This window comes from Podarcis bocagei, assembly GCF_964188305.1.
Source record: "Podarcis bocagei genome assembly, chromosome: Z".
In the NCBI taxonomy this organism is placed as follows: domain Eukaryota; kingdom Metazoa; phylum Chordata; class Lepidosauria; order Squamata; family Lacertidae; genus Podarcis; species Podarcis bocagei.
The window spans coordinates 50794811-50938989 of record NC_138140.1 but is presented as its reverse complement, the minus strand read 5'-3'; the positions used below and the strand labels follow the sequence as shown (position 1 = coordinate 50938989).

At 45.1% G+C, this 144179-nt stretch overlaps 3 protein-coding genes across 6 annotated transcripts; 1 reads left to right on the top strand and 2 right to left on the bottom strand.

Annotated features, from left to right (window-relative positions):
* Window positions 1-26045: 26045 nt before the first annotated feature.
* On the bottom strand, window positions 26046-31772 carry AGTR2 (angiotensin II receptor type 2). The gene is made up of 2 exons (XM_081180254.1): window positions 31540-31772; window positions 26046-27810 (listed from the first exon to the last, which is right to left on the bottom strand). Exon 2 carries the CDS (start codon window positions 27729-27731, stop codon window positions 26667-26669), a length of 1065 nt encoding a protein of 354 aa, XP_081036380.1. The 5' UTR covers window positions 27732-27810; window positions 31540-31772; the 3' UTR covers window positions 26046-26666.
* A 10469-nt stretch (window positions 31773-42241) lies between these two features.
* Window positions 42242-46459, top strand: LOC308579189 (uncharacterized protein). Its single transcript, XM_081179998.1, has 2 exons — window positions 42242-43506; window positions 44817-46459. Exons 1-2 carry the CDS (start codon window positions 42660-42662, stop codon window positions 45278-45280), a joined length of 1311 nt encoding a protein of 436 aa, XP_081036124.1. The 5' UTR covers window positions 42242-42659; the 3' UTR covers window positions 45281-46459.
* A 3136-nt stretch (window positions 46460-49595) lies between these two features.
* On the bottom strand, window positions 49596-123261 carry PLS3 (plastin 3). Of its 4 annotated transcripts, XM_081180465.1 has the most exons (18): window positions 123125-123179; window positions 99618-99718; window positions 76700-76802; window positions 70102-70190; window positions 68704-68867; window positions 66989-67118; window positions 65229-65361; window positions 62529-62610; window positions 60915-61080; window positions 59689-59831; window positions 58591-58686; window positions 57895-58090; window positions 57405-57483; window positions 56572-56686; window positions 55622-55755; window positions 54924-55047; window positions 52945-53069; window positions 49596-51797 (listed from the first exon to the last, which is right to left on the bottom strand). In XM_081180465.1, exons 4-18 carry the CDS (start codon window positions 70172-70174, stop codon window positions 51665-51667), a joined length of 1893 nt encoding a protein of 630 aa, XP_081036591.1. In that variant the 5' UTR covers window positions 70175-70190; window positions 76700-76802; window positions 99618-99718; window positions 123125-123179; the 3' UTR covers window positions 49596-51664. The 4 variants fall into 4 exon arrangements, with proteins under 4 accessions (XP_081036591.1, XP_081036590.1, XP_081036593.1 ...); XM_081180464.1 differs by lacking the exon at window positions 99618-99718 and having other exon boundaries at window positions 123125-123261; XM_081180467.1 differs by lacking the exons at window positions 99618-99718; window positions 123125-123179 and adding an exon at window positions 121798-121817.
* Between the last annotated feature and the right edge of the window lie 20918 nt (window positions 123262-144179).

Sequence of the window (144179 nt, the reverse complement as noted above, 5' to 3'; positions counted from 1 at the left end):
AGAGCGAATATGGCGACGGACTCGTGACGGAGCCTCAAGAACATCTTATAGGATGCTTATGAAAGCCTATGAGATGGCTATGAAAGCTGCTAAGAAATCTTACTTTGCAGCTTCCATTGCATCCGCTAGCTCTCGCCCGGCACAACTTTTTAGAATAATTAGGTCAATAACGTCCTTAGGAGGACAACCAAATTTAAGCTCAAATTCGACCCACAGCTGTGAGGCATGCACGAGCTTTTTGCGGAGAAAGTCCTGTTGCTCTGCCGTGACCTCTCTGCCAATTTAGATACAGTGACTGAACTGGAGGCCCCTCGACTGACTTCGCGTCCAATGTTGGACCATTTCAATCAGATACTCCCTGCTGATGTGGATAGATTCCTCCAAGCTGGTAGGCCCACCACCTGCCTCCTCAATCCGTGCCCGTCTTGGCTGATTAGGGCATGTCCAGGTGTTACGCAGATTCCCCAGTTGAAATTATCAATTTGTCCCTTGGCACAGGGACATTCCCAGGGGAACTGAAGGAAGCAGTGGTGTGTCCGCTCTTAAAGAAAACTTCACTAGATCCTTTAGACCTATCCAATTACCGCCCAGTTTCAAATCTTCCATATCTGGGTAAGGTAACTGAGAGAGCGGTTGCTGAACAGCTTGGTAGGTTTCTGGAGGAAACATCGGCTTTAGATCCATTTCAGTCCGGGTTCCGTCCTAGTTTCGGGACCGAGACAGCTCTGGTTGCCCTAACAGATGATCTCCGTAGACAACTGGATCGAGGCGGGTCAGGACTGCTGATCCTTTTAGATTTGTCAGCAGCCTTTGACATGGTCGATCATGATCTTCTGGACCACCACCTCGCCAATGTGGGAATACAGGGCATAGCCCATAAATGGCTGTGCTCTTTTATCTCTGGTCGGGGACAGAGGGTGACACTAGGGAGGGAGATGTCGTCGCACCACTCCTTGGTGTGTGGAGTGCTGCAGGGCGCAATCCTCTCCCCAATGCTTTTTAATATTTTTATGCGCCTCCTTGCCCAGATTGTCCGGAGCTTTGGGCTGGGCTGTCACCAATATGCTGATGACACTCAGCTCTATCTGCTGATGGATGGCCACACCGACTCGGCCCCGGACACACTGACCAGATGCTTGGAAGCTGTGGCTGGATGGTTTCTTCATTTCCGGGTTGGCGCCTCTGGCAATGGCGGATTTCCTCCGATCAGGAGGAATTACCTGCTCCGTGGAAAACAGGGTCTGAACCGCCACGGCGAGGCGGAGACCCATCAAAAACCACAGGTGGGAGAAGCCTGTGGACGTGGGATTCGGCTGGCACCTTTGCGCCCCCTCCACTCGCAGGGAAACCCTGTTTTGGGGATCCGGAGCGACGTGGGGTGAGTGGTGTGGTGCTTTGAATCATAGAATCATAGAATCATAGAGTTGGAAGAGACCACAAGGGCCATCGAGTCCAACCCCCTGCCAAGCAGGAAACACCATCAGAGCACTCCTGACATATGGTTGTCAAGCCTCTGCTTAAAGACCTCCAAAGTAGGAGACTCCACCACACTCCTTGGCAGCAAATTCCACTGTCGAACAGCTCTTACTGTCAGAATCGACTGCTTCTTTCACGGAGTGAAGCCGCATTGCTGTTGCCGGAGAGCGCTGACTTTTTCCTGTGGACAATTGGATTTCAAACAACTGCCCGTGAGTAGAACGGAAAATTGGACTGTGAAAATTTTTTAATTAGGCACCGAAAGCGGGAAGGTCTAAACAGGAAGTCCGCCTTCCGCTTTTTGTAGATTGATTGAAGCAAAGACATGGCAAGCTAGAGTTCAGAAAGTCGTTTGTAAAGGACTAAATTTTCATCATTTAAAATTACTGAACCCCCCTTGGAAGCAGGAGAAGAGGGGGGAACCTTTTTTAGACTGTTTAAACCTGCAGAAGAGAGAGTAAAGAAAGGTAATTTTCCACCGTCTTGAACCTGGGAGCTGGGTGTCAAGACAGACGTTTTGGAGAAGTTCATTGACTATGGACAAACGTTTTTGACAGATAGTTAAAAGAATAGAAACATATTGATTCCATTGTTCCCTTTCGCTTTTAAAAGGAACAACATATCTGAAAAAGGAAAACTTTGTTGCTAAATCTGCCTTTAAAAAAAAAAAAAGAGGAGAAAAAAAGATGGATACAAATAGAAATTGCTTCCCCTAGAGGGAGCTTGTGAAACTGTTTTTAAAGTTGAACTGGGGAGTTTGCAGGTGTAAAAGATTAAAGATCGTGGGACCAGACTTCGACCTTGAACAAGAATGTGCTCAGAGGCTTTGGTGCTTGCCTTTTGCAAGACAAGTGCTTTATTGGAACAGTTACATGAGAAAATGGATTTGATGACAGCTGCGATAGGAAATTTTGGACAGGCAGTGGGTACCTATATAGAACCCACTCAGGAATTAATCCAGGAATGCATTTTGACAGGTGAGATGAGGGAGGAGGCTGTTGCTGGACCTCGGGTGGCAGAGATGGAGGGAGCTGTGGCCCAGCAGGAACATAAGTTGTTGGACTTGATGAATGAACCTGGAAAGAGTCAGACTTGGAGAGATGGAGTTCTGCTTGGCTTGGAGATGGGGGGCTGGATGGACCCCCCTATGCAGAGATGTTTTGACTTTTCAAGTCTGGCTTTAGGCCAGGGGGAGCTCGGAGCTGTGGGGGCCCCTAATTTTGGAGGGGCCTTGAAACATACCTTTAAGTATCACATGGATTTCAGTGTTGACTATGGAAAAGGGGCTGACTTGTCGAGAAGGGACAAAAATATTGTCAAGTTGGAGTCTCCCAGAGTGAAAGAAGCAGAAGACAAAGTAAAGTACAGGTATAAACATGAAGAAGACCTGCAGAAGGGACATGGAAAAGACTTAAGAGCCTCGGATATAAGGTCACCAGGTTGATGGACTAGATGGATGGGACAGAAAGGACTGACAAAACCCGAGACCAGGAGAAGAGACAATGGATGAAGATTGGAAGAAAGTTTTAAAAATTTATTTAGAAAAGTATCGTAAAATTAACGAGTATTAGGAAAATGTTGGAATGAAATTATTTGGCTTTAGCAGAAATGATAAAAGGAATTATGTAAGAATATGATATGGTTAAAAGAATTTGGTATAAGTAAGATTTAAGTTTTAAGTTTTAGGGTTTTTATGGTAAGATAAGGTTAAAATAGATTAAGGTAATTTAATGACAGAATATTGCAAAAGATGGAAAGGATTTGCTGAGATAATTAACAACTAGAATACAAAAAAGGGAGGTGTGAGGAGGTTGATGAAATAAGTTAATGAAAGTTAAGGATTTGGATATATTGGATTTGTTTTTAAATTTGTTGTATATCTTTGTTTTTTGACTGTGTTGTATTGTGTGTTTTGTTTTTTCTTTTTGATTTTGGTTTCTATTGATTTGTATTGTTTAATTGTTACTTTTATCTATTGTTGTCTTTCTTTTTCTCTTTTCCTTGTTTTTTCCTTCTTTTTTCCTTTGTAATTTTAAAATTTTCAATAAATATCATTTTTTAAAAAATAAAAAAAACTAAATCCTTCAAAGACAGAGGTCCTCTGGCTGGGTCTGGATGGCATGGGGATGAAGGACCAACTCCCTTCTCTTGCGGGGGCCCAATTAGTGCCATTGCCTTCCGTTAAGAGTTTGGGTGTAATCCTTGACGCCTCTCTTTCCATGGAGACGCAGGTTACAGCAACAGCCAAGGCGACATTTTTCCACCTTCGCCACATCAAGCAGTTGGTCCCTTACCTTTCCTGCCCCGATCTGGCCACAGTGATCCATGCGACGGTCATCCCCAGGCTTGACTACTGTAATTCGCTCTACGCGGGGCTGCCCTTGAAGCTGTCCCAGAAACTCCAGCGGGTGCAGAATGCTGCAGCGAGGCTCCTTACAGGGTCTCTGCCATAGGAGCATATTCACCCAGTGCTTTTCCAGCTGCACTGGCTCCTGGTGGAGTACAGGGTCAGATTTAAGGTGCTGCTTTTGACCTTTAAAGCCCTTCACGGCCTTGGACCCTCGTACCTACGGGACCGCCTCTCCTGGTATGTCCCACGGAGAACCTCAAGGTCCATAAATAGCAACGACCTAGTGGTCCCAGGCCCTAAGGAAGTTAGATTAGCTTCAACCAGAGCCAGGGCCTTTTCAACTCTGGCTCCGGCCTGGTGGAACGCTCTGCCTCACGAGACCAGGGCCCTGCGGAATCTGATTTCTTTCCGCAGGGCCTGTAAGACAGAGTTGTTCCGCCTGGCCTTTGGCTTGGAGCCAATTTGATTCCCTCCCCCTCTTTCTTTTTCCTTTTTCCTTTTCTCCTCCTGTGACGAGGCTGCATTTTAATATTTTAATGTTTCAATATTTTAATGTTGTATTTTAATCTTGTTTTTAATTTGTATTCATTCAATTTGTTTTTATTATTGCTTGTTAGCCACCCTGAGCCCGGCCCGGCCTAATTATTATTATTGTTATTGTTATCTTTAGAAGCTTTGAAGACAAGGGTGTGTAATGTTCTAAAAAGAATTATGTCATCCAAGGATGCTCAGGCAGATGTTGAATCCCATCCCATCTATGTGAAATCACTCTCAGACTGTTTAAGTAAACAATAAAATACAAGGTTTGCTCACGTTGAAAGATGTGCCAGGATTCAAACAGGTACAGCGATGAAAATCAGGCACGCAATAATCCTTGAAAGTTGCAAAAGTCCATTGTCCAGATCAAAATGCTGTGCACACTCTGGAGAGAGCTTTCTGACAACCTGTCCGTCCCATTGTAGGTAAGAAGAATAGGTGCAGTGACGGGAAGAATAAGGTTTCCACCACAAATTTTAGAGGATGTGACATAATACAATCCCCTGTTTGTGACTCTCTAGCAATCTGTGTTTGGGATTTTTGGCAACTGATTTTGGTTTCCCTCAATTCCTCTTGTTTAAAGGGGGCGGGTTAGAATCAGGCAAAAATGATGAGGAAGCCAGACAACGCGCTCCCCAAAGTGTTAATGCAAGACCCAGAGTCTTGACAAAGTCCATTGCTCTCTGGAGGATGGTTGGAAACAAAAAGTATGGATCTGGGTACCGTACTTCAGCATGAAAACAAATGGGTGTTCCCCCATAAAATGCCAGGTCATGGAAGTAAGTCTCAACCCCCTGCCTTGTCCCTGAGTTTTCAAACTGTGGCCTGGCTTTCATAACATTCAAGAAGAGCAGTTAACTACGTCTGCAGAGAATGTTCTATTGGAAATGGATGTCACAGTGACATGCATCTCACAGCAAGGAACTCATTTTGAGAGATAAATAGCTACCCATCCTTTCCCCACCTCACTTCTTCGTCCAGGGACACAAGATTCTCCCTACCTAACCAATCCCTCTGTTTGGCCCAAATTCAACACCAGAAATGGCAATAGGTTCTTAGGGTTATTTGGGCACTGTGAGAACTGGATGCTGGGCTAGACAGGCCTCTCCCTTTGGCCAGAGCTAGCTATGGGCTGTTCTTGCATCCAGCAACCTCTGAGGTCTGCAGAGGTACCTGAAAGATGTGACCACCTGGCCTCCTGCAACAGAGCTGTTTCCCTTCTGCTTCCTTCTAGGACTGGAAATGTGCCTCCTTCCTGTCCCACCCCCTCCCTGAGGCTCACCATGACTGCGTGCATCGGTTCATCCGCACCTGATCTACCCTTTGGCCCTTGTTGTAGGTAATGTTGTGGATGTATCAGGCCAGGCTGCAGCCACTGCCCGTGAGGATGGTCAGAGCCAGAAAGTAGGCCTGCCACTTGTAGGTGTCAGCTCGTGGCTTGCTGTAGTGGTGGTCCACAGGGGCTCTGGATGCCCGCAGCCCGCTGAGAGCTTGGGGAAGCCAGAAGGTGGGACAGGCAGGGAGACAGTGGCTTTGCCTGGTGCTTCATGCAAGCCAAAGTCTGCCCCTCTGAGCCACCCTCCCTCCTGCCCAGAGGAAAGCTGGAGTCTTGATTTGATATCTGTATCAATCAATCTGCAGTAGATGTACCATCCTGCTTGCTAGCAGGTAAGACCTTGTTATTAAATCTGCCAATAGATGAGGACTCCAGTCCCTGCGGAGGTGATCTGAGCCCATCCCCACTTCCACATAAATCAGACCCAACAGCATCAGACCCTCCAAGTTCCCCTATTTTCCAGGTAGAGTCTCAGATTTACAGAAGCCATTCCAGTTTTTGATTTGATTCTGGAAAGTCCCACTATTCCTTAAAGGTAAAGGGAACCCTGACTGTTAAGTCCAGTTGTGACCAACTCTGGTGTTGCGGCACTCATCTCGCTTTATTGGCCGAGGGAGCCGGTGTACAGCTTCCAGGTCATGTGGCCAGCATGACTAAGGCGCTTCTGGCGAACCAGAGCAGTGCACGGAAACACCGTTTACCTTCCCCCTGGAGCAGTACCTATTTATCTACTTGCACTTTGACGTGCTTTCAAACTGCTAGGTTGGCAGGAGCAGGGACTGAGCAACGGGAGCTCACCCCATTGTGGGGATTCGAACCGCTGACCTTCTGATCGGCAAGCCCTAGACTCGTGGTTTAGACCACAGTACCTATTTTCATCAGAGAAACGTTGGAGGGCATGGAGTTATGTGACCCCCCATCCAAAGAGATAAGTAGTCTTTAGAAGACATCTGTATAGGGAAGTTTTTTAATGTGTAATGTTTTATTATGTTTTTATACATGTTGGAAGCTATGATAATAAATAATAATAATTATTTATGTAATTAATAATTATTATTAATTAATAATAATAATACATTGGTACCTCGGGTTACAGATGCTTCGGGTTACAGATGATTCAGTTTACAGATGCTTCGGGTTACAGACTCCGCTAACCCAGAAATAGTACCTCAGGTTAAGAACTTTGCTTCAGGATGAGAACAGAAATTGTGCTCTGGCGGCAGGAGGCCCCATTAGCTAAAGTGGTACCTCAGGTTAAGAACAGCTTCAGGTTAAGAATGGACCTCCAAAATGAATTAAGTTCTTAACCCGAGGTACCACTGTAATAATTGTAGAATAGGACGTCCCTATTTTCATTGGAGAAATGTTGGAGAAGGTACGCAGCATTGTGACTAAGATCCAGGGAACTGGGTTCAAATGTCTCCTCTCTCCATGTTTTATTCTCAATACTGCCATTTTGGGCTTGGCTCCTTCAGCGCAGAAGCCAATAAAGCTCCTTGGGGAAAATCATGGGATAGAAATGCAATAAATAAAATAAATATCGTAATAACATTTGAGTCCTCCTGGCTCCCCTTAGGCCATGTTGCTAAGCATGTCTGCCTATCTTTACTCAAGCTTTCATCTCCTGGTGCTTTCTCTTTAGACACATGAAGCCCCACAGCACTCCCCTCTGCACCCATATGTTCCCATGTACACCCATGTACACCCCCACATAACCCATGTACATGTACACTCACATGCACTCATGTATACCCATACACACATGCCCGTGTACACCCTGTGCACTCATGTACACCAATGTGCACCCCACCCCCTCTCCCCCCTCTTCTCCCTCAACCTTATACTGTGTACAACACTAATGTCTCACACTGAATGTAACTGACCTGTAGAAAAGACTCTGGGACCTGAAAGAAGATAAAATGCATGTACTTTTGTAAACGAAGAAAATCTTTATTGAATTTTTTTTTAAAGGTAAAAAATAATGGATAGAAACAAACACACTGATACAGAGGTTTTTGAATGTTAATATCCAACTAAAAGCAGAACTTCTTACTGGGACTAATGGATATACAATTAGAAAAAGAGTATAGAAAATTATTTCAATATATGATTACAGCAGCAAGATTGTTATATGCACAAAGACAGAAGAGCTTATCATTACTATGGAAGAATGGTTATTGAAATTAATAGATTTGCATGTTTAATTAGAGTAAAATTATTGCTGACATTTTTAAGGATTTAAACTACTTATGGACTATTTGCACAAAAAGAAAAATAAGATTGTGATATCTGGGTTTGAAGGTTGATTTATAGAAAGTAGGATATTACTACAGAGCAAGGATTTTGCATAAATCGATAAAGCTGACAGAAAAGCAGAAGCATTTCTTTTCTTCTTTCTTTTGGTTTTCGTGTCAAAAAGGGTTTGGAATTTGACGTTAACTTGTATATTGCTTTTTCTTTGCTCATTTCAAGGTTTAATAATAAAATACTTTTTTTAAAAAAGGCAGAAGCATATTGGAATTCTATAATAGGCATTTAAGAGTTGCAAGATCCTCTCTATTTTTTTTTTAAGCTTATGCATAAGATTCTACCCAAAAAACTCTGCAGGCACTGCCATCATAATTGTGAATACTTCCTCTTAGATTACACCCCCCTCAGCAGGAGGATCAGCACGGGGGCGGCCTCTCCCCCATCTGAAGGCTGTGGGCCAGTCTCCCCTCTTCCTCTCTCTTCCTCATCTCTTTATTTTTGGCTTCACAACAGGAGGATCAACACTGGGGCCGGCTCCTCCCCAACCCATAGGTTCCAGCCCAGTCTCCCCTCTCCCTCTCCCTTCCTCTTCTTGTTTTCTCTTCATTTGTGGCCTCCCAGCAGGAGGATCAGTGGCAAAGATTCCCAGCATGTAGTAGAAAACTGGAGCTCTTCTGAAGTACTTGACTGCTTCATGACGAAGTTTATTCCAAGGAATGCTAGGTAAAGCTCCACCACCAGCATTTTCTTCATGATCACAGTCTTCTCCTTCTGGTTGATTTAAGCCCATAAATGATGATACATTTTTGGCAAAATCATCTGCATCGAATTTGGTGCTCTCTGAGGGCAACTGGCTCACTTTCTCCTTTCCTGGATGTGATGCCAATGTTGGGGGCAGAGTTTCCATGACAGCCTGGGACATGCCTGCAAGCTGTTCATCTGCATCTTCATAAGATTCTTCCATTTCTTCAGGTTCTGCAAACATTGCCGGAGCTTTTTCTTCCAGAGACGAACTCTCTTCCTTATTTTGCGCCCTCTCAACAGGAGGCTCAGCACTTCGGCCAGCTGCTCCTGCATCCAAAGGCTGTTGGCCAGCCTCCCCTCTTCCTCCCTCTTCTTCTTGCCTCTCAACAGGAGGATCAGGAGCTCCTTTGAAGTACTTCATTGATTCCTGGCCACGTTTATTCCAAGCAGTGCTAGTTGAACATTCACCAGCAGCCTTCCCCTCTTCCCTATCATGTTCTTCATCTTCCAGTTGAGTTAAGTCCATAAATGATGATAAAGCATCAACAAATTCATCTGTGTCAAATTCGGTCTGCTTCTCTGGATCCTCTTGCCCCTCTGGGTCCTCCTGATCCTCTTGCCCCTCTGGGTCCTCCTGATCCTCTTGCCCCTTCTGATCGTCTTGCCCCTCCTGATCCTCCTGATCCTCTTGCCCCTCCGGATCCTCTTGCCCCTCCTGATCCTCTTGCCCCTCCTGATCCTCCTGATCGTCTTGCCCCTCCTGATCCTCCGGATCCTCTTGCCCCTCCTGATCCTCCTGATCCTCCTGATCCTCTTGCCCCTCCGGATCCTCTTGCCCCTCCTGCCCCTCTTGATCCTCCTGATCCTCTTGCCCCTCCTGAGCCTCCTGATCGTCTTGCCCCTCCTGATCCTCCGGATCCTCTTGCCCCTCCTGATCCTCTTGCCCCTCCTGATCCTCCTGATCGTCTTGCCCCTCCTGATCCTCCTGCCCCTCCTGATCCTCTTGCCCCTCTTGCCCCTCCTGATCCTCTTGCCCCTCCTGATCCTCCTGATCCTCTTGCCCCTCCTGATCCTCCTGATCCTCTTGCCCCTCTTGCCCCTCCTGATCCTCCTGATCCTCTTGCCCCTCCTGATCCTCCTGATCCTCTTGCCCCTCCTGATCCTCCTGATCGTCTTGCTCGCTTCCTAGAGTTGCTGCCAACATTGGGAACAGAGCATCAATATCATCCTCCCTTGCCAGGGACAGGTCTACAAACTGATCATCTTCATCTTCATACAATTCTTCAATTTCTTCAAGCACGTCAAACGCTGCCAGGGCTTCTTCTTCCCCCTCAACAGGAGAGTCAATACTGGTGCCAGCTGCTCCCCCATCCGAAGGCTGTGGGCCAGTCTCTCCTTTTCCTTCCTCTTTACTGTGAAATAAAAGTAATAGCAATCATGATAATTATAATAATTATTAATAATAATTTATTATTTATACCCCGTCCATCTGGTAATTAAGATATGTATGTAAAATAGAAGGCCCTCTAAAAGAACTGCTATAAGCATGGGGAGGGGGTAATTAAAAAGCAATTAAACATTGAGAAAATTAGAACTATATACATACCGGTATATAGAATCTCGTGGGTGCCAGTTAAAGTATTTCATTATAATTGCTCAAACTATATAAAAAGGGGGCTAGCTGACAATTGAGACGTGCTGAAAAACTAAGTATAGGAGAAGCCAATCTACTAAAATGACTATTTTCTATATGTTATAAAACATTAATCAACATTTTATTCACTTCTTTTAAGCAAACCCCTGTGGATGGTGGGAATCAAACTGGCAAAGAAAGGAGGAAAGCTGGTCAAAGAGATCATACAAGTCTTCATTGGCTTTGACAAAGGAATGTCCTCTCAAGTCAGCCATGGCTGGTGCTTGACCCTCAGGCCGCTGTCCTTCACAAAACCAACTCCTGTATGCTAGAGGGGCTGTGCAGACCTTGGTATGTCCAAAAACAAGTGGTGGGACTACCCCAACAAAGCAACTTTTTGGAATAGTATTTCACTGATCACAGCACAAAGTAGTCCTCTCTGTTCTTATTTGGCTCTACCTGATGTATTTACAGGAGAAACAATGCATTTAGTAAATGAGGACTTATATATCTGTTAACTGAAGCTCACACTGACATAGCCAGATCTTGGAAAGCTTTGGATTTCTTAAATCTGGATCAATGGTACACTGTAGTTTCGCAAACAGTGCTATTAGAAGAATTATCCCACAAACTGAAAGTTGCAAGAGGTCAAAGTAATCATGGCAATTTCTCTGCAATTTGATATTTCTTTTTGCTTATTCATTTATTTATTTTATTTATTTCATAAAATGAATATACTACTAGAGGGTGGGGTGGGGGGACTCAAAGCAGTTTACAAAAAAACAACAACCCCACAAACTCATAAAAACATCATTAAACATTTTACAACCATAGTGTAAAACATACAGAAAGTTAATGAGGTTCAGGTAATGGGGTACATAACAAAGGAGTTATTTCAGTTTATAATATAGGTGAGCTTTCATAAATAAATACTTATTTTCAGGCTGGCATACACACTATCAAACTCTATAGCAAAGAAAGTAAAATAACATGTTTTCGAAATAAATAAATAACAGCTATTTTCAAAAAACGTGTGAATCATAACAAACCTGTTTTCATTCATCATGTTTTTGGTAATGTTAATAATAGTGATTCTTTTCTTCTTCTCCCTTCTATTTTCTGTTGAAGATTCAATAAAAATAAAAATAAAAGATAAAATTAAAACATGTCCGTTTAGGCAATCCTATCAAGATATGTAGAATATTGAAATGTTTTTGGCTCATCATTGATTTTAATGATTATTCTTTGAATGTTTAAATACTTGTTTTTAACGTTTTCACATCTAAAGTCATTGTTTTATTCCCCCCCCCTGTAAATCGCTTTGAAATGATATTTTTATACAGTCAAGCAGTGCTTAAACTTTAAGGAAAATAAAATAAATTAATTAATTCTTGTGGAGTACCATACGGGGGTGGTTTCTTTCAATGGTATTTAATGCATTCATTGGAAATATTTCTATACCGCAACTCCTGGCATCTGGTTCCCGAATGGTTTGCACAATTTCAACAGACAGGTTCCATCAATAGGAGCCTGAGCTAAGTGACTCTTGGGGTTCCCTCCAGCTCTGAGATTCAACCACTCACTTTTATCCTGCCTGGACGAGCCTAAGATTACAATAAGCAAAACTCTACCTCTGTTCTCGTCGCCAAACTGCACTGATCCACAAAAACGAAACTTTTTGCCAATTTGCTGCCCGCTCCAGAGGCTTTGCAGAACAACTTTCACCAGCCTCCACCTAAAACATTTGGAGAACAAATGTTTTTCAGATTTGAAAATAAGGGATCAGCAGCCTCACCTGTTCCGGGGACAGTACGGGATATCTAACAATCCGGGATAGCAGCGGGAAACAGCGCTGAAATAAGGGAATTTTCCGCAAAAAAAGGGGAAGGTTGACAGCTACGAGGGGAATAAGGAGGCTCAACTACAGGCAAACGGCAACGGGGCAAACCACGCATAAGCGAAAGGCTGGTCCCCAAAACAAAAAGACTCCTATGAAGGGCAGCGGTTGCTGCCAGCTCATTTGCAGCACATTCGAGAAGCTAAGAAACTGCGAAGGACGCCCCAAACTTGCATGTATGCACACTCACCCTCCCCACGAAAATAAATATTTTGTGGCGCTTTTTCCGAGTTTAATTTGCTTTGCTGTGGCGTGGGGAGATGATCCGTGTTCAAGTCTCCTTGCAAGGAGAGAGGGGAAGACTCATTAGAAGGTTTCTTCTAAACCTAACTGGGGACAGCTGAGGATCGGAAAGTTAAATCTTCCAACACCAAACCACCACACCCCAAAATCACCCCTTCCTTGTTGCAAAACAGAAGTCCTCTTTCAAGTCGCCATGCAAGCGCAGAGAGCGGGTGCTACGGGGACCAGGGCAGGCGACACACAGCTAACTCGAAGCCCGACCCCAGCGTTTTGTTCCCGGTCCCCCATACATGCGTATCCTTTCAAGTTCTTAGGCGCATAAACTTTTGCAATTGTTTAAGTTCAAGCAGGTGCCGATTCCCACCACAGTCGCTCCACGCGCGCACGCGCACGTCCCTTCGGAACAGCATCCCGGCGCATACGCATCTTTAGATGCTCATCTTTAGGACCTGAAAAATTGGGGCTTCAGTTGAAATGCTATCCCTACCACATAGAAAAACCTATGTGTTTCCACCCCCCCCCCCGGACCGTTTGCTCCGCTTCGATGACAAATGGTCTCGGAGGCTTCCGTTTGGCGTCAAGGGGCAGCGGGAGCAGCGGGGGCGCTATCCTGCAAGGTGGGAGCCCCCTCCAAATGCACTTCTGGAAGTCCCTGCGGAGGATTCTGAACGCGAGTCAGCCCGGGTGAACCGAGGAGGCTCCTGGAGCTCTCAGTCTTACCTTTTTCTCTCCTCAGATTCCGAATCTCCGTCCGCAGAAGCTGCTTCAGTTTGCCTCCCGCTCGCTACCGAGTCAGTTCAGCTGCTGAACTGTCCTGGGCGAGGCTCCTCAAACCACCTGAAACAAAGCCTGTCTTGTCATTGGTCCAAAGGCTCCACCAATAGAAATTCAGCAGACACCTTCAGCGTTCACCTTAAAGAAAAACTTGCGGGAAACTTTATTGTATACCACTAGCTTCTGCCCGCAATTAAGGATACATCTTCCCAGAAGAGGGGTTTTCTTATTGCAACGTTCTTAGAATCATAGAGTTGGGCGGTACAACAAGAATCCATGACAGATAACCACCCAATCTCTGCTGAAAAACTTCCCTGGAAGTGGATTCTCTTTCTTTGGAGGTTTTTACGCTGAAGTTGGTCATCTGTCACGGATGCTTTAGTTTGGATCCCTGCATTGCGGGGGGCTGGGCTAGATGACCCTCGGGACCCTTTCCAGCTCTACAGTTCTAGGATTCTAAGGGCGTGAGAAGCCTCCCCTCTCCCAACTAGCTAAACCAGTGGTTCTCAAACTGTTTTCTCTGGGCCACACTTTCAGAATAAAAATTTGCTCATGCCATACCATTTTTTTATTGATAAAAAATACACTGAAAAACAAAAAGAAACAACGCTTAGCTGTGCTTAATTTATAACACAGAACACAGCTGCTATATAATATGATCACGAAGCATCCAGAAAGTGTGAAACAATGAAGTTACATAACAACATGAATTATTCCCAAAATAAAAATAAAAACAAGCCTCTTACATATGTACCTTAAGTATATATACAAACTGAATGGGAGGTGTTAATTTGCTTTTGTCAGGTAATGTCATTTATAAGACAAAATTTGAGACAAACTCTCATCTCCCCCCCTTTCTGGTCTTTCGTATTTGTCAGAGTTGAAAATCTCTGTTGACAACAATATGTAATGGAGAACAGTAGAATAGCCTATGTTTCTGAAGAGAGGCGTGGACACTGTTTTTGGTTATGTATATGGGGGGATGCTTTGCCATGCCATGCCATGCTGCACTGACATGTTTACATGTTACATGTTTACATGTTACTTTGAATTATTATTATTATTATTTATTAAATTTGTATACCGCCCCATCCCGCAGGTCTCACAACATAAAATTACGATTTAAAAAGCACAAAATACGTAATAATAATTAAAAACCTACAAAGACAACCCAATAATCCCCCTTCCTACAACACATTTTAAAATGGCAGGGGATATCAAACAGCCAAAGACCTGGTTTTTGTCTGGCGCCCAAACCTCCCTGGGGAGAGCATTCCACAGACAGGGAGCCACTGCAGAGAAGGCCCGTTCCCCTGTCGCCACCCTCCGCACCTCTCAAGGAGGAGGCACACGAAGAAGGGCCTGATGAACGCATGGCACAGATTGCTTCATACGAAGAGAGACGGTATTTGAGGAATTGCGGTCCTGAGCCATTTATAGCTTCATAGGTCAAAACCAGCACTTCGAATTGGCCTGGAAGGCACCTGAGTCTACAACGCTATGCACCCTTACTCGTGAGGAAACCCAACTGAAAATAGTGCGGCTGAGTTCTGAGTAAGCATGGATAGGTACCTGCTGTGAATCTGAAAGACTGGCTGCCGCAACGGAGCAGAGCAACCGCAGAAAGGAAAAATTAAAAATTAGTCCCAAGGAACCAGAAATATATATATATATATTTATGAAATCAAAATGTCTATGCCGCAGTAACTCTCCCACGATTTCTCCTCTTCAAATTAAAGAAAACTGCTTGCGCCATCACCAGCATCAAGTACGAGGCACGAAAAAATAGAATAATGTACATTCATAGAGCTTTAACATACATTAGCTTAGAAATCCTGATAGCAGTCGTACATAGGTTGGTATGGTGTTTATTATTCCCATACAAATTGGTGGACTGACTGCTTAGGGGTGAAAAGAGGGGAGGGAAAAGTTAGCAAGGAAAAGTTTCCTCCCTCATGCTATCGTTCCCTCCCCTCTTTCCCCCTTTAACCCCTACCCCAATATGGCATTTACTTTCCTTGCACACTGCAGCACGTCATTGCCAAATTCTTGGTTGTGTGTCTCTGTGTTAGAATCAAAGAATCGTAGAGTTAGAAGCGAGCGGGGACCTTGAGGGTCATCTAGTCCAACCCCTGCAATGCAGGAATCTTTCAACCAACATGGGACCCGAACCCGCTACCCTGCATCTCATGTTCTATGGAATGAGCCATGCCAGCCATGTTGCAGTGCAAGGCTATCCAGAAGTAATCGCCGCTGTGATCGGTGGGACTTAAGTGCCAGAAAAGGGATCCAGGACTGCGGACAGTGCACATTTTAAAATGCATGCTTTTTACAGTACAGTGGTACCTCGGGTTAAGTACTTAATTCGTCCCAGAGGTCCGTTCTTAACCTGAAACTGTTCTTAACCTGAAGCACCACTTTAGCTAATGGGGCCTCCTGCTGCCGCTGCACCGCCGGAGCACAATTTCTGTTCTCATCCTGAAGCAAAGTCCTTAACCTGAAGCACTATTTCTGGGTTAGCGGAGTCTGTAACCGGAAGCGTATGTAACCTGAGGTACCACTGTAGTTTGTTTGTTGTTTTTATACAGTTTTTACCTTTTTTACAGTTTTGCCTTTCTATGCTAAAGGGCCAGATCGCTCCGCCCCAACTTGCCAACCCCTTTTCTGCTCTTAGGCTGAACGGGGTTAATTCAGAGGGCTAATTCGGCGGAAGACGGGGATGAGTGAGGGGCATGGAGGAACACATTTTCCCTGGAGGAAGTCCCTTTGCAGTCGGTGGGGCTTACTTCAGTGCGTGAGCCTGAGTCGTTAGCTGTGCTAGTCAGTGAGGACCGCAAGATGGGTTTTCCTTCCTCCGCCAAGGAGAGAGGGCTTTTGTGAGGAACTGACGGACCCTGCCCCATGTGCTATTCCCCCTTCTATGGGCAAAAGGTTTGCCAACTGGAAGGCATAGACAGCAGACCTGCCGGCTTCTGCTTCTGAAACTCTGGAGCAGCCCCAAGGTCAGACGTGCCCCCTCTTTCTCCTGCAAAGCTGCAGGGTGCTCAGAGCAAAGAACGCGCAGCGGGGCTGATGGAGCGGATAGCAAGGCGAGACCTTGATGCTGATCACGGAAACGCGTTGCTAGCCAGGTGTTGATACGAAGCTTAATCGGAGTGCAGTGACGACCTAACGATGCTGCCGAAAGTACATGAAAAAAAAGAGAGAGAAAACCAGAGCGCAGCTGTTCTCCTTATTTCTGCCAGAAACTGTAATAGAAGGGAGTGGCCGCGGTTTGACGGTCTGCTTATGAAGGAAGAAGAATATGAAGAAATAAGAAATTATTTTGTATCTGAAGAAGTGTGCATGCACACGAAAGCTTATACCAAGAACTAACTTAGTTGGTCTTTAAGGTGCTACAGGAAGGAATTTTTTATTTTGCTTATGAAGGGTCCATGTAGGGTTTTAAAAATGTGCAACTTGACTCTAGATCTGAAATACAAACAGGCAATCAGAAATCAGGAAGACCAAAATTTTGATAAGGAATGGGGGAAATTTCTAATTTATCTTAAAAATCATTGTAAACAGTTAAAATCGTTAGTAGGATTGGAATAACACTTGTAGTTTAATGGTGAATTTGCATATAATGGAGATTTGGATTATTATAAAAGATGTAGGAGGAAATGACTAACAATAGGCCCCACAAAGGGGGGGGGAGGGAAGTCCAGGAGAGTCTTTGGAATCTTGTTTTTACATTGTATGTTGGATATGTGACTGTAAAACTTTAATTTGGAAAACCATATATATATATATATATATATATATATATATATATATATATATATATGGAAATATATATATATGGAAAACCATATATATATATATATATATATATATATATATATATATATATATATATAATATTGTATGAAATACAAATAGGCAGAAGCTGTATGGACACAAAGTCGGGGGGGCAACTTTAATAAAATATTGGGGCTGGTAAGCTCCACCCCAAATAATTGATCACAAGATGCAATGCTTGCACACTGTTTGAATGAGGACCCCCCTCAAATATTTTGTTGGGGGGGCGAAGGGTGTGTTTTCTGGTAAGAGCCTTTTCTACTCACTAAAACTCCATGTGTTGCATTTTTAGTTTAAAATTCTCTTTTGCCTATAGAGGGCAACCAAGTCCTTACCGTTTTAACTCTGGGAGACTGATTACAACAGGTAGAATCCATAGCTTGATAACTTTAAAGCAAACTTATAAGAAATGTACATCTGAACTATTATTATTCTGAGTGGTTATCACAAACCATTGTTTCCTTCTCTTTGCCATAAGCATACTCGTATGCATGACTCGTATGGTATCATTTACTCTGTTTGGTTCATCCACTACACTCTTTCCTGGAAACACACTTATTTTTCACCTCTGAAATACTGGGGAAATTGAATACACCACAGCATTAATGCTCCCCATGCAGTAGCATCACAGAACTAATAATGCAGAATAAATTCACCACAAATGTACTATGATTATGTCAAGTGCAGAATACACCCACAATAAAATACCCGTCTGGAGGGGCCTAAAGAGTAAAACAAATACCCCTGACTAAAATTAACAACACCCCATTATTGAAACAATGAAATAAATCAAGCATAATTCAAGACTCTGAAAGTGTGTTTAAGAAAAACAAACCCCAGTGCTCACATATCACTGAGACTAGCAATTGATGAAGCAGCAAGAGAATCAAAGTCTGGCTTTAAAAAATGAAAACCTTCAAATGTCAGAACACAGATAAAGAGGAAGATGAGCTAACTTCTTTGGGCAGGAAGCTCCCCAGGTGAGGTCATGCCACAGACAAAGCCCTCCCACACATTCCCTTGGACTGTAACCCTCCTGCATGTGAAGCAAGTGCTCTGTGCCCCTTGTAACAACCTTCTGCAACCTGCTGCCCTTCAGATATTTTGGACTACAACTCCCCCCCCCCCATCCTAGATGATGTTTATGATATTAATTCTTTACCCCTAGAGGAGCCACAGGAACCCACTATTTGCCACAAAACCAGAGCAAACAGCAATCCACAGAAAACCCATTGGCTCCAATTCAGTGGTAAAGGTGGAGTTTTCCTGGGGAAAGCAGGGGGGTGGGTGGGAATGCTCAGACACAGACCTGGGAAGCCAAGACCTGTGCCTAGAAAGGCAGAGCAAAGCTAAGTATGAATGAGCCCTAAGACTCAAGGGGGAGGAATTCCAAAGAGGAGGTGTCATGACACTAACTGCTCAATTCCTCTAATGGGGTCCTCTATTGGTGACCTTCTCAAGGAATCCCCTTATAGGTTGGTACCTGCAGGTGGCCCTCACCTGCAGAGTGCAGTGGTCAATTTGGTACAGAAGGGGTGAGATGCTCTTTTAGGTTTCCTGGTCTCAACTGGTATACACAACCAAAACCAGGACATCAGCATTGACTGCTTACTCAGGTTGTCAGGTGAGGAGCATCCCAGACTGGCAGTGTTCACTGGGCTGTTCGAGGGGTGAGATGCTCCCTTTCAGTCATTTGTCTTAATAATAATTTTTTAAAAGCATCCTCTGCAAACCATCTGTAAACCTTCTGATATTGCCCCACTGGTTGTTTTTCAAAAGCAACGTGATTATCAGTCTGGTTTTGGAGTACAATTCCTATCAGCCTGAGATAACTGAGAATGACATTTCAGTTCAAAACCTCTGAAGCACACCAGGTTGGCAAAGGCTCATCTTTATGATAAAAGTATACCTACAAATTGGAAGTTCTTTTTTCAGTCGCTTAATATTGCTGTGTCTATTTTACCTTTGTTTTTTTGACCCGGATTTGGTGTAAGAAGAATCCTTTATATTTGTTTGCTTTTACAAAAGAAAAGAAAGCAAGGATTCCAGCATTAACAGGGCACCCATTTCTTCCTGCACTGCAGGGAGTTGGACTTGATGAGCCTCAGAGTCCCTTCCAACTCTACTGTTCTATGATTCTGAGAGTTCCCACACAGTGCATAATTGGCTTAAATTCCCTTTGTCCAAGGCATTGCATTGTTTTGGGTTTTCAGAGATACCAGCAATATATAAAACCGCTTCTTATCTTCTTTGTCTTCTTTTTCACATCAAAGAGTAAAAAGTTTCAGAGTTTCGCTAATTAATTTCTCAGACTCCCACTCACTGTGCCTTCTTCAAACTCCTCAGCAAATTTCTTGATAGCAAACTGATCAAGACCTGAGCAAAATGGAAAGTTAAGTTTAATAAGCAAGTTTGCAGCTTACCTCACCATATGAAGTGCTTTGCTTAGCCAGCTCTCTCTCTTTCTCTTTCTCTCTCTTTCTTTCTTGCACCAGTCTTTGAAGTGTGTTTCGAACTTTCTCTTTCTCTCCCTCTCTTTCTTCGTATTTATTGTATCAGCATACTGTGCTGGCAGAGTAGCAGCTAGGAAGCCAAATCATGTGCAATTCTGATTCTTTTCTTGAAATTAAAGTGATAAAATATTCAAAACCTTTTACATGCAGAACATATAGCTAAAGAAGGATATGTGCAAAGTATTTACATTCACGTGTTAATCCAAGCATGGGCTTAGTTTTTCCTTAGGTGAAGATTACAGCGTCTTCCTTAAACATTCAAACAAATGTGTCTTTCTCTCTTTCCAGTCCTTGCACTCCGCCTTCTGTCCGTGACCCAGCCAGGCCACACATATCCTTCATGAGAGGTTTCCACTTTCTCCTTCTAGCAGATAAGACTTACCACCCCAAAGTTAACACGCACGCACACGCGCGCGCGCGCACACACACACACACACACACACACACACACACACTAAACTTATTGTAAGCCATTTGTGTTCTAGTAAGCAGCATGCAATTATTGTAAATGGCTTGGATATTTTTAATGAAATAGCAGTACGTAAATGTTTTCTATGACTCAATAAGGCCTTGGGAAACAGAATGGTCCAGCTGGCCGGAAAGAACCTCAAGGATGGTGCTGGGAGCTTCCCTAGCAGGATATTGCACAGCTGGATTGTCGCTAGGGAAAAGGCCCTTGCCCTGGTGGGTGCCGGCTTCCCTTCATTTCTGTGAGCGCTCAGAGCAGGTATTGCAGGGGGTTGGACTAGATGGTCCTCAGAATCCCTTCCAACTCTGCAATTCTAGGATTCTGAGAGTTCCTATACTGTGCATAAATAGCTAACATCCCCTTTGTCCAAAGCGTTGCTTTGTTTTGGGTTTTCAAAGATACTGGCAATGTATAAAACCCTGTCTTATCTTCCTTTTTATACACAGGGATGAGCAAAGCACTTCAGAATGTCTCTGAATAAATTCCAAAACTCCCAGATAAGGTTTGTTGGAGAAACCACACACCGTACTCCTTCAAAGTGGGAGGTGGGGGTGGGGGTGGGAATCCAGAGACTATTTCCTGGTAGAACAGTTACATTGATTGTTTGCAAATGTCTTTTTGGCATCCTTTTTAAATATAAAAAATAACAACTATCCTCTTATTCCACCTATCATTGAAAGGTTTCCTCATACACAAAATCCAAAATCCTTATTAAGGAAATAAGAATTCCCTAATTCAGGGGTCGGCAACCTAAGGCCCACAGGTCACAAGCGGCCCGTGGGGGTCGTTTAGCCGGCCAATGGACACCCGGCGCCCACTCAGGGACCCCCAGCGCCCGGTTGGTTGGCTCCCATATGCCGCGCTAAGCCAGCATGGAGCAGAGTGGGGACAGCCTTCCGTGACGCTAGCTGGCATCCCATTGGCTGCAGGAGTTTCCTGCAGCCAATGGGAAGCTGCGCACACCTCCTTTGCACCCGAAGGAGTGCAAGAAATAGCGTTTGCACTTCGGACCACCGTGGTTTCTGTGAGACTGTGAACTGGCCCAAGCCACAAAAACTTTGCAAACCCCTGCTCTAATTGATTAAGCCCATGGACATGTGAAGAAGTAGATCCAACCTTTGGAACTAATGGAATATAGTGCATATTAAGCTCACATCTCCATGTTTTTTGAGTCTCAAAAAGCCTTGTTTGCAGCCCCATTATCCCAAAAAGCATGTGAGTAAAGTTTTTTGTTTTTTAAATGGGGCAGTATACCAGCATACAGCTCTTTCCTACTGTTTTCACTGTCCAATAACATTATTTGATGTACCACACCACACCCACTGGGTTGAATGAGATTCATTGCATTATTATTATTATTATTATTATACCGTCCTATACCTGGAGGTCTATTGCTGATCAAATGCTGATCAAAAAGGCACAATTCCAAAATGCAAGAGGTACTGCAGTGTGAAAGGAACATTAGAAAATGGGACAGAAGTACTCACATTATAATCAGGAAAACTAGCACAATATTCTCCACATCCAAATGCGCCTTTTGTTCATAGAAAATAACCTTGTTTCTCTTTATTCCAGTTTTCCACCTATAGTACCAGGAACCTGTCTGCTTTGCCTATGAATGCAAACAGACCTGGGTAAGAGACAAGTTTTTTGCTTCCAGAGACAGGATATCCACCACTGTCATGCACCTGGTTCCCAGCATGTTGGTGCAACCTGAGTCCTGCATAGCCCCTCAAAGGACCTCGTGGGAATGTCAGCTAACTCTCCTGACATTCATCTTGAGACTGGGACCAGATGCAGAATCCATGGCTTCAATATCCCGCTTTTCAGTGCATCTCCCCATCACTTTACTTATCCCGAAAAGTACAATTCTGGTGAAGCAGGTTTCTCGTGCAAAAGTTTTGAATCAGGTTTAATTGTGCAACATGAATTTGCCAATGTGTGATTGGATCCCACCAAGAATAGAGACTGTCTGGAAGAAAAGTGCAGCAGGGACTGGAGCATCATACCTATGAGGGGAGGGCTTTAGAGTTTTTAAAAAAGGTTAGTGTGGGTGGGTGGGGGCAGATGTGGAAGCACTTCCCTCCCTCCCTCCCTCCCTCCCTCCCTCCCTCCCTCTCTCTCTCTCTCTCTCATAATACCAGAACTCATGGACTTCAATGAAGCTGAATGTTGGAAGTTTCAGGACAGATAAAAGAAAGCACTTACTCCCACAGAGTATAGTTAAACTATTGCCCTCAGCTGTAAAAGAGGATTAGGCAATTCATGATGAGGATGTCAATGACAGTCTTCTCCCTCCACTTGCTGCCTCTGAATAACATTTGCTGGGAATCACAAGCGGGGAGAGTGCTTCTCTTGAACTCAGGTCCTGCTGGTGGGCTTCCCTTTGGGGGCATCTGTTGAGCCACTGTGATAACAGGATGCTAGATGGGCCTCTGACCTGATTCAGCAGTAACTTCCTTGGTTCTTAAGCACCTTCAGAGTTCAGATTCACTATTTTGAGTAGCAAGACTGAAGGGGGAAATCCTCATTGCAGCGTCTGCCTGGGCACCATCAGGACAACTGCAACACTGCAACTCCTTTCTTCAAAGAGCAACTGCCTTCCCTGGTATGAGACCTGGCTGCGGAGCCCTAAGAAGGGGCCTTGCCCAGGATCAGCTGTTTTAGGCCTCCTGTTTCCAATCCATCCTGGGGGAAACAACTGGTGGGGATGAGCATCATTATCAGCCTTCATTATCAGGATGAAGGCAAAAATGAGAGATTCTCAAGGGATGCTCTTTCGGGACCCGAGTCCAAACATGATTCATCCCACACTGAAAACAAGACTATAAATGATTGCTTCCTTCACTCACACCCCATCAACCCCGGTTTGGACAGCTGGATGGGTAAAATTCCTGAGAAAGGCTCTACTTTTGCCATGATAAAAACAGAACAAGGGGAGCCAAAGCCCACTACAAGACCCTTATCAATCACTAATAATGGTTCGCTGGAGCTGGGCTTGCAGGGCAGGTTTTGCATTTTGATCTCTTGTGGCACACAGCCTCTGTAACCTTCCTAGATGCCTCAGCATCTCAAAATGTGTCTGATGGAGGAAGGGCACCTGTGACTATTTGCAGCTTAGGGAAATGGAAAAAAGGCATTGGTGTAACGTGAGCAATGGGTTAAATGACACAGTGCTGTCATGGTCCATGTCTTGAGTTAGCACATCCCCAATGCCTATAATAAGAGAGCAGGGGAATTGGTTTATCATAGCAACAGAACAGAGGGCGAGTGTATGACTTGCTGGGTCATCCCCCCTCCCATTGGTTCGGGAATGTAGATAGAGGTAGAACAGTCTCTTGGGCATGGATTTTCTTCTGTCCTGGAGCTGTCCTGTTTGCTGTCAGGATCTGACTCTGGATCTGTGAGAGTCAGGGGAAGAGGCTGTGGGTTTTACGCAGCAGCATTAGCTAGAATGCTGATTGTGTTAGCAGTTCTTCTGTACATATGGGATGGGTTACTAGACATTTCAAGGAGTAGAGAGTGATCAGTGAAGAGGCAAAGAGAGGCAGCAGTTCCTTGTCTCCTTTCACAGGAGGACTATAGTCCTCTGTGGAGAAGACATCTACTTGCAAGAAGTCTACTCTAACCAACATTCACTTACTAAATGCTGCTCACTCTGCATATGAAAGGGTTTCAATAGGCAATTGACCCATTTAATCCCAATACATTTCATTACACTTTAATGAAGATATTGCAATGCCAGTTACTGTACCAGATCTTTTTAACTGGAGAAGCCAGGGATTGAACCAGGGACCTTCTGTGTGAAGAGAGCTATAGTCCTTCAACACAGCTTCACAGAGAGGTAACTGTATTAATCTCGTTCAGCAAAAGTTATTTTCTAGCACCCAAAAGGTGTTATGTATTGCAGCATAAGCTTCTGTGGACCAGAGCCCACACCACCAGAAGTTTCTTGTCCACAAAAGCTCTGGCCACAATCACAGTGCAATCCTAGAATATACATCTACTCAGAAGTAGGCCCCATTCCATGTTCTCCCTCCACTATCAGGAACAGTTTTGCCTTGGAATGGCAATTTCTTGTATGCAAGCAGGGAGATGCCCTGTTTGTAGGCATCCCATTAGGGTTCACCACTTTGAGAATTGGATGCTGGGCTAAATAGGCTTTGGGCTGATCCAGGTGCAGGGTTCCTATTGTCTTCTTAATAGGACTTACTTCTGGGTAACCATGTTTAAGATTCTGTTGCAAGTGTGTTTAGGACAGTAACCTAAGTCTTCAAAGTGCCAGCACCATCTCAGCAATTGAAATCACTGAGCTTAAGTGCATGCTGGATCATGTCCAAAGATGATGATGCTATGTGTGGCTGGTGCTAGTCCTAATGTTGCAGAAAGGCCTTTCGTAATGATCAGAAGGCTGTGTGTGTGTGTGTGTGTGTGTGTGTGTGTGTAAGCAGAGAGGAAGAAGCCAAAAGAGAGATGTGTCCAACTGGCTGGAGACATGTGGCAACAAAGCTGTGCATTCCTCTACAGATGCAGTAATAAATCATGTCTGCATGGATGAGTAGCCTGCATGGAGCCAATACTTTGCTGCTGCAATGTGTTCAGTGAGGAGGGGAGAACATGCTGTCCTCAGTGGTGTTTACTAGTTGTGCACACAGTAGATAAACAAGCAACTTTTCTGACTGTTTTAGAAAAAACAACCTCCCTCCTCTGAATGCAGGTCGTTAGACTTTCTTCTCATTAAAAGGTGCCACAGATAAATGCAGAGGCTGACATCATAACAGCTGCTCATCATGCTCCTCAGAGCAACTTCTTGATTCTGAGTGACAAAATTAATTCTCAGGGTCCAAAGAAGACACATCATTAAACACATCTTTGCACTTAATGTGCATGCCTTTTTTAAAAAATACACAAATGGCAACATGGGCATAGCCAGGATTTTTGTTAAGGGAGGCAGGCCTTTTGTTGGGGAGGGACAGAACCTTAGTTTGCTATGTATTTTTATAGATATTTGTTGATGGGGGGGCAGCTTCCCCTCCCTGGGCCCCCTTGGCTACGCCCATGAATAGCAGGCTGCTAGCAGTAGGGGCGTAGATAAATAGGTACCACTCCAGCGGGAAGGTAAACGGCATTTCCGTGCACTGCTCTGGTTCGCCAGAAGCGGCTTAGTCCTGCTGGCCACATGACCCGGAAGCTGTACGCCGGTTGCCTCGGCCAATAAAGCAAGATGTGCGCCACAACCCCAGAGTCGTCTGCAACTGGACCTAATGGTCAGGGGAACCTTTACCTAGCAGGAAGGGGGCTGATGATAATTGGGATTGCAGCAGGTGGGGTGAAGAGTTAAACTTTAGCACTTTCTTCCTCTACTGTGGTCCGTGTTGGTTGCAAGGTAAAATAAAATAGTTATAAAGGAAAATCTCTGGATGCCAAAATCTAGGTTTAGGGCAAGTCCTCTTTGGTGAGAGAATCCCAGCAGAGATTTAATATCACAAAATATACAACATTAATTTCAAAGGATGGCTGTGTTTCAGTTCTTGCATTTCCCTCCCCCCAGAAAGTGTGAATTAGGGAGGTTTGCTTTTAAATGAGAACTTAATTGAATTTCTCCTCCCATTCCCGGAAGGTATGTATATCTATAACTCAGGATAACACCTCAAGCATCTGATGAAGTGGACTATATTCAGGGCCAGCTCTACCATGAGGCAGAGTGAGGCAGCTGCTTCAGTTGGCAGATGGGAACAGGGAGTGCAGGGGTGAGGCCTGGCATCCTCACACCCCCAACAATCTTGCTGCCCCCAGGAAATGGGGGAACACACTGCCCCATTGTCAATGTGGGTACTAAGATTCAGCAACCAGTCTAGCTGGCTTCTGTAAATGGAATGGGGTGAGATGGAGAGCCATTTTATCCCTTCCCTCAGGCAGCAAAATGTATTGGACCAGCCCTGACTGGTCCATGTAAGCTGAGGCCATAGTAGACCCAGTAGTCTTTAAGATTCCACAAGACTCTTTTTTGTTTTAGCACATCCAAAGCAAGAGGGCTGTCTGTGCACTTGCTCTACACACTATAGCTGCCATACGTCCGGATTTTCCCGGACATTACCGGAATTTCAAAGGCAGAAATGACTACATACTGTGCTCTCTCTCTCTCTCTCTCTCTCTCTCTCTCTCTCTCTCTCTCTCTCTCTCTCTCTCTCTCTCTTCCTCCCTCTGGCATTTCCTGTAAGCCAGCTTTCCCCCCTGATGGCATCTAGAAGCCAGAAGGGCTGCCCTTTCGTCACAAACAGCTACTGGGTTTGTAATGTCACCCAAATGTTTACTGATGGTAAGTCAAACCCTGTCCCATCCCCCATCCCCCCACAATGTATAAAAACAAAACACAGAGCAAGTAAAATGCACGAAGAAGTCAAAATTAGTTCAAGAAATTGAAAGCACAGTCTTTGCTGGACAGTTTGTTCCAGGAGATGTGTAAAAAGCAGGCGAGGAAACCGAGCAAGAACGCAGCCGCCTCCTCCTCCTCCTAAAAGTTTCCAGATGCTGCTCACTCACTCAGGGCACCCAAGGGGGTGTGTCTGTGGCTTCGCATAGACTCTGCTTTGGTCTGCCCCCATCAGGGACTCCGTGATTTTGGGGGAGCAAGTTTTGCTGGGGCAAAGGTTTTCCCCTTGAACTGATAGAGCCTCAGCTTGAACAAATGTTGGAGTTTCTCCTGGAACTGGCTGCTGATGACATAGTACAACAAAGGATTGATGCAGCTGTTAGCGAACCCCATGGAGAGCCCAAACGGTAGGGCTGCGTCAATGACAGAGGTGACCCAGCAATTGCTGATCACATCCATCCAGGAAAGGGCATCCAGGAAGGTGAGGATGTGGAAGGGGAGCCAGCAGACCAAGAAAGCCACCACCACAGTAGCCACCAGCTTCAGGACTCTATCCCTCATCTGCTGGTTCTTCCCAAACCCCTGAGCTCTCATCAGGTGCACCCTGATCCAAAGGTAGCACGTGATAATGATGATGAGGGGGACCAGGAACCCAAGGATGTTCTTCATCAAGGCTGTTCCAGCTGACCAGCTGGAGTATTTCTCTGATGGGTAGGCCATGATGCAGGCTGTCACACCTAGCTCCACGATGTATTTGGTGTTGCGGAAGTAGAAAGTTGGCAGGGAAGTTAGGGCCGCCAGTCCCCAGACCAGAAGCGCAGTCTTGGATGCTTGCTGCAGTGTCCCTTGCTGGGACTGGAATGGGTGGGCAACTGCCTGGTAGCGGTTCAGGCTTAGGCAGGTGATGAAGAAGATGCTGGCAAACATGGTCAGGCAAAGGACCGAGCTGGTGATTTTGCACATCACTGGGCCAAAGAGCCAGTTGTACCCATACGTATAGTATGCAGCCCAAAAAGGAAGTGTGGTCAGGGCCAGCAAGTCCGCCACAGCCAGGTTGACGATGTAAATGCTGGAGACTTTCCTCGGGCTCCGCTGCCAACACAGCACTGCTACCACCATGCTGTTCCCCACCAGTCCGAGGATGAAGATGATGCAGTAGAGGACTGGGATGAGGACAAACTGGTAACTGGAGACAAAGATAGGGCAGTGGGAGGAGACGTTGGCTGGAGAGGAGTAAAGATCTTGCAAAGGCTGCTCAGTGGGGCTGGGGGTGGAGTCGTTGTCCCTGGAATGCATGCTGGTGCCCAGGATTTGGGGTGCAGTGAACTCTTCTTGGGAACTGGAGTCTTGTCTGTCACATCATCCAATAGCTAGCCTTTTTTTTTTAAGAAAGAGAAAACACAACAGAATCACAAGCTGCATACGTGCAAACTCAAGTTTCAAGTTTTATTGCGGCCAAAGCCAGTGACACTAAACACCACAAGATCAAACAACAAGAAATCAACAACAACCTCAGGGGGGGAAAAGTTACACAAGGGAACTTCGCAGTGTGCCAACAGAAGAGATTTACGCTTTCTAATTACTAAAGTGCAAAATTTAGCCACCTCATATGATATTGAGCTTGAGGAATCTTCCAGGAGGTATTTTCGAAGAATTTCGGGGGAGGATTCCAAATAATATTGAAGGGGTATAAATTTTGATAGAAGCGGTAAAATAAGTTGAACTCGTTCTTCACTATAAAATTCGCAAAATAGAAGAATGTGTGTGTGTATCTGAAGAAGTGTGCATGCACACGAAAGCTTATACCAAGAACTAACTTAGTTGGTCTTTAAGGTGCTACAGGAAGGAATTTTTTTATTTGGACTATGGCAGACCAACACGGCTACCCATCTGTAACTAGATTCTACCTTATTAGACATACAAGGGCAGAGACGCGCATGCATTGGAACCCGCGTGAATTTGCCGTACAGCACTGCTGAGGGCATTGTCTAAAAGCGGGCTCTAGAGAAAGCCCATCTATAGGCTTCATTAGTGATGTTAGTTAAGTAAGGGGCAGCTGCAAAATTAGGCCAAGCTTTTAAACATCTATACGTCTCCGGGAGTAGGGCGCCTTCTTGTTGCAGTTCGATATCATAAAGTCTCCTAGTGATAATTGCTTTTGCCTTGTTCAAAGTTCCAATAAAAAGATTTTCAGGGTTTAGGCCAATTTGTTTGATCTTGTTAGTTATTTGCATAAGCCAAGGAGGATAGGGAACTGCGGCCAGGAAGCAAGGTAATAGTCCCTTAGGATTGTAATGGATTTTCAGCCAGAGGGATATTGCTTGTTCCCAGACTTTTAATTCCACTCTGGGCAGTCCTGCCTCTTACCTTAAGACTGCATTAGGTGTACACTTAGGGGTAGCAAATAATGATCTTTAGAATTTAGATTGTACTGTTTCAAGGGTCTTAAGGTTGGCAGTGGGGCTAATTTGAGAGTTGGGCTAAAGATTTTGCCTGAAAGACTGAAAGACTGTTAGGGCCATCGGGAGGAAGCCAGCTCCTTTCCTTCTGAATAATCTAAGGATAGCATTTGCACTTCTTCCTGCTGATATAGCTGATGTGGTCAAGTGTGTTGACAATTTGGCATTATAAGAGAAAGTAATGCCTAAGTATTGGAAGGTCTTAGTCTGTTCAATGGCGTTTCCCTTTACGCTCCAATTATCTTTCCTGAAGGAGCGGTTAAAATGTACAATTTTAGTTTTGGCGAAGTTAATTGTTAACAGTTCAATGTTACATTGGTCACTAAACTTTCCTAAGGCTACGTGCAAACTACATCCTTGGCCTTCCCAGTTTACTCATGAAGGAGATGAAACCAGGAAATGGCATTCTATGGAGTCAGAGCATCGTTCCCTCTAACATGGTATGTTGTCTTCATTGACAGGCAATGGCTTTCCAGGGTTTAAGGTAGGGGACATTCTGGAGGTGCCAGGGATTGAACCTGGGACCTTCTGCGTGCAGAGCAAATGCTCTACCACTAAGCTACAGCACTCCCCCAGGATGCAGGTGCATTCCAGGTCTACTATTGCTTAAGATCTGATCTGCTGGAAGAGATCAAAAGTCAGTCGAGTCCAGCATCCTGTCCCCCGAAGCAACCAGCTTTGTGCTTCCAAGATTGGAGGGTCTGAAGGCAATGTCTGCCTTCAACTTTTGTCCCAGGACTCTAGGGTCACAGCTGTGAAGGCAAAAGCTTAATTCTCTTCCTAAACCAGGCATCATCAGCCTAGAGCAGTGTTTCCCAACCTTTTTTGGGCAAAGGCACACTTGTTTGATGAAAAAAATCTCGAGGCACACCACCATTACAGCCCCGTGACGTCAGCGCGCAGCGTCATGCCGGGAGGGACGCACGAAAGTGTAAGTTTCAATTTTTTCCCTCCCCCTTGCCGGGGAACCTCCAAGCTTTGGGGTGGGGTGGGGAGGCAGCAAAGCGAGGGACTGAGGGACTCCTCCAACGACAAGGGTTGGGGAAGAAGAGAAAGGGCTATTCCGCTCCAGTCCTTTCTGAAGGAGCTGAGGGTGGGGGTCCTCCGGCGCCTTCGGCGAAACGGCGCCGGCCCAGAGCGCTTCTAGGAGGCTGCCTTTGTGCGCGACGTAAAGCCCTCTTTCCCTCCCTCCAGCCCCATATCACCTGTGGAAAAGGGGGCTGGATCCAGTGACGCAACTCGGAAAACTGTTAGGGAAGCCAGAGCTGGAAAGTGAGTGGGGGGCGGCGCCTCCGCTTTAACCCACGTTTCCTTTTTGAAAGAGAAACTTAAGACTAGATGACCCTTGGGACCCCTGCCAACTCTACAGTTCTATGGCCCTTTGTGGAGGGGGGGCAGCACCTGGAAAGACGGGCTAGGGGATAATTGGGGCGGCCGCCTTAGGCACACCAGAAGCGAAGCACGTCCTGAGCTACAAAAACAAACCCAATTCCTGCCTCCTTTTTTGCAGTTTCTGCAAAGCGAGGGAGTCTCCCCCGCCTCCATTCCTCGGCGCCTCCTCCTCCCCCTGCTCCCCACTACGGGTCTCCCCTGCACTTGGCCAGGCCGCCTCGCCCTCCTTCCTTTCCCAGAGCAGTGGCTCAGAGCGCCTCCTTGCACCGCAGGTACACTCCGTGGGGAGGGGAGGGAGCGGAAGCCCAGACCAGCCCCCAACCCGCTTAGTCCGACCCCTCAAACCTTCCCAAAATAAGAACTCTGCGTTCTACAACGTCACCCCCCAGCGGGGCCCCCTTTATTCCCGGTGAGAGGGGGGCGGCGGAGGGAAAAAGCTGCTTCCCACACTTACCCGCCGCCATCTTGACTTCCCGCAATGAGCCGGATGCGGCGCCTAAGCTCCCTGCCGTCGCTTCTCCGCCTCCTCTACTTTGCACAAGGCTTCAGGGTCGCCGGCCGATTCATCCATCGGCCGCTCTTTCAAGCCCACTCGGAGGAGGAATGAGTCGAAAGAGCCAGAGACGCAGCCGCAGTGGAAGCCCCGCCCCTCCCTTCCAGTCTCGGGGCGGGGCAGAGGCCACCAGGCTGGCAAGCAGAGCGCCGAGAGCGAGGAAGCTGATGCAACGCGGAGGCAGACCCCGGCTGGCGTGTGTTTCCCAACCTTTTTTGGACTCACCCGCCTCCCTCCAGGCAACATCTCGCGGCACACCAGGCAACATCTCGCGGCACACTAGTGTGCCGCGGAACACCGGTTGGGAAACACTGGCCTAGAGCCTTCCTTTTAGCTCTCTGCTATCAACACTGACAGGCATCAGCTCCCCAGAGGTCCAGACAATGGTCACTTTCCCAGCTCTATGTAGGGATGTCATGGTTGAAACCTGGGACGCTTTGTATGCAAGCAGACACTGAGCCACAGCCCTTCAATTGAAAGGCTGCAGAAGGATGTTTATTTTAAAACAGAAATAACGAAGGAACCTTATTGAGCATGGATGCAAAAGTTTGTGTGTGTTAAATACCCTTTAAATATTCACTGTTATTATTCAGACATTTCTATACAGCAAACCTCCCCTCCATGCAAAGCAGTTTCTTCACACATTGCTAGATAACATAAAGCCTTATGGGAAACACAAAGAAGACAGGTGGTTACTTACTCTGGGAGTGCTTGAACTCAGGCTGGTTACACACCAAGTTGTGTCCACCCTCAGGCAGGAGCAAAACCTTCCAGGCAAAACCTTCCCTTCTTTCTCTGGCTGCTTTGTGAGAGTTGGTTTTACATCACTCCAAGACTGAAACATGAACACCATCGAGAAAGTCTTTGCATAGCTTCCCGCTTTGTATGAGAGGAGCATTGGGCTGGTAGAGAGCATACATGCGTCTCTCAGTCTCTACAACCAATAAGAGGCAAAAGACTGAAGGAGGGAGGGTGTTTAAGCAATCCATTCCCAGTGCAGTTGTTTGGAGAGAGAATGCTCCCCCTCCCAGCTTACCCTTCATAAAGTTTGGCTAGAAAGTGTGCAGCTATTTCTTCCTGCAATCTGAGAAGAATGTGTGCGAAAGAGGGATGGAAAATAAGCAAAATAAACAAGCATCTTCAGTAAGGTGTAGCTTCCAGGAAAGTGTGCATGGAATTGTACAGATAATGCTGAAAGAGAAAAAAGCTTCAGAGCAGAAGTTTCATCTACACTTACTGTTTGCCCTGCGCATTCTATGTGCAGCTCCACACTGAATCTCAACAAAAGGCAATTCAGGTTTTCTGAAGGTTGCTATTTGCTCCAAATCAGCAGTAAAGAGCGTGTTTTCCTGGAGAAAGTGTATGTGGGGAAGCAGTTGGACACGGAGCTTTAAAGTGCAGACCTATGTCTAGAAACTCAATACAAAATAAAGTTTGAATGAGCCAAGAATCTCTGAGCAATGTGCTTTCTGATAAGCAAGCAAGGACTCAGCAGGTAAATGCAACCAGCTCTGTGCCAAAGCAATTGGCTGCGGTTCCTAACTTTCCCCCTTCCGCTGCCCAGTAAGAAAGATAAATGCATGGAATTTGGGCTGCATGGAATTTGGAAATGCTGTTGGAAAGGCTGGCTCCCATCAAACTCAGAGGTCCAATTAGCAACATGTTAGCGGTCAAATGGTCCATGTGCATGAGACTGTTCACCTCTTTGCATGCACAGGGCTGGCTGGATTCTGTGACTGGAACTATGCAGGGGTGGGGAGCAGCAGCATCTTTCCCTTGGCCTCAGGTAGAAAGACATCTTGAGTGAGCCCTGGTAAGCTCGATTTGCACTGAAAATTGATCCAACTGCAAGCTGAAGGAGAAGCACAGAATGTTTATTCTCCAGGATACCAAGTCCTGGAGTGTCAACAGAGCTTCCTCACACATTAGCTTTGCCTCTGCCCATGGGTGCCAACCTGCAATGTTTTCCCACCCATTAGTCAGACGCTGCTCCTCCCCCACTACAATCCAGAAAACTGTGGAGTGCAATTTTCTTTTCTAAATGGTGGCATTTTGTTATCTGGGATCACAACGTTATTGTATTCCTAAGCTCTCTTTCATAGTCAAAAGAATAGTCATAAGAATATCACAAAAAGAAAGAATGCTAGTAATTATGCCTATTTTTAAAAATTATCTAATTTTTATATTTTGTGATGTTTTGTGTTTTGGAATGTTGCAGACCTCCTGTTACCCTTACTATTCAACATTTTGCAGGTACAACAGTTTACAGTTCTGAAGCTGCCTTCTGCTGAGTCAGACCATTGGTCCAGCTAGCTCAGTTCTGTTGACACTGACAGGCAGCAGTTCTTCGGGAATCTTTCCTAGCCCTCCCTGGAGATGCTAGGGATTGGACCTGAGAACCTCTGCATGCAAGTCAGGTGCTCTGCCACTAGGCCACATCAATTCCCCTCTCTTTTCTCTACATCCACGTGAGGCTTTGCTTGCTTAAAATCCAGTGAGGTTGGTTTTCCTCATTATGTTTCAAATCATGTTTGCATGGTGTCATACACATCAAAATGGCTAGATGTGTTTCCAAATCACCTTCGGTCTGTCTGTCCACCCCAGTGGACATAGAAGGTGTGTGAATCTCTTCATGTGGCTTATGTTTTCAGTTCAGATAATAGCTTGTTGGAGGAAATACATCAAAATGCAGTATCCAAACATAGATGAAGCTCCTTGATCTCAGGACCCATCATGTGAAATTTGGGGGGAAAATCAGTGCAGTTTTTAAAGACTTAGTCCATCATCTCAATTCAAAACAGGGTTCAGTTGTATCCAACCATAGATGAAAATCCATTTTTCAGTTTTGGGAACTCACACAGAAAAAATTGGTATGGTATCTTAAGAGGTGTGCAAATGTATAATGAACAAATAACTTTGCAAAATTGAGAGTATATTACACCATTCCTCCAGTGAGCTCAATGGTTCTGCCAGTTTACCCTCCCAACTCTGTGTGGTAGGTTAGGCTAAGAGATGGTGTCTAGTTCAAGGTCACCCAATGAGCTCCAGGACTGAGGGGGGTCTCCTAAGGTCCACGTCCAACACTCTAACCACTATACAACACAGACTGCTTCCTAGCTGTTCGTATTTCGTATGGGTGGGAAAATTCAGCTGCAAAAGGCAAATTCAAGTTCTGCAATTGAAATCGGTTTACTGTTAAAAAAAACCAACCCCTCCAGAATTTTTGCTGTAAGAAAAGTTATGGGGAAATGCACTGGAAAGTGTGGGGTGGCAGTGTCTTAATGTGACACTACGTAACCTGCCCACAAACAAATCAAAAGGAATGTTCAGCAAATAGCAGGCATTGTAGCACCTCCTGCAAAGTCAGGCTAAATGCTCAATAACCAGTTCATCTGGAAGTATCCCCAGCTTGTTAGTCTTTTAATGAGTGTCACAAGACGCTATTGTTATAAACAAGCTCTGCTCTCCAAGAGCCATTTTAATACATGTGTCATAACACAAAGTCAGAATGAGAAAATCAAGAGGCTGAAGATGATAAAGTATGGGATAAAGCAATTTCATTCCCAGAGTAAATGAGTGGCCTGGATTTAACCCAGCCAAGACTGAAGGGACTTGCCTTCGCAATTTCTGGCACATATCCAAGCCTAGCTGTGCCTTCAGAATGTACAGACATGAAGTGTTCCAGTGACCTACATTATGTGCAGTATCTTGGAGAGGGGGCTTTTAAATGATGTCCCCTCCCAATTTCCTTTAAAACATGAAGAATAAGCTTGTAAATGCGCCCTATGTTTAGATTCCACATCGAGGACTTGGCATATCAAGGAGCTTCTGAGCTCCAGAGCATGATTTGACAGTCTCTCTAGAACATTTTGAAACACTGCAATGTTTGGAATATTCCATGAAAGAGGGGATTACTGCAGAAGCTTGGCTCCGTCTTCCCTTTTCAAGCATTTCTTGCTGATTTAGAAGCATCCAAATGAACTCCAGCATTCAGAGAGAGTCCAGTTTTAGAAAGCCTCCTTGCAGTTATTATGAGTTGCAAGCGCCTTTCAAGTACGGTATGTCTTTCGTGTAAAATAAACAGCTTTCTTAATTTGCCTAAAGTCATATCCAGGGTAGAGTATGCTCCAACAAATACTCCAACAAAGTATTCAGCTTCTGTTGATACATTTGAACTCCAGATGTGATTACTCTCCAACCCCTTGCTATTAACTAGTACACCGTGCCCCCTCATGGGGTTGCTTTGTGTTTTTCCTCCAAACCCTACTTTTAGAGTTGTTAAAATTGTACCTTTGCAAACCTGGATTTCTTCCTAACCCTTCTGAAACTTTTGTCTTTTGTGTGGGACTCTGTGCCATTATCTATCTATCTATCTATCTATCTATCTATCTATCTATCTATCTATTTATTTTTAAGTCATTCCTACACCACTTAATTATTTGCATTTCTTTCTTTTTAAAAATAATTTGTATTAGTTTTTTTAACATATCATTTTCAACAATTATTAAACATACTTTTATATCTTATACATTTTTTTTACTTGCATCAATCACATCTGACAATTTTCCAATCTTTTCACTTATTTTACATTTCTTACTTTCACTATTACATTTAAATCTCATAACTAATATCTCTCTTCTTTCTCTTCTTTGCAATGTTTCATATATTTCTCCTTACAAAACTTCTTGTAGTCCTACTAGCGTAATTTGTTGATTACAGTTGCTCTTCAAACAATTCATATACTTCTTCCAATCTTCTGTAAATCTCTGATCCCGCAGGTTTCGAATCCTTCTTGTCATTTTATCCAATTCTGCGTAGTCCATTAATTTTGTCTGCCATTTTTCTTTTGTCAGTATTTCCTCCATTTCTGGGCCAACAATACTCTTGCCGCTGTTGTTGCATATAAAAACAATTTAACATCCTGTCTATTAATATCCTCACTTATAATACCAAGTAAAAATGCTTCTGTTTATATATATATATATATATATATATATATATATATATATATATATATATTTCAACATTTTTTCCACTTCATTATATATCATTTCCCATAAATTTTTTACTAATTATTTGCATTTCTAAGTGGTGTGCATAAAAGCAATCAGCAGAAAAACACAACAATAAAACAATTTTTTAAAAAGTGTCATAAAACTGAGCACTACCTTAAGCAGCTTCCAGAATAAGAAAGTCTTAGCCATGTGCCTGAAATTTAGCAAGGAGGGTGCCTGTGATCTCATCTGGAAGGAAATCGCTGTAGGGTTCTGTCCTGGGCCCATTAGATGAAGGAATTGAGGAGATGCTCATCAAATTTGCAGATGACACCAAACTGAGAGGGGTAACCAATGCCACAGAAGACAGAATCAGAATTCAAAATGACCTGAATAGATTGGAGAACTGGGCGCAAGCTAACAAAATGAATCTCAATAGGCCCAAATGTAAGGTTCTGCACTTAGGCAGGAAGAACCAGATGCACAAATATAGGGCAGGGGACCCCTGGTTTGCCAGCAGTACACGTGAAAAGGATCTAGGGGTCTTGGTGGACCACAACCTTAACATGAGTCAACAGAGTGATGCAGCAGCAAAAAAAGCAACACTATTCTAGGTTGCATCAAGAGAAGTATAGTGTCCAAATAAAGGGAAGTAATAGTACCCCTCTATTCTGCCTCAGTCAGATCATACTTGGAATACTGTACTGATTTCTGTGCACCACAATTTAAGAAGGATGTTGACAAGCTGGAACGTGTGCAGAGGAAGGTAACCAAGATGATGAAGGGTCTGGAAACAAAGCCCTTATGAGGAACAGTTGAGGGAGCTGGGTATGTTTAGCCTGGAAAAGAGAAGCCTAAGAGGAGATATGAGAGCCATCTTCAGTGATCTCAAGGCCTGTCCTATGCAAGATGGAGCAAGCTTTTCTCCTGCTCCAGAAAGTGGGACTCCAACCCATGGCTTCAAGTTACAAGAAAGGAGATTCTGGTTAAACATCAGAAAGAACTTTCTGACAATAAGAGCTGCTTGGCAGTGGAACAGACTCCCTTGTGGACTCTCCTTCCTTGGAGGTTTTTCAGCAGAGATTGGCTGGCCACCTGTGACGGATACTTTAGCTGAGATGCCTGCATTGCAGGGGGTTGGACTAGATGATCCCTTGGGTCCCTTCCAACCCCAAGATTCTGTGATTCTATTACTTGGTTCCATGTCACTGAATGCAGAGTTCCAGTAGTTATGACCTGTGCATCTGATCCATGGGGGACCACCAAGAGAGACTCGGTGATCATGCTGAAATGTAATAGATTAGGTGGCCATTGAGGTACCCTGGACCCAATATGTTAAGGGCCTTGCAAATTAAGACAAGAACCCTGACACAGGCTTGGTTGCGAATGGACAGCCAGTGCAAGCTTTTAAGCACTAGCGTTGTGTGCTGGCAGTAGTCTGTCCCCATTCACAGTGCCACCACAGTGCTTTGAACCACCTGGAGCTTCTGCGCCAGGCACAAGGGCAGGCCCACTTAGAGCACATTGCAATGATCAAGTTTTGGAAGTTATCAGTGTGTGAATCACTGCAGCCAGATCAATCCTGTCTAGGATTGGCTGTAGTTTGCACATTAGCTATAGATGGTCAAAGGCACCCATAGCCACCGAGGCTACCTGAGCCTCAAGTGATAAGGAATAGTCCAATAACAAACACCCCCCCACACAAAAAACCCTATGCACCTGTTCTTTCAGAGGCAGATACATAATGATTGGCACTTGCAGCTTGGAAATCAGGAAGACACGGAACTCAAGTCAAAATGAAGACTGCTGATTTCTTCATCTAGCAGTGCACCCACACAAAATTTAGCTCCTAACATTATTGTTGTGGAAGAAATATTACCTCCCACTCTAGGTGCAGCGAGTGGGATGTGGGACTGAACCTGAGAGAAGATGGAGGGTGAGGGAAAGCAGGGAGCCAGAGAGATTGAATCAGCCAGGAGAGAGGCTCCCTGGCCAGGGAATGAACAGAATCTTAGTTAAGGTGCTCTTGGTAGGAGAGACTGAAAAATAAACTAGAGAAATTCCACTGCAGAGGCCCATTAAAATCTGTGCAAAGGTTATGTCTGTCTAGCTCAGCATCTTAAGCCAAATGAGGGTAAGCATTTGTGCTAATCCTTAGTTTGCCAGATATCTAGTAATCCAGCCCTTGGAGCTTGTTGTGTTTTTGCCAGGGCTCAGAAAAATTACAAGATGTCTGGAGTCCAACCACAGAGCATTCCTGCAGTGCTTGAACCTCCTTCTTGGGTCAGAAGCAAGCAACCTAGTGGCTGCCAGGGGTGCCAACTTTAATAAAATACTGGGGAGGCCCAGGTAAGCCCCATCCCACATAATCAATCACATGACATAGTGCACACACCATTTGAATGGCAATGCCCTTCAGCTTTGGGAGGGGCAGTTCCCTTAAATATTTTATTGAGGGGCGAAGGGACCTTGGCCCTTAGAAGTTGGTTCCTACGGGGCTGCAGTCAGAAGGGGCTCAGAAGGAGATAACCCATGGAATAATTAGGCTCCTTCCCTCCAAGTTAGGCCCCATGTCCATTTAGATGAAAATTTGGCCCCCAAATTCCATAGTTTTCCAAACTCTCAAGGGTTGATTTCGACACGGGGCCAGTTTACCTGTGAGGTCATTTTACCCCATCCATGCATAGGCTCAAACACACGTTCAGCTGCTCCAGTCTGCAGGACTGGCACCATGGCAGATGCCACAAAGCACTTGCCCTACATTCATAGGAAATCAAACTTAGTGTGTTAGCAGCCACACATCAGGCAGGCACCCTCACCCTTTATGGTGCTGCTTAAAACCTTCGGGGCTAGACAAGCCTGTCCCGGCATGTTAGCATGTATTTTAAACTGATTTTTAGCTTAGCGTGGATTTTCTGATTTTTTTAAACTGATAATTTCATTTTAAAAATTCTTTTTGTCAACTACTCTGAGGAGTGTATATACATTTCAAGAAACAAATAAATATAAATAAATCTGTCACCCAAAGGTGATTTGCACAATTCATAGAATCATAGAGATGGAATTGCAATTTGCTGATATCCTGAGAGTTAATTTTGCTGTGTACTATTATATTTTAAATGGATTATTGAATATTACTTTATTTTATGCATCATTTTTTTACAGTCATTTTTTTATTATGACTTATTTGTATTGGATTGTTTTGTTACTAGATGTGTGATCTTTGCAGTATATTTTGACGCTTCTTTGGCTTGCATGCTGCCTTGTGTATAGCAATCCAGGAAGGTGGCGCACAAACTAAAGGTGAAATGGAATGAAATGGAATCATATCTGACCAGACAACTTATGCATGTAGTAGCATTGGGTCCATCTGCACATGGGTGTAGCCAAGATTTATGGAGGAGCAGGGCAGAAACTCAGTTAAGGTTTGCCCCCCTGCGCTTCCTTGGCTGCAGCCGTACATCTGCACACAAATATAGCAAGATGCATTATACAGAACCAAATCCTTGGTCCATCTGACTCAGGTCTCTGGGTTTCAGACTGGGAATGTCACCAGCCCTACTTGGAAACTCCCACGATTAAATCTCAGATCTTCTGCCTGCAAAACAGATGTTCTGCTGCCAGACCAAGGCCCATTGCTACATAGTGGATGCTATGTGGTCTGTCTGCAGGAGGGTGTCCAAAGAACTACCCTCTGTGCTGCCCACCAGCAAACATCAGCCACTGCAAAGTTCTCTGTTTATTTGCAGAGCCTGGGGATTCAGAAGGAGAGGGCAGCTAGCAGATTAGGTGGAAGGTTCCCCGTGAGGAGTGGCAGCTTGTGAGGATGGGCTGCTGACCAATAGCTTTTAGCTGTGTTCAATCAATGGAATCTCCAGATTCAGCTGCAGTATACCTCTGGATACCTGAAGGGCAATCAGGAGGGCTCTCGCCTTAGGGCCTTTTCTGGGATTCTAGAATTCATTTGTTTGAGCCGTTGTGGGAAACACAATGTTTAACGGGGATCTGATCTGTCAGAGATTGACTTATGGCTTCTCCGTGTTCTGGTCTTCTGGTCGGAGTGTGTGTGCTCGTGCCCACGCACGCTAATGATGTGTAAATATGCAAATCTGAGTTGAGCCTTACAGAATTAGCATCAGATTAGAGCACGAGAAAAGCTGTTTTCTCTTGAGTGGAATGGAAGCGATTAGGCGCCTGATCGTTAAGCGAGTTGCTGCTCCGGAGGTCTTAAAGCTGCGGCAGGAATTGCCGTTTGGAAGCTCATACCGGCTGCTGCTGGGTGTTCAAAATGCGTAGCTGGGGAATCCTGTCCTTTGGCGGCCTGTGTGCGTGTGACGCTTTGAGTCTTTACAATGCCTTCCAGGGAGTAATGCAGACTCGGGGTATTACGCTGTGGTGGATTCTTGGTTACCGAGGCTGTTCCGCCCAACTTATTTCATTATTTATTATTTACGGGTCCCTGACCCTAAGATCCAAAGGCGGGCTGCAACAATTAAAAACACAATGTTGAAAACAGCTTAAAACAAGTTTCAGAAACAATTGTGTGAGTCCTAAAAAGTATACATCTCTGATATACACATCTTACAGTATGAATTTTACTTCGATTTAGAATGAACAAACAACACCCACCCCACCCCGCTCTCGCTTGTAACACACTTTTAGAAAGACAATGGAAGCTGCTTTGTGGAGAAGATTTCAACCAAAGCTGGGTATGCATTGTGTTCAAAACATAGAATTGTAGATATGTAAGGGACCACAAGGAGGATCATGTAGTCCAACTCTCTGCAGTGCAGGAGCATTTTGCTCCGAGCAGAGCTCGAACCCACCACCCTAAGATTAAGAGTCTCCTGCTCTGCTGACTGAGCTGTCCCTCACCCACCTGCTTCGGTTGGAATTGTGTGTGCATGGAATTTTATGAGCAAAAGGGGCCCTCTCCACGCCCATGGTTTCATCCCTCCAGCCCCCACCCCAGCCATATAAAAAACAAAAAACAAAACAAGGGTAGCATATTAGCCTAGACTGTGTAAGAAAAAAACAACACCCTGAAGTCCTTAGCTGGGTCCTTGGGTGGTACTGCTGCTGGATGTTGCCATGACAGGGTCTTCTCACTGGTGGCTCCTCAGTTCTGGAATACCCTCCATGGTGAGCTGTGTATGTTATTAACATTTCAGCATAATGGTTTTGTTTGTTTGTTTTGTAGAAATAGTCTGTTTCTGGCATCTTTGAAATTTTGAGGATATTTGAGTGTTTTAAAACATTTTCAAAATCTTTGCATTGCTTTGATAGTTTTGTTGTTTGCTGCCCTGTGCCCCTTTGGATGGAAATACATGATAAAAGTTGAATAAATCAAATAACAAACACGGTATGTTTATTAAAAGTATTCATCACACAAATGTTCCACAGAGCGGGTGGTGGTTGGACATCTTACCTTTCATGCCAGATGAAGAGTGCTGCATAACTCAGAAGCTTGCCACATTCCTTATGATAAATGGCAAGTAAGAAATCTAAAGAATAAAAATAAATCCACATCCATTCAAGGAGGAGGAGGAAGAGGAGGAGAAGCAGCCTGTCACATTTCCAGCAACTCACCATACTGTTCTTGCTTAGCCAGACCCTCTTCAGGTAATGGAGTCTAGTTGGGGAGAAAAGTGTTGCATGGGACCCCAACCCCACTTTCTATGGGATTGCAGTAGATCAGGGCTTAGCCACACAGGTCCACAGCTGTTGTGCGTGTGTAGAATGACAAGGGATGCCCTAGTTGAGGCAGAATCCTCAAGTCACAGAAGGCATCAGAACAGATTCACATACTGTACTGAACTAGAAAGTTAAAGGGAGCAACAGCTACAACAAAATTCTCAAAAAGGCAGATCATAGGTGAAGAGCATCTAAGGATGTTGGAGGTCTGCAGACAAGCAAGCTATTAAATGCTTTCTTCACATAGCTGTCAACTTTCAGATTTGAAAATAAGGGATCAGCAGCCTCACCTGTCCCGGGGACAGTCTACGGAATATCTAACAATTCAGGATAACAGCGGGAAACAGTGCTGGAATAAGGGAATTTCCCGCAAAAAAAGGGAAGGTTGACAGCTATGTTTCTTCATCAGTCAAAACAAGTAGACTGCAGGCATCCTTGTTGTGGTTAATGACATGCTGTTCCAGTCTGGAGCAGAAATTGGATTCAGATCACACTTGCTTTTTGGGAATAGTTCCTAAACTGTTTTAATTTATGTGTGGTTTTTATTTTAGCGTAAAATTGTTGCAAACCACTTTGATTTTTGTTATTCAAATATTTTTATAAATATATACAGAAAGGCAAACCTGCCTAATTTGCTCTTTCCATGCAAACTTAAACACATATTTTGGAATTTTCACTTTTCCTAATGTTTGCAATGTGGTTCTCCATCCTGGTTAATGTTTCTAAAACTGCAAATGCTAGGTTAAAGTGTGCATAAAAATGAGAACAGCATCTATATTGAGGAGACAGCTTTGCAAAACTGTCTGCATTGAGCAAAATTGCATACAAAAATTATGGGCCAGGAGGAATTATTACTAAAATGCAGATTAAATTTCTTACGGGTTGGTTTTGAAAACGGAGCTGTAAGTTGATGTGGAAATGCAGAGAACTGAACTTAAGACAGATTTGTTCACTCTTTGGCCAGTCCTTCTTCTAAGCTCTCATTTGACTAAGAACTTTATCCCTCCTTGTTCATAGGAAGTTTAATCTCCCTTGGCTTCATTTCACTTGTCAAAAGCCACCTCATTCATCTCAGTCCCCTCTGCCATTTCTCTCTGCAAGGCAGTCCGCGTTCTTTATCCAATGCTGGGACATGCACCTCCTGCTTCTTCTTTTGATCTTCACCAGTTCATTGAGGCCTGGCTTGGGCCCCTCGACTTGCCCCTCTTCGTGCAATTGCTCCCCTGGTGCCACTATTTACTGCAACAGCGCTGGACTCCGCAGCCTCCCTAGGGAAATTGCTGCTTCCACCATCTCGCTGAACCTGTCCAATAACTTTCTGCGCTTGCTGACCACCGACGCCTTCAGCAACCTGACCTACCTGAACAGCCTCTGGCTGGATCGCAACAACCTCACTTTCCTGTACCCGGGAGCTTTTAAGTCACTCTGCAACCTGCGGGTCTTATATCTCAGCAGGAACCCCAGGCTGACCTACCTCCATGCCAACACCTTCCAAGGCCTTCATAACCTCATCAGTTTGGATTTATCCCACTGCAACCTCTTTGAAATCCACCCTTTTGTTTTCTCCCACCTCCCCTCTTTGGAAGCCCTCGACCTAACCTCCAACAACATGCGTTACATCCCACAAGCTTTCCGGAGCCTGACGAGCCTCACACAGCTGTCAATGGAGAGGAACCACATCGAAGCCATTGGTAGAGACTCCCTGAAGGACATGGGAGCCCTGAGAGAGCTGAATCTCCGGAAGAATCGCATCTGGACCATCCAGAAGGACGCCTTCCTCCAACTGGACAGGCTTGGAACGTTAAATTTAGGACACAACCGTCTCTCTAATTTGCCTAATCAGCTCTTCAGTGGATTGACACAGCTCAAGAGCATCCACCTAGAGGCCAATCGGCTCACCAGGATCAGCTGCCCTTTCGACAGTCTCCAGAACTTGAGGAGGCTCTACCTCAACAACAACCGGATTTTGTCCATTGCAGGTAAGAATGGACAGGTCTTGTCCATTTCAGTTCCTCTTAAGTTTATCATGCCTCCCCCCCCCCCATCTTAAATTCTAAAATCTCCCACATTTCTGTAGGAGTTTGTGGCTTTAAAAGCAACAACAACAGCCTTGCGAAAATTCATCAGCATTTCCATGATAATTGTACCTAATAAACACATTTTTGTATACATTAAGCTAAGAAACAATGGACTAATATACATATGGCTAATATACTCTCAGCACAAATGATTTTTACTAATGTGAATTTTGCACACAAAATTTTCATCAATATTTATTAATTTATTATTTGATCTGCTGAATCTCTATTGACAGAGCATTCTGCAGGACTGTGCTGATAACACTAAAGTCTCTATTTCTTGCTGTTATCAAGTGAGCCTCACCAACTCAAAGAATGATCAATAACACTCCAGTGTTGATCTCACTGATCAAGCAAGGAGATAAGGATTTAGGTGGTCCCTGAGCTGGCCTAGTCTAAGTTGTTCTGGGCTTTGTAAATTCATGCAAAGACCTTGAACCTTGTGTATATACAGTGGTACCTCTAGTTACCAACTTAATTCATTCCGGAGGTCTGTTCTTAGTCCAAAACTGTTCATAACCTGAGGCACGCTTTTGCTAATGGTGCCTCCTGTTACTGCTGTGCTGCTGGTGCGCGACTTCCACTTGCATCCTGGGGCAAAGTTCACAACAAGGTGCATCTACTTCCAGGTTAGCAGAGCTTGTAACCTCCTAGCGTTCGCAAGGAGGATGGTATGTAACACGAGGTTCCACTGTACACAGTATGATCACAGCTTATGTGTGGGTTCAGTTCCAAGGCTTCTGTGTACACTCGAAAATGTGTATATTCAAACTGCCACCTTGGAACTGCCGCTGCACAAGCATCCCCAGCCTTCTGGAGCCAGCATGCTAAGTGGGCCTTGCCCCCCAAGTGAGGCAGAGAGCTTAAAAGCTCTTTCCACACCTGGAAAATGCAGTGCAAAAAATTCTTCCAAGTTCTCCATCTTGCTTGCAGTGTTTCAACCAGCAAACCTTCAACTGCACACGGCTGGAATCACGCCAGTTAAATGCACGTACGTTGTGATTGTACTATGTATATATGCATATTTATGCACATTTCTGCCTAATCTGTGCTTTGGTTGTCTGTAGAACCACATCACAAAGTTCTGAGAAGGGCATGTGTCAAAGGACCAGCTGCATTTCAGTCTGCCTATTGCTTTGAGAATCGTGAATTTGATTGCTTGCCATCGAAATGCAAATGAAATCCAGTTTCTCTCCCCTCCCTGACTGCAGGCCCTGCTTTTGCCCACTTGAAGGAACTGGACTTCCTCCACTTGAACAGGAACAACCTGAGCTACCTCTCCAGCCACCTCCTGGTAGAGCTCCCCAAGCTGAGATACATCTTCCTGTCACACAACCCTTGGCAGTGTGACTGCGGAATGTTGTGGTTCGCCACTTGGATCCTCACCTACCAAGGGGTCATTGAGGGCTTGCACTGTGCCTTTCCCACCATTCACAACACATCTCAGCTTGGCCAGCATGCTCAGGGGGCCTTACCCAGCTGCCCGCCACGGTCTGGGGTCATAAAGGAAGAAGGCTGCGATGGGCCCTACCCAAGCGGGGCTTCTCCCCTGGTTGTGGTTGCTGCTGCTGAGAAATCGTTTTGCCTCCTCCTTGCCTGTTGGGCCTCGTACTCAGCTGTGTTCTCGTTACCTAAGCAACTGGGTATCCACAATCTCCTTGTCAAGGCTTTGTAACCCACCTTAATTTCAAGCTGCCTGCTATAAAGGGACAGATCATTTCTCTAATCCCTTTTTTGGAGGGGGGTTTGCTCCCTGTCCATTAATAAACTGTGATTACAGTTTAGCCCCCGCCAAGCTATCAATTAGCAAAAGTGTGATTAATGCTGCAGGCAGTGGCATAGTGTGGGGGAGGGGCACAGGGACGGCTGCCCAGTGCGCAAAATCGTTAGGGGTGCAAAATTTCAACACCCGGTGCTGCCTCAATACAGCTGTGTGCTTCTGTCGCTCCGTGCAAACCAGGAAGTGACCTCTCCAGAGAATGAACAACTCTTCTTTTCAGATTTTTGTGGCTGTAATCTCCTGGGTGATGTGGGTGCTGTTGGGCAGCTTAATGTGCATATGTACTTTGCCTGTTTCCCTCCCCTCCCCACTGCTCCTTGTGGCCCCGGGCACTGGCAACCTACGCCACTGGCTGCAGACATGCTCGTGAGATACTAATTTCATTGTGGTTTGTCTGGGCAAGGGCATATGGATACTTAAGAGAGCCAAAAGTTCAGTAGGTCAAGTTAGCCGCCAGGGCTCTGGGCTTTTAATCTGGAATGCTGCTGCCTGTTCCAAGACAACTGCCAAAGGATGCTTTGGTGTGGGATCTGTGGGCTGCAGCTCAGCTTCCCCATGCAGGTCTTATGCAGAGAAAGGTCCTTCCAGGGACTTCCTATCTGAGCTTTCTCTCTGATGATGTCAGGGATTAAAGTTGAGTCTTTGTGTGCATAGTATGGGAACCATGGGTCGTAAAGTTGGCTTGTTTCAACAGGCAGTAGTTAAGATTAACCAGTTTAGGGTTTGAACATGGGTCACTGTCTTTTCTTTGAATCATTGTAACAGCCTGCAGGCATAATTTCAGTGTTTCTGTTTTGGTAAAGTTCTACTGGGTTCTTATTGCATTTTGATACTCTGCTTTGTTTCGTTTTTTGCTTGTGGTATCATGATTGCAATCTGTCAAACTGTTTAAAGATGTTGTTATATTAAGTGGATATTTAAGTTATTAAAATAATGATGATGAAGATGATAAACAAACAAACATAGGAAGCTGCCTTATGCCGAGTCAAATCTAGCCCAGCAGTGTCTGCATTGACTGGCAGCAGCTCTCCAGGCTTCCCTGTCCTACCTGGAGATGCCAGGGGTTGAATCTGGGACCATCGGCAAGGAAGGACCATCCGCTTTGCCGCTGAGCTTATGGCCGCTCCCCACTAGTGGCCAAAATTATGGAAACGTTTAGGAAAAGTTGTATTTCTGAGGCTTGATGGTTTATAACATCAGTCTTTTTTGGAATAAGATTATAATGAAGAATATAATGCAACAATCTGGGATGAATTATCTTTATTCTATAAAAAACTACTGTATAGCCAAATAAAATAAGTTAAACACAAAAAAACATGATAAAGGGTATTTCATAACTTCTCACCATTTCTGTTTTAATACTTTGTATGGAAACCTTTGGCCACAATCACAGCCCTACATCCGCATCCCATGGAGTGAACCAAGGAGTTTAGGCCACCAGGTATTATAATGTAAAACCAAGATTGCATGATTGCTTCTATCAATTGTGCTTTATTCCTTGATTGCCCCTGACTAAAATAGTTTCTTTCATTTGCTCCACAGATTTTCTATTGGATTTAGGTCAGGGCTATGACACCATTTTCTAGGTGACTAGTCAACTCTTTACGCTCCATTTGCCACTGGCCGCTTTTGAGTTAAGGAAATCTAAACCGCAGAGCCTAGGACTTGCTGATCAGAAGGTCAGCGGTTCGAGTCCCCGCGATGGGGTGAGCTCCCGTTGCTCGGTCCCTGCTCCTGCCAACCTAGCAGTTCAAAAGCACGTCAAAGTGCAAGTATATAAATAGGTACTGCTCCGGCGGGAAGGTAAACGGCATTTCTGTGCGCTGCTCTGGTTCGCCAGAAGCGGCTCAGTCATGCTGGCCATATGGCCCGGAAGCTGTACACCACCTCCCTTGGCCAATAAAGCAAGATGAGTGCTGCAATTCCAGAGTTGGCCACGACTGCACCTAATGGTCAGGGGTCCCTTTACCTTTACTTTTTGCCACACAAGGCAGTTGTGCTTTCTTTTTCTGGTTATTTGGCTATACCTTTTGATACAATAAAGATGGGGGGGGGATTTGTTGCATTATATTCCACATTAAATAATCTTTCTATTGCTATATGTTTTTATGGCATCATTTTCTGGTATTATTCTAAAACAAGATTTAAGTTAAAGGTAAAGGTAAAGGTACCCCTGCCCGTACGGGCCAGTCATGTCCGACTCTAGGGTTGTGCGCTCATCTCACTTCAAGAGGCCGGGAGTCAGCGCTGTCCAGAAAAACTTCTGGGTCACGTGGCCAGCGTGACGAAGCTGCTCTGGCGAGCCAGCACCAGCGCCACACACGGAAACACTGTTTACCTTCCTATTTATCTACTTGCACTTAGAGGTGCTTTCAAACTGCTAGGTGGGCAGGAGCTGGGACCAAAAGACGGGAGCTCACCCCGCTGCAGGGATTCGAACCGCCGACCATATGATCGGAAAGTCCTAGGCACTGAGGTTTTACCCACAACGCCACCCGCGTCCCATAAAATTTAAGTTATGAGCCACCAAACCTTAGAAATACAACTTTCCCTAAAGGTTTCCACAATTCTGGCCACTAGAGTATGTTCTTTGCCCCAAGTTACAGTACAGGAAGCCATCTCCCCAAGTCCTTTCAGATATTATTCAGTCCATCCTTTCTTCTTGCAGAATGTTCTGGTCCTGATGCCTTCACACACTCCACACACTCCCTAACTTGCAACATCTTGGAAGCAGGTGGGTTTGGTCAGGGATGGAGAACCTGAGGTCCTGAAGATGTTGCTGGGACTACAACTCCCACCATCCCCTGAACATTGGCAAGGCTGGCTGGGGCAAAGGGAGTTGTAGTCTGGTAACATATGTAGGGCTACCAGTCTCCCATCCTTGGGGAAAGGGGAAGGAAAACCTAAGAACAGGCAGGGCAAACGTAACAGTGGCCTCTTCTAGGTTCTGAGTTTGTCAATAGATGCCCCCAAAAGGTTTTCATTTTGTTTCATCTAATAAGGACTAGAATCTTGGATAACCCTCCAAAGTGCAAAATGTCCTTTCATTGCAGAGAATAACTTCACTTTTTAGGATACTAGGAGCCTTCCTAAGATTTCCAGCAAGTTTGCAAGATATGGATACATATTATTTATAAGGTATGTTTTGAAAGATGCATGCTTCTCCAGCTAGTAGTAAAGAAATGCAACCGGTACAGAATGATCTATGATAGGCATGCCAGAGGGATGTAGAAGAAATGTACAAAGCAGCACCATTTGGGCTTCATTGCAACCAGTGACACAGGGCCAAACTACACATTACACCAAGTGATACATTATTGAGCTTCTGAATTCCACACCCAAAATACAGCCATGCGGAGAGCTGCCAGTTTGTTTGCAACACGAGCACTGGGATCATTTTTTAAAACCCCTTCCTCCATGCTATTTCACAGTCAAAATCCCAAACTGTTTGTTTGTGCTGGGAAGAGCGAACATAGCTACCTGCATTGCAAGTTTTCCGTCCCCAGAATCTCTTACATAGAATGTTACTCAGTCCTCTGTGCATTCCTGGGTGAGTTGGTTCAGCAAGCTGTTCCTACAGGAATGGTGAACACCTCCAATGAAGGAGCCCACATCCTAATTTAGGGTCCCCTATCCCGTCATGTGAGTGGAAAGGAGTGTTCCAAGCTTTGAACTGAGAAGTAGGGTTGCACCTGCTTACTGCATGCCCCCCCTCCCTGTGCCAAAAACACCTCTTCTGAGCCACGTGTTTGATGACGCAAGAAAGGGCTATTACATGCATCAAGCTGAATTTCACTGGGCATTCAATGAATCTGAATTTAGGGCAGAAAAAAGGCAGTAACTCATTCACACAGTGTTACAGAGTTAAATTATGGAATTTACTCCCCTGGGAAGCAATGATGGCCAACAACTTAGGCAAAGAGGGCTGTAAAATGGGATTGGACAAATTCATGGAGGAGAAGGCTGCAAAGAGCTACCGGTCATGATGGCTCTGCTCTGCCTCCGTGGTTCTGAATACCAGCTGCTGGGAAAGGCAGCAGGGGGAGAGCTGCTCTTGCGCTGGGATCCTGACTGTGGGCTTGGCCACCGTGAGAACAGGATGCTGGACTGGCTGGGCCACTGGCCTGATCCAGCAGCAGGCTCTTCTGACAGCCTTATACTGGGCTTGAACCAGGAGGTGCGAGAAACTGGCACGCTGACAGAAATCAGATTTGGTCTGTATTTTAAACAACTTTATTTCAACTTTAAACAACTTTTGCTTTGTCTCCATATTACATCATTTTGAATAGCTCAGGATAACAATATGACCTGAAGGGTAGCTAACAGCTCGCCAAAGCCAGAATACACTTGCTCCTATGGATAGAATGCCTTCTCATTGCTGATAGCATTCCCCTTTTTTATTTATATAAAAAAATAGTTTCTGAAATCTCAACACATTCCGCAACTACTGGTCCCTGCTGTTTGTGGAATTGGCCTGGTCTCATCTGCCATGCTTTTCTACACACACACACACACACGCGCGCACACACACACACACACTTGTTTTTCTAGAAAAAGAGGTGCCAGAACTCATCATGAGGACCTCCCTTGCTCTCTTATAATGGCAATGGTGCCCCCACCTGAGAGGGGCCAGAACTGAGTTCCAGTGAGTTCTGGCTGGGGGGGAAAAGCCCTGTAGATAGATAGATAGATGGATGATAGATAGATAGGTGTGTGTGTGTGTGTGTGTGTGTGTGTGTGTGTGCGCGCATATTTAAAAACTTAAGATGTTTCGCATACATATTCTGGGGTTAAACAACAAAGATCTCTAGCAAAATACAAACTGAACCAAGATAATATTACAAAAAAAAGGCATTCATTTGGTTCTTTTGGTTTACTGAAGCAGTTGGCATGCAGTAGCCTTTGAAGGTGGTGCTCTCAAAATGAGAGAAAACTTAGCCAAAAAAAGGGGGGGAGAACCCTGCTATGCTTGTGCCTGCGAAAGAATAAAAAGCATCGTTAGGCTGTACGGAAGAAAAATAAAGATAAGAGCAGCACCATGTTTTGAGAATACTGCTGGAAGACTCGTCTTTGGAAGTACCATTTCCACCCTGCCCCTTCCTGTCTCCTCCCTTGAGACCAGCTGTGTGCAGATTTCCATCCCACAGGACCCCTGGGAAAAGAACTGGGTGAGGTTAATTGGGCTTTTGTTTTCAAAAAACAAGTTTCTATCTTTACAGAGAGCATGTTTGAGGAAGTGTAGGCCATGCTAGCTGAAATTTTAGAAACCACTGGCATTTCACATTAAGATTTCCACTGTGAAAGTGATAGGGAATAAGCACCTAGCATTGCCCCTCCCTGTGACTGTCACTGCAATCCTAACCATACCACCCAAAAGTATTATTTACTTCAACGGGGCTTACCCCTCATAAGTGGGGTTAGGGTTGCGGCCCAAATCATGCAGGACAAATTAAACCTACCAGTCTATAGTTGCTGAGAAAATGAGGCAGAATTACAGAATGTGTACAACTTCACCCAGTTCTATAATTTACAACTAGCTGCAAAATGCAGCCTTTTATTAGTCAAGATGTAGAATCCTTCCTTCCTTCCTTCCTTCCTTCCTTCCTTCCTTCCTTCCTTCCTTCCTTTCTTTCTTTCTTTCTTTCTTTCTTTCTTTCTTTCTTTTTGTGCCTGGGGTAACACACAGTTCTGGTTACTGCCTTTGCCTCAATGAAACTGCAGCAAAAATTCAATGGAAACTCAATGCTGCCACACATTCTGAGGCCACCTGAAATAAAATAAAAACTAGACTCCCCCCCCCTTGTTAAGACAGAAGAGTGAGATGCATCACTATTAAGGACTGATGCCAGCCAGCTCTGACAGCCCACTAAAGAACGGAGCATCTAAGCATGGAAGCCTCAGCTGCCAGCCCAGCAGCCTGCTCCACAAAAATATCCAAATGCTTTCTTGCAGGCACTTGAGAAAACAAACCTTTCTTTTAAAAAAAAATCTGAGGGAAGAGAGCTCTTGTGGCTGGTTAACGCTCCCCCCCCCCATCTCTTTCTCTGAGAATTCTCATCGCATTTCTGCCTTTTGCAGGACAAAATGGAGAGTTCACCTTTAAAAACAAAACAAAACAAAAACCACACCAAGAGTTCTTTTGTTGCTGCTGCTGCTGCTGCTGCTGTAGAAGCTGGCAGCCTTTCCCTCTGGAATCAGCTGCTTTCGCAAGACACAAACGGGTGGGGGTGGGGGTGGGGGTGGGTTGGTCTGGGTGCTTTGGTTTCGGTGCTTGGACTCTTAAACTCTCTTCATTCCTCGGCCCATCAAGCAGGCAAACACTGTCATTACCATCTTGGGTTTCACCTCCACCAGGTCCTCGGGGAGAGCATACACACGGGCCCCGATTCTCCTAGCCATTGACACGGCATACCTAGGAGCAAATGAAGGGGTGTCAGGTGTCTTGAACCCTTTTGCCACTTGACAACAATGGAGGAGGAGGAGGAAGAGATCTACACCCAAACATGTGGGGTCTGCAGTGCCGGATTTATGTATAAGCTAAACAAGCTATAGCTTAGGGCCCCACTCTCTTGGGGGCCACCCAAAAAAAATAAAGAAAAAAACCCCTGGATGTACATTTCCAAAATATAAGATAAAAAATGAATAAAATAAAACCTACATTCAGCAACAGTGCTTTGTGTTGTGTAGGCTCCTATTTGTTATGTACAAATGGCTTTAGATACCTATTAGGTCCATCAATTACCATATAGCATATATTCAACATAAAAAACAGTGACAATTTGTTGTTGACAAAGGACAGCTGGACATATAAAAGGCTCCAGTAGCTTAGGTTTCAGTAGCTTAGGGCCTCATCAAACCTAAATCATCAAACCTAAATCTGGCCCTGGGGGTCTGAGACTGTCAAAGAATAGTTTCCCCCATTTTACCAACTATGGGCAGATCAACAACGTACATGAAAGCACATCCAGCACACATTTAAAGCACATGATTTCATCCTCCTAGGAATCCTTGGAATTGTAGTTTCCCCTTCACAGAGCTACAATTCCCAGTAACCACAACAAAGTGCAGAAGAAGACCCCTTCTGGATCAGGCCAAAGGCCCTTCTAGTTGTGCATCCTGTTCTCACAGTGGCTAACCAGGTACCCCGTTGGGAGGAAGAACACAAACAAGACCCGATCGCAAGAGCCCCTTCCCCTCCTGCCGCTTCCAGCAACTGGCATTCAGAAGCACTGCTGCCCCCAAGTGGGAGACTGAGCACCATGGCTAATAGCCACAGACAGCTCCAAATTTCTCTGTGAATTTGCCAAATCCCCTTTTTAAAGCCACCTAGTTGGCGACCCTCACTGCCTCCTGTGGGAGTGAGTTCCGCAGTTCAACTAGGATTCTTTGCAGGGAGTCATGTGCTTTAAATGTGGAATCCTGAAAGCAAAAATTCTGGGATCAGCATATGTCTTTGGACTATGAGGTCTGCACACTAGATCTGGAGCCGGAGTTTCAAATGAGAATACATTTGGTAGAATGCTTAAAAAAAAGGACACTGAAGAAGGAAAGAGGCTTACTTGGCATTACTGTGTTTATCTTCCTCTGACAGATCTCCTGTCTTCACAAGATCATAATTTATACAGCCAGGTTGAATGGCATCAATTAAGTCCACAACGGCTAAGCTGCTACTAATACTCTTGTCCTAGATGAGAGAAGGGGGGCAGTATGTTAACATAATTTAAAATTTGAGGAAGCAGGTGACAGATAATTCATACACAGAACACACACAGTTGAAATGTATAATAATAATAATAATAATAATAATAATAATAATAATAATAATAATAAATTATTATTTATACCCCACCCATCTGGCTGGGTTTCCCCAGCCACACTGGGCGGCTTCCAACAAAATATTAAAATACAATAATCTGTTAAACATTAAAAGCTTCCCTAAGCAGAGTTGCCTTCAGATGTCTTCTAAAAATCTGGTAGTTGTTTTTCTCTTTGATATCTGGTGGGAGGGTGTTCCACAGGGTGGATGCCACTACCGAGAAGGCCCTCTGCCTGGTTTCCTGTAACTTCGCTTCTCACAGCGAGGGAACCGCCAGAAGGCCCTCAGCGCTGAACCTCAGTGTCCGGGCAGAACAATGGGGGTGGACACGCTCCTTCAGGTATACTGGACCGAGGCCATTTAGGGCTTTCAAGGTCAGCACCAACACTTTGAATTGTGCTCGGAAACGTACTGGGAGCCAGCATAGGTCTTTCAAGACTGGTGTTATGTGGTCTTGGCGGCCGCTCCCAGTCACCAGTCCAGCTGCCACATTCTGGATTAGTTGTAATTTCCGGGTCACCTTCAAAGGTAGCTCCACATAGAGCGCACTGCAGTAGTCCAAGCGAGAGATAACCAGAGCATGCACCACTCTGGCGAGACAGTCTGCAGGCATGGAGGGTCTCATCCTGCGTACCAGATGGAGCTGGTAAACAGCTGCCAGGACACAGAATTGACCTGTGCCTCCATGGACAACTGTGAGTCCAGAATGACTCCCAGGCTGCGCACCTGGTCCTTCAGGGGCATAGTTACCCCATTCGGGACCAGGGAGTCCTCCACACAAGGGGAAAAACCAATGCAATGGAACAAACAGCAGCTCTTACACTTGGGAAGAATCAATATTTCTTTCTTGAGGTCTACAAAAATCTCTTGTGGGTGTTTAATCATCTCTAAGAATCTGCCATACAACCTGATATTCAGTGCTGTTTTTCTAGAAAAAGAGGTACCAGAACTCCCCATGAATATCTCCCTTGTTCTCTTAGAATGGCAATGGCACCCACCAGAAAGGAACTGGAGCTGAGATCTGGTGAGTTCTGGCTGAAAGGAAGCCTTGCTGATATTCAGTATCTACAGGCTGCATCCAGCTAAGTCCAGCTACTCACTCAAGTGCAGTTCCAGTGAAATTAAACCATCTCGGTTAGCCACGCCCATTAATTTCAATCAGTTTACCCTGAGTTAGGATCAGCACTAGTGCAGCCCTGTAGCATTGAGAATCGTGCGGAACTATGCCTTGGGTGAACCAGGCTGCAGATGGTGGCCACTCAATTGGTGGACTGCACCTCCATAAATAAATAAAGAGCAGTAGCATGTCACAGAGGATAGTTTGAGCGTAGCCTCCTTATCTATAAGCAGGGAGATGTTTAAATGGAGGAACAAGAACTCACGGCAGCAGCTCACACCCAGATACTGATGACAGCCTGAAGTCTCACAGACTTCAGTTAGAACAAGGCCTAAGTTATTTGTGGATGAGGGCAGATTTAGAAGAAGCTAGCAAACTGCTCACTGTCATGAGAGGTGTCTGCACGAGGAAAATTATTCCACAAGAGAAGCCTCCTGTTTTTCCCTGTCAGGATGGCTACTTATGCAGGCCTCAGGCCCAGAATGTGGCTACAGACACACCCACCTAAAAATACCAGGCTGCACCATTTCAGGAATATTTATGCCAGAATAAAGGCAAGAAATCCAATACCTATTTTAAAAGAAAGAGAGAGGAATGCTTTGTACCTTAAAGCTCTGGATAGAGCTCGATTTCCCAGCTTCTGCCAAGGTCTTGTTTACCCAGCTTACGATAATGTCATCATTTGCCTTCTGACCGTCTCCAAGATCCTCTAGGACGTTCAGAGTATATCTAGGAGCAGGAAAAGGGAGATATCATTGTTCATCACAAAAGACAGAGGACAGCTTCCAAATAAAATAACCTGCTTGGGGTTTAGCAGTGAAAAGGTGGCTAACGAGCAAGAAAAAACTTCTCAGAAGTCTTCCTAGGATAACCAGGGACAAGAGTTGCAGGCCTTGTGCTAAATCAGGAGGGGGCGCCCTCCATATGCTGTGGGGTTGTCAACTCTTGATTTGTCAATTTTTCCTAATTCAAGACATTTCCATAGTCATTCCCTTACAGCTGGAGCTTCAAATTCTTTCCAGACCCTAATTTTCCACATGAATAAGCAAACAAATTTTTATTTCCCCCTTTTTTTAAAAAAGGGGGGGAGAGAAAGAAGCTGCAGCAGTGGACCTTCTTTGTTTTTCCGTGTGACAGAAGAAGCGGGGTTAACAACAGCAAAAGCAACCACACCAGACACAAAAGGCCCCAAGCCTTTTCTGAAACGTTTGCCCACAGTGGAAACCCTGTGGCCAGCCCACACCAAGGCCTTAGTCCTGCAAGGAAGCATTTGCACACGTCAAAAACTAAAGCTCAATGATACCTTCTCATCAGCTGCCACACTACAGCCAGTGTGAGAGTTGGGTTGCCGTCATTGAGGTCTTGCCCGCCAATGCCAACCAGGGAGAACTTTGCCGGATGCTTCCCTAGGTCGACGGCATAATTGCAATTTTCCAGCTGCTCGTGGGGAAAGGGGGAAATTGTGGGGAGAGAGAGAGAGAGAGAGAGAGAGAGAGAGAGAGAGAGAGGTTAGATTGCGTGATGTGCCCTATACTGATGCAATCCAGCTAGCCTACTATGGTGCAGTCCCACCTGGGCAGAAATAGAGTTGTATTGCAGTTAAGTGTGTCAGGCTGGGACCTGGGAGACCAGCCTTCTAATCCCCACTCAGCCATGAAGCTCTCACATGGTGATTTTAGGGGCCAGTCACTGCCTCTCAGCCTAATCTACCGCACAGGGTTGCTGTGGGGGTTAAAACAAGGAGGAGGAGAACAATGTATGACACTTTCGAGCTCCTTGGAGAAAAAGGAGGGATACAGATTCCATGAATAAATAGAAAAATCTTGGGGTTACTTGGAACAATATTCCCCATCTCCCAAATGCCTGAGTGAGAAGGAAAGTTTTTTAATTCCTCCTGAATGTTAATAATAATGGAGACAGGTGCCCCTCACTAGTGAAGGCATTCCACAAATTGGGGAACCACCACTGAAAAAGCAGATGCTCTTCTGCTGAGTTACAGCCCTTCCCTTCCCTTCCTCCATGAAAACAGCAATTATGGGCAAACCTTCCTGGGAAGAATCTTTGTTGTGATGCTTCCTCTACTCCTACCACGCACAGCTGCCAGGTGTTCTGTGTGCTGTAGAACACAATTATGCAAGCTGGGGAGGTGGGGGAGGCAGCAGGCTCTCTCCGTCTGTGATGTGAACTGAATCTGAACCCTGAATTTGTACAAAACCGTTTCTAAGCAGCAGCGCCGCCAGCAGGCATCGTTACCTTTTTCATGTTTGCTCCAAGCTTTGGGTACGGGGGCTTGTTGACCTTACTCCAGTCAACAGGAACTTTTATCTTTTCATAGAGCTGCAAGATGACCAATGCGTCCTGCAGATCACTGGAAACAGAGAGCATCAATTAATAGTTGATGTGTTTTTGCCACATGGGACATTTTCTTTTTAAAGCAAAACCAGCTCAATATTTAAAATACAGACACAACCCCCGCCGGAGTTACATGCATTCGACACACACAACTGGGCATACACGCACTGCCAGGAAATAATTAAATAGTTCAATTCAAACCCAGAAAAGGTGGGCGAGAGCTGGAGTCTTCGTGGCTCATGAAGAGACCCTCCCCAGAGAGCAAAAAGGACATGTGAGGAAGGAGGAAGCCCCAAAGAGACTGGAGGCACTGAGGCTTTGTTTATACTGCTCAACCTCCCCGCCTAACTGGTGTGTGGGGCAGCACAGCAGCAGCAGCAGCGGCGGCGGCGGCTTTCTCCCTAGAGCTTCAATTCTAGTTGTGGATATTTTTGGATACAGTATTTTTGGTAAGGATTGAAGAGGAAGTGGCAGAGAGGGCATTGAAAGGGCATTTAGAGGGTGCTCCCCATTTTACACAATTTCATGCACAGGGCCCCAGAACATAACCCCCACATGTGTAGAGTCACCTGTAGGTTCCAGCAGGGATGAAAACCCTCTGTGGCTCCCCAGATGCAGAAGGACTTCATCACCACCAGCCAGCAAGCCCAATGGTCAGGGACAATGGGCGCTCCCCTTCTATGTATCGGAAACCGATTGCTCCAAACAAGGCAGGCAGTGAGCCTGCTACTTACCCGTAGAGATGGTTCACATGGGGGTTCACACCAAGAGAGTTCATCCAGTTGCGAAATGTTCTTTCTTCTCGGGTCTCACCTAAGTTAAGGGGGGGGGGGAGACAGACAGGAAATTAGGTGCCCCTTTTACAAAACAACAACAACACTGAAGGCAGCTTAAAAAGTTAAATATCAGAAAACTTTTAATGCAACCACAGCGAAAATTAAAGTTATCCAAGTATACGAGAAACAATCCATTTAATCATTAAAAATCTGCAAAGCTTGGGCAGAACAGGGCAGCATGGTTTCTGAGAGAGAGAGTTGTGAACACACCATGTGAGTCTCCAGGAAATGTCTTCTTCCCAGTTGCCCCCTGCATAACAATTCTTTGAGTGCAGGAGAGAGAAAAGCACCTGCAGCTTTCCAGCTCTGCAACACACATACACACACACTCTCTCTCCCCTCTTCCCTCCAACAAGAACCCTGGAGAGGAAATGCAGCCCTTCCTTACCTTCCAGCAGTGTCCAGTCAATGTCCTGGTTTTCAGGCTTGGTGAGTGCCGGGTACTTGTTGAACAAGTTGGCCACGAAAGCCAAGTTCAGTTTGGGGTTGCCACTTACAACATCCGCTGGGGTGACAAACTGCCGGCAGCCCAGTCTGTCTGCCTGCTGAAGCATGCACTCAGCCCTCTTCAAGTCGTCTTTCTCCTGGAAAAGCAGGGATAGCACCATGAACTATCAAGAGGACCTTCTTCAAACTCATCACAGGGCAGTGATGATTAGCAGACTGATTGCCCAATCCCACATGTTCAGGGCTCGCCCTCCTCACCACCCACCACCAACAAAACAAGCTGGGGTGGGGGAGGTCCACAGCTCAGTGTTAGGACACTTGCCTTGCATGAAGGTTCAGTCCCCAGCATCTCCAAGTAGTGCTGCAAAGCCTAAAACTCTGGAGATTGCAAGTCAGTGTAGGCAATAGTGAGCCAGATGGACCAACAGTCTGAATCAGTAGAAGGCAGCTTTGTATGGTAAGGGAAGGGCTATAAAGCTATGCATGGAGAAGACCTGGGCTGCGCATGCAAAATTCAGTGGGAAGGTGCCACTTTCTTCCAACAGCATCTGGTGTTTTAAATTAACCAAAAGCCAGGCAACTATAATGTCCCGATGCTAAAGAGATTTGTAGCAGCCCAAGAATGGGGATGACTTACACTGAAGCCAGACATGTTGATATCAATTTGCGGCTCCCCTTCCTTCTGTCCCTTGGGTGCAATTTGGTTTAGGAGATGGTAGTATGCTCTGGAGTCCTGGAGCAGACCAAAAATGAGGAAGAAGAGAGTCAGCCATTGGTTTGCCTACTGCAAGGCAGAAGATACATACAAGACCGGGCACCATTAAATTAGTTAAAACACTGAGGAGGTATACATTGCTTTGATACCTTAACAGAGTTATTGAAGTCAGTGAGCTTGCAAAAATAAAAGCAAGGGGAGGGGGAGAGAAAGGAAGGCAAGAGAGCGAAAGAAGGACAGCAGAAATCCAGGAAGCATGAGAGAAAGAGAGAAGAGAAGTAAGGTGGTTAGATGGGAACCAGTGGAAAATAGTTTCAATTCCAAAAACCAGGGAATATTCCCCAGTAGATAATCCAGCTTTTTGGGAGGGGGGTGTCTCCCACTCCCAAAGCTACAGCAAGATCTGTAGGAATAATTCATTATCCTCACCCTCAGCAATATTTATATACCACTTAATGTGCAAAATCCTCAAGTGGCTTACATAAAGCACAGTAAGGTGGTTTTTATAAATAAAAATAAAAATGTATGAACATTTAAAACCAAAATTACAAAGAAATACATTGGTAAAAGCAGAGAAGCTACTGATTTAATATTATGTTAAATATCAATAAATGCATCTGTTGAGTCTGGGAATGCCTGCTTCAATAGATGGGTCTTTAGGCAATGTTTAAATCTTGCCAATGTTTCTGCCTCATGAACAGCACACAGAAGGCCGTTTGGCCATGTTGGTTAGGGAAGGCGAGAGCCCCATAAAAGCTAGAGTGCCACAGGTATGCTCCTCCCTAGTTGAAAAGATAACTTGATTTCAAGAGCCCTCAGACCAGGCACCCTCGGCAAAACCCCTCAACCCGGAAGAGATGGGCGTGAAATTCTCCCCCACTGTTCTCTGTACAAAGCAAGAACTATGCCTGTAACCAGATGTTTAAGGTGGGATCATTGCAAGGCAGTCAGAACATCAGTTGTAGCCCATTTCTTTATTGCTTAGACAAGGCACCCCACTGTCTCCAGCCCCACGGATACCTTGATCTCTGAGCTGAAGTTGTTGATCTTGTGCCACCCAGCATTTTCCAGGTGGAAGTTGGCCCACCTCAAGAGCAGCTCCTCTGGAGACAACTTCATCAGGTCTTCCAAAGTCTCCCCATCTCGGAGCAAGGCAGCCAAGGCTGAAACAAAAGGATGGGGTCAGGGATGTTGGAGGGCACCATTGGGAGAGGCTAGGTTTGCATTTCGTTCCTCCCAAACAAAGCTATCTTAATTTAAAAGGGGCATAATCACATTTGGCTAAGGGAGGAAGTAAGCTGTCTTAATACTGAATGAGGCCCTTGATCCATCTAGCTCAGTACTGCCTACACTGACTGGCAGAGGCTCTCCAGAGTTTCAAGCAGGGAGTCATTGACAGCCCTACCTGGAGATGCCATTGGAGATGGAATCTGAGATCTGCTGCATGCAAATCAGGTGCTCTGCCACTGAGCTATGGCCCTTCCCTGGCACTGTTGAGCTATGCTTTCTGTCCCCAACTACAGAATCCAGAGTTCTCCACCTGGATATGTGATAGACTGAATCTGGGACTTTCTGCAGGAAACACAACTTTGACCCTCCATTTATCATAGGGAACTGCCTTATGTAGAATCGGTCTATATTAGCTCAGTCTCCTTCAAGAGGCTGTGGACTTTCCTTCTTGGAGATTGTTAAGCAGAGGTTGAATGGCCATCAGCCATGGATGCTTTAGTGGTGATCCTTGTGTTGCTTGAAGTTGGACTAGAGGACCCTTGGAGTCCCTACCAATTCTACTATGCTATGATTCTGTGAACTACAACTTCCATCAGCCTCAACAAGCACAGCCCAGGATGATGAGAGCTGTCCTTCAACGACATCTAGAGGGTGAAAGGGTCTCCAGACCTAGTCTACACTGATTGACAGAGGACCTCCAGGGTTTCAAGCAGGAGGATTTCTCAGTCCCACCTGGCAAGTTTTGGGGACTGCACCTGGATAGCTTAAAATATCTTAGGGATACCCTAACCGTGGCAAAACCCCCAGCATTCTAACCATGGCATCCTACTGGCTTGCTCACACCCACAAATAGGGGCCAGCCACTTTCCAAAACAGCAGCAGCAGTGATGACAACAAAATGCAAAACTTGGCCTGCTCAAAGGAAAATAAGAGGGTGGCTGGGTCCAGCAGTGACTTTTGCTGGGTAGTTCTTAGTCCGTCACCCGGATGGGAAGAGAGTGCAGCCTTTGGCTTACCTTCATTTCTGCTGAGTTCTATGTCTGCAAACAAGCCAATCTTGATGATCTGCCACAGAAGCCCTAGAACCAGATGTGGCTTCCCTTCCCTCAAATCTTCTGCTCCAATGTTGACCACATGACACCCAATGGCAGAGGCCGAGTTCAAGGCCAAGTTCAGGTTTTCCTGAAGACAGAAGGGGCTCAAGTCAGAAGGGATCCCTTTCATACCGTTATCTCTTGCCTAAGAGCTGTCCCCTCTATGGGTGGTCAGGTGCACTGTATCTAAATTAGTAAAGGGACCCCTGACCATTTGGTCCAGTCATGAATGACTCTGGGGTTGCGGCGCTCATCTCACTTTATTGGCCAAGGGAGCCGACGTACAGCTTCCGGGTCATGTGCCCAGCATGACTAAGCTGCTTCTGGCGAACCAGAGCAGCGCACAGAAACGCCGTTTACCTTCCTGCCAGAGCGGTACGTATTTATCTACTTGCACTTTGACATGCTTTCGAATTCCTAGGTTGGCAGGAACTGGGAATGAGCAATGGGAGCAATGGGAGCGGGGATTTGTATCGCCGACCTTCTGATCAGCAAGCCCAAGGCTCTGTGGTTTAACCCACAGTGCCACCCGCATCCCTTGCAGCTAAATTACTGAAGCCCAAAATTGCCTGGCTGTTCCTTTACCCACTGCCTTTCCCCACAAAGGGGCTATTTGTGCAGTGGTTCAAATGAAAATGTTAGACCATTGTTGTTGTTTTTAAAAATCCTGTCTTGTTGATCTTGAACCCTATGCTAGCAAACTGCAGGAGCACAGGAAGCTGCCTTATACAGAGTCAAGCCATTGGGTCCATTTAGCTCAGTGTTGTCTACACTGACTGGCAGAAGCTCTCTGAGGAGTCTTTCTAAGTTTTACCTTGAAGATGCTAGGGACCAAACCTGGGTAACTTCTGTGTGCAAAACAGATGTTCCAGCACTGAGCTATATAGCGTTCCTTAACATTTAATGTTGTTTCATTGAAAGCAACATTAAATACTGCAGTTAAAGCTTTTTTCTGCCTGTTGAATTAGGTTTTGGGGCCCTGATACGGGAAAAACAGAAACAAATCCAACAGGTGTTGGGGTTTTTTGGGGGGGGTAGGGCTCAAAGCAAAAATTGCTCCCCAAACGCTGTTGCTACAATGCATTTCCATTTAATAAGCTTCGAACCCAGTGGTGGTTTTTTTCACCTGTTCTTTAACCTATATTAATATTTACAGGCAGCTACTTCAAACCTAGCAGTTCGAAAGCACGTCAAAGTGCAAGTAGATAAATAGGTACCGCTCTGGCAGGAAGGTCAACGGCGTTTCCGTGCACCAGAAGCGGCTTAGTTCTGCTGGTCACATGACCCGGAAGCTGTATGCCTGCTCCCTTGGCCAGTAAAGCGGGATGAGTCGTCCGCGACTGGACTTAATGGTCAGGGGTCCCTTTACCTTTTTACTTTTTGATATAAAACAAAAGCACAGAACAAGAGGCCCCTTCAATAATTAAAAGCAAAAAACCCCTCATCCCCCTTGGGTCAATGAACAACTCCAGCATTATTTTAACCCACTGGGGAAGTGAGGGGGGAAAGAAAGCCAGTTGGAGGAGGATTCCCTACCTGAATTATGAATGGTGTTAGCTTTTTCTTGTTGATCGCTCTTTCATCAATTGTGTCAGGAACAGAAAGGTTGATCATTTTACTGGCGGAAAGAAGCAGGGGAGAACAAGATTCAAACTTAGATTAGTCAGGGTCTATGCACTCATGCGAGAGGAGGGGGGGAATTCTGTGAAAAGGTGCAGGGCAAGATTAAACGGCATTTGCAGAATAACTCCTCTAAATAATATTAGTGCAATATTACTGCAATGTTGCTCAAAGAAGCAAGGGATTTTAAAAAACAAATTCTTCATTAATATATGTGAACTTATAAGCAGCTGTTTTTCTGCCCAAAGCAGATCAGTGAAGAGGTTTAATTTTCGGGGGGGAAAGGTTTCTCCTCCTGTGATCTAAATTATTTTTAGCAAAGTTACCCTTAAAAGCAGAGACTTTTTTGCTCCATGTCCTGGATTCTTACCAGGACTGGCCTTGCAAACCAAACTGGGCAGGTGGATGGGGCCACACAACCAGCAACCACACATCCTTATGATGCCACATGACTGACAGGTGGCTTGTCAAAATCGCTTGAATGAGGCCTGTGAAATGAATGAGAGAGAAGCCTGGAATTTAAAATGCTGGCTTCTTTCTTGTGCTTCCCATTGATGGCTGCAGGTAGAGGCTGGACAGAGGGGAATACAGTATTAGTATTAGAATTAGTATCAGTATTTATATCCTGCCTTTCTCCTAAGTTGGGATTCAAGGCAGCTTCCAACAATTGTTAAACGACTTTATAACTACTAAGTTATAAAACAAACCAGTTAAAAACATTTTTTAAAAAAACCTCAACAGGATGAATTCAGAACCAGCGATTAAAATGCAATTTGCCCTGACAGCATCCCAGAGATCAGAATAGTCTGCACTTCCATTTCAAAAGGTCTGTTTGAATAGGAAGGTCATATAGGCTGCCGCAGGAAGAGTTACCAAGGAGGGAGCTAGCCTCTCTTGGGAGGGAATTCCACAATATGGCAACGACCACACAAATGGCTCTCTCGCATCACCACCAGCGAGACCAAGATGTGGGAGACCTTATTCAGACATGAAGCTCCCTGGGTGACCTTAGGCCAGTCCCTGCCTCTCAGCCTAACCTACCTCACAGGGCTGTTGTGCAGATGAAAAGAAGAGCAGGGAGAACTAGGTACGCCACTTGGGCTCTTTGGAGGAAAGGTAAGATACAAATGTAATGAAGAAATAATGAATAAACTGCTACTCTGAAGTTGATGGGATGAAGAGAGGGTGATCAACAAAGGATCTTGGCATCCACGTAGGTTCGTATATGAAGAAAGGATCTTTCAGGTGGACTGGACCCAAGCCATATACTTAAGGCTTAAATCATGTACTTTTAATCAGGGAATAAGGAAAGTGTTAAGGAAACTGGGGGGGACGACCATGGGGTTTGCTCTCCATGAGTTGGCAGAAATGTTATTTTGCCCATGTGCAGCTGAGGCATCTTGTGACTGTCTCTGTTGCTGGGCCAACTACCACTAGGCACAGGGCAGAAAAGGACTCAAGCTGCAGTGCTGGGGAGTGAAGGAGAATCTGTGGGAAATGTGGAGGTTGTTGGAACAAGCCTGTGAAAATGTGGAAGACGTTCTAAAGGGTTCGTCTGACAGACGTCGGACAACATGCAAGACCTCTAGACTCAGAACCTCTGGACTCTGAGAACTCTGGAAGTTGCAGAACTTTGTTAGCAACTAGATTTTGCCTTTGCCTTGTGGATTCTGCAAGGAAGTGGCAAGCAAAGAACCCCTCTGGGCTCAGAAAGAGAAAATTTACTGTAGCAGCTTTAAATAGTGTGTGCATATTTTGTGCAGGTGTTTGTGTAGGCCAAGTAAAAGCAATCTCTGCTACACAGTTTTTTTCTTCCTGTGGTGAGCTTAGCCACTTGGCTGAACTTCTATAGCACATACACAATACCCAACAGGACACCCTAAACCATACACTGTGAACTTTAGACAGGAGGGAAGAGCTAACATACAGAGTTACAAGAGTTGGTTTCAACATTGCCACTGGTGCTATATGCTAAGTCAATGGGGAGCAGTCAGTGCTGCAGGGGGAGACTCAGGTTCAAATCCCCAATTAGCTGTGTCAATCAGTCTTTCTCAGCCTGACCTCCTTTTTTAAAGAATAAAATCATGTGTGCTTTAGTATGTGAGAGTCCACACTTCCACTGGAACACTGACCTCTCCTTGACCTCTCTGAACACTGACCTCTCCTTGAGCTTTTCCATCCCAGCTGGTAACTAAGAACTTGTACCCGAGTTTCCTTATTTCCATCTCACTCCAAATTCACTTTCCTTTTGTGCCATTAAATTATACAGACTGATTTTTTGGTTCATTTTGCTATTTAAAGTTGCAATTGATAAGCTGCTCTGGGGGAGTTTTTTGATTGAAGAGTGGGATAAAAAATCCTTTAAATGAATGGTTAATAATATGTACATCACCCTGAGCTCTCTGAAAACATAATGGAATAAAGACTAAAGAGCAAAAAATAAAATAAAATTATTGGAGGGAAGTGTGATATCAAATGAACCCATGTGAGGTGTGACAATCTAAAACATCGACAGGAAATGTCACTTAACTGGAGATTACCATTTCCCCCTTTCTGCACCTTTCTAATTGCATCCATAACTCCAGAGAACAAAAGCCCTCCAAAGAAAAAACTCACCACAGCACAATCCCATCTGCAACGGCTTTGAAGAGATCGTCTGTATTTGGGTTCATTGGAATGACATGCTTGCAGTCCGGATCGTTTTCCAAAGCCTTGTTTATCCAGTTCACAAAGGCATATTTTTCTTCCTCTGAAGAAGAAGGAGACTGTCAAGTTCATTGTATGTTTAGGGTTCACACAGGTGGCAAGCAAAACAAGAGGACTCGGTGCATCATCAGGCACCAGAAAACCCTGGGACAGGCTCCCCCCACCCACATCTAATCACTTTAGATACTGCAGAAGCTGGGGGCTGACCCATAGGAGGTTCATGGCCTTGGTGTTTGTGTGTTCCACAATGAAACACCAAACAACACCTGGGGCTCAAGCAATTAACTATAGGCCTCCCACAAATCTGCACAACTTTTAACTGTGTCACATACGCAGAGACCATCTGAACTGTTCAGATAAAACTCCTCCCCAGTGCACCCTATCTTTGATAAAGAATTATTCACAAAGCAGCTTCCAAGACCCACTGAGGCCGTGGAGATAAATTCAAAACAGTAATGCTTAATTGCACATTGACTCGGAATACAATTAAATTGATTCATTTAATTAATTCCACGAAACTGAACTTTGATCCAGTGGTATCTAGGGTCAAATCCCCCATAGTACACCTCCAGCTGATCTTACTGCCCACCAGGGAGCGCTACCAATCACTTTGGGAACCATGACTGCAAACTGAATTCTTGAGTTTTGATCCGTTCCACCCTCTGTTTATTTATTTAGCCTTCACGTTTCTACGACAGATCACTGATGGGATGGCTCTCTCTTTCATCCTCACAAAAACACAGGGAGACAAGCTGGGTTAGGCCGAGAGAGCATGACTGGGTGAAGAAGGCCCAGTGAGATCCCTGGCTCCACGAGGCCTCCTTGGAATCTCACACCCAACAGGGAGTGCATTCCAGTAATAGCTTATGGCAAAGCTGGGGAACCTGGTGGCCTCCAGGTGTTGTTGGACTCCAACTCCCATCAGTCCCAGCCAGCTTGGCCAAGGGTCAGAAGAATAGGAGCTACAGGGCACCACATTGGTTACACCCAAGACAGCTGAATGTTGGAAGATTCAGGACAGACCAAAGGAACCTTGTTAAACTATGGAACTCCCTCCCACAGGAGGCAGTGATGGCCACCAATCTAGATAGCTTTAAAAGAGGACCACTCACCATGACAGCGATGATCTGCTTCCACAATAGGTGGCAATAGCACCCCTAAGTATCTGTTGCCGGGCAATTGTTTAATTGTTGCACTTAGATCCTAGTTTCTCCCCCCAAGGAGCTCAGGATGGGATACATGGTTCTTCCCCTCCTTATTTAATCACCACAACCACCCTGCGAGGTAGGTTAGGCTGAGAGGCAGGGCCTGGCCCCCAGGGTCACCCAGTGAGCTGCATGGCTGAGTGGGGATTTGAACCCTGGTCTCCAATGTACTAGTCCCAACATGCTAACTGCTACACCACACTGCTATGGTGTGTGACTCCGTGCATCATTTCAGCCAGAGCACATGGGTCCCAGGATGCAGCTGGAGCTAGGGATTTGCATCACCAGCATGGAGGTAATTGAGGTGGTGCCTGAAAATAACTGATGGGGTCTTCCTAGGAGTGCTGTCTCTGCACCCAATTTACACCTCAAGGGCACAAAAAAGAGGCAGAGAAAATAAACCTCAGTAGCATAGGATGCAGGAATGTATTTCAACTTAGTCCAAAAGATTATTTCAGGGGCTACCTGAGTAGGAGTGCTGGGTGCCTTCGCTGGAGAGCTCAGATGTCCCACCGATAGCGCAAATGCCTTCTTTTCTGTTGATGGCTTTTCTGAAAGTCTTGGCGATGTCACTGCTTTTCACCTCCTGGAAGATCTGCGCAAATAAAAACACGTGCAGTCAGTGATAGGCCTGGCTCTTGGCGACATATTAAGTCTGTACCTGAGGTGACCATGCCAGACTTGAAGCTTGGAGGCTGATTGTGGTTGTGCGCTTTGCCAAACCCAACCTCAATAATACGGAGTTTCAGCAGGTAGGAAATGGGGATCCAGGTGTATGTGAAGCAGAATGCTCAGCATGAAGGAGACCCAATCCTGGAAAACCCTCAATAGACGTTTCAAACGCTGCAACCACAACCTGGGTTTGCCACCTCAGTGAGAACCCGCTCACAAGACAAAACATTTTCCAGTGTCTTTTCTGTTCAGGATTCCAGCTACACTGGTACCTCTGGATAGGAACGGGATCCGTTCCGGAGCCCTTTTCGCATCCTGAAGTAAACGTAAGATGTGACTGCGTGTCTACGGGTTGTGTTTTCCTGCTTCCGCACATGCGCGTGATGTCACTTTGAGTGTCTGCACATGAGCGAGCGGCGAAACCCAGAAGTAACACGCTCCATCACTTCCGGGTTGCCATGGAGCGCAACCCGAAGCTACTTCAACCCAAGGTATGACTGTACTCCATTTTAGTGCACTTGGAACATGGTTTATGATACCCCATCCATCAAACAAACAAACAGTGAGCATTTCATGACCACTGAACAAAGTCTGCATTGGGCTGTTTTTTTGAGTCTCCCCACCCCCCACCCACAAGGGTCCCACCCCTAAATATTTCATGGTACTTCTACAAACTTTGGGAGCTTCCACAAACTAGCGCAGTTGGTAGAGAATGAGACTCTTAATCTGGGGTCAAGTCCCACAACAGGCAAAATATTCCTACATTGCAGGGGGATAGACTAGATGACCCACACGGCCCCTTCCAACAATAATTCTATGATTCTATACAACTTGCTGATAGTACTCTCTTATGCCTCAGTGGTGCTCTCTTGGCACTTGGAGAACGGAGATCAGGATTGGAGAACCAGCAGCCCTCCAGATCTTGTTAGATTCTAGCTCCCATCAGCCAGGGCCAGCACAGAAAAACATCAGGGATGGGGGTGGGGACAGTAGTTCAGCAACATGTGGTGAGCTGCAAATTCACCTCTCCTGAAAGATCGGATGATCCAAGTCTTCTGCGCTTGTTGGTGCAGCTCCAAAGCACAGCATGTAAACACCTTGCATGCTATTAGATCAGAATCAACTAGAACACCTAAAGGAGTCAAAGGGCTGGAGGAAGTCTGGGGAGATTTTTGTCTTTGGATAGCAGAGCCCCCGACTGCCAAAATACCTCACCACAAACTGCTTTTGAGATTCCCTCAAGTTTTCCCAAGTGGTCTTGGGGGTGGATGGCATTGTTGTTTGGGGAAAAGAAGCCCAGAGGTTTCAAGGCCTTTAAGAAGTGGAATAAAATTCTTAAACCTTGCCAAATTTCATATCAGTCCATTCAGCTCTGCTGTGTGTGGCACAATGCCCCCTTACCATCACAGATAAAAGTCTGGCTGCCTTGCAACAGAAGCAGGCACCGAGGTTCTACGACTGGAAGAGACACAGAGGACTAGCAGGAGGGAGTTTTTTTAGATACTTACGTAAACAAACTCTTCAAAGCTGATCTTCCCATCTTTGTTCTTGTCCCCATCTATCATCAGCTTCTGGATGATCTCCCTCACTTTGTATCCAGGAAGGGGAAGGTTGGCTTCTTTGAAGAGTTCGTGCAATTCATAATCACAGATGAATCCATTGCTGTTGAGATCTTTAATGCAAAAGAAAAAAACACAAGGCTTGTGAGAAAAATATTGTGGAGTTTTATTGTTTGATATTAGGTTGTTCTAAGCTGCTTCTAAGTCACAAAATATAGATTTATTCATTCATTCATTTGCTTGCTTGCTTGCTTGCTTACTGAATTTGTATTCTGCCCTTGCTCTCAAATGAGCCCACAACACCCACATTTATTTAATTAGGTATTTATTTAAAAAACATTCTTAAACCGTTAAAACATTCTAAAAACAGTTATCATCCAGTGATCCTGGGGTTGCCAGGAACTGTATTTCTTAGCCATCAAATGTCTGGGTAAACAGGAAAGTTTTCAAATGACTCCTGGGAGTTCATAATGATGGAGACAGGTGCGCCCCACTAAGGAGTGCATCCCATAAAAAGGGGAAAGCAGGTGTACATACTCATATATAAGCATGCATTTGTAGCCTGTGCTTCACCATGTGGTCCCAGGGTGAGGCTACATACGGCTCAACGCAGAAAGGAAACCAAGTAATACATAAACACCATGAAACCGAATAAACAGCAAACAGAAATCAAAGCAACATTGCAATGGGAGGGACAGCCTGATCTTATCTTCCATCTCCCCAAAAGGTGCTTATTAACCTGACTTCCAAAGCACATCCCATGCTGAGGCCACAGGCTCCTTAGAAAAGCAAGGCAATTTGCAGCTTGGGGAGTGCCGCAGAGAAGCCCCTCTCATGCCCCCACCCCCATGAATCTCACGAGGGCGGCATTAAAGCAGTAGCAAGGCTTCCATTGCAGATCTCACGACCAACCCAGGTCTACTTGGAAGGAAACACTGCTTCTGCTATGTTGGGTTAATGTTGCGGGGAAAATACAGGATGATGCTGGATCACACCCTCATGTGCTTTTAATTCTGTTGGGAGCTGCCCAGATCGGGGGGGAGGCGTTTAAATAACAAATTATTATTATTATTATTATTGAATACATTTCAATAAATATATCTTTCTTTTTATGATCATTTAAATAGCACTGGTTCCTTTCAGTTCAGACTTTTGGCTCTGTTCTACATATTATCTGGCTGCTTGGCTAAGATCACCCACTAGGGGGAAGCACGAACAAACCTGGCACACAGAGACACCACGCTGGAGAGTGTTTGGGATCCAGTTTGCTGCTCCCAGAGCAGAGGCACCCACTCCTGACACCCGGATGCATAATTCATGGTGTTGTAAGCCATAATAGACACTCACCGACTTTGGCAAAGGCCTCCCTGAGTTCTTCTAGCTCATCTTTGGATATCTGTGTAGTGCTGGCCATTTTCATGCATTAAAACAAGCACCTGCAAGGGAAAGGGAGGGGGGAGGGGGAAGAGAAGCAGGAACACTGAATAAAATCAGGAGCACCAGTCTAGTTTTGAAATCCCTCCTTTCTGAACAGACTGCAACAGAAAATGGGCTGCTGTGTCTGCTACTCCTCCAGTGGGATTTCTCCAGGCATGAGAGAGCAGTGTGCTAGCTAAGCCATTAATGCTATCAATATCTAACCATCCCCCTGTTTACTTTTGAGAACAGGGCACACTGTGGCTGCCTGTTAAACCGAAGAATTCGCTCCCGCCAGAAGAAGCACCGAAGGCACCCTGGATGGCTCTAAAAGACTTATAGACAAATTCTCCTGCTCTGGAAGGCAGGACTCGAACCAATGGCTACAAGTTACAAGAAAGGAGATTCCAGGAAGAACTTTCTGACATTAAGAGCTGTTAGACCATGGAAGAGACTCCCTCGGAGGGTGGTGGCCTCTCCTTCCTTGGAGGTTTTTAAGCAGAGGTTGGATGTCAACTTGTCATGGATGCTTTAACTGAGATTCCGGCACTGCAGGAAGGCTGGGCTAGAACTCTACAGTTCTGTGATTCTATAATTCTATGAGTATCTCAACAAGGTTAGTAAGAGAGAAAGTGTAAATCAAACAATTATACAGAAGAAGAAAGTGGATATTATAGAAAACATGGAGGGGTGGAAAAATAAAAAGGCAAGATTATTATAGCTATTCTAATAAAGGACACTGAAGATATTGATTCTGTTCCCAATAATAAAATTTTACTCAACAAAGTGTTTAGATTTATGGTCTCGTGTTCTTATTACAAAATAAAAGGGATTCTCAATGAACATGCTGTCCTGTTATCTGCCTTAATTAAACTCTGCCATGTTTACTGTCATTATGGTGCTGGAGGAGACTCTTGAGAGTCCCATGGACTGCAAGAAGATCAAACCTCTCCATTCTGAAGGAAATCAAGCCTGAGTGCTCACTGGAAGGACAGATCGTGAAGCTGAGGCTCCAATACTTTGGCCACCTCATGAGAAGAGAAGACTCCCTGGAAAAGACCCTGATGCTGGGAAAGATGGAGGGCACAAGAAGGGGACGACAGAGGACGAGATGGTGGGACAGTGTTCTCGAAGCTACAAACATGAGTCTGACCAAACTGCGGGAGGCAGTGGAAGACAGGAGTGCCTGGCGTGCTCTGGTCCAGGGGGTCACGAAAGTCGGACACGACTAAACGACTAAACAACAACAACATGTTTTCTGTCTACAACCCCTCCCCACAACTTGGCATTCTCCAGACATTTTGGATTACAAATCCCACCATCCTGAAACATCTGGAGGGCAACAGGTTGGGGAAGGCTGGTGTATATATCCCATCCCAGATTCTTATTAAGGCTGGTGTATATATCCCATCCCAGATTCTTATTAAGGCTGGTGTATATATCCCATCCCAGATTCTTATTATCCAAGTCAATCAACAAGCAGACCTGAAATCTCCTAATTTGGCTTGGAGAAGATCTCGCAAGCTCACGGGTTTTGCAAAGGAACGATGCCGTACCCTGAACAGTATCAAGGAGGAAGCTCTTTAGGTACCTCCAAGCCTCAATGTACTGCATTAATACTGCCAGCCAGGATGCTTCCATGTGTGATTTATTCGCAGTCTGGTTTTGGGGAGAGTGTTTCCTCAAGGCTCACGCAGAACCAAAGTTTTGGCTTATTATCACTGACAGCATGCTGGGTAGCTTCTTTACTCTTAACTGGTTTAGGTGTCGTGGTCTCGGTCTCGGTGTAATAAGAACAGGAGACCATAAATCTAGGACGGAAATGTTTAAAACAAAACTTGCAAATCAATGGTTCTCAAACTTTTTTATGCCACCACATCCTTGGTTCCATAAACTCCTCCCCAAGTGCTCACTGCCCTATCTTATAAAAAGCATTATTCAAAACAGCGTTTTCCACTAAGGCTGTGATAATAACACAGTAAAATTCCAAGTGATGGCAATTAACTGTGCAGTGCTCAGTGGGGTTATAATTCTTTGATTATGGTGCAGAACAAGTTATACACAGTGTGCATATTCTTGGAAATGTAACAAATAAATAAGTAAATTGGGGTGGGGAACCCGCTTCAGCTGAAGGGCTGCATTTCCTTTGGGGCAACTTCCCAAAGGTCACAGGACAATGGTGGGAGGGACTAGAGGGGAAAATTGGCAGATTTTACCTGTGCACAGGAGGGTACTTTCTACACAGCCAGGTGAGCAAGAGGCATGATCAGAGTTCAAGGCCATATTTCCAACCAGGCAAAAGCACTCAAGGAGAGTACATAGCAAAGAGCAATGAAGGGCTGTGGTCTGGGGAAGAATTCCAAGGGCCAAAGAGAGGGTCACATTTGTGCCCTGGCCCTAAGGCTGCCCACTCCTAAATTTAATAATAATAAAAAAGGATTGTGTGTTTTCAGGTGAATATGGGCTGCCTGGTACCACTCAGGAGAGGAAAGAGCGTGCTGTGAAATGAATCAAAGCAGAGTGTTTTGTTGTGTGGCTAAAGGTGGCCACCTGCCAGGATCCTTTGTTTGAACTGGCACCAATGAACATTCCCCCTGCCTCTGTTTGCAGAGCGTCTCAATAGGCCCCACTTGCTGTTCCAAGCTAGAGGCTTCAGCATGTGCTTCCAGGTGATGGAGATGTCTGGAGGCCCTGTTTGTCTGGGGTTGCAAACATTTGCTGAGGTTTGGTGCTTTGTTGTTGTTTTTTTATTCTGTGTGCTTAAGAATCCATTTTCACAAGGGTTGTGGGGGAGAAGGCAGAAAACAAGAAAAGGTTAAATAAACATGGCACGCTCAGTGCCCCTTTCCAGCCCAATAATTATATATGCCATGTCCTGTGTCACACATGGCACCAGGTGCGGCAGAGGTAAAACCCTGTCTGAGCCCCAAGGAGGTTGCCTGCCACCGCCAATCTGTTGGTCAGTGATGCCTTCAAAACCCCAAGAAAAACACTCTGTGAGCTTGAAAGCAGTTTCTGAAGACCCAAAATACTGGCTAATTGTGGGATCTGGAGAAGCAGCATCTTGAGCAGCGCTAGGTTACTGGCTCCAACCACCTGCCAGACCTGGCCCACAAGTGGTGGAGGGTGGAAATGTCCTGGTCCACTGCTTAGATGCAGCTTCCCTACCTCTGATATTTGGGGTGACCTTTATTTACTTCCTGCCCAGAGTCTGGCTGCTGCCATTGAGTGCCAGGAAGCAATTCTCTACTCCATCCAGCCCCAGATCACTGCAGTTGACCAGGGTAGGTAAAACATGGTGGGCATGGCATGAAGCTTGGCTCATGTGCTTCAGGGATCCATCACTGTGAGGCACCGTGGCCTGAATGCAGTCTGCAATCTCTCCTGCTCTCAGTTTGTGCCAAACACATGGCATGGATGAGCTGGTGATAGGGACACCTGCCTTGGTGCTGAGGTGGTGGAAGCAGCCTTGAATTTATTAACCTTCTGACCCAGGGCTTGCCCATCTTTTATGGCCAGGTGGCACATCTGCAAATCAAAAAACCTCTGAAGGGCACAGAAAACACAGGGCCCAGGCAGGTGCACCTCTGGGTACCACACTAGCAATCCTCATTCCAGCCCTTACTATCCCTATATATATTTTGAAGCCTGATGCTCAGTTTAGGATCTGTCAAGAAAGAAGGAGTGGAACAAAACACTCCCTCTTCCCCCTGTTTGCTGAACAAAAGCTTTTATTCTGCTAAGCTTTGCAGTTTTCACCTTTTGCAATCAGGACACACTGAGCTCTGCACTGGGAACACACAGAGGTCAGCTGAATAGAGCAAGGCCAGCCTGCTTGCCTGTCCATCACCGTAATTCCATAAAAACAAAGGGGAGGGAGCATAAGGCTACTAGTGACTACTAGCCACAATGGCTGTGTTCCACTCCCGCTGCTGAAGGCACTATGCCTCTGAGTTCCAGCTGCTCAGAAACAGAAGTTGGGGAGGGGGCTGGTGCACTGGGGTCCTGCTTCCCACAGGCACCTAGGTGGCCACTGTCAGAAAGGGTGCCAGACTGGGTGGACTCTTCTTAAGTTCTCACCTCCCACCAAGCGGGCAATGGCCTTCCAAATGATCTTGGGCAGGGTTTCCCAAACTTGGGTCTTTGTTGGACTACAACTCCCATCACTCCTAGCTAGCAGGATCAGTGGTCAGGGATGATGTGAACTGTAGTCCATAAACAGCAAGTTTGGGAGACACTGGTCTCCACTGACTGGCCGCGGATCTGCAAGGTTTCAGGCAGGGTTCTCTTCCAGCCCTACCTGGAGATGCCATTGGAGACTGAATGTGGGACCTTCTGTATGCAAGGCAGACGCTCTGCCCCTGAGCTGCAGCCCTTCCCCAGCTCCAGCTTATGTGGTTTACGAGGAAAGGCATTTGGGGTTTTTTACTTAAGAGAAAAGGCAAGTTTAAGAGGGGGCGTGATAGCAGCAAGTAAAAATTATGCATGGAATGGAGATAGTGGATAGAGAAAAGTTGTTCTCCCTCTCCCCTATACTAGGACTTGTTGACATCCAAGGAAGCTGCATGTTTGAAGATTCAGGACAGATGTGAAAAGGGTACTTTTCCATGCTGTTCAAAGTTAGACTGTGGAACTCACACCCACAAGAGACTGCTATGGCCACCACCTTGGATAGTTCTAAAAGAGGATTAGTCCAATTCATAGAGGATAAAGCTCTCAATGGCTAATAACCCTGACGCATATGTTCCACCTCCATGCTTCTGAATACCAGTTGCTGGGAATCACAAGTGAGGAGAGCACTGTTGCACTCATGTCCTTCTTGTCAGCTTCCAAAGGCAACTGAGAACAGAGTACTGGACAAGGCGGGCCATTGGCCTGATCCAGCAGGTTCTTCTACAGTTCCTTTCTCCTCCAATGATGACTGGAATAGACAGCTGCTTCTGTGCAATCACACACACAAAAGTTGTCTCAGTTCTTCCAGCTCAAGCCAAAACCCAGTTAGAAAGGGATTTTCCCCATGCCTACAGGATCTTTGGGGATTTCCTGGCATCAATGGAGAAGTGGTTCAAAATATACACATATATATAAAATACACAGGGCGCGGGTGGCGCTGTGATCTAAACCACTGAGCCTAGGGCAGTTCAAAAAGCACGTCAAGTGCAAGTAGATAAATAGGTTCTGCTCCTGTGGGAAGGTAAATGGCGTTTCTGTGCGCTGCCCTGGTTCGCCAGAAGCGGCTTAGTTATGCTGGCTGCATGACCCGGAAGCTGCCTGCGGACAAACGTTGGCTCCCTTGGCCAGTAAAGCGAGATGAGCACCGTGACCCCAGAATCGTCCGCGACTGGACTTAATTGTCAGGGGTCCCTTTACCTTTATATAATACACACATACACACACACAGTGCTGTAGTGAAGGCAAATCACTACACAATAGTTGCAAGAGGAAAAGAAAAAGGGAATGAGAAAGTGTTTTCCATATTCTGCCACTCCTCACTCTCCAGCACTGGGCAAAGGCTGAGAGCACCTGCCTACATGCAACAGAATAGCCATGCAACAACAACAACAACAAAACCTAAACATCAGCCAACCTTGGCTGGCTCTAATTCAGATGCGTAACAGTCCTGACCAAGTGTCTCCTGGTCTGGATGCATCAATTCACCTCAGGGACTGGCTGTTTTAAGTCCACACATCATTTAAACTGACTAATGGAAGTGAATGAGTCAATAGCTGAGGTTTTATTTCGCCAACTGCTAAAAACCTGAGGAACACACCCACAGTTTAAACACAGGTTAAGGAGCAGCACCCAGGGGGAGGGACTGGAGAAGGTGGGGAGAAACTGCAGGTGAGCAGAGCACAGGAAGACTTCAGCCGCAACTGGAACCGGCGTTCCCATTTGCTGGTGTGAAGAGATCGTTGTGAGCAAGCCTCACTGGCTGATGCAGCTCTCATGTCTCAACAGGCCAACCACACAATGCTACTAGTGTGAGCTAGAGTTACTTCTGGTGCACCCTTGTTTACACCCATGTTGGGAAATGAAAGCAACCTTTATCAGGGAAAAGCAAGAGGGGGAAAACTGGAAAGGCAAGCCCCAGCACGTGGTTCAGTTAGAATGTCAAGACTAAGAAAGAAAAAAGGGCCCTGCTGGATTCAAGTCATTGGCCCATCTAGTCCAGCATCCTGTTCTCACAGGGGCCGACCAGGGGTGCCAATGGGAAAAGCCCACAAGCAGGATTGGCACACAAGAGCCCTCTCGTCACCTGTGTTTTCCGGCAACTGGTGTTCAGAAGCATGGCTGCCTCCAACAGTGAAGGCAGAGCAACAGTCCTCATGCCTAATTCATATCCCCATTTTCCAGGAATTTGAACCCAGCGATACAGTTTCTGAGTTTCTCTAAGCAGGATTTGTTGTGAGGATGCAGAATGTGAGGTGGGAGGAAGAAAAGCAGGCATTGCCATGGCCTCTTCCTCCTCCTTGGAGAACCGCTGTGATAAATATACAAATAAGTTAAAGCACCACATGGTTCGCCTTACCTATATATTGTCTTGCGTGGGGGGCGGTCGCCCTCTGAGCCAGGAACACAGTAAAATCACAGCAGACACCAAGTGGAAATCACTGCTGTTGGCTTTTCAAGTCCTGTTGGGGGACAGAAAGAGGGGCAGGGTGGAGAGAAAGATGCATGCAATGGTTAGTAATGCTTCGTTGACTCTATTAAACACGGAGAGAGTGAGGTCAGCTCCTGTTTCTGAAAGCAGAGAGCACTAATAAAACCACTTCTGCTGTTTTAAAATGGAAGAAAAGAGGCTCTGGAGGAGTCGTCCCCCCACCCAGAGGCGCCACAGAGGCCTGCTTAGAGGATGCAGCAATTGGGATGTGGGTTCAAGGGTCAGTTTTCAGCTCTAGGCAGAGCAGAATAGTTTTATGAGCCACCGAACCCCTTTCTGAAACCTGTTTGAGAGAGAAACTCCACTTCCACATGGCAGAGGATTCCTCTGCAGGAAGCAGCAGCAAAGTCGATAGGGGAGAGCCCCTAGTATCCTGTATTCATCCATCACATGCAGACCACAGAGAGCATCATTGGTGCAACAAAGCATTGGCTCCCCTCAGTTCCAAGTCCCACAAATCTTGTGTCACAGGGAAGCTCCCAGTTGATGCAGGGGCTCTTCATTTACATGTGAACACAGGAAAGTCCCCAAACTTTTCTGGCTGTGATGGAATCATTCCAACTTCCCTTTCCACTACTTTATTGGCTTATTTCTCAAAATTTACATATACTGCTCAGTTGTAACCTCAAAACATTTTGTGAAAGGTAAAACACCATATATATATATATAAAATCTCCATCCAGGAAACATTTTAAAACAACATTTTGCAACATTCAAAAATAATTAAAATAAAAGCTAAAAACCAGCTTAAAACAAATGTCAGATTTCTACATGCCTTGATGGGCTCGCCTAAACAATTCTCAGAGTGGTTTAACAACCAACCCTTCTTCACAGGTAACTTTGGAAACCGTAGCTCTAGAAGGGGAATAGAAGTCTCCTAGCAATTCTCAGTACCCTTCACAAACTGGACTTCCCAGGATTCTCTGGGGGAAGCCATATTCATTTAAACTAGAGTGACAGGGTGTTGCTTTAAATGTTTGGTGGGAATGCAGCTGAATATTTCCCCTCAGGAAGCAAAAGTTAATGTGTGAAGGAGACATCAGATGGGAAAGATCCTCTATTCATGGGGCTGGCTCCTACCACCCATCCCAATAAGCTCAGTAAGAGGAGAGGAGGGTGTTTTCAGATTAAATATCTCCTCCTCTTTTTTTGCCATCGTCCCTTCAAAGCCTGAAGGATTAATTTACTTCCTTGTTTATCAAATTCCTTCCGTGTCAGAGGCTCTGTTTGTTGCTGAAAGATAATTCTGAAGTTAACTGGCTATAGTGTTCCTTAAAACTTATTTAAAGAGAGAAGAGATCTTGCAGGACAAGATTGCAGGGGTGGAGAGCTGATGAAAGGGTCCTTCAACCTTCTAACTTAGTGGTTCCCAAAGCAATGCCCCCCCCCCGGGGGGAGCAGGAAGGGGGAATTACCTAGGGGAGGCAAGTGGGCAGCAGAGGGGGGCTGGAGGTGTCAATGACTATCAGACTTTGAAAAGCTGGTGTCACTGGATCATATCTGCTGAATTAATTAAATGAAATAGTTTTAATTGGATTCTGAATCAATGTGCAATTAATTGTTACTGTTTTGGCTTTTCTGTTTTCCTCTTGCACTTAGCAGGTTGTGCAAACTGCTATTCTGAAGAATGTTTTTTACAGGGTAGGGTAGGGGGCACTGGGAATGAGTTTATAGAACCAGGTTTACGGGGAAAGGTTTGGGAATCACTGTGTTAACTGGTTGAGTTGCTACTTTCGGGGGCTCTTTGTGCACACCTGGTCCTGCAAGAGACACATATGCAGGTTTGGATTCTGCTTCTCCCTTCAGTTCCCTTCAGGTCAAAACATTTCCCAAGTGCTGCAGCACTATTACCCCCCGGTGGTACAATGGGTCAGTGTTAACCAGAAGGTTTGTGGTTCACGCCCTCCCAGGGATAGCTGTGGGAAGGATTCCTGCACTGCAGGAAACTGAACTACAAGATGGCCCTCTGGGTCCCTTCCAACTTGCAATTCTGTGATTCCCATCATTTTGGGTGGTGATGGACAGGCACTCTTGGAAGCTGCCAATGGTCCATGTAGCTCAGTAGTGTCTGCACTGACAGACGGCAGTTCTCCAAGGATTCAGAGGGGTCTCCCCCAGCCTCACCCAGAGATGCTGAGCATTGAACCTGGGACCTTCTGCATGCAAGAAATGTGCTCTGCAACAGAGCTATGGCTCAGTTCCACAGCTCAAGAGCATCTCTCCTTCTGCATTTTTTCATCCACACCCTCCGTGTTTTATTCCATCATCTTTGCGCTTCCTTTTCCCTGTTCAACACTTCCATTCTCTGCTCTAGCCAAACTCCCTTAAAAGAGTTTACACATTCTTCTTGCTTTCTAACACTTGTTAGATTAGGGCAAACGAACGGCATGCAGACTCAGCAGCACAGTCAGAGCCATAGTCAATTAATTAATCTACTGCATTTTCTACAAATAGGTCTAGGCTCAAAGTGGTTCACAAAAACTCAGGAGTGGCTCTCAGAGCCAGAGATCCCCCACCCCTGGGATAGCTCAGTGGGTAAAGAAAACTCTTAATCTCAGGATTGTGGGTTTGAGCCCCACATTGGGCATTGCAGGGAGTTGGGACCAGATGGCCCTCGTGGTCCCTTCCAACTCTACAGTTCTATGATTCCTTTGACCGGCAGCTGTTCTCTGGCTGGTCACTATAACATGATGCTGGACTAGATGAGCCTGTGACTGATTCTGCACCACACTTCTTGTGTTCTGCCCGAGTCCCTGGAGAAGGCTCTTGCCCATCACCTAACAATGGAGCCTTTGAACTTTCTGCATGCAGAGTAAGTGCTCCAGCCAGCTGGCTGCAATTCCTCCCCAATACTTACATTAGAACAGACTAGAAAACATACCAGATCCTGCTGCCTTAGCGTTAAGAACCTCCATTGTGGGCTACTTTACTCTGAGTTGCCTAGAAGTTTAGCTACTGCTAACAAAACACCTTTCCAACATCCATTAAATCTGGTGCAGTCTGAGAAACTATGAAATCAGCATCCTAGCAGCTGTGACATAACCTGCAACTATCTGATTTTTAAAAAGCCACACGGTTATAAGGACTCGGAACTTGCTTCCAAGCGTGCTTACAGGGAACCCACCCAAAAGACTGCTGACATTGTCTCGATGACAATGTTGCTATTTGTTCACTCAAGGGAAGCATTAATCTCAAATTAGTTAAGTGTTGGCTTTTGCTTTCTGAATGCAATCGGATGCCATGACAAGGGAGTAAACCACGAGGCCAGGGAGAGGCCAGGGAACGCCCAGCTGGCAGGGCAATCCTGTGGGAGAAGCCGGCACAATTAGATCATGCTGACTAAGACCAGACTCGCAGCCCTGCCTAGGAGACAAGGGAGCAGGGAAAAGGCAGCAGCTGCCTGGTCTAGAGCATGATCCGCTTCACCTGATGAATGGGCTGCCACCAATGTTTCAGCTAGTGTCAAATGCTTGTGTGTGTGTGTGTGTGCGCGCGCGCGCGCGCGCCATTTGCAGGTCATAGTTAAGAGCCCTGGCACTTTCATTTCCACATGAACTAGCTACTAATATTCACAGGCATGCTGCCAATGGGCGGTGCCCTATGTGCACCCCCACGTTTCACTTTGCTCCTTCACATGCTGTGGCTGACCCTCTTAAAGCCACATCTGTTCACATCCTGTGGCAGCTATGTGGAGACTTTTTCATCCAGTGGGCCAGAGGCAGAAGCAGGCAGAGCAACAACTGTAAGACTGCCTGTATTTAATTATTGCATTTCTATCCTGCTTCCCCCACCCAACCAAGGAGATCATGGTGGCCTATGTGGTTCTCCTCCTCCTTGTTCAATCTCCACAACAACCCTCTGAGGCAGGCTAGGCTGAGAGGCAGTGACTGCTTGAAGTGAGCTTCAAGGCCGAGTGAGGATTTGAACCCTAGTCTTCCAAGTTCCAGACACTCTAGCCCAGGGTCAGCAAGGTTTATCTTGCCTGGGCCAGATCACGCATGTCCATGAGCGTGCACACCCATGATTTTCAGCGTCTGCGCAGATGCGCATTTTCGGCATCTGCGCATGCACAGACATGATTTTCGGTGCTGCAGAATTGAGTTCCCATACCACGCTGCACCGGTTTAGCACAGCGCGTGGGCTCAGCGGTGGCTCGTGGACCGGTCAAACGACCTCTGTGGGCCGCTTCCAGCCCATGGGCCTTAGGTTGCTGACCCCTGCTCTAGCCATTAGTAGGCTAGTTTCTTCCTTCTCTCTCTCTCCCCCTCAGGCAAGCAAGAGGCATTATCAGAAGTCAACAGCACATTTCCTGCAGGGCAGAAGCCCTCAAGCATCGAGTGTGAGGCAAAGCAGGGCTAGACAGTAAGTACTGGAGGATCATATTTGAGGGTGACAGGAAGTGAGATGGAGATGTGCTCAAGAGAGGGGTGTTGGGTGTTGCCCATCCTATGCTCAGTGCTTGGGGCAGGGGGACCCTCGCAACATCTGGTTTAAACTCATGTTTATTTATTTTTCCTTTGGGTAGCCACCACTGGAATGTATATTAGATGACTGCTTGTAAACAAGCCAGCCCATGACCCATGGATATTTCAAGCTGTGCCAGAGCTACAAGAAACAGCAAGCATGGAGGAAGAGTCTGTCTACACAGGGCGAGCCTCTCTCTTTAGGCCAGAACATTTGACACTAGCATACAGAATTATGAGTATTTTACGAAGTTCTAGCTAGTTCTTAAACATTTGAACCTGGCTCACAAAAAGGGCCAGGGGTGGCACCAAGGAATCAGAATTAATTTTCCCACCTGTGCCTGCCCAGCTGGTTTCATTCAGACAATAGACATGAACCATGGAGAAATAGGCTATTAATTATGCTGTGGGTGTCCTTTCCTCTAACCCAGAAGCAAAGCATAATGGTCAGACTTCCGGAGGCGGCGCGCTCAGCAATGGCGGTCCTCTTCAGTTGCTGAAGAGGGGCTCCGCGGAAAAGGGTCGTGCGCTGCGGCACAGCGACGACCCATGAAGAAAAACCACTGGTAGAGTGAGCCAGTGGCCGTGGGATTCGGCGGGCACCAGGAGCGACCCCCGAAACGCAGAAGGGACCCCGTAAGGGGTTTCGGAACGTGAAGGGGGTAGCGGTGCTGTGGATCCATCGCTCTTTCCGCGGAAGTGAAGCCGCGCGGCTGCTGCTGATCAGCGCTGACCTTTCTTCCTTCAACAATCGAACTGAAACAACTTACTCGTGAGTAGGAAATTTGAAGCTTTGTACGAACTAAATTTGGAGAAATTTGGCTGAAAGCGGGAGACGCTAAAAAGGAAGTCAGTCTCCCGGCTCTGTTTAAAGTATTGAGCAAAGCCCCTTTAAAGCTGAAGCGCTGAAAGGAATCTTAAAAGAGTTGGAATTTATCTGCAAATTCGACCTTGATTGATTAAAAGTTAAAGAAAGGACATAACAGTTTTATAAGTGACAATTTTATGTTCCTCTTTCTTTTACCTTGTGGATTACAAATTTTTGAAACCCTGTTCTCGGTCTGACTGGATACAAGTAACATCGGTCTGCAGTAACTGTAGACAAAGTTAGAAGTAACATTGGGCTACTTTGTAACCGGGAAAAGGAACTGTTGCAAGCACCTTGGTAAAGAACTTTTATTCTCTGCAGTTTAAGCTCAAGGAGAGGGGCTCCCCCCCCTTGTTTTGGATAATATTTTTCTTTTGTGTGTAAAGGGAACTTTTGGTGGAAATTTCCTATCCTTCTCCCTAATTTTTAGGGAGCTCCCCCTGCTGGATTGTGGATTTAATAGTATTTGAGAACTGCTACTAGTCTTGGAATTTTCCTGCCCGGATGTTTATTTTTTCTGGAATTAATTTTCCCATGGGATTTACAATTTGACCTTGATACTGGGACAGCTGTGGAATGAGTGGCACAGCAAAAACAAGGGCTGCAGAAAGAAAAAAAGCAAAACAAACTGAACTTTTGCAATTAACTCTGCCTGTGCAGCCACGCAGATCATCTGTCCCAATTGTGACAGGCCTGCAGGAAGGACAAGCTATACAGCCTACTTTTGGAGAGATGGCTGCTGGAGGGATAGACTCCGTATCTAAAGAAATATTGGAGCAGTTGGCAGCACTGAACAAGAAAGCGGATGAACAAGCACTTAGGTTTGATGAACAAGCTGCTAAACTTGACCAGGTAACAGCCTCAATTAACAAATTGACAGACCAAGTTTCTAAAAACTCTCAGGCCATAGATAATATTGAAAAGACTGCAACAGAAAATCGGAAACTGGCACAGGAAGCAAATACAAAAGCAGACGAAAATAAAAAGAGGATAGAGGAATTAAGAGGCGAAGTTAGACCACTGAGTAGACAGGTGACTGAACAACAAGTGTACCTGTCCCTTGCAGAGCTGAAAAATAGGGAAAATAACCTCAGAATTAGAAACATTCCAGAATCAGAAAAGGAGGATTTGATTGGATTTTTGACAACAGAATTATCCAAATTCTGGGGTGTGGCAGAGGAAAAAGATTTTAAAATTGTCACCGCTTTCAGACTAGGAAGAGTGGCTAGGAAGGATAAACCAAGAGATTGCCTGATCATTTTCAGATCTAGGCAAGAAAAAGAAACCATACTCGGCTTGCATTTTAAAAATCCATTGGTGATCCAGGGAAAAAAGGCAGAAATTTTTAGAGATATACCAAAACAACTTCTGGACTTAAGAGCCACATATAAAGACCTAGCAAGCTTACTGAGAAACAACACAATCCCATACAGGTGGGAATTCCCTCAAGGATTATCTTTTACCTTGAAAGGGGTGAGGGTAAGAATCAGAACAGCAGAGGAGCAAGAAAAGTTCCTAAACGACCACGGGGAAGACCTTCGGAAAGGAATAGCAGGTGCCTGGCCACCTCCTCCGCCTGGATTGAATCCGGTTCCACCTCCAGAAAAAAACGAAAAAGGAGACACCCCAGCAGGTAAATAATTAGTCCAAGATGTCTCTACAGCTTCTCAGTTGGAACATTAATGGCGCAAATTCTCCCGAAAGAAGGAAAAAGATTTTTCATATTTTGAGAAAAGAACAATTAGACATTATTTGCCTTCAAGAAACGCATGTGACTAGGCTCCATAGGAGAGTATTAATCAACAAGAGACTAGGCCAAGAATTTATCTCATCAGATAAGGTAAAAAAAAGAGGAGTAGTGATTTATGCAAAGGAGACTCTAGCACCAAAATTGATCTTTAAAGATGAACAAGGAAGAATTTTGGCGATTGAAATTCAAGCACAAGGAGAGAAATTTTTGATTGTAGGAATTTATGCACCAAACGATGGGAAATCGGAATTTTATAAGAAGCTACATGAGACAATGTTGGACTATATTGACTATACTAACATCATCCTGATGGGTGATATGAATGGAGTTGTCTCCACACATATGGATAAGTCTCAAAATCAGAACTTGACCAAAGATGGCAGACTCCCAAAGACTTTTTTTGAACTTACAGACAATATGGACTTGATTGACATCTGGAGAACAAAGAACCCTCTAGGTAAAGAGGGAACTTTTTTCTCTGAGGCCCATCTTTCGTGGACAAGAATCGACCAGATTTGGACATCTAGAGGACTGGCACCTAAGACAAAAAAAGTCGAGATCTGCCCTAAAACTTGCTCTGACCACAACGCCTTGAAAATAGATTTAAGACTGGCACCAGCTGGATCCTTCAGATGGAGAATGAATGACTATTTGTTTAGAGATCAGGAGATTGTGAAGAAGGCCCAAAAAACGCTGAAAGATTACTTCGAAATAAATTTGAATACTTTGGTGGAAAAGAAAACAATCTGGGACGCAAGTAAAGCTGTGATGAGAGGATTTCTGATACAGCAGAACTCTATCAAGAAAAAACTCTGGAATGGTAAAAAGGATAAGATCTTGGAGAAGATAAGAGATGGCGAGAAAAAGTTGAGACTAAACCCAAAATCAAAAGAAGTTTTAAGAGAAATAAAATTCCATCAAGCACAATATGCAAAATTGATAAATCAAGAAGTTGAATGGAAAATTAAACAAATGAAACAAAGATCATTCGAATCGGCAAATAAATGTGGGAAGCTGCTGGCATGGCAGCTGAAAAAGAGACAAAAGTTGAACTTTGTTACCAATCTAGAGGTTGAGGGAGAATGTATTCAGAAACCAGAAGAAATTAGAAAGTGCTTCCAGAGATATTTTAGAAAATTGTTTACTCAAGGACCCCAAGTGGAGACTGAGATAGATAATTTTCTAGGAAGTTATGGCCTCCAAAAATTAACACAAGACAAGCAAACAGCCCTGAATTACAAAATAACACAACAGGAGATTGAAAGTGCCATTCAGAACATGCAACTAGGCAAATCTCCAGGTCCAGATGGGCTTACCTCCAAATACTACAAGACATTGAAGGAATATTTGGTTCAGCCATTAATGGAGGTATGTAACCAAATTATGGAAGGAAAGGGGGCACCCGAATCGTGGAAAGAGGCATTCATCACCTTGATTCCTAAATTGGAATCTGAAAAGACTCAACTCAGGAATTATCGCCCTATCTCACTCCTAAATGTGGATTACAAAATTTTTGCTAACATTTTGGCAAACAGATTGAAAAAAGTCTTGAATGAAGTAATTCATAAAGACCAAGCAGGCTTTCTCCCTGGCAGGCATATGTCTGACAACACTAGGAATATCATTGATGTTTTGGAGTTATTACAGACAAATCTGAACACGAAGGCAGCTTTGATATTTATAGATGCCGAGAAAGCCTTTGATAACATATCTTGGAAATTTATGAAGAAAAATTTGGAAGGGATGGGAGTGGGAAGGGCGTTCCAAAATGGTATTGAAGCAATCTATTCAGAGCAAAAAGCTAAATTGATAGTAAACAACGTGGTGACTGAGGAGTTTAAAATTGAAAAAGGGACACGACAGGGGTGCCCCTTATCACCCTTGTTATTTATTTCTGTCCTGGAGGTGTTGCTGAATATGATTAGGAAGGACCAGCGGGTGGAAGGAATACAGGTCGGGGAAAAACAATACAAATTGAAGGCCTTTGCAGATGACCTGGTTTTGACATTACAGGAGCCAGAAGCTAGTACAAAAAGAGCCTTAGAACTAATTTCTGAATTTGGTCGGGTGGCGGGATTTAAGCTGAACAAACAAAAAACCAAGGTTTTGGCTAAAAACTTGACACCTTCAGAAATAGATGGGTTTCAGAAGGAAACAGAATTAAATGTTGTTCCAAAAGTGAAATACCTGGGGGTTAACCTGACTGGGAGAAATCTGAATTTGTTTAAAGATAATTATGAAAAATGTTGGTCGGAAATCAAAAAGGATTTAGAAACATGGTCGAGACTGAGACTTACCTTGTCGGGCAGAATAGCTGCAGTCAAAATGAATGTATTGCCAAGAATGTTGTTTCTGTTTCAAACCCTTCAGATCGTGGACAGAGTGGAATGCTTTGGAAAGTGGCAGAGGGACATTGCGAAGTTTGTCTGGCAGGGCAAAAAGCCCCGAATAAAATTTAAAATATTAACAGATGCAAAGGAAAGAGGGGGGTTTGCCCTGCCGGACCTAAGACTGTACTATGAAGCTGCATCCCTCTGCTGGTTGAAAGATTGGTTTTTGTTAGAAAACACTGATGTCCTAGATCTGGAAGGGCATAGCAATGCTTTTGGTTGGCATGCATATCTCTGGTACGACAAGGCAAAGTCTCATAAACTGTTTAAAAACCATATTGTCAGGAAAGCTCTACTTATTGTCTGGACTAAATACAAAGACTTACTCGAAAGTAAGACTCCGAGGTGGTTATCACCGGTAGAGGCTAAGGCCGTAAAATTTCGTAATATGGAGACTGGCTGGTTGAAATATTGTGAGATAATTGAAAGAGATGGTGACACTTGGAGGTTGCAGAGTTTCGAAAAACTGAAAGGAAAGGTGCGAGATTGGTTTCATTATGCCCAAATTTTAGAGACTTTTAAAAAAGACAAAAAAATTGGTTTCCAGGTGGAAAAATCAAAATTAGAGACAGAATTACTTGAACCTAAGACGAAAGTGCTTTCAAGAATGTATAATTTGCTGCTTAAGTGGAACACTCAAGATGAGATAGTTAAATCAGCTATGATAAAATGGGCACAAGACATCGGGTACAACATTATGTCTGAAGACTGGGAAAGGTTATGGACCACCGGTATGAAATTTACGGCATGTACTGCCTTAAAGGAAAACATCATGAAAATGGTATACAGGTGGTACATGACCCCAGTCAAACTTGCAAAGATATATCATTTGTCTGACAATAAATGTTGGAAATGTAAGGAAGCTGAGGGAACCTTTTTTCACCTCTGGTGGGCATGCCCGAGGGTGAAGGCCTTCTGGGAAATGATCTATAACGAGTTGAAAAAGGTGTTTAAATACACCTTTCACAAGAAACCAGAGGCCTTCCTCCTGGGCATTGTGGGCCAGAGAGTGTTAAAAAAAGATAGAACTTTCTTTCTATATGCAACCACAGCAGCAAGAATTCTTATAGCTAAACACTGGAAGGCACAGGAGTTACCCACGCTGGAAGAATGGCATTTGCAGCTGATGGACTATATGGAATTAGCTGAAATGACAGCCAGAATCCGAGACCTGGGAGAAGACGCCGTGGAAGAGGACTGGAAGAAATTTAAGGACTATTTACAAAAATATTATAAGCTATATGAATGTTGAGAATTTGCTAAATGTTCTGGAAAAACATGCTTCAGTATTGAATTTGGTAAATGTTGAAAATTAAGTTAAGATTTCGAAATGTATAAATTGTGGACTATATAACTAAAGGAAAACACAAAAACATATGAAATAAGGTATTAAATTGCTGTTTATTTTTATTGTAAAGAAAACAGGGGATGGGGGACGTGGGGAAGTCTGATCGATCATGAAAATGGATGTGAAAAATGTGAATCTTTTCTTTTTTTTCTTTTATAACTTCTTTTCTTTTCTGTAAAACTGCTTTTGATGTGCTATGGATGATATACCTTTCTTTTACCCTGGAAAAAAGCAATAAAACTTTATTAAAAAAAAAAAAAGCAAAGCATAATGGAAATTCTCCTGTGTTGATCACAACAGCTAGTGCAAAAGGAGCTTCCCTTCTTTCACATTGCAAATGCACTTCAGCAGTCTGCTTGGTTCTGGACTACAGCTCCCAGAAGCCTCAGTCCGGGATGATGGGAGTTGTAGTCCAAAACATTTGGGGATAAAACTATGGAACTCAACAGGAGGCAGTAATGGCCACCAACTTAGATGGGGGAGGCAACTATTGATGGCAACTATCCACAATGGCTATGCTCCGCCTTCACAGCTGGAGGCAGCAACGCCTCTTGAGTACAGTGGTGCCTCGCAAGACGAAATTAATCCGTTCCGCGAGTCTCTTCGTCTTGCGGTTTTTTCGTCTTGCGAAGCACGGCTATTAGCGGCTTAGCAGCTATTAACGGCTTAGCGGCTTTAAGAAAAAGGAAACAAACTCGCAAGAGGTTTCGTCTTGCGAAGCAAGCCCATAGGGGAATTCGTCCTGCGGAACGACTCAAAAAACAGAAAACTCTTTCGTCTTGCGCGTTTTTTGTCTTGCAAGGCATTCGTCTTGCGAGGCACCACTGTACCAGTTGCTGGAGGCTGCAGGAGGGAAGAGAGGTAATATGCTCAAGTCCCACTTGCGGGATTTCCATTACCATTGGCATCTGCTTGGCTGCTGTGAGAACAGGATGGATGCTGGACCGGGTGGGCCATTGGCCTGGTTTTATGTTCTTATCTATAATTTATTATTTATACCCCGCCCATCTGGATGGGTTTCCCCAGCCACTCTGGGCGGCTTCCAACAAAATAATAATAATAATAATAATAATAATAATAATAATAATAATAATAATAATAAATTTTATTTATATCCCGCCCTCCCCAGCCGAAGCCGGGCTCAGGGCGGCTAACAACAATAAAACAGTACAAAAGTACAGCACAAACAACACTCTAAAATCATTCATTATAAAATTAATTAATTCAAGCCACTGGCAACCATTGGGCCAGAGCTCCGCGAAGATTGCCGAGGGAGGGAGTCAGGCTGTGCCCTGGCCAAAGGCCTGGTGGAACAGCTCTGTCTTGCAGGCCCTGCGGAAAGATGTCAAGTCCCGCAGGGCCCTGGTCTCTTGTGACAGAGTGTTCCACCAGATCGGAACCACAGCCGAAAAAGCCCTGGCTCTAGTTGAGGCCAGCCTAACTTCTCTGAGGCCTGGGACCTTCAAGATGTTTTTATTTGAAGACCATAAGTTTCTCTGTGGGGCATACCAGGAGAGGCGGTCCTGTAGGTACGAGGGTCCTAGGCCGTATAGGGCTTTAAAAGTTAAAACCAGCACCTTAAACCTGATCCTGTATTCCACCGGGAGCCAGTTCAGCTGGTATAGCACCGGGTGAATGTGATCTCGCAGCGAAGACCCCGTAAGGAGTCTCGATGCAGCATTCTGCACCCGCTGGAGTTTCTGGGTCAGTCTCAAGGGCAGCCCCACGTAGAGCGAGTTACAATAATCCAGTCTGGAGGTGACCATCATGTGGATCACAGTGGCTAGGTCAGGGCAGGAGAGGTAAGGAGCCAACTGCTTAGCTTGGCAGAGATGAAAAAATGCTGCCTTTGTTATAGCTGCAATCTGCGCCTCCATGGAAAGGGAGGTGTCAAAGATTACACCCAAACTTTTAACGGCCGGTGCTGGCACTAATTGCACCCCCGCAAGAGATGGGAGTTGCCCCCTCGATCCCATATCGTCCCGCCCCAGCCAGAGGACCTCTGTCTTCGAAGGATTTAACTTCAACCGGCTCCCACGTAACCATCCAGCCACAGCTTCCAAGCATCTGATCAGTGTGTCTGGGGCCGAGTCAGGATGGCCATCCATCAACAGATAGAGTTGTGTGTCGTCGGCATACTGATAGCAACCCAGCCCAAAACTGCGGACAAGCTGGGCGAGGGGGCGCATAAAGATGTTGAAAAGCATCGGGGAGAGTATCGCACCCTGAGGTACTCCACACACCAAGGAGTGGCGCGATGACAATTTCCCCCCCAAGCGCCACCCTCTGTCCCTGACCAGAGAGAAACGAGTGCAGCCATTGAAGGACTGTGCCCTGGATCCCCACGTTGGCAAGGCGGTGATCCTTCAGGTATACTGGATCTAGAAATTAGTTCATCCAGGGGGTCATTAAACTGAAACATCCCTGGGTTTGTATCCAACAGAGTGCTAAGTAAGCATCCCATTGTCAGTGCAAGGATTCCCTTATGCACTATGAGATTTTCCTCCTCTCCCCCCTCCATGCTCAAACATGCACCCTGCACTCTCCCCAAATATGATCTAGGAGATTGGGGGAAAGCCTCAGAACAGTTTTTTTTTGGGGGGGAGAGGCAAGCAGGAGGAATCGTAGAGTTGGAAGGGACCCTGAGGATTATTTAGTCCCACCCCCTGCAACGCAGGAATATGCAGCTGCCCCCAAACGAGGATGAAACCTGGAACCTTGGCATCCTTAGTGCCACACTCTAACCAACTGTGCTGGCCATGCCATGGGGACAAGTCCCACTGCACACGAAGAAATCCTTGTGCTGACGGGATGCTTAATTAGCACCAAACTGGATGCAAGTCTTGGTTGACAGCAACTCTCAAAGATCTCAGGAACTTTTAATTTCTTTCTGCATGCCAAATATGTGCTGTGACCTCCTCCTACACTTCAGTCTGAATGCTCACTAGGCAGCTATAGGTGTTCTTTCTGAGGTCTTATCTCTCCACCTCCGATACACACATCTGTAATATGGGGATATTAATGGTCAACACCTTTCTCATGAAGACTATTGAGAAGCACTTTGAACAGATAAGGCCCTATACAAATATCAGAGTTCTACAAATTTTGGCTGGTAACCAATTTCCTGCCCTCACCCTTAAACACAGCCCCATGTATGTCCACTTGGAAGTAAGTCCCAATGGGTTTTGGTCCCACGAAACCATGCTTGCTGCCGCCCTATGAAGATGGGGGCAAGCCCCATCGAGGACTGCAGGACCAGCTTATGACTAGATATGCACAGGAATGGGGTGCTGGTCCCCGACACCAGGTTATGTCTCCCAGTGAGCACGGGGCCAATCCTGTGCCCCCCTTCCCCACAACCCCAAGTCTGGAGGTGTAGATATAATCTAGGAGTCCCCCACAGCTGCACTTCCCTCTGGAGGTCCTTCAAAGCCCAGTGCAAGTGCAGGAAGGATGACTGCCACTCCATAGTTAAAGCAATGGAGGCAGTGATGGCCAGCAACCCGCCACCGTCAAGGGTGATATGTCTCTGAATATCCATTGCTGGGATACAGCATTTGAAATTCAGCAAGTGAAGTTTGCACTTGGCTAGTAGCCACTTACAACCAAGTGAAGATGCCTGGACACCAGGATTGGCACCTGACGTCGCTACCATTTGGAGGTACATGCCTGTGGATCCTGTTTTCACACACTAGCAAGACATTCTGTATAATTCTATCTGTTATATTTTATCTGCACATTCAGAATGAATTTCAGGAACTGAAAAGTCCTATTGAAAAATACAACTTTTGAGCCGTCTGGCCCCAAAATGGCAACTAGGCATTCTGTTTGGGCTTAAGGAGCCATCCTGGTTTAAGAAGCCATTTGGTGCCTGGCCTATATGTATCTGAATTTCTAACACTGGCTGGGAATCATGAGTTGGGTTCTACCTGGGTGCTTCCAATTAGGGCATGCTCTTGACCACTGTCAGAACATAGTGCTGGACTAGATGAGCCATTGGTCATTGTTGTTAAAAACAATTTAAAACATTCAAAAATGATTAAAATCAATGCTAAGGTAAAAACCAGATTAAAACACATGTCAAATTCCTACATGTCTGGATAGGCTTGGTAAGACACATATTTTCACTGAAAAGAGCACAGCGAAGGTGTTTGCCTGATGCCAACCATAAGGAGTCCCAAAGAGTGAGTGCTGCCACACTAAAATATACATTTCTAAAAATGTGAAAGCTAATACCTTTCACATCTACCCAATGTATCTTTTAAGAGACCTCTGGCCCTCCTGATGTTGCTGTATTAATACTACTACCATTATTACTACTCATAGTACTAGTACTATTAGTTGCTGTTGTACCCTTATAGTAGCTTTGCTTTAGGATGGTTTTGTTTCCTCTGTGTTTGAATGGGCCTTTTTCAGGGTGGGTTTTTATTTTTCTGTCCCGAAGCCCTTTCCACACATACTGTGGAAGTTATACAAACAAAAATTTGAAGAAAAGAAATCCAGTCACTTTCTGTTCCAAGTGACCTACACTCAGAAGAATCCAGGTTCAAAAAGGTTAAGCTCTCATATCATCTAACTGTTTAGCAGCAGCAACAAGCAGAGATTCCAAAAAAATAGAATAAAGGACTCTTGGAGCCGGCAGAGCAGAGTACTTACTCAATCTCCTTAAAGGTATGAGGAGTGAAACCTTTCCACATTCCTCTACCTGAAAGCCAGCAGCTTTCAGCATCTTTCAACAGTCCTTTTACTGGGTCCACCACCTCCCAAGGAAACAAAACAAATAAAACTCAGCAAGGTCACCACAGTTCTCAAGCAGGTCAGGCAGAGGCTGCCATTAGGCCACAAAGATTAGGACCGAGACGGCACAAACACTGCAGATCATAAACAATAGATTCTAACAGGAATGAAATAAAATAAATTTCAAACTGCCAGCGAAGGCATTTCTAGCAAGAAAAAAGAAACACGCCCACACCAAGCCATTAGTGTTTCTGCAATCAAGGATTTTCTAATGCCCCAGGCAGCGTTTCCCAAGTTTGGGTCTCCAGCTGTTTTGGGACTACAGTTCACATCATCCCTGACCACTGGTCCTGCTAGCTAGGGATGTTGGTAGTCCAAAAAACAGCTGGGGGACCCCAGTTTCGGAAACACTGGACTAGAGCAAGGGGGAGGAAGCTTCTTTAGACTGGAGGCCTCATTTCATCTGGGGCAAAAGTGAGCCAAGTGTCAGATTCCAGACATGCAAAAGACCCCTACACACACCTCTCTCCACTCAGGCGAGCAAAAGTGGTTATCACTGATCATTATGCACCCCAGCCAGGCAAAAAACCCAACATCTTGAGGAAGCCCCAGGGCAGCAAGTGTGAGGGAAGTGGCTTGAGGAGGCCAGCCCAAAATGACTACATTTGGCTCCCAGGCCTCAGGTTCCCCACCCCTGCCCATAGATCAGCTGTTTTGGACTACAACTCCAATGAGCTATGCTGGCTGATAGGAGCTGTAGTCCCAAAAAACAGCAGCAGGTTGGGGAACGATGGAATAAATGCTCGAACGTGAGAAGTCTTCAAAGAGAGAGGCAGGCAGGCACGCAAGCAGTGGAGCTGGGGCTTTCTGGGCCATTAAAATTTAGTAGTAGGAGAACTCCTAAAACTAATCAGAATAATTTAAATATATATATAAACTATTTATTAACTTGGCAACAGATTAAAGGTGCCAGTCCTCAATGTGGGATGGGAGACAGAGGCTATCAGCTGTTTTCTTTGCTACTTATGTTCTGAAATGGTTTGGAACTAGAGCCATGAGCCGGCCCCTCCCTGGCCAAGCCCAACATTATCTGAACTGAGCTGCAATTCAGGCCTCACAAGCTATTCTGAAATCTTATTTTGTCTTCAGAGGGAGTGAGTGAAATGGAATTGAGATTTCATTATCGGCAAACTTGTGAAAATCCCACTTCTTCTTCTTCTTCTTCTTCTTCTTCTTCTTCTTCTTATTATTATTATTATTATTATTATGTCACTGCCAAGATGTTTGTGTGTTGTTGTTTGAAGAAAACAACAACACAGCTAACAGTTACCCTCTTTTGTTAAAATGTTTTCTAATATTGTTTTAGTGAACCTTGTTAATAATACGACAAAGAAATTACAGTGGTACCTCGCAAGACGAATGCCTCGCAAGACAAAAAACTCACTAGACGAAAGGTTTTTCCGTTTTCGAGTTGCCTCGCAAGACGAATTTCCCTATGGGCTTGCTTCGCAAGACGAAAACGTCTTGCAAGTTTGTTTCCTTTTTCTTAACACTGTTAATACAGTTGCGACTTGACTTCGAGGAGCAACTCATAGAACGCAGTGTACATAGTAGCCTTTTTTGAGGTTTTTAAAGACTTTGGTGATTTTTGAAGCTTTTCCAGAACTTCTTTTGCAGCCATTTGGTAAGTTAAGTTTTTAAAACTTTTTTGGGGGGTTTTGGATTTTGGGTTGGGGTGTTTGGAATTCAAGGACTTGGTGTTGGGGAGGGGTTTGCAAGAATCTGGAAGCTTGTGTGTTTTTTTCTGCATTTTTATGATTTTTTGTGACCATTTGGGGCACTCTGCTGTTTTTTCAAAAAAAAATCTGGATTTGAATTTCTGTGTGCTGGGTGAACAGTTGGGGAGGGGTTTGCAAGAATCTGGAAGCTTGTGTGTTTTTTTCTGCATTTTTATGGTTTTCTGTGACCATTGGGCCACTCTGCTGTTTTTTCAAAAAAAATTCTGGATTTGAATTTCTGTGTGCTGGGTGGCTGGGGGAACAGTTGGGGAGGGGATTGCAAGAATCTGGAAGCTTGTGGTTTTTTTCTGCATTTTTATGATTTTCTGTGACCATTGGGCCTCTGCTCTTTTTTTAAAAAAATTCTGGATTTGAATTTCTGTGTGCTGGGTGGCTGGGGGAACAGTTGGGGAGGGGTTTGCAAGAATCTGGAAGCTTGTGTGTTTTTTTCTGCATTTTTATGATTTTCTGTGACCATTGGGCCACTCTGCTGTTTTTTTAAAAAAATTCTGGATTTGAATTTCTGTGTGCTGGGTGGCTGGGGGAACAGTTGGGGAGGGGTTTGCAAGAATCTGGAAGCTTGTGTGTTTTTTTCTGGCATGGAGAGGCTGCCAGTTCTGATGTTTCTGCGGCTGAAGACTTTGCAGCGGAGTTCCTGGAGGTTGTGAAGACGGAGGGCTACGTTCCACAGCAGGTCTTCAACTGCGACGAGACCGGGCTGTTTTGGAAGAGGATGCCCAAAAGGACTTTCATCACACAGGAGGAGGCCAAGTTGCCTGGCCACAAGCCCATGAAGGACCGTCTGACCCTGCTCTTCTGTGCCAACGCAAGCGGCGACCTGAAGATCAAGCCCTTGCTGGTGTACCACTCGGAGAACCCACGGGCCTTCAAGAGACACAAGATCAACAAGGAGCGGCTGAGTGTCATGTGGCGATCCAACAGCAAGGCTTGGGTCACACGTGTGCTGTTTGTGGACTGGGTCAATCTTGCTTTTGGCCCTGCTGTCAAGCAGTACCTGCTGGACAACGACCTGCCGCTGAAGGCTTTGCTTCTGATGGACAATGCTCCTGCCCATCCTAAAGGCCTTGAGGTGGACTTGTTGGAGGAGTTCAGCTTCATCAACATCATGTTCCTGCCGCCTAACACCACGCCACTGCTCCAGCCGATGGATCAGCAGGTCATCGCCAATTTCAAAAAACTCTACACCAAGGAGCTTTTCAGGCGATGCTTCGAGGTGACTGACTGCACCACCATCACCCTGCGGGAATTCTGGAAGGACCACTTCGACATCGTCACCTGCTTGAAGATGATCACCACGGCCTGGAACGGGATCAGCCAGAGAAATTTGAATTGCGCTTGGCGCAGCCTGTGGCCGGACTGTGTGGCACCAAGTGACTCTGATGCACCAGAGTCAACAGTGGTGCAGGACATTGTTGCCTTGGGGAGGACCATGGGCCTGGAGGTCACGGAGGAGGACGTCTGCGAGCTGGTGGAGGAGCACGACAACGAGCTGACCACCGTGGAGCTGGTCGAACTGCAGGCAGAGGCTGCGCAGGAGCAGGCCTCACTGGAAGAGGAGGAAGCAACTGAGGAATGGCTGTCCTCCGAAAAACTGAGGGACATTTGCCTGAAGTGGAAGGAGGTGCAGACTTTTGCAGAGCAGCACCACCCTGAGAAGCACGTGGCACATGACATTGGGAACATTTTTGATACAAGGGTCATGTCGCCTTTCAGGGAGGTGCTGAAAAGGCGGATGAAGCAGCAGACTATGGACAGGTTCTTGAGCAAGAAGCAAAGAGTGGAAGAGGAGCCTTCTTCGAGTGGTCCCCCAGAGTCTTAGAAAATGTACTGTACACTTTGTTGATTTTTAAATGTTTTTCTGTCATGTTTATAAAGTTAATTTATTTTTCCTTCAATTTTTGAACTGCTCTTTACAGTATGTGTGACTTTAAAGAGCAGTTAATAAACTGTTGTTGTACCAAATTTGGCTTTGTTTGGACTTTTTTTGACCATAGGAACGCATTAATTGATTTTCAATGCATTCCTATGGGATTTCGTGATTCGCAAGACGAAAAATTCGCTAGACGACAAAACTTGCGGAACGAATTAATTTCGTCTTGCGGGGCACCACTGTACTTACAAAACTTGAAGGTTTAGAGGCTCTCATTTCACCCTGCAATTTCACATATCCTGCTTTGCAAGACAGATTAAGTGGGAGGCAGTGAAATACTAAACCCATTTTGGCTAAGTAGCCATCTGAACCACACCTAACACACTCCCCCCCCCCCCCAAATCAAGCTGGCTTGGAGAGAGAATTTTTTTTTAGGTGATCGCATGATGTAAGTAAGGAGTTGTCCAACATTTTGTACCAATGGGCACATTTTGAATTTTGAGAGAACACAGGGGGTACCAGTCCCCAAAGAACTGTTGTGCGGGGGCATAGGACAAAGTGGCTGCTGTGGGGAGTGCAGCAAAACACAAAATTAGAGAGACAGTCACCTCCACAAACCTTACCATGGGAAGTCATAGAATCAATCGAATTGTAGAGTTGGAAGGGACCCCAAGGGTCATCTAGTCCATCCCCTGCAATGCAGGCATCTCAGCTCAAGCATCCATGACAGATGGGTGCCCAACCTCTGCTTTGAAACCTGGAAGGAAGGAGAGTCCACCACCTCCCGAGGGAGACCGTTCCATTATGTCCTACTGGTCCCAATTGTGGAGATCACAAGGTATTGATTTCACACAGGGGGGGGGAGGAGGTGCTACTTCTGTCTGATAGCAACAGGGCGCATTCCTCAGTACCAATAAAAATATACAACGTGGCTACACCACACCCTCATTTCACAGAAATCACTCAAGAAGTACCTGTGTATTTTGTCTCATAAAGTTCTATGAGAGCTAGAGCTAGAGACTTGCTTTTTCTTGGGGGGGGGGAGAAAGCTCAGAGTGTGGGGCACATGACTAGAGGCACCAATGAAATCCTATGGCCCTGCTGACCAGGGTTGATGAGAATCGTAGTCTAGAACTGGGTGATGGGCTGGGCGATGGGCTTCGTGGAGTGGGGAATGCTTCCCTCCGTGAGGGAGAATTCCCAGGCCCACTGAACGAGGCGGTCATCATCCACATATTAATGAACACCCAGCTCAAACCCCCTGATCTCTCCCAGCATCTGCATGTAGATGTTGAAAAGCATGGGGGACAGGAGGGAACCCTGAAGCACCCCATAAGTGAGAGCCCAGGGATCTGAACACTCATCCCCCACTAACACTTTCTGAACACAGCCCAGGAGAAAGGAGCGGAACCATTGTATAACAGTGCCCCCAGCTCCCAGCCCCGCTAGGCAGTCCAGAAGGATGTTATGGTCGATGGTATCAAAAGCCACTGAGAGATCCAGCAGAACTAGGAAACAGCTCTCACCTTTGTCCCTAGCCCGCCGGAGATCATCAACCAGTGCGACCAAGGCAGTTTCAGTCCCGTGATGAGGCCTGAATCCCAACTGGAAGGGATCCAAATGGTCTGCTTCTTCCAGGTGTGCCTGGAGTTGTTCAGCAACCACTCACTCAAACAGCTTGCCCAAGAATGGAAGATTTGAGACTGGGCGATAGTTGGCCATATTGGCCTAAACAGCCCCACAACAAGGAGCCAGGGGGGTTGTAGATGGCAGGAACTCACCTTCCAGAATCCTGCTCAGCTTCACACACACACACCCCAACCCCAGTTCTCACTCTAGAGCAGTGTTTCCCAACCTTTTTTGGGCAAAGGCACACTTGTTTGATGAAAAAAATCTCAAGGCACACCACCATTACAGCCCCGTGACGTCAGCGCGCAGCGTCACGCTGGGAGGGACGCACGAAAGTGTAAGTTTCAATTTTTTCCCCTCCCCCTTGCCGGGGAACCTCCAAGCTTTGGGGGTGGGGGGGGAGGAGGCAGCAAAGCGAGGCAGGAAGGAGAGCGCGGCTTGGCTGGGTGAGCTTTGGCAGGGGCAGGGAATGAGAGCCACGAGGCGGGCGCTGCGGACGGAGGCGCTGCCCGCCGAGCTCGCAGGCAGCCAGGCAGGCAGACGGCGAGAGCCCCGCGCTGGGTGGCCTCTCCTCGCCGCCCCGCCTCTTGCCGCCCGACTCGCCCGCCTCCCTCCAGGCAACATCTCGCGGCACACCAGGCAACATCTCGCGGCACACTAGTGTGCCACGGAACAGTGGTTGGGAAACACTGCTCTAGAGCAAATGAAGTTTTACATAAAGATCCAAAGCCCATTTTGCAATAGCTTCATGGACCATGTATCACATTACAAGTGTCAGAATGAAGACAACGAGAAAGTTTGTTTTCAACACTGGAGCTTGCAGCATCTCATTAAAGGTAAAGGTAAAGGTACCCCTGCCCATACGGGCCAGTCGTGACCAACTCTAGGGTTGCGCGCTCATCTCGCTCAACACAGCATCTCGTTACTAGATAACTTAATTCTTGACTTAAAACATCAATACACTCCTGTCTAGAGCAACCTAGAAAATACCTCCCATTACCTAAATTGTAGCTTCACATATCAAATCAGCAAAAAATATTTACTTAGAATGCTCTGCAAAGAAGTGTCCCATCCCATGAAAGCCTCCCCCCACACAAAAAAAATCACTTCTCCTACTTCACAAAAATTAACTGTCAGATCTAAAAGCATAAGTGTGTGCAGAAGAATCACTGAGAGAAGTAAAAAAAACCTCCTCACTATTTTGATTGGCTCTGTTATAATAGCGTGCTGTGAGTTTTGGAATCATATTTAAGGGCACAGTTCCTTTGCTTATATCTAGAAAAAATGACTTGGGGTGGAGAATGACAGACCAGCATTGCTCTCATTATACTCATTGCTTTCTTGGAGAAGCAAACCAGAACTACAGAGCTATTAGTCCGCCATCGTAGCCTGTCCAAAAACATAAGACACTGCTCAAAACTGGTCTTATTTTTTCACAAGAAAAACTCTAATCTTAAGGTTTGTCTCCACTGAATTCCATCTCCTGTACACTTCTATCAAAAGGACTGCTTAACACACCAGTGGTAAAGAGGAAGTTAAATGTAAAAAGAGAGGGGAATCTTGCAAGTCAGCTTAGCCTCAAGAATTCATTTTGCCACACTGCAGCAACACTGAGCCAAGACTTCCCGCTTTGGATCCCCGAAATTGTTTCAGTCTCCTTACCTCGCCCCGTCCAGATTTCAGAGGATAGCAGATCTGTTTCTTCACTTAGCCCCACAGCAAAATATGGAACATTCTTCCACGCCCAGAAAGTTAATTCTGGAAGCCCAGCATTCCTCTTAGAATTGTAATTCTAAGTAGCGAGTCACAACAACTTCCTGCCAGCAAATGAGAGCATGCTGACAGAAGCCTGAGCTGTTTAAAAAGCCCCCTCCCCACTGTCTAGAAACTTTGCATTACACAGCAAAACTCCCAGCAAGTAGCTCTCCTCACCTGCCTCTAAGCTCCAGGGCAGACAGATCACAGATCCAGCCCAGCGGGTGGGGCAGCAGCTTCTCTGAAATTTGATTTGTGAATCAAACAGAAGCTTTCAGCTGCAAGCAGAGAGCAAACCAAGGATCATTCACAGCTTCCCTGCACGTTGTTCCAAAACTTCAGTACAAGAAAAAGGTACATCTTCAGGCATAAACTACTTCTAAGCAATGTGTTAGAACTTCTGTTTCACAGATTAAAATTGTGGGGTTTTTCTCCATGCCCAGAAAAGGAAGGCAGTTCCTTTGTTCTGCCAGTGCTAATGGCATGCAGCTTTACTAAGGAAAGATTTCACATTGTTAAAAGAGTACAGTAGTCCTGACCAAGGAGAGATTTAGCCAAAATGTTTCCCTGCTGCTTTTTTTCTCAGGAGGGAAGAAAGAGCCCGCCTTGAGCCAGGAAAGTGAGTCACTCTCCTGACTGGCCTTCCTTAGCCATGACCTAGAAATTTAGCTACTAGTAGCTAATTCTCCAGAGAGGTAAACACTTGCCAAGGTTCTAAAGTGTGTCTGTGTGCTTTAAATATAAGGACTTGGATCCAAGCTTTTTGAAGAGATTGCATTGGGGAGTTCCTGTCTCCTTTCCTACTGCAGATCACCACCCCCAAATGCCATTATTGGGGTGGGAGGATCCTGAGAACGGCAGGTGATATGGAAGGGGGCTACAGCTGGAGAAGGGACGCGGGTGGCGCTGTGGGTAAAACCTCAGCGCCTAGGACTTGCCGATCGTCAGGTCGGCAGTTCGAATCCCCGCAGCGGGGTATGCTCCCGTTGCTCGGTCCCAGCGCCTGCCAACCTAGCAGTTCGAAAGCACCTCAAAGTGCAAGTAGATAAATAGGGACCGCTTACCAGCGGGAAGGTAAACGGCGTTTCCGTGTGCTGTGCTGGCTCGCCAGATGCAGCTTGTCACGCTGGCCACGTGACCCGGAAGTGTCTCTGGACAGCGCTGGCCCCCGGCCTCTTAAGCGAGATGGGCGCGCAACCCCAGAGTCGGACACGACTGGCCCGTACGGGCAGGGGTACCTTTACCTTTACAGCTGGAGAAGGAGAAACTGGAGAAGGCTAATGCCATCCCAGGCCTTCTTTGTAGAAGGAGCCCCATGGGACTAAGTACAGTGGTACCTCGGGTTAAGTACTTAATTTGTTCCGGAGTCCGTTCTGAAACTGAAACTGTTCTTAACCTGAAGCACCACTTTAGCTAATGGGGCCTCCCGCTGCCACCGCGCTGCTGGAGCACGATTTCTGTTCTCATCCTGAAGCAAAGTTCTTAACCTGAAGCACTATTTCTGGGTTAGCAGAGTCTGTAACCTGAAGCGTCTGTAACCTGAAGCCTATGTAACCTGAAGCGTATGTAACCTGAGGTACCACTATATCAAGAAGGAATTCTGTTATAAGGCCTTTGGCTGCAAAGGAGAAGGAATCTGCTGGTCACATCACAGGCTCACAGAATTGCAGACCTAGAAGGGAGCCAAACCTCTGCAATACATGGGATCAAATCAGTTGAGCTTCTCTGTTTTATATGCCTGGACACTGTTAATTTGGCTGTACTTGGCTCCAACTGTACTTGGCTCCAGCCCCACCAGAAAGGCAGAGGTGGCAAGGAACTGTACATTTAAAACATTGTGATGTCATCTCAACACCTAACAGGCTCTTTCATGATGGGAGTTTTGGACTACTGGCTTTTGCATTTTTCTTGCCACTTTGCATCAGGCCTACTCCCTTCAGTGAAAAAGCACAACATATGATAAAGGTACCCCTGCCCGTACGGGCCAGTCGTGTCCGACTCTGGGGTTGCGCGCTCATCTTGCTCAAGAGGCCTGGAGCCAGCGCCATCCGAAGACACTTCTGGGTCACGTGGCCAGCATGACGAAGCTGCTCTGGTGAGCCAGCACCAGCGCCACACACGGAAACGCCATTTACCTTCCCGCTAGAAAGCGGTCCCTATTTATCTACTTGCACTTAAGAGTGCTTTTGAACTGCTAGGTTGACAGGAGCTGGGACCGAACAACGGGAGCTCACCCCGTCGCGGGGATTCGAACTGCTGACCATACGATCGGCAAGTCCTAGGCGCTGAGGTTTTACCCACAGCGCCACCCGCGTCCCTTTTACAACATATGATAGGCTGGTTAAATTGCATTGAGGAACTAATTCCACCCTTACAACCTGAAAGGCAGGGACGCAGGTTGCTTGTGAAAGAGACAAGCAACATGCGTACCAGGTAAGCTAAGAGAGAGCTTTCAAAGCCCATATCAGTCTCCTCACAGTGCAACATGCACGTGCAATTGTCATTTTATGGCCACCTAATAGACACAAAGGGCCTTGTTCACACATGACTTTTAGTCACGCTTTTGGTGAGGCCAAACCTCAAATTAACCACGAGTTGCCCCACAGATGATCTAACAAGCCATGGTTTGTTTCTGCAAAGCTCCGTTTGCTTTTCAGAAGCTCTTGCTTTGTGCTTTTATAGCTTAGGGAGCTTCCGGACAGGCCAAAAAAACCATGGTCAAGGAAGGATGCCAGGTTCACACACCCAATACCTAACTAGGCTCAAAGCAAACCATGGTTCATAAACCAGTGCTGCTTTTCTTTGAGGCTGAATTAAGGCATAAGAATCCAGAAATAATTCTGGTTTTTTGTTTTGAGAAAGATCAAGGCATGTAAGGAAATCAAAACCATGGCTCTTTTGCATTATGCACTGTTCAGCCCTGAGAGAGGAGCTGGGTGTGAGGGGGTGTCTTTTGCAAAAAAACAACAACCAGTTTTCAAATAATCCAGAGTTGTGAATGTTAGGCTTGAACATTCCAGCTTTAAACTAGGAAACTTTTTTGAAATGAAATATAAGCTTAAGAGAAATGTGGGAGCCTCTTAGATTGTAAGAACCCCCTTTAGCAACGCACATTACTCCCCAATGCCTGTTTGGCTTTTCCAGAATAAAAATAATTATTCAGAATTGTTGGGAGTCAAGCATCAACTAGGGGGTTTAGAGGAATGGAGTGTTTTATTATTATTCTATGATTATCTGGTGAGCAAGGCTTCATCAACACCCTTCGTAATATTCCCATGTTGAGGAACACCTGCTTTTAAAAAGCTGCGTGGTCAGGCCCATTGCAATCATGCAGTGGAAGAAAAAGGAACTACGGATGCACATCAGCATGTTGAAACAGCACAGAAAACCTTTAGAAGCGCCTCCACAGGCAACAGAAGAGGCCCTGAAGCACAGGAAATGACATCAGGGTTCCTAGGAAGGTGCCAGCTTCCATTTCCCTCATCATTTCCCCAGCCACACCCTGAGCAGAGAGAACTGGAAGAAGATTTTCACAGACATTTCACGTTCTGGAGCACCACAGGGCAAACTTAGCTGGGCAAACATAGCAGGGAACCACTCTTGCTTGCCTCCTTGCCTTCCTGAAAAATCTTGCACAATATTGCTAGGCATATCAGAGAATTCAAATGAAAGCAAAAACACGAGTGGAAACTGCCAGTGTTCAGTTATTCATCCCATGTCCAGAACGGAAATCAATTAAATTAATACTGTACAAGCGGTATTCATGGTTGTGGATCTTTTCAGCCTGCAAATGATAAATAACTGATTACATTCCCCCTCACCCCATTTTCATGGTATTTCCTTTGCAATGAAACAAACAAAGTGGAATAACATAACAACATCAAAATGCATGTAATGACTTTAGCGAGTTATGTAACTCTGCCGCAGCAGACAGCGAGACCAACAATGCAATATTTGGTGGAAGATGAAAAGCAGCAGAAAAGAAACAGTGTTGCATGCAACCAATAGAGTGTGGAATAAAAAAAAATCCACTGCCTTCTTAACATCCCTAGCTATTGCTAAGGGAGATAAGAAACCCATGCCACTCCAGCTCTAACCAGTGTGCAGAAAACTGAATTCTGCACGCAGCAATTGGTGCCTTCATAAAGTACCCAGCATATGCTACGAGCTTTGCAAAAACAGAATGAACAGATCTCTGACTGCAGGCACAAAGGAGTATAAAGCTAAAAGAAAGCAACGAAGCGCATTAGAAGTGCAATAATTAACCTCCGAGTAGGGAAAAGATCAAAGAAACCACACAGAACATGAAGAAGAAAAAGGAAGTTTTTAATCATTTCTCAAAAGTGAGACAAAGATGCCAAAGAACATCACAAGAAGGATGCTTATTCCCACAGCCACTTTCTCATGAGCTGGGGAGCTGCAGGGAGCACGCTTTCCCTCGCAGTGACCCAGGAACCGATGATCATGCAAAGAGGACGTCTGCACCCGACAAGCTGCTCAGAGTGGGCTACGGAAGTAATTATGGCTGCCAACCTGGCATTCAATTTAGACTGCGCAAATCTCACTGAAGCCAATGCCCACCTTCATCCTGACAGATCCCTTCTCCCCCAACTGCCCAACAGTAATACAGAAGCAAAATGCTTATGAGGAGAGACTGTCCAGCAAACCTGCAACAGATGTATATTTGGCTTTCATTACAGGGAATCTGCCTATACACTTACCCAGAGTTCTGAGATGCAGGAAAGCCAGTGACTCAGAGCTAAATTTAAAACATGCCTCCTTCTTTGTTCAGCTTGTCAGCATCAGGAAATGAATGGGTAGAAGCTTATTAGAGGCTCCAAGAGAGACATTTGTCTGCATTGTGCTCAGATTATGCTTTTAGCCTACAATTCTGCATCTCTCTGTGGCAGTAAAAGCAAGGAGAATGCATACGCTTCTTGTTTTTAAGTGGTGCCAGTAACTCCTCTCTTTTGCTTCAGAGACTGCTACAGAAGACACCCACAGCAGCAGGGTGACAACAGAGAAGAGACAAAAGGACAGGTCACATAATTGGGATATTTGCATGCAAAAGGTGGCTCTGTTACTATACTCCTCATCCTTAATTGGCATGAAATTGCCCCTTAAAGAAACCTGCTAAAGACAAGGACATGGGACTAAGTGACAGAGCATCTACAATTCTATGATTCTGTGACTCCTTTCCACTGGTCTTTGGCACACACATCTCAAGATTACATTGCAAGAGCCAGGACAGGAGCAGTGCCAACCATGGCACCAAACAGGACAAAATAATATCTTCCAACCATAGCTGGAAGAGGGGACATTCTAGCTGAAATCACAGGTGGGATTAAAGCCCCCAAGCTTGTTGGTTCTCCCCACCAAAGCACCAAATTGGAAAACATCTAAGTGAAGAGTCACACACAGTCAACACATCTCAATAAGGGTTTGAAGAAGGAAAATGACCTGATGGCAGAAAGCCTCATTAAGCTGCTAAGCAGAAAGCAAATGACTATAATCATCTTGAGCAAGAGAACCATGGGCAGTAGCTATGCCTTTGGATGAGTCAGGACAGTTGCCACAGGAGGGCAACTATGCAACAAAGGAGGGAGTTGGGAAATGCATTAACAGACTCTTTCTGTAACAGGCTATGTAGAAGGCAGATTTTGTACTCTTGTTTTGAGTGTTTACCTTTCTAAAGGCAGACAAGAGGCTACCTGCCTGAGCAGGTACCCACTACTTGCTTGCAGAAGTAAGTGTGTGTGTGTGTGTGTGTGTGTGTGTGTGTGTGTCTCTTCAAAGTAAGATCTCCCAAGCAAAGAAAAACAAGGTAGAAAAATAAACAGTTGACTCTTCCAGAGTGAGCTGGCATAGGAATGACCTTTGGAGCACTACAGTATAGATTTGCAGGCCGTTTCCTTCCATTCTTATATCCAGTCACAACAGTGAAACCATATCAGAAATCATATCTCCCTTATCTTTGTAGGACAAAAGATGTCTGCATCTCATGCAGGAAGAGGTTTATATTGCAAAAGTTGACCAAATGCAGTTCCCACATAACATGTTTGAAAGGGGGCGCTTCCTGCTTTTCAATACATCCAGTTATTTTATTTTTTTAAAACTTAAGAGTGAAATTGACAAGTTTAGACAGTTCCATCAATCAAGTGAATGATCAGGGAGAAGGAAAGCAGCTGGGACTAGGAAATCAGAAACAGTAAAACAAAAGCCCAGTTCTCATAAACATAATATGAGGAGGTGGAAAACCTCTGTCTGGTCTGGGTTGCTTCACTCTGGAGCAAATATATATACTGCATGAGAGCTATTAGGGTGCTAAATCTATCCTTCTCCTGACATGCTACTTTTTGACATCTAGAAATTCCCCTCTCCCAAAATATGGGAGCCAGCCTTCACCCTCAGTCTAAGCTGGCAGGGTACAAAGAAGATCACCACCTCATTGGTTGGTCTCTGAGAAGCAGGTGAAAAAAATGAACAGGTTTTTTATCCCTGTGGCCAGGCTTCCACACCCCACCTGTGGCACATGGGTAAAGCCAGTAGTTCAGGGCTTGAGCCCAGGTCCGACCCTTGGCACCTTCAGGTTAGAAAAGGATCAGGCGGCAGTAGATGTGAAAAGATCTCTGCCCAAAACTCTGGAGAGAAGCTGCCACTCAGAGCAGACAACACTGGACTCAATGGACAAATGGTATAAACAAGTTCTTATTTCCTTAACCATTATTGCAGCATCAACTTGAGTAATGAGAAGCTGACTTCTTTGGAAGCAGAGGCTAACACAGCATGTATGCATCAGTTTCTGAATATATGATGGGCAGGATTCCTGCGTCCCAGAGGGGTTGGACTAGATGACCCTCGGTATCCCTTCCAGCTCTACAATTCTATGACTCTACATGCATGCATTGAACTTTCTCATTGGATTTCCCACCACCACCAAGTATTCAGAGTAGCCTATTCTAAGAGGAAACGGCCTGAAACATTTCCAGTTCCTTTTCCTGAAATTGTTTATAAAATGATCCACTAGCCCCTTTTAAAGCTACTGTTTGTTTTGAACCTGGTTTTCTTCTCCTAGGTATCTCCCAGAAGGAAAGCAGTGAATTCGAAGAAGTGTCTCAGCATGGTTAAGAGACTCAGCCTCCAGAAGAGAGCACTAAACATAAATTATCAGTCTGAATAGTGAGGATTGCTGCTGCACTGCTGGATTTTATTCCAGATTTTTTTCCAAGAAAAAGAACAGAAGATTTCACTCTCTACTCATCATTTTGTCTCTGCTTGGGATCTGGATGTAAGTTCCAGTTTTTAATCCTCCCATCCTCTGGCAACTCAGGAACAAAATCAGGGTGCCTGATTGCCAGATGCTGAGGACACAGACAGAACAGGAGGATATGCCTTGCTTGCCAGCTTTCCAAAGTCATCTCTGGTTGACCACAGCTGGGAAAAGCATGCAGAACTACAGTCTATCCAAGATGGCTCTTCTGGGATGTTTTGGCCAGTCAGCTTCTAATGCAAAGTCCTTATGACCCACCTTATCAATTCAGGGATCACTTTGTTGGGGGTTAAACTTCCCATTTATACATACCCTCTTCCAAAAATATAAAAAAGGGAAAATACATCAGAGCAGAGAACACCTGCTGATAACTAGCTGGCCAAAATTACCTGGAAGCTTGCAGAATGGCTTGGAAACAGCTAATGTTTAACATGGCTCCTTGAGTTACCTCAGTCTAGAAGCTCCAAATGTTCTTCAGTTTTTTTTAAAAAAAAGTTAAAATCCATGCTGCTCAGAATCCTCTGCAGATATGGCGGCACAATGTAAATGGCTACTTACTTTATGGGGAAAGGGTTTTTTGGTTTTTTGCAATAACGCAAATCTGGGTGTGCCTCAGACTCTAGCAGAGGCCAAAATAACTATTATGTTCTCAGAAGACCAATGTCTGGCAACCTTTATTTATAGATCTACATCTTCTGTTATTTAGGGAAAGTGACCTCACTTCTTTGAGGTTTTTAAATATACAATAACATCTGCAGGATAATCAACTGGGAGGAAAATCCATTCGCCCTCTGTATTTGTTGGCTAAAGGAAGGTGGGCAGTGCAGGAGTTCAGAGAATGAGCATGGTGGGTTGTTGTTTTTTCTTGGGATCCTGTACTTGCTTTCCAAACACATACCACTCCTCCAGAAGAGAAACAAAAAGAAAAATCTGCATTTAATTTTATTTAAAACCAGGGCAAACAACGTTCCCATACAGGAGGCTTGCAAATAGTAACTCATCTGGTCTCCTGTGGACATCAGAGTGAGCCTAAACGAAACAGCTTCTATAAATTGTTTGATTCTTTTCTCACTCTTTTTGCCCTCCCTTCCAAGCTACTGATATGCCAAGCTAATTCACATACTCAGACAGCAGAAAAGAGCACAGCTTCCTCATACTTGTTTAAAGCCCCTGCCACACGTACCAAATTTTATATACTGCATCTCTGGGATGATGCTATTTCCTCTACCAAGCTCCAAACAGAAAGAGATTGAAAGGAAATTTACTTTCATCCACAATCCAATAGTACATAGTTCTGTGCATACAATACCTGGGTGCATTAACCACCTGGCGTAATTAAGGAAAGAACTTGCATGCAAACAAGTCAGACAAGCAAGCAGGTTCAATTTAGGGTTTGTGCTTAACTGAATACATGGCTTAGGAGTTCAGTATTCTGCCCACCGTGCAACATATTGAAGCTACATGTCACAAATTAACCAAATCTGACAGGTGCACCTGCATAGTCACATTTTCCATGTGTTGACAGGAGAAATCTGTACATAAGGTTTCTCTCAGAGGCAGCAGTCATAAATGCAAATGGAATCATCCTTGTTTACTCAAGAGTCTGATGTTTCTCCGTCCTGGAGAAATGAAACACAGGGACACCCAACAGCTGATGCTAAATGGACAGGAGAAGGGAAAACTACATCCGCTTAAGAAAAGCAATCCTGACATGTGGAAAGCTTAAAATGTCACTCCTACATTGCCGTGAGAAATCACCACCCCTTTTTATTGTTATTTTAAAATGTATTTCTTGCTCGATCCCAAAAGGCTTAGCACAATTCATGTGCACAATATATGAATTAATTTTGAAAACCTATCCCCCCACTGCTCCTGAGTTTCTTCAATACTGGATTGTTAATCTGTGGTTCTGTTTTATTTTGCATTTTGATTTACTGCCATTTCTAAAATTATGACCTGCAGTTCTGCTCTTACATACTTCTTTATAACCAGTATACTAATGTTAAGTGCTATACCAGGGGCTCCCAAACTGTGGTCTGTGAGTTTCACTCAGGCAGTCCACCACATGTCTGCATTAAAAATTCATACTGATTTTTAATTGTATTTTGAATGATAGAACAGTAGGGTTGGAAGCAACCCAAATAGCCATCTACTCTAACCCCCTGCAACGCAGAAATTGCAGGTAATGAATGCAGGAGTTGTAATCCAGTGGTGAATGCTCAGCTTGTAAGGCAAGATGCTGCCCCACCCCCTTACCTGTTGGTGGGGTCGTTCAGCCCCACCCAATTCACAAGCAGCAGGACCTCACTGGTCAAGTATGTCCCGTGGAACATGCCAAACTTGCCCACATGGCAGTAGTGCTGCTGGAAGAGGGCAGGAGGAAGGGAAGGCTGGGGGCAAAGGGCAGAAAAGGCTTTACCACGCAGGGTGCCAAAGTCCCCAGAACAAGACATTTCTCTCCCGACCTCACCACCCCCCAAAACAAATCTTTTATTTCTTCTATTGTGTTTTATTGCATTACCATCTGAATTCTGTGGAATCATTTGGCATCTAGCAAAACATGCTGCAACTGGCAGAACAGGGAGAAAAGTGGTCCACCATGACCATCAGCAATCTTCAAGTGGTAAAGGTCGAGGATTCAACCCAGGAAGGGCAGAGAATGGGAAGAGCCCATGCCTGAAACCCTGGAAAGCCACTGCCAGTAGACAAGCCAATGGTCTGAACATGGTACACAGCAGCTTCTTCTGCTCCAATGACCTCACTATCCACACATAAGAAAGGGAAGAAGGCTATCAGGAAGCCAGGTCACCAGACAGCAATGCTCATGACCGAGACACAGCAAGTGACACATGGGATTTAATCCATTTAAAGCAATTCCTGGTTATGCAAATGTGCCTTGCACAGGGAAAGTGCCTGGAGGACTGCGCCCAGCAGCTATGAGTAAGCTTTTCAAAAAGCCCATAAAAGCAACTGGCCCACCAGAATTCTCACTGGCTACATTTTTAAAAAGTATTCAGCAGCAGCACCTGAACGGTGTGCAAACCTTCAACAAGACAGGAACCCACAGCAAGTTGTTTCAGAGTTCTCCATTCCTGGACATTTTTCGTCTTAAGCATGTTAGGTGGAATGATTCCTGTTCTGACAGCTGAATTACTCCTGTGAAGCACATTCAAATGAAGCCTGACTCCACAGAGACAAGTAAGCACTAGGCCTGGGCGATGTATTGATACATCTTCCAGGATCAGATTGAGGGCCAGATCGTGATAGCGTTTGACCCAGATATTGCAGGTATCTCGCTTGCCAGTCAGCTGGCGCCTTGACTTGCTTCTCCAGCCAAGCAGGCAGGCTGCCTCCTTCCTCCTGCTCTGGCAGGTGCAGCAGTGGCTCTGCCCGGTGCCTCGTGGGGCCAGTGCCCCTTCTTCCTCCCTCCACATGCTGGCAGCAGTAGGGGTGGTAGCAGTTTCACCCTGGTGCCTCGCAGGATGAGGACCAGTGCTTCTTCCTTTTCAACATCATCATGATGCTTAGCTGGTGATACATCACAACGTTGAGAACCTAGTATCGCCCATCCCTAGTTAGAATGTAAGAGTAGCCCTGCTGAATCAGACCAAAGGCCCTCTACTGCAGCACCCTGTTCTCACAGTGGCCAAGCAGAGGTCCTTGAGGGGAGCCTGAAAGCAGGACCAGAGTGCAAGAGCAGCCCTCTCCCCTCTTGTGGTTTCCAGAAACTGGTATTGGGAATCATGTTACCTCGAACCACGGAGACAGAGCACAGCCATCGTGGCCCAGTAGCCACTGATTTAGCTTTCACTTCTCAAGGATGTGAAGGCTAAAGGTAAAGTGAAACAAGACTTCCTGCATAAAATACTCATTCGCAGGCTCAGTGGATAGGGGCCTCTACATCTTTTTAAGTCTGCCGTCTCCAATGTTCCTGGCGTTCTGCAGCATTCCGAGTTACTAATTCAGAGCCTCATGTCTTCCAGATTAATCATTTGCGAACATTATTGCAGAGATGGTGTAGAAAGAATGCAAGCTAGCATATGCTGCTGGGTAGCGTGTGTTGCGGGTTCTTGACACATGTATATCACAAAGCAGCTGTCCGCAACATTTGCTGAGGGGAGGGGAAAGAAGATAACTTCTGGGACCATTTGCTCGAAAGGGACGGGTGGGAAGAGAACTCCTCATGTAGAGTTAAGCCAGGGAGCTAGCTCACCCTGTGGAGCTGAGGATTTATGAAACATATGGGCAGACAACTGCTGCGCATACTGAGCATCATCCCGCTAAGGATTTCAGAGCTGGGCAAAAGTTACATTTGAACAGGTGCCCCTCACCCTTCCAAGACCCACTGAGCAAAGCAGTTCTCAGAAGATTCATTTATTACATCTGTTCACTCTGCATCAGTGTTAGATACTCTGGTATATAATCTAATTGCCAAATAGTACAGTTGCGACAATGGAATGCGCAGGTGCTTTTCTGCAGTGGGGTATTATTATTATTATTGCTCATCTCACTTCTATGCCACTTTATATTTTGAAGAACAAATCTCAAAGTGGTTTGCAACACATTTAAACATCAAATAAAACAATCCAGTACAGTGGTACCTTGGGTTACAGACGCTTCAGGTTACAGACTCCGCTAACCCAGAAATAGTAGCTCGGGTTAAAAACTTTGCTTTAGGATGAGAACAGAAATCATGCTCCGGCGGCGCGGCAGCAGCGGGAGGCCCCATTAGCTAAAGTGGTACCTCAGGTTAAGAACAGTTTCAGGTTAAGAACAGAGCTCCGGAACGAATTAAGTACGTAACCAGAGGTACCACTGTATAAAACAAACTCAAGCTCCAAGGAAAATATTTCAGATTCTTCTCTAAGTGGCATTTGGCTTTCCCAGTCGCCATCCTGGCATCCAGAGAGCTCTACCTTGGCACAACTGGACCGCACCAGTTGCAAAACGGGTATTTTCTAACACTGCCCTGCAGATCCCACTGAAATGAACATACCTGTACATTGGAAAGAAAGCAGAAAACTGCAAGCTGCAACATTGTGAGAATTGCTTATTTTCCTTTAAGAACTGGTGCTTGGGGTTGCTTGCCCACCTTTCTCTCCCCATCCCTTTCCCCTTTTGTGCCATGTCTTTTGGCAGTGGTCAATAACATGCACCCTTAAGATGCCCTCCTTGACATTCGAAGGGTCGCCTCCCCTCTGTGAAATTAGGCTTGGAAGAAGCATTATATCATACTCAACAAAACTGGCCATGAGGTGCGTGAAGCGCTCACGGTAGCTTTGTAAATGCGTCCATCTGCCCAAAGGGACTCTTCTACGAAAAAAGGCTGTCTTATTTTAATTTGCTGCATTGAAGCTGCTGTATGAACAGTTATGGCAGATGAGCAGGGTTAAAAAATGCTCCAAATAAATAAATAAGAGGCTTTGGTGCCAATTAATTGGCTGAATTTGCACTACAGCCTCTCAGTGACATTATAGCCTCACAACAACCCTTTGAAGCTGGTCAGGCCAAATTACTGCCTTTCCCCAAAGCATGTGAGCTTTAAAGTTTGGGGCAGCAGTGGTGGTGGTAGGATTTGAACCAACATTCCTGTTAGCGCTACAGTATAGTCATTCTTGTGTGGCCTGAAGTTCCTGATTCTTTATACAGCTGTTTGCAATGTGAACACTCACACAAACACACATGTGCAAACGCAGACACAGAGCTTCTGGAAGCTGCCACAGTAGAGACAGATCCTTTCAGAGGCGACAGGAAGGGAGGTTGAAAGAAATGTAGCATAACCCCCTTTCATATGACAACCTCGGCTCCTGTAAAGGAAATTAAATGCTCAGTTGAATCAACAGCCAAAATGCAGCAAAATGAAAACTCTGCACTTCCTGCACCTTGGCTTACAGCTACATTCACAATTCCAGAGAGAGGGAGGGAGGGAGAAGGAGAAGCTGGGGGGGGGGACTGGGAGGTTCTACAGTTCTGCAACTCTAGCGCCCAACTTACCCCAGGTGCAAATGAGGTCACATCCACACCAAACATTTAAAACACATGGCTTTCCCCAAAGAATCCTGGGACCTGTAATTTGTTGGAAACTGTGGCTCTGTGGGGGTAAACTCAAGTTCCCAGCCATATGCTCTAAAATATATGGTGTGGGTCTGAGCAGAGAACACAAAATTTTTGCAAGGGGGTATTTCATGTTGAAGTCAGGTGGTTGTGTCCTCCAAAGTGAAGTCAGTGGCCCTTTTAAAGCTCATTGACAGATAACTGACTAATGGGACAATTTGACTCTTCTTTATAATTACAAGTTTTCCATAGGCTCTCTTAAAAACACCAAGAAGACAGGAAAATGTTTTCAGCCTTAGCTGCATTTTACAGTATCCTCTGATATTCCACATCTGATTTTTGTCAATAAGGAATGAGGAACTGCATAGGACCACTATTTTTTGCCACAAGGACCATCTCTCCCAATATTAACCGTCCCAGACTCTGTTCATCATCTGAGGGCCTTCTTCATGTGCCTCCATGTGAGCTCCAGAGAGTGGCAGCATGAGAACGGGCCTTCTCTGTGGTGGCTCCCCATCTGTGGAATGCTCTCCCCAGAGAAGTTCGCCTGGCATCTTTATTATATATATTTTACATGCCAGGCAAAAACATTTCTCTTCAGCCATGCCTTGGGCTTATTAATATTCTACAGCCTTTCAAATATGTCTGTGGGAAGTGGGGGTTATTGTTTTGCTGTTTTGCTTTTAATTATTTACTTGCTTTTATTCTCTGCTTTATTCTGTCAACCACCATGAGATCTTACGACAAAGGGTGGTATATAAATCTAATAAATAAATAAAAACTACCTGAGATGGTATATTTCAAATGCTATGTCCGGCTCCCACGCAGCCTGCCTGCCCTCCAACCCATACCTCAGTTACGAATCACTGGTTAGCTGAACTTTAAAGAAGTATCCCACTTTAAACAGCCATGGCTTTTCCCCACCCAAAGAATCCTGGGAGTTGTAGTTTATTAAGTGTGCAGAGAGTTGTTAGGAGACTCTTATTCCCCTCACAAAGCTACAATTCCTTGAGTTCCCTGGGAAAAAGGATTGATCATTAAAATTATCTGAAAACTGTAGCTCTGCCAGAGGAATAGGGGCCTCCTAGTAACTCTCAGCACCCTCAATGAACTACAGCTCCCAGAATTCTTTGTGATACTGCTTTAACGGTATAGTGCAGACGGGGCTATAGAACTGCTGTAGGAATCTTACAAGCATCCTTGGAATTATGCACATCGTTCGCTATGCACAATCATTCCTAAACCAACGCTTCAATGCAGTAATGGCTCCTCTATCTGTTAATAGCAAAGCAGTATCGGGCGGAATCCTGTCAGCGTTCATTTGCAAGTTTAATTTATACATGAGAATGGAGAACAAGATTTCAGCCTCCAGACTTAATCTAAAAGCTTTCTTACAAGTAGCAGCATCCCTGGCTCCCTTCTAAAAGATCCATCTGAGATCCAAAAGTCCCATGCTGTACCAACTAAGCCTCTCCACTGAGTGAATGGAGTAATCCCCTGAGCACAGAGAGGAAACCAGTTATGTCTTGACATACAGAGAGCTATAGAAGCCCCAAGATCAGGGATAGAGGAATCTTTGACCCTCCAGATGTTACTGGACTCCAACACCCAACTGCCTCAGACAGTCTGTCCAATGGACTCAAGGATTACTGGAACTGTAATCCCAACATCTGAAGAGCCACAGGTTCCACATCCTTGCCCACGATTATAGGCTTGAGTTTCTGTGATGTTGTTTTCCTTGAGGCAAAGTCTCTGTACTGAAACTTTTAAGTTTCTCTGCACTGAATTCTCTGCAGCCCTAATATCTATGGTGACCTTTGCTTTTATACTGACAATTCTCTCCGTGTGTTATTTCAAATCTGATTCTTGCCTCCAAAATGTTAAAAACCTGTGACATCTGTTGCACTTAATAGCCTTTATCTGCAGAAAAGAGGAAGAAAAGCCCACACAAAAAAAACAGGAAGCTGAGTTTGGGTTGCACATCCACATTCCACTGGGATTATGCAAGATATAACAGCAACTTGCTCTTGTAATTCAGTGGTGTTTGCTTGGGGATATATAAATAATACTCTGGGGTGGGGAAGAGTAAAGAATGAAAGTTCTAAAACACAGGTAGCAAATTTCCCAGAGGACTTTTCAACCTGCTGTAAAGAATGCTTAATTTCATATTTCAATGTTTTGATATACAACCCCATCAGCTCAGTACCCGAAACGAACTAGTTTTTAACCTCACCACAAGCTCAGCATCTAACCTTAAGCGTATAATGTCTCTGAAACTGTGCCAGTTTTGGCATTTGACAGGAAAGCCAGAGATGCTTTCAATGCCTTCTTAAAACTGGGGGACGGGGTGGAGAGACAGAGACGCCAGTCTGAGAAATTGTCTAGCGCACAGATCTGTCTTTGCTAATAGAACAGTCATCTTGGAGCTAGGGTGTGGCTGCACATTCTCTCCAATAAAAAAGCACTACTACCGTTCTCAAAAGATAATAATGAATCAATGATGCTTCTGAGCTGCTAAGTGAAAATCAGAAGGGTCACCACCACATGGATGCCCAGGAGTGCTTCCCTTTGCAGCAGTAAAGGCTCAACAAAGCAAGTATCTATTGGAGTCACTGCCCCAGGGAGCCTTGAGCAGCCAGACCCATTGCAAGCCAATTCATCTTAATGAATCAGCCCATTCAGAGAAGACTTTATCTGGCAGAAGTGCAGTTATCTCCAAATGAGGGGCCCCATGGCAGGAGCAGAAACCCCCAGTTTGAGGAAGAAGTTGAGACAAAGCATGCTGGGGTGAGGGCTTCTCAATTATTATTTTTTTAAAGAGTGCTTTAGTTTAATAAGAGCCACATGTGCTTTGAGAGGAAAGGGATGCAAGGAGGATTCCTGGGATGCGCATCTTCATTGCAGCCAGGCTTCAGCCTGGAGGCTAAATCTTCCTTTCCTCTCCTCCTGCTGTGTCAGTTCAGTGGGAGGTTATTTGTCAGAGTGAATATACACCCCCTCCTCCAATTACTGGTGGCGAAGGCAAGGCTGGCTTTGGGGGGGGCATCCTTTGGTTATGCCACAAACTGTCCCCCAGCAACCCCCCAAAAAGGTTGATGAGGTGTGTGGGGCCTTCCAGCAAGGAATGTGGATATCGGGGCAAAGGTGTGATAGTAAAATAGGACCCTGTGAAGGAATGGATGGGGGGAAAGGAGGGGGAAAGAGCAACAAAGAAATTCAAGTTGAGGTTCATGCAAAAGAAGAAGTTTTCCTCCCCCACTAATAGCATTAGGACTTGTGGACATCCCATGAAGATGAATGTTGGAGGATTCAGGACAGGTGAAAGGAAGTCCTTCTCCATGCAGCTCGTGGCAGAACTGTGGAACTCCCTCCCACAGGAAGCAGCGAGGGCCACCAACTTGGGTGGCTTTAAAGGGGGGTTTAAATAAATTCATGGAGGAGAAGGCTATTAATGGCTACTTGCTTAGTGGCTTTGTTCTCTTTTTTTAATATAATATTTATTGAAAATTTTTTAGAATTACAAAAGAAAACAAAGCAGAAAAAGAAAAAGAAAAAACAAGAAACAATACATCAAACAATACAAGTTCAAAAAACAAAAATACACCACAAACACTCAAAAACAAATCCATCATTCTCAAATCCTCAACTGTCATTACCTTCTTTCTTTGACCTCCTCCTCCTCCTCCCTTTTTTTGTATCCTGGTTATTAATTGTCACAGCAAATCCTTTCCATATTTCATGACATTCTGTCATTACATTACCTTAATCTATTTTAATCTTATCTTACTATAAAAAACCTTAAAGCTTAAAACTTAAGTCTTATTTTTACCAACTTCTCATAACCATAATATTCTTACATAATTCTTTAAACATTTTTGCTAAAGCCAAGTAATTTCGTTCCAACATTTTTCTAACATTCATCAATTTTATAAGACAATCCTAGTAATAAAATAAAAATAAAAACAATCCAATCTTCATCCAACGTCCCTTCCTTCTGGTCCCGGGTTTTGTCAGTCCTTTTTATCCCATCAATCTAGCGCATTAACCTGGCAATCTTGTATCCGAGGCCCTTAAGTCTCTTCCATGTCCCTTCCACGGCTCTTCTTCATATTTATAGCTGTATTTTCCTTTGTCTCCTGCTCCTTTCACTCGTGGGAACTCCAACTTAACAATGTTTTTGACCCTTCTCGACAAATCAGCCCCTTTTTCATAGTCCACACTAAACTCCATATGGTATTTAAGAACATGCTTCAAAGTCCCTCCAAAATTAAGAGCCCCCACAACCCCAAACATCTCACGGCCCATTGCCAGACTTGAAAAGTCCAAACATCCCTGCATAGGGGGGGTCTATCCAACCCCCCATTTCCAAACCAGACCCAACTTTATCTTTCCAAATCTGGCTTTTTCCAAGTTCATTTGTCAAATCCAAAAGCTCATGATCCTGCTGGGCCACAGCTCCCTCCATCTCTGGCGCCCCAGATTCAGCAACATCCTCTTCCCTCATCTGTTCTGTCAGGGCATACTCCTGATTTAATTCCTGGGTGGGCTCCATATAATTTCCCACTGCCTGTTCAAAATTCCTGATCGCATCAGTCATCAAGTCCGTCTTCTCATGTAGTTGTTCCAGTAGGCCATTTGTTTTACAGAGAGCACACAACAGAGCTTCTGAATAAATTGTCCTGCAAGGTCAGAGTCTATTCCCACGATTGTAATCAGTAACAGCTGCAAGCTGGTTACAGTTTCACAGTCTCCCTCTAGGGGGAAAACTTCTATTTGTTCTTTCTTTTAAAGACAAGTCTGACAACAAAGTTTCCTTTTTCAGATATTTTGTCAATATTTGTTCCTTTAAAATGCGAAGGGGAACAATGGAATCACTATGTTTCTCTTCTTTTAGCTATTTGTCAAAGACGTTTGTCTCTGGTCAATGAGCTTCAAAAAACGTCAGTCCTGACACCCCGCTCCAGGATCAAGATGGTGGAAAGTTACTTTATTTTGCACTCACTTCTGCAGGTTTAAACAGTCCGAAAAAAATCCCCCCTCCTCTTCTGCTTCCGAAGGGGGTTCAACAATTTTAAATGATGAAAGTTAACCTTTTACAAGCGATTTTCTGAGCTCTAGTTTGCCATGTCTTTGCTTTAATCTATCTACAAAGAAACGGAAGGCTGACTTCCTGTTTAGACCTTCCCGTTTTAGTGCCAGATTAAAGTAAACTTTTAAGTCCAATTTTCCTTTTTGCTCGCAAGTCCTTATTTAAAGTCCAATTGTCCGAGATTTAAGTACTCACGGGTGATTATTTTAGAAGCCAAATTGTCCCAGGAAAAAGGCAGCGCTCTCCGGCAACGGCTGTGCGGCTTCACTCCACGGAAGAAGCAGTTGACTCTCAGCACCGCGCCACTTCCCCCTCTTCGCTCCGGAGCACATTAGTGGGTTCCTTTGCAGGTTGGGGGGGCGCTAAAGGTGCCTGCCGAGTCCCACGGTCACAGGCTTCATCCGCCTGTGATTTTTGAAAGGGTCCCCGCTTCGCCGTAGTGGTAAAGACCCGTTTTGCATGGAGCTAGTCCCTCCAGATCAGAGGGAGTCCACCTTTGCCGATGGCGCCACCCCGGAAGTCGACTAGTGGCTTTGTTCTCCCTCCACTGTTGTTTGAACTGCTGTTGCGCGGAGATCCTCCATGTTTGCTTTCCATAGGGATCTGGCTGGCCACTATGAGAACAGGACACTGGACTAGTTTGGATGGATCCAGCAAGATATTTATGTTCTAATGGATTTGCTATACACACACACACAAAAAAAGGCAATAGATTTAAGATTTGACGTTACAAAAAACTGTTATAGTCGCAAGTATTAACACAAAAGGTTTGATGCATCCCTACCAGAAGAGGGGAGGCATGATGTTAAAAGAGAGGTGGCAGCAGTTTCATGTCCACACTCTTGCAGGGGCAGAGGCAGCACTTTTGGAGTTGCAGGGGAGGCAAGGAAGGAGGGGGGCAAGAAGGTAGACAGAGGGTATTTCAGGTTTATGGTACAGCAACCACTAAGTCATATTGCACCACAAGTACCAGAGTTGTTTGTGTTATCTGCATGCCACCTTTTCCCCTGACTGGAAGGCAAGAAGGTTTACACCAATTAATTAATTAATTAAAACTTATTAGTTAAAAAAAACTAATCTATTAAAATCCTGATAATAAAAACAGCACGGCATTGTTAAAAGCCCTTTCCTTTTTTTAAAAAAAATGCAGTCAGTTCCCAAGAGCCTGACAGAATGAAACAGGCTTTACCTGTCAGCAGAAGGACAACTAGGAGTGAGCCAGTCTAGCTTCTCTAGAAAGGGAGTTGCGAAGTCTGGGAGCAGCCACCAAGAAGGCCCTCTGTCACATCCTTACCAAGTGGGTCTCTGAGGGTGGTGGGACTGAGAGATGGTTCTTCCCTGAAGATCCCAGAGCCTGGGCAGGTTTGTATGGGAAAATATGGTCCTTCAGACAGCCTGCACCTACGTTATATATGGCTTTATAGGTATTAACCAGCAGTTAGAATTGCACTTGGAAACAGGCTGGGAGCCGGTGGATCTGCTGTAACAAGGGAGTCGTATAAGCTCCCAGTCACCAATTTGGCAGCAGCTGCTTGAGCCGGCTGGAGTTTCTAAGCTCTTTTCCAAAGGCAGCCCCATGCAGAGTCCATTACAGTAATCCAAACCGGATGCAAGGAAGGCGTGTGCCACTGTGTCAAGAGTTTTTGCAAACGCTGCCAAGTTCTTTTGTCAGTGACTTGCTCCCAATAATCCAAACAGCCTTTTAAAAAGAAGATGACCAGCAAACCAAACTTGGGAATCCAGATGAAATGTCTCAATCAGCATTGGTCACATCTGTTGTGACCAACACATTCAAGGCATTGTTACACCACTTTAAGTTACAAGACTTCCTCCAAGTCTCTCGGGAACTGTAGCGTGTTAATGGTGCTAAGCATAGGTAGCTGCATAAGGGGTCTCCTAACAACTCTTGGCGCCCCTCAACATACTACAGTTCTCAGGATTCTTTCGGGAGCAGCCATGACTGTTAGTGGAATAAATGGTGTTTCTGTGTGCTCTGGCACTTGTCATGGTGTCCTGTTGCACCAGAAGCAGTTTAGTCCTGCTGGCCACATGACCCAGAAATCTGTCTGCGGACAAACACCAGCTTCTTCAGCCTGAAGCGATATGAGTGCCACAACCCCATAGTTGCCTTTGACTGGACTTAACTGTCCAGTGGTCCTTTACCTTTTACCTAAAGTGAAATATGAGTTTTTTTAAAGGTATGCTGTGGATGAGACCATTATCACAAAGAACTCAGGCATGATGCTGAAATTAGTTCCTTAATACCACAGAAATTCAAAACACAACACAATTAGAAAACTTGTTTGTTTGTTTCTAAAGTGAAGTCTTATATGTCCCTGAGCCCCAAAGCAAGTTTCTGTGTGCCTCCATGGCCTGCCCCCTTTGAAATCCACAACATTTCCCCCCCACACAACCCAGTTCACAACAGTCATAAATGTGTGCTAACCTCAGATAACAACAGCAACGAACTTGGGGTGACACCAACAAATTAGAAACTTCAGCATAGTAAGGCTACACCTGTTTTCACACCACATTTGAGGCACATTATTTCCCCAACAGAATCCTGTGAACTGTAGGTGGTTTTTCTTTTAAGGTAAAGGGACCCCTGACCGTTAGGTCCAGTCGTGACCGACTCTGGGGTTGCGCTCATCTCACTTTATTGGCCGAGGGAGCCGGCGTACAGCTTCCAGGTCATGTGGCCAGCATGACTAAGCTGCTTCTGGCGAACCAGAGCAACGCATGGAAACGCCGTTTACCTTCCCACCGGAGCGCTACCTATTTATCTACTTGCACTTTGACATGCTTTCGAACTGCTAGGTTGGCAGGAGCAGGGACCGAGCAACGGGAGCTCACCCCGTCGCGGGGATTCGAACCGCCGACCTTCCGATCGGCAAGTCCTAGGCTCTGTGGTTTCACCCACAGCGCCACCTGCGTATCGGCAAGCACTGGGCTCTGTGATTTAACCCACAGCGCCACCCGCGTCCCTGGTTTTTCTTTTAAAGGCTGCTGCAAAATGCAGTTCCACAATGGCTAAATTGTGGTTCCCAGGATCGGGGGGAGGGGAAGTTTGCATCAAATATGCTTTAAGTCTACGGTGTGTACATGGCCAAAGCATGGAACAAGGCGTGTTGAAAATACCTGATGTCCACTTGAGGATTACAGCAGCACGTGTTTTGATGCCAAGGCACACACGAGGGCAGGGCTTTCCCGTCAGAAATGATAGGTTAGTCAAGTCAACAGAAAGTACATCCATTTCTCTGGGGGACATACCTGCCTATTCGCAAGTGGGGGCCTTTGATCAAGTGTGGCGCACGAAGGGAAAAGGGAAGCGAAGGGGAGATCCCAAGAATCCAAGCAGGCATTTGCAACTCAAAGGGTGCTCTGGCTGAAGCTGAAGAAGGGAAGAGGAAGGTGAGGAGGCTCCTGACAGACACTCTGCCTCTCTCTGCACAGCCTGGAAATGGAGCAGCTGCGAAGTGCATTGCAATACTCTTCCCCATTCAGCACTTCCCCCAGGAAATATGGAGCCACTTGCAAGTTGAGATGGGGGAAGAAGCAGAAGAAAGGCGAGTTTTGGAATGTGTCTCTCACACACAAAGATTGGTGAACATAGGAAAAGTCAATGAGTCATGCAGCTCAGTCCAGTTAGTCACTGGGACATGCAAAAGGTCTGCAATTCACTCAAAAAGGTCTGCAGCTCACACCCACCCCCTTGAATGGCAGCAGGCGGAAAGCCACATGCAGCCAGGCAGTTTAGCGTGCCCACGTGCAAACTGTTGCCAGCTGCTTTTATGTCCGTTGAACAGAGGGCCCCAAAATTAATCTTACAGCCAGCATTTGCCCTGTGCACTACATTTCTCAGTGGTAGAACCAAGCAGGTTGGAAAGGCAGAGGCACCACCTGCCTATGGCTGGAAGCAGGGCAGCTTGTAACTTTCCACTCACCTGAGAATCAGCAGCAAGCGAATCAGAAGCAAGAGTCCAGTGTGCTAAGCTATGTGATGCTACAAGAGGCTCTCACTCCCTCTCTGTCTAGTGTAGCCTCCACTGGGCTGCTGTAAGAGTGAGATGAGTAGCCCCCCATGCAGGTCTTGCAAAGGGTGGGGCCAAGGAGCCAGCTGCAGAAGAAAGGGGAAGGGCAAGAGCAGGCGCGCTCACATCTGCACCAGTTCTTTAAAGCACATTCTTCCACCTCCCCCAAAGAACCTGCAATGCAAAGAGCTCTGTCTGGTAGCCTGTCACGGCTAGTGGAAATGTGTGCTGTGGGAGTGCCCATAAAGAACAGCAGATAACCTGGGGGGAAATGAGGGGCGGGGGCGAGTGAGCTCCTCTCCCAACACACTTCATGCTGCTTCACATGCACTTAGTACTGAACATGCAACCCACATGGAAGTGGTCAGGAGCAATGAGCATCCACACTAGTTTTCCATTGCATAGATGGGAACTAGGAAACAACGCCCCCCCCCCTTTTCTCAAGCACGTGCGACAAGTTTGGTAGTCTGAAAGGCCCTTTTGGAAAGGGACGTACAGACACTCCCGGCATGTTCCCAGAGCCCTTGCAAACGGCAGTCTTGCAGAGGAAACGCGTTAGGACACAGGAAGCGCTGACTCGGTCTACGGGCCCATCTGGTCAAAGTATCCAGAGGTAGACTGCCCCTGAACATGGAAGCCCCGCGCAGCCACCGCAAATAATTGCCGGCGACTGACCAACCACCCGCTTCCGGCACTAATTTCTCTTACACCCACGCGCCCTTTCAAAGCCATCGAGCTTAGAGTCCCCGTTGCATATTGCAGCAGTCCTGGTCAGTCCGTCTCTCTCTCTCTCTCTCTCACTGAGGAGCATTTTTCCCTTCTGGGGAAAGCATGACCGCCGCCGCCGCCGCCCCAACCAACCCAAGGATCAAGAGTGCTTTGGCGGCATTACCTTGGAGAATTTCTCTTTGGAGCAAGCGCGCTTGGCGCCCCAAGCCCTCTGCCCTGCAGCAGCCCCCTGGAAGAGTCCGGAGAGCACCCCACCCCTGCCTACAGCAGGCCTCGCTCTTGCTGCCCAGCCCGGCCTCCTGGCCAATGGCCCGAAGGAAGCAGGGCGGGCGAAGCCCCCACAAACGGAGGCAGGCGCCACTAATAAAGGCACGTGCGCTTCGCTTGCGGGAGGTGGGGCGGAAAGGCTCCCCAAGTTCTGCCAGAAGCGGCCGGCGGGAAAGTTGCAGCGCCAAAGGAGCCCCCGAGCGCGACCCCACCCCCGGCCTCGCTCGCTCGCGGGGACACTCACAGTTGTGCGTTACGCTCTCCGACTGCCTCTTTCGCTCGCGCTCTGCTCTCCGACTGGCACCGCGGGCGCTTCCCAGCTCCCTAGACACCTCCCCAGCCCAGGAGCATCGCTCGGCCCTCCCGCTCCCCCACCCGCTCTTCGAGCGCCGAGGTCCGCCCCTCAGCCGAGGAAGGATTGGGCCGAGCGCCCGCACATCAAGGCCGATCCGGGAGGTGATTCGGTGGCAAGGAATGTCTGTTACTCTCCAGAGGCGGGGATTGGAGGGAGGCTTGCCCGCCCAGGTAGAATTAGTGGTTGCTCAACTCTTAGCGGTGACTCCGAAGCTGAGGGAGCCGAGCCCGGATGAGTTAGTTTCACGGACTGACCCCTTGGGAATCATCAGGCGCTGCAAACAATATATGCTAAATGCAATTGCATGTTAAAATGAGGCAAGATTTTAAAATTAAACACACTTTAAGTATTTCTGTCACAAGGAAGTTTTCCCTGTATGTCTCCTGTATCTATGTTCTCATGCATATGGAGATGATTTGAGTGTGCATATTTGCCGTTTGCAGCTGTTTATAGCATGTGTGGCATGTGAAACAAACATGGGATATGTGTGCATGAGATGCACATGACTGCTAAACTGGAATTTTTATTTAATCCCACTGCACATGGGATGTCAGCACTATGGGCTTTTCTGGGGTAGTACAGGGCCTTTTACAGTCTGGCCTGAAAGAACAGAACCAACAGCAGTTCGCTGTGACTTGTTTGCAAAGCATTTTGAGGACAAAGTCATTTGCATCCCCCTGGAACTTGACCCTGCTGTTACAGCAGATGAATCTCAAGGGCGTCCAGAGCACAGGACTAGTTATGTTGGATGAGTTTCCTTTAGTAAGGCTCAAGGATGTGGACAAGGTGCTCGGATCAGTCAGGGCGACCACTTGTACCCTGGAAACTACATTCCATAACCTCTCCCACACTGCCATTTCAATATTATAACATAACACCAAACAAAACAAAAGGTTGGTACCAAAGCAGGGTAGAATCATGACGTCTTGAACTGAGGCAATTCTATTACAGCAGGCAGGTTTCATGTGGCATAGACCTGCCCATACACATAGGGTTCAGAAACTAAACCGGAAGCAAAAAATGCTTTGGTATGACATTGGACCAGCAGAGCTGGGACACCCATGAGGTAAGGTGAAGCAGCCACCTCAGGCAGTTCCCCCACAGGTGCCCTGCCTGCCACACCACAGAGTGGAACAGCATTGTTTGCTGGTCTCCCCTGCCTTGCAGAACTATCAGTAGTTTGTGGGTTAAAGCTTTAGGTTTATGCAATTAGATTAGATGAGTGGGGAGTGCCTGGTGCTGCCTGGGGAATCTGTAGAAACCAAAAAATATTGCGATTTTCAAATGGCCAGTGCAATTTGTGAGTTTGGGCCCATCATGCTGAAAGCATGAAGTCATGCCAAGGTCTCATTTTGGTTCACCATTTTGAACCAAATGGCACCTGGCACCCTAATGTCTTTTTTTGGGAACCCCCATAACAAGTTTTGTGATTATACCTTGGGAGGCAGCCAAACCTATGCCACAAAATGGGCAAAGTCACACCAAAGTGATGTTTTGGTACACCATCTTGATTCAAAATGGTGCCTGGCACCCAAATGGCAAACAAAGACCGCTACCACCACCTCAGGGAGCCTCATGGCAAATTTGGTGACAATATCTGAAGAGGCGTCCAAACCCATAAGGAACAGAGGGACAGGCAGACAGACAGACAATCCATTTTCCAAAATACAGAATAGATTAAAGCACACTCTCACTCCTGGCACAACAGGTGGACTATGTGTGTGCTTTTTGCAGTTTGGAAAGTGTTGGAGAACTGCACTGGGAACTGGGGGATGAATGAATAATGGAAAGATGTTTAAACACCACACAAGAAAATCAGGATGAGCATAGGATGAATACTCACTGTCATAAAACTGCCTTGTAAACTAATCAGAATGACATCACATCAACTTTGTGCAAGCAAATCACAATGAATGCAGAATAAAGTTTTAATAGACTGTGGTGGTGTTGTTTGCTGTTTCTGCTGCTCTTAAGCAGTACAGTGGTACCTCAGGTTACAGACGCTTCAGGTTACAGACGCTTCAGGTTACATACTCCGCTAACCCAGAAATAGTACCTCGGGTTAAGAACTTTGCTTCAGGATGAGAACAGAAATTGTGCTCCGGCGGCACGGCAGCAGCAGGAGGCCCCATTAGCTAAAGTGGTGCTTCTAGTTAAGAACAGTTTTAGGTTAAGAACGGACCTCTGGAACGAATTAAGTTCTTAACCTGAGGTACCTCTGTAGATGGGTAGTGCAAAAAGAACTGCAAGTGTTTTTGTGGGAGTGTGTTTATATTAGAATGTATTTTTTACTTATGCTTATGATTTAAATACATTGTAACTCACTGGGATACCTTTTATGGAGCAAGTAGTTAACAAGTTTAATGAATTAGTTCATCATGGTACCATTTGTGATGACTGTCCATCAGTTGCAGGACTCTTTTCCATTGCAGACATACCAACACAGTGCTTTTTTTCTGGGGGAACGCAGGGATATGCATACCCCTAAATATTTTGTGAATCTAAGTTTGGCCTCATTGAGAGGCAGTATTTCAATATGAATAGGGAAAGGAAAGTACTCCTAAATATTTTTTTAGGAAAAAAGCACTGCCAACACATCTTATTTTGCAATGCTTATTTCAGAAAGCCAGGTTCAGAGTTTTCTGAGGGCTCAGTTTTAATATTGTAAGGGTTCCAGCTATTTTACTTTAATTAATTGGTTTCATTTTATTTTATGTGTTTACATATCACGTTCATTCCAACCCCAGGCAAGCAGTTTCACACATCCCCAGTTTCAGTGGGAAGCTAAGTGCATGCTTAACTCTTTCCCGTTGAAACCAGTGGGACTTCACAGTGTCGCATACAGTGCCTAGATTGTGACCATTTTTACCTGTATCAAAACTTTGGAATGGCAGGTGCACATCAAAGGTACCCATAACTCACTAGCTGAGGACTGAGAACGTTATTTCTCAGCTTCAAAAACTCTGATGCTTCAATGCAAGGAAATTCAAGACTCTGCTCTGGGCTCATGCCATTTTTCAACATCTTACAACTTCCTCCATTTGTTAAATATTTCACTGTTGTTTTGCAAATTGTTCCTTTCACTTCCTGTTTCTTAACCAAACACATACTATATATCCTCTCAAAGCAATTGTTACTGGTGTTACTGGTCTGGTAGGGTGGAAGGCAGTGAGGCAGCCTAACATGGCATGTACATGCCCTGCAGTGTGCCCAACACCCTCTGCCACCCTCTGCTCAGCCCCTTAATGGGGAAATCTGTGGGTGCTTGGGCACCCAGGGCCCCAGGGAGAGGTCACCTATGTATGCTGGCAATATCTTGCACTTATGAGCAATTGAGCTGCCAAATTTTGCACCAGCTGCAACTCCCAGACCAACCTCAAGGGCAGCCCCCTGTAAAGCACATTATAGTAATCCAGCCAGTGGTTATCAGTGCATGCACAACAGTGGTCAGGCTATCCTGATTGAGAAACAGCTGTAGCTGAAGCTGGTAGAAGTTAGTCCCAGCCACTGTGGCCACCTGGGCCTCTGGCGACAAAGATAAAATCCCGAAGCACCCCCAGAGCAGTTTCCCTCTCACAGAGCTAAAATTCCCAGCACACTCAACAAACTAGAGTTCCCAGTATTCTTTCGAGGAATCCATGTGCTCTAAATGCAAGGTGTGTATACAGCCCCATTTATCAACTTGCTATTGCTATCTGTGTGGGACATCTTCAGGAGAAGAGAAGACTAAGGAGTGAACACAAGAGTGGAGACTCTAAGACAGTTGGGTGGCGCCTTGTATGCCTCCTTCTCAAAACTCCTGCAGCCAAGCTGGTGCCAAATGTCTTACTCTGCTTTCCTTTGGACCACACTAGAGAGGCTGAAAGGGGGGGGGTCTTGTCCTCTGGGCAGTCCAGAACCTCTAGACACACTTCCCAAGCTTGTTCCCCAGGAAGGTCACTTTGGTGCTGCTAACACAGCAAAGACAATGCAGGAGGCAGAAGTTAGGGTCTCTGCAGGCACTGTGATTCTCCAGCAGTTGACTTTGCCCCCAGAGGCGCACTCCATTGTTTTGCAAGACAGACGGATGCCAACAATGGCAGTCCTGTGTGTGTACAAATGTTGCAATGCCATGATAAGATACCTCCCACCCCCCACAAGCTGCAATTGTGTGCTTTTCTGCTGTACAGAAATTGAGGACCAATCAAATCCCATCCCACCCAGCTGAGCTGAGTTGTAGACAAGACTGTGCTTTTAGCTCCTTTTTCTAAAATAAAATATTCAGAGTAATTCATGGCAAAACAAGCTTGATCTGCAAAGCAAACAGAGGCCAGAGGCTGTCACAGGCAGGTTGGGGCTGGGTGATTCATATCATCCCTTTCATAGATACAAAACCTCAGATGCAAATGTTCATTCCAGCTCAAGTGTGACTTGTTTCCTTCCTGCCTAACAGTCAACATGATTTTGAAGAGTTTTGACAGGCAGGCACAATTTTTCTCTGCTGTGACATAAAATAATTGTAACAAATGTCTCGGGAGTGGGGGAAATCTTTTATAAAAATTATCCAAATAAAGATCTCTATAGCCAGATTTATGTTACATCAGAAAAGAAAAGAAAAGAAAAGAAAAGGACATGTGGCCTAGGACTCCGCTAGCGTCCACCTCCGCTACTTGCTTTTTCTCTCTTTTTTATATAGATTTTTATTAAGGTTTTTCAATACAGATGCATATTTAATAAAACAACGTTGATTATTTAACATCTTTTCATTACTACTTTGGACTCCCTCACGTCTCCCGCACCCACTTGCATCATTATGAAATTGTTTCCAAGCAAATTATCATTTTGTTCATAGTCTTAGATTCAATCATTAAAGTACAGTCTCTTCCTTTCTCTTAAAAGAAATATATACTTTCCTTATTTCCCTTATAGTTGAACTCAAATCTAGTTTAGTGGTAGACAATTATTTCTACTATGACATCCTTGTTAACATTCAGCCAAATTACAGTACTTCTGTAAGTAAATCTTAAATTTCTTCCAGTCTTCTTCAACCCTCTCTTCTCCCAGGTCTCGGATTCTGCCAGTCATCTCAGCTAATTGCATATAGTCCATCAGCTGCATCTGCCATTCTTCCAGAGTGGGTAAATCTTGAGTTTTCCAGTTCTTGGCGATCAGTATCCTTGCTGCCGTTGTTGCATACATAAAAAATGTTCTGTCCTTCTTTAACACATTCTGGCCGACAATGCCCAAGAGGAAGGCCTCTGGTTTCTTGGTAAAGGTATACTTAAACACCTTTTTCAGCTCGTTGTATATCATCTCCCAGAAGGCCTTCACTCTAGGGCAAGTCCACCAGAGGTGAAAGAATGTTCCTTCATTTTCCTTACATTTCCAGCATTTGTTATCTGACGAATGGTATATTTTGGCCAATTTAACTGGGGTCATGTACCATCTATATATCATTTTCATTACATTTTCCTTCAGAGCATTACATGCAGTGAAGTTCAGCCCAATGGTCCACAACCTTTCCCAGTCTTCAAACATAATATTATGCCCAATGTCCTGTGCCCACTTTATCATAGCCGATTTAACCATTTCGTCTTGTGTATTCCATTTCAGCAGCAAATTATACATTTTTGAAAGTACTTTAGTCTTAGGTTCTAACAGTTCTGTTTCCAACTTCGATTTCTCCACCTGGAATCCTAACTTTTTATCATTCTTAAACACTTCTTTAATCTGAGCATAGTGTAACCAGTCTCGCACTTTATCTTTCATTTTCTCTAAACTCTGCAATTTCCAATTGTCTCCATCTCTTTCTAATATTTCCCAATACTTTGGCCAATTGGCCTCAATATTGGGTCTTTTTCGGGCCTTGGCCTCCAAGGGTGACAGCCACCTCGGAGTTTTATTCTCCAACAAGTCTTTGTATTTTGTCCAGACATTAAATACTGCTTTCCTGACAATATGGTTCTTAAAGGCCTTATTAATCTTGACCTTATCATACCATAAGTATGCATGCCATCCAAATGCATTGTTAAAACCTTCCAGATCCAGTACATCCGTGTCTTCAAGAAGTAGCCAATCTTTTAGCCAGCAGAAAGCTGCGGCTTCATAATACAACTTTAAGTCTGGCAGGGCAAAGCCCCCTCTTTCTTTCGCATCCGTTAGTATCTTAAACTTAATTCTGGGCTTTTTGCCCTGCCAGACAAATTTAGAAATGTCTTTCTGCCACTTCCGGAAGCACTCCGTTTTGTCTACAATCTGCAATGTCTGAAACAAAAATAACATTTTTGGCAATACATTCATCTTAATGGCAGCTATTCGGCCTAACAATGAAAGTTTTAATTTTGACCAACTATCCAAGTCTCTCTTAATTTCCGACCAACATTTTTCATAATTATCTTTAAATAAACTCAGATTTTTTGCTGTTATGTTTACCCCTAGGTATTTCACTTTCTTCACCACAGTTAATTCTGTCTCTCTCTGAAACCGTTCCGACTCAGTATCTGTCAAATTTTTTCCCAGCACCTTAGTTTTTAGTTTATTTAATTTAAATCCCGCCACCCGACCAAAATCTTGAATCAGTTGTAATACTCTTTTCGTACTAGATTCTGGCTCCTGTAATGTCAAAACTAGGTCATCTGCAAACGCTTTAAGTTTATATTGTTTCGCTCCGACCTGGATCCCTTCCACCAGCCGGTCCCCTCTAATCATATTCAGGAGCACTTCCAGAACCGAAATAAATAGTAACGGGGAAATCGGGCAGCCTTGTCGTGTTCCTTTTTCAATTTTAAACTCTTCTGTAACCACGTTGTTAACTATCAATTTAGCCTTTTGTTCTGAATATATTGCAACAATCCCATTCTCGAACCCCCGACCCACTCCCATTTCTTTTAGATTCCCCTTCATAAACTTCCAGGATATGTTGTCAAAGGCCTTCTCCGCATCTATAAAAATTAGAACTGCTTTAGTGTTTATGTCTGTTTGTAAAAGTTCCAATATATCAATAATGTTCCTTGTATTAGCAGACATTTGTCTACCTGGGAGAAAGCCTGCCTGGTCTTTGTGAATTGCTTCGTTTAAAACTTTCTTGAATATGCTTGCCAAAACGTCTGTAAATATTTTATAATCCACATTTAAAAGGGAGATGGGACGGTAGTTCTTAAGTTGTGTCTTTTCAGTTTCCGATTTTGGTATCAATGTGATAAAAGCTTCCTTCCACGATTCCGGCGCCTTCTTCCCCTCCATAATTTCATTGCTGACCCCCATCAATGGTTGTATCAGATAGTCTTTCAGTGTCTTATAGTACTTGGAGGTCAACCCGTCTGGCCCTGGCGATTTGCCCTGTTTCATGTTCTGGATAGCCTGCTCAATCTCCTGTCGTGTTATTTTGCCATTCAGGATTGTTCTGTTTTCTTCTGACAGCTTTGCTAATCCATTTTTCTCCAAAAATTGTTTAATCTCAGTTTCATCTTGTGGCCCTTGAGTATATAATTTTTTGAAATATCTCTGGAAGCACTTTCTAATCTCTCCGGGGTTCTGAATACTTCTTCCTTCAATCTCTAAATTTGTCACTGTATTTAATTTTTGTCTCCTCTTCAACTGCCAGGCTAGCAGTTTTCCACATTTATTAGCCGATTCAAAAGTTTTTTGTTTCATTAATTTAACCTTCCATTCTATTTCCTGGTTTATCAGTTTAGAATATTGTGCTTGATAAAGTTTAATTTCTCTCAGAATCGGCTGAGACTTCGGATTAGATCTTAGCTTCTTCTCTAGCTCTTTAATTTTTTCCAGAATTTTGTCCTTCCTTTCATTTTGTTTCCTTTTCTTTACAGTATTCTGTTGTATCAAGAACCCCCTCATCACGGCCTTACTTGCGTCCCAGATAGTTCTTTTTTCCACCGTAGTGTTCATATTAATCTCCAAATAGTCCTTTAGAACTTTTTGGGCCTTCTTGGCCATCTCCTGATCTCTGAACAGGCCATCATTCATCTTCCATCTGAAGGAACCGGTTGGGATCAATGTCATGTCCATTCTCAGTGCGTTATGGTCGGAGCATGTCTTTGGGCAGATTTCCACCTTTCTAATCTTGGGTGCCAGACCTCTAGTTATCCATATTTGGTCGATTCTTGTCCAAGTCAGTTGGGCTTCAGAGAAGAATGTTCCTTCCCTTCCCAAGGGGTTTCTCACTCTCCAAATATCGATCCAATCCATATTGTCTGTCATTTCAAAGAAGGTCTTTGGTAGTCTCCCGTCCTTAGTAACATTTTGGTTCTGTGACTTATCCATGTTAGTTGATACGACTCCATTCATATCTCCCATCATAATGATGTTGTTGTAATCCAGATAATCCAGCATAGTCTCATGCAACTTCTTGTAAAATTCCGATTTCCCTTCATTTGGAGCATAAATTCCTAATATCAAAATTTTTTCTCCTTGATATTGTATTTCTATTGCCAAGATTCTTCCATGTTCGTCTTTAAACAGAAGTTTAGGTGAAAGGCTCTCTTTTGCATAAATCACCACACTCTCTTTTTTACTGTGTCCGAAGATATAAATTCCTGACCGAGTCTTTTATTTATTAACACTTTTCTGTGGAGCCTGATCACATGTGTTTCTTGTAAACAGATAATGTCCAATTGTTCCTTTTTTAATATATGAAAAAATTTTCTCCTTTTTTCTGGAATGTTACAGCCATTTATGTTCCAACTCAAGAGTTGCAGAGACATCCTGAATAAATCTGGTTATTCTTGCTGGGGTGGTACCTTGTTCTCCGGTTCTTGAGGATCCGGGGGTGCAGGCTCCCCTGGAAGTTCAGGCCCTGGGAGTACTCCAAGTCCTTTGTGAAGATCTTCTCCGTGTGCCGTCAAAAACTTATCTCTGTCCTCCGGCGTTCTAATTTTGATCTTCCTCTCTCTAAAGGTGAAAGATAATCCTTGGGGAAACTCCCACCTGAAGATAATTGAGTTGCTCCTCAGCAATTTTACTAGTTCCGAATAGTCAGATCTAAGGTCCAGCAGTTGTTTGGGAATATCCTTGTAAATTTCAATTCTTTTGCCCAAAATGTCCAGTGACCTTCCGTATCTTGTCCCTTTCCTCCTTTGATCTCAGTATTATCAAGCAATCTCTGGGCTTCTCTTTCCTTATGAGTCTTCCAAGCCTGAAAGCAGATACTATTTTGAAGTCTTTTTCCTCTAGGTTCCAAAACTTGGAAAAATCTTTAGTCAGAAACTCAGTTAAGTTGCCTTCTTCCACTTCTGGTATTGACCGTATCCTCAAGTTGGCCTCCCTGTTCCGCAGTTCTGTCATAGAAAAATAGATCTGATGTTCTCCTACTTGTTTGCTGAGTGGTCTTACTTCTTTTTCAAGCTCTCCCAGTCTTTGGCTAGTATCCTCAGCCAATTTCCGGTTTTCACCTACAGCCTCCTTCAATTCTCCAATAGATTGAACATTCTGTGCAACTTGTCCAGTTATTCTGTTCAAACTTTCTGTGTTTTGATCAATTTTAGCTGTTTGCTGATCAACCTTTCTGTCCAAAGCCTCCAATTTTTCAAAAATTTTCTCTAAAATAGAGCCACTTGCTCCTGAGGCCATATCTTCCAGTTGTAATTCCTCAGTTTCTCCCTCCCCTGCCTGTGACAGGGAAGCCACTTCTACCTCAGGAGGCAAAGTGGAAGGCAGAGCAGGCACAGATGATCTACGCTGTGAGGCTGCAGATAAAGTTAAGGTTGTTTGTCTGGTTCTTCCCCTTTTTCTTGTTCCATTCATTCCAGAGTTATCTAAAGACCAAGATCAAACTGAGTTGTTCCCATGAGAAAGCAACGGCCCAGATAGCAACAGTCAAACAGGAGGCCGGGAAAAGGAAAGTAAAAACAATGTCACTGCTGTAAGTCCAAAATCCTCTAGGGGGAGCTTACAATGTCTTTAGGGAGGGAGTCAAATCCAATTCAAATTATTGAGTCTAATTCAGTGTCCAGAGACCTCCACAAAGATAAATTTTAGCAGAGTTAATGCTTAAAACAAAACAATGTTTCTAACAGTGCTTAGACAGCAGATGTTTCAAAGTAGCAAGTTCAAACTCAGAGTATTTCAAAGTTTAGATTCAAAGTATCCAAGTTTGCAGACTGACTGCTCAGTTGCTCAGGCAGCTCCAGCACCTGGGTTTCTTGCTTAATTTGTAATCCAATAGTTCAACAGAAGGAAAGTATCCTTGTCTCGATATAAATCCAAAAATCAGCCACTTAAAGTCCTTAATCCGCCCAGAAAAGCAGTTTAAATAGGTGCCAGATCGATTAGTTAGAACGTTACTCTTAGTCTCCACTCCTCCTGCTCTTTACTTTTCAAGTTCAGTGTCAGCGGAAGACGGACTTCCTGTTTATCGTCAGTCCGCTTTCAGCCAAATTCAAAGTCTTAAAAGTCTTAAAATTTTGTAAGGTCCAAATTACTCACGGATTGTTACTTTCCGAATTTAGAGGTTTCAAGAAGAAAGGTCAGCGCTCACCGGCAACAGCAACGCGGCTTCGCTCCGTTGATTGCGAAACGACCCACAGCGCCGCTACCCCCTCTGCGATCCGGAGCCCCTTACGGGGTCCCTTCAGCGTTTTGGGGGCTGCTTCTGGCGCCCGCCGGGTCTCGAGACCACAGGCTTCTGCCACCTGTGGTTTTCCTAAGTGGGTCTCCGCTTCGCCGCAGCGGACGACCCGTTTCAGCGGAGCTTCCCTCTCCCTGTTAGGAGCGGGCAGCCATTACCGTTCGCGCCGCCTCCGGAAGTGCTACTTGCTTTTTCTCACCCCATAGGACAGCCTTTTCCCTTTCTATGCACCCTTATTTCAGCAAAAATATAAGTATTGATGAACTGGAAAAATAAAAATGCACCTCCCTTCATGCTCACTACATGTGAACAAGTTGCATACAGATGCAGACTTGCTATGGACAAATTCAATGATAGCTGGAATTCATTTTTATAACTACTATATTGGGATAAGAACTGGTTAACTACAATAACATTTTTTTGGTAATGTGTGCCTCCTCCTCGAGAGGTCCAGAGGGTGGCAACACAAGAACGGGGCCTTCTCTGCAGTGGCTCCCTGTCTGTGGAATGCTCTTCCCAGGGAAGTTCGCCTGGCACCTTCATTACATACCTTTAGGCGCCAGGCAAAAATGTTCCTTTTAAACCAGCCTTTGGTTGACCTGATCAACATCCTGTACCGTTTTAAAATGCGACTCTTGGGGGGGATGTTATTGGATTATTGTTTTTATTTTATATATTGTGAATTTTCTGTGACCTGCTCTGAGACCTCTGGTTATAGAGTGGTATATAAATTCAATTTAAAAAAAAGGTCTACAATTTTTTGTTGTTCTGGCTCCCCCCCCCCTACACTGGTACTATTTCTTCTTCTTTTTGTGTTTTCTTACTCTGTGCACTTGTAATTAGGGATTTTCAATCTATCATCTATCTATCTATCATCTATCTACCATCTATCTATATCAGAGTCAGCAACCTTTTTCAGCAGGGGACCGGTCCACTGTCCCTCAGACCTTGTGGGAGGCGGACTATATTTTTTTTGGGGGGGGGGGAATGAATTCCTATGCCCCACAAATAACCCAGAGATGCATTTTAAATTAAAGCACACATTCTCCTCATGTAAAACCAAGCTGATTTCCAGACTGTCCGTGGGCCAGATTGAGCAGGCAATTGGGCCAGATCCGGCCCCCGGGCCTTAGTTTGCCTACCCATGAATGAACATGGGAAGTTGCCTTATACAAAGCATAGCTGTCAACGTTTCCCTTTTTTTAAGGGAAATTTCCTTATTCCGAATAGGATTTCTCGCAAGAAAAGGGAAAAGTTGACAGCTATGATACAGAGTCAGACCTTTGGCCCATCCACCTCTTAAGAACATAAGAAGAGCTTGTTGGATCAGGCCAATGGCCTGCCTAGTTCAGTTCTGTGTGAATAAGCACTCCCCCCACCCCAATCTGTCCTGAATCTTCCAACATTCAGCTTCATTGGGGGTTCACTAGGTCCAATGCTATGAGAGAAGGAGATAAACCTTTCACTTTCTCCATGCCACGCATAGTTCCATAAACTTCTATCATGTTGCTTCGACCTGGTCTATACCACTGTTTTCCCAAATTGGGTCTCCACCTGTTTTTGGACTACAACTCCCATCATCCCTAGCCAGCAGGACCAGCGGTCAGGGATGATGTGAACTATAGTCCAAAAACAAAGTCATTTGGAAAACACTGGTCTACCCTGACTGGCAGCCGATCTGCAAGCTTTCAGGCAGGGTTCTCTTCCAGCCCTACCTGGAGATGCCATTGGAGATGGAACCTGGGACCCTCTGCCACTGAGTTGCAGCCCTTCCCCACCTTCAGCTTATGTGGTGTATAGTTGCAGCCAATCACAATTTTCAGAGGCAGCTTTTCCTTCTCTATGCATCCAGCCCATGGTCCTGCAGAGCCATTGTGCTCGCATGAGTGTTTGGACAAAAGTTGCAGCAGCCAATTACTTTTGTCAAGATTCAAGAAACAGCTTAGCAGTGTGTGCTGCTGGCGCAAGTGTTGATGTTTTGCAAAACAAGATATAGAACTCATATGTGACAAAAGTTTGTGGAGTTGGGGGAGGTAGTTGCAGTTACGCTTTGTAGCATTGTCCCCCCCCTCCCCTTGCTTATCTGTGCAGTTGGCTCTGTCCAGGCACCTCTGCAGTTGCTGCAATGTAGTGGTTGTTGCTGTTGGATGTTTGGAGTGTGTCTGGCGTTCTGCGGTGTGGCAAGGCACCTGTTCAGATTCAAAGTAGAGAAACATTCAGCCATGTGCTAAAGTCCTTCCTGAGTGTTCTGGGAACAAACAGCTTTGTGCAAAGTTTCACTTGTGCCCCAGATATTAGCAGCTGATGATTTCACACACACCCTCCCAGATGCTGAGAGGAATGAGCTGCCTTGTCAGCAGCTGCTTTGAGAACATAAAACCTTAGCACAGAAATGGCAGAAGGGGAACGATGCAATTAAGAGGAACAAGTGGCCGCAGCTGATTCCGCCCCCCCCCCCAAGTGCCTCCAAGCCTAGGTGCAGAGCAGCAGCTGTCATAGGAACACAGGGAAAGCCCTGTTGGGTCAAGCCAAACTGCCCATCTAGACCAGCATGCTGCTCTCATGGTGGCCAGCTATGTCTAATGGGGAACGCCAGAAAGCAGGGCCTGAGCCCCGTGGAGAGAAAACCTGGCCATCGTGGCCCGGAACCATCGATCACCTAGTTCTCCTTGAATTTGTCTAAACCTCTTTTACATTCCTCACACTCCAGCAGCAGCATCTAGCTGTCAAGGAAATATCTGGCAATGCCTCAGAGCCACCAGTCTAGGGCCGGCACTCGGAAAAGAAAGCTAGAGATCAAATCTGGCCTTGATCTTTCTCTGCATGTGTTTTAAAGTCCTGGGGTGGGGTCGGGAGCTGTATACTGAAGACAGTTGCTGATGGTTAGTTTTAGTACTACAGTTTTAGTATTACAGTGGTACCTCGGGTTACAGATGCTTCAGGTTACAGACACTTCAGGTTACAGACTCCGCTAACCCAGAAATAGTACCTCAGGTTAAGAACTTTGCTTCAGGATGAGAACAGAAATTGTGTGGCGGCAGCGCAGGAGCAGCGGGAGGCCCCATTTGCTAAAGTGGTACCTCAGGTTAAGAACAGTTTCAGGTTAAGAACAGCCCTCCAGAATGAATTAAGTGTTTAACCTGAGGTACCACTGTAATTTTAAGCAGCCTTGCATGCAGAATATAAATATGAATGAGAAAGAAATAATCCTATCAAAAGTAGTGGCCCAACCACCTTACCCCCCTCTCCTTGTAGGACTGTCCTTGGAAAATAGGGACACCTGGAAGGTCTGCACTAGTTCAGCTACCCTTAGACCTGTTTGAGGAGATGGGGGGGGGTCATACAGATCCAGAGGTATTTGGTTATCTACTATGGGAAACAGAAAGCTGAACTAAGTAGGCCTGGTTAACTAGGTGTAAACAAATCTGAGGAAATTTGGCTTTGAACCCATGGTGCTGGTATTCAGTGTTACAGAGAGCAAGTGGAAAGAGGAATTACCAGAGTTCGAGAACACATTCCAGACAGGCAAAATATACTGGGGGTGGGGAGCAAAGCCAGTGAGAGGTGTGGCCTGTGGAGAGTTCTGAGTGCCAGACCGGGGGGGGGGGCACAACTGTCCCTACCCCAAAGGCAGCCATCCAAAAGCATTTTTCAGAGGCTTCCCTCAAAATGTCTTAGTCCCAACATGCTTCTTTTGTTTTCGCTCTCAAGGCCAGCTTGCCTCCTCTTTCTCTTGCCGCAGGGGAGCAGGTAGATGGAGATGAGTAACTTTGTCACAATATTCCAGTGCACAAGACCTCAGTCATGCTCACTCGTGGGTATGGTGTTTCTGGCTCATATTAGCAGATGAAAAAAACCTTTAATGCATAGTGTTGGTGCATATTTTCCCATCGCAAACAAGCCAGCAACATTTGCTGCGAAATATAAACGCAGGAAGGAAGTGATTCTGAGAGGAGTTTGCATACAAAGTACTAGAGGGGAGATGGGAATGTGCAGAAGTTGCTTGTTGTTGCGCTTCACTGAGAGGCATAGAGAAATGAGCCCACAACAGTGGGAAGAGTTGGTACAGTCATACCTTGTGTCATGAGGTATGACGGCTAACAGATTGAGGTTGAATCCTGACAAGACAGAAGCACTGTTTTGGGGGGACAGGAGGCAGGCAGGTGTGGAGGACTCCCTGGTCCTGAATGGGGTAACTGTGCCCCTGAAGGACCAGGTGTGCAGCCTGGGAGTCATTCTGGACTCACAGCTGCCCATGGAGGCGCAGGTCAATTCTGTGTCTAGGGCAGCTGTTTATCAGCTCCATCTGGTACGCAGGATGAGACCCTATCTTCCTGCGGACTGTCTCGCCAGAGTGCTGCATGCTCTGGTTATCTTTCACTTGGACTACTGCAATGCACTCTATGTGGGGCTACTTTTGAAGGTGACCCGGAAACTACAACTAATCCAGAATGCAGCAGCTAGAATGGTGACTGGGAGCGGCCACCAAGACAATATAACACTTGAAAGACCTACATTGATTCCCTGTACATTTCCGAGCACAATTCAAAGTGTTGGAGCTGACCTTTAAAGCCCTAAACAGCCACGGTCAAGTATACCTGAAGGAGCGTCTCCACCCCAATCGTTCATCCCGGACACTGAGGTCCAGCACCGAGGGCCTTCTGGCGGTTCCCTCACTGCGAGATGTGAGGTTACAGGGAACCAGGCAGAGGTCCTTCACGATAGTGGCGCCCTCCCTGTGGAACGCCCTCTCACCAGATGTCAAAGAGAAAAACAACTACCAGACTTTTAGAAGACATCTGAAGGCAGCCCTGTTTAGGGAAGCTTTTAATGTTTAATAGGTTATTGTATTTTAATATTTTGTTGGAAGCCGCCCAGAATGGCTGGGGAAACCCAGCCAGATGGGCGGGGTATAAATAAATAAATAAATTATTATTATTATTATTATTATTATTATTATTATTATTATTATTATTATTAGTTTGCTTCATGTTGTGGCTTTTCAGGTTACGAACATGGCTTACTTCTGGGTTAGCTGCGCAGAAACAATATGCGTGCTTCACACACATGCAGAAGCACTCTATCGCGCTTTGCACATGCGCAGTAGTGACACTCTACTTACAGACTTTTCGGGGTGCGAATGGCACCCTGAAACGGATTGCATTCATAAGTAGAGGTACCACTGTATTTGCATGGTGATTGCTTAAACTGGGATCCACACTACACATTTAAAGAACATTTAACATGCATCTAAAGCACATGACTTCCCCAAAAGAATCCCCATGGAAATACAATTCCCAGCACCTATAGCATGTGATTGTTTCCAGGTTTCTTTTGAGGCAGTTGGGTGCTTTAATTGTGCATTGGATTCCCTTCCACACATGCAAACAAATCTCAATGCAGTCCATCAAAGGCCAACAACAAGGCCCTGGGGCCCCCTCAACCTTCTCTCATTGCCATGTAAACCAACAAATGTGTAGAAAGAGAACCTACCAAATGATGCTGACATAAAAACATCACACATATGCCAAGTTGAAAAAAATGAAAAAAATATGGATACCATATTGTCTGACATTGAACATAACCAACAATTTGGGCTGATTAACATCTGATATCCTTTTAAGTGTGTTGTGGGTGGGAGATGGGGGTTCTTGGTTTGTTTCTGTTTCTATTATGTATTCTGTGTCTGTGGGTGGGGGGTAATCTTGAATTACTGTGTTGTGAAGCGCCCTGGGATCTATGCATGAAGGGCTGTATGCAGATTTAATAAGTAATAATGGTGGTGCATGTGCCTTTTGTGCAGGGTTGTGGAACTTCAGGTCCAGGGGCTGAATACACATTCATTTTTATTTATTATCTGGTCCTAGGACTCTTCTCAGGCCTCACTACTCACTGGCCCTGCTTTGAACCCCCCCTCGAGTCTTTTGGCCTGGCTGGACTGGGTCCCTGAACTCAGAGGATGCCTCTTGCTTCACCTGGAGGGAGGATAGAGAGCAGGTGAAAGAACGTGTGTGGAAACTTGAGTGTTGCCTGGAACGGGATGTGGCTCTCAAGTTGAAAAGGTTTCCCCACTTCTGCGTTAGTGATTTCAGTACTTGAAAGCACAGCACAGGTAATAATGTTTTTCAGCATTTTTTGTTTGGGGAATGAACAAACCCTGGCTGCTCAGGAAACATGTCATTCAGGTTTTGAACTTTAAAAAGAAAAGAAAAGACAGCACTGGCTGCATTGTTCAGAAATCACAGTTAATGGTTGTCCTCAGCTGAGCACTTTCCCCATCTTTTGTTCCTGTAAGACTGTTGCAGCTGTATCTGGAACTGAGGATGGATGGGTGATCCTTGAACCCATTTGATCCCTCCCACTGGATAAGAGTGACTTGTGATTAAGAGAGGCTGATAAGGCTGTGGTGACTGTCAGACCACACTCTTATACACGGCTTGCCCCTCCCTCCCTCCTTCCTGCAGGGCCTCAAGAAATGTACTTAAAAGGTGATTAAAGAGAGATGAGGAAAGGAAACTGCAGGATGTGGCTTTTGCAGCTGAGGTTGCACTGCTCTCAGACAGCATTGCTTAAGCTGAGCTTTAGATGCTCAAAAAGGAGTTGTGAAGAAAACAAAGATTAACGGCACTTTTCAGCAGATGGACACGCGCGCGCGCGCACACACACACACACACACACATTTCCAGCCACAAGGGTCTTGCTAGATAAAGGAAGAAGAAACCTGTTCTGGAAATGAGCTGGACCTTGCCTCTTACAATTTTCATTGGCTTATGATAATTAGCCAAGCTTAGTCCCCATCTTCAAAAAGGAGAAAAAAAATAGGATGCAGGCAATTTCCAAATGGTCAGCTTGACTTCAATATCAGGAAACTGCAGATCCTCCAAAAGCCCCTATTTTCTAGTGATGTCCCTGATTTAGAGAAGCTGTCCCGGTTTCTGATTTGATCCCAGCATGTCCCACTTTTCCTTAGGATGTCCTGATTTTCATCAAAGAAATGTTGGAGGATACAGAGTTATGTTGGAAGCTGCCCAGAGTGGCTGTGGCAACCCAGTAAGATGTGTGGGGTATAAGCAGTAAAATTATCGTTATGGAATGGGACATCCCTATTTTCATCGGAGAAATGTTGGAGGGTATGAAAGCGTTGGTGCAGGAACTGGGTTGGCAAAGGCTGACCTAGGCTGTAAGATTTCAGATATGGCTGATTTATGGTTCTGTACACATACTATATTTTTAAAGCACATTCTTCCCCTCAAAGAATTCTGGACACTGCAGTTTGTTACAGTTTGGCACAGTGACTCTGTGAGGAGTGAAACTGCAGGTTATTACAATAATCCTGCCAAAGTTCCTATCTGTTTACAGTTTGTTTGTAAATACTCAACAAACCATTTCCATTCTTTTATAAAAGTTTGTTATCTTTGATTTCTTATTTTTTCGGTAAGTTTTGCCATTTCTGCATATTCCATAAGTTTTTGTTTCCATTCTTCTTTTGCAGGGACTTCTTCTTTCCATTTTGGGGCAAGTAACATTTTTGCCACTGGAGTTGCATACATGAATAAATTTCTGTACAGTCTGGGTAATTCTGATCATATAATTCCCAAAAGAAAAGTTTCTGGGGATTTTTTTACAAATGTTATTTTAAACATCCTTTTCAATTCATTATAATTTCCCAGTAAGCTTTAACCTTACTACAAGACCACCACATACGATAAAAAGAACCTTCTTTCTATTTGCATTGCCAATACTTCATTGATTTTGATTTATACATTTTTGCCAGTTTACTCGGTGTTAGGTACCAACGATATATCATTTTCATATAATTTTCTCTTAAACCATAACATGCTGTAAATTTTATCTCCATGTTCCACAATCGTTCCCGTGCTTCCATGTCTATATTATGACCAATATCTATTGCCCAATGTATTATTGAGGATTTTACTTGCTCATCCATTGTCTCCCATTCCAATAATATCTTATACATTTTAGACAACACTTTTACATTGCATTCCAACAGATCTCTCTCCTGCTGTGATATTTGTTCCCCAAACCCTCGTATCCTATCTTTCTTAAATACTTCATTCAAATGATGATATTGTATCCATGTTGTTAATTTTCCTGATAATTCATTAAATTCTTTTAATTGATACTCTCCCCCCTCTAAGGCTGAAGACAATGTTGGTTTACAGAAAGTAGTTGTACTGGGTGTTATATTGGAGTGGATGAGTTGAAGAATTTTATATATAGTTGACAGATGAAGAACTGGAAGTTCAGTCATTTTTAACTCTATTTTTCTCTCTTATTTCTCCTTCTCTCTCTCTCTCTCTCTCTTTCTCCTCCCTTTTTCTTTCTTTTCCTCTGGATCTTTTAAGTTTATTTTATCAAGATTAATTTTTCAGTCTGGACAAAAAAGATAATAATCTTTGTATCTCTCTTTATAAAATCCAATAAAATATATTCCAAAAAAAGAGAACAGGGTAGGAAATAAAGATATACATTGGGATCTGCCTCCCCTGTGTGGATCCTGCCACCTGAGCCTGTTGTCTCACTTTGCCTCATAGGTGGGCCGGCCCTGGTGTGTACACAGCCTATATAACTGAGCAATAAAAAGAGAGAGATTTTACATTTCTAATTCTTTTTGGAGGGGGTGGAGCATATTTCTTACTGTAGACAAATGGATTAAGGAAACCTGGTCTATAGTAACAATGATTAAGTTAATTTATTACAAAAGAATACATATAAACCAGCATAACAGATTAATGAAAAATTTGGGGCAGGGTAGGAGGTTAGTGATGTTTTGGAGTAATAAGTTTAATGATAATGTTCAATATACCCTCCAACATTTCTCTGATGAAAATAGGGACATCAATAATAATAATAATAATAATAATAATAATAATAATAATAATAATGTTATTATTTATACCTTGACCATTTTACTGGGTTGCCCCAGTCACTCTGGGTAGCTTCCAACATATATAAAAAGATAATAAAACATTACATATATTAGTTTTTTTCCTATACGGGCTGCCTTCAGGTGGCTTGGGGGTCAGATAACTCCATACCCTCTAACATTTCTCCAATGAAAATAGGGACACCCTAAGGAAAAGCAGGACATTCTAGGATAAAATCAGAAATGGGGACAACTTCTGTAAATCCAGTACTGTCCCTGGAAAATAGGGACACTTTGAGGGTCTGCATTCAACCTTATGTTGCTTTCAACCTGCTATAACATTGTATTTCTTTATGCTTCACCCCACATTGTGTTTATTTTACTTAATCTAAATGATGTAATTTTAGAAAACCACACATACACACACACACACACACACACACACACACACACAAAAGAGAGAGATTGTACATAATTAGCTACTCATTGTGTCATCATCATCATCATCATAATTTTATTATTTGTACCCCACTCATCTGGCTGGGTTCCAGCCATCCTTCTTGCCATTAATCTTCAGGATTGCCTTGACTTTTTGCAAACCTTGCCAAGGCAAAACCGGGAAATGTTACGGTTCCTTTACCTCTTGTCTATGATGTCTACACTGGGACCGCACTGTTTTCTGCCCTGGATTCATAACCAAACAGCTGCCAATGAGGATTCTTCTGGACAGTCCCCCTTCCTCAACCACAGCTTCCCTGGCCTGATAAGGAAGTTGGTTGAGTCATATCAGCTCACAGGGAAGTCCCTCCAGCGTAGAGAGAACTAACCCAGGCAGCTGGGGTTGGGGCAGACTGTAAGCTTCTCCATTTTATTGATTCTCTCAAGAGACGTTTAATAAATCCCATGAATACTGATGTGCCCAATTGTGAACAAACTTGGAAACAGAGCGCATTACTTCTGGGTTTCGCCGCGCACAAATGTGCAGACCGTCAAAATGACGTCACGCGCGTGCACAGAAGCGCCGAAACGTGACCCACACATGCGCAGATACGGGTTACGTTCGCTTCGGATTGCGAATGGGGCTCCAGAACGGATCCCGTTCGCATCCCGAGGTACCACTGTACTAGCTAATGGGAACTGTACTCCAAAATATCTGGAGGGCACCAGGTTTGTGAAGGCTGGGTTTCAGCAACTGAGAAACATGCCTGCTTCCCCCTTTTAAAATATAAAAACTAGGGCTGTGCACTGGGTCCAAAATCATATCCTCTAACACAGGGGTCAGCAACCTTTTTCAGTCGTGGGCTGTCCCTCAGACCATGTGGTGGACCGGACTATATGGGGGGGGGGATGAACGAATTCCTATGTCCCACAAATAACCCAGAGATGCATTTTAAATAAAAGGACACATTCTACTCACGTAAAAACACGTGGATTCCCAGACCATCCGCGGGCCGGATTGAGAAGGTGAATGGGCCGCCTCCGACCCACAGGCC

Coding starts and splice junctions, on each gene's coding strand:
- AGTR2 (XM_081180254.1), bottom strand. CDS start 27,731: ATGCATTCCAGGGACAACGACTCCACCCCCAGCCCCACTGAGCAGCCT.
- LOC308579189 (XM_081179998.1), top strand. CDS start 42,660: ATGCACCTCCTGCTTCTTCTTTTGATCTTCACCAGTTCATTGAGGCCT. Junction 43,507..44,816: donor CCGGATTTTGTCCATTGCAG/GTAAGAATGGAC, acceptor CCCTGACTGCAG/GCCCTGCTTTTGCCCACTTG.
- PLS3 (XM_081180464.1), bottom strand. CDS start 70,174: ATGAAAATGGCCAGCACTACACAGATATCCAAAGATGAGCTAGAAGAA. Junction 68,868..70,101: donor GGAGGCCTTTGCCAAAGTCG/GTGAGTGTCTAT, acceptor TTTGCATTAAAG/ATCTCAACAGCAATGGATTC. Junction 62,611..65,228: donor GCAGATGGGATTGTGCTGTG/GTGAGTTTTTTC, acceptor TCTTTCCGCCAG/TAAAATGATCAACCTTTCTG.